Raw genomic sequence first — 144,179 nt, 5'->3', positions numbered from 1 at the left:
AAATCTATGGATAATAATTTACATAATTTTGTAAAATATATAAATGAATAATTTAATTTAATAAAATAAATAAAATATCCAAGCTACGTAGAACAAACCCCACCCATTGACATCCTTTAAATGTTAGAAGTTAACAACAAATATGGAAGAGAAATTTCTAGGAAATGAGAGAAACAAAGAATAAAACTTTCTTTATCACAATGCGGGATTTATATGATCAGGCACGCTCTAAATCTCAGCTTGATGATTCGCCTAAGTTTAGACTTGGGCTTTAATAAGTTATGTTGATATAAAGGTAGAGGCCAAACTAAACGTGGCCCGAGCAACCAATCTTATCCTATTGATAACCCTAAATATTGGGCTCAGGTTGGGTGGGGGGGGGGGGAAGAGAGAGAGAAAGAGAGAAATAACTTATTAGTTAAGCAAATTATTAATTATTTGAATAGTTTAATAAATTAAATAAATAGGAATCTATGGATAACAATTTACTTAATTTTGTACAAAAATTAATGATTAATTTGTTTTACTAAAATAAATTAATAAAATTTCATTTATTAATGGGACAGGACAGGTACAACCTATCACACACCTGACCAAACATATTGATTGCCCTAAAAATAGGCTCCAGGATGAGAGAAAAATAATTTGTTAGGAAAATAATTCATTGATTTAGAATTTAGTAAATTAAGTAAATAGAAATCTATGGATAATAATTTACTTAATTTTGTAAAATAGATAAATCAATTAGCAACAAATAAATAAATATTCACTTGTGATTGGTTCAAGACTGATCCAAACTCTCGAAATCCAAACCCACACCATTGACAACCATAAATATTGGTCACGGATTGAATTAAATAAAAAAATTATGGAGAATAATCTTTTTAATCTATTAAAACAAAAAATGAATAAATTAATTTAGTAAAAAAAATTAAAAAATTTTCAGTTATTATTGGGACAAGACATGTATAGCATATCCGACACAAGAACTAATCCGTTGATAGTCTTAAAAAGGGAGAGAGAAAGAGAAATACTTTGTTCATAAATTAAATCACTAATTAGTTTAATTATTTATTTAATTAAATAAATAAAATCTATGGATAATGATTTACTAACTTTTGGTAAAATAAATAAATAGCCAAACTAACTAGATCTAAACCCAATCCATTGACAACCCTAAATATGTAACTCGCAAAGAGGGAGAGATGGAGAGAGAGAGAGAGAGAAAATTTGTTTATGAAGTAAATAATTTAGAAAAATCAATAAATATTTTTTTTTAAATTAATAGAATAACAATATAAATAATTAGGTGACAAAATGAGAGAGAAACAAATAATTTCCTCACCGTTCTTTGGTCTCTATATGAACGTCAGGCTCCTGCTCATAATCTAGGCCCATAGTTCGATCTAGACTCAGACTTGGGCATAAATATGTTATATTGATATAAACGAAATCCCAATCCAACCCAGCCCGAATAGTTAATAATTTTAATAGCAAATGAAACCAAACCTTTTGATAGCCCTAAATATTTGGCTCAGGGAGAGAGATTGAAATAATTTAATAGTTAAATAAATTATTAATCACATGAATAATTTGGTAAATTCAATAAATATAAATATATGGACAATACCTTACTTAATTTTGTAAAATAAACAAATCAATAATTGAATTTAATAAAATAACTAAATATTCATTTATTATTGTGGTTGGGATAAATCGAATAAATAAAAGTTTATACATAATAATGTATCTAATGTATTGGTTTAATAAAATAAGTAAATAAATAAAATTTAAATAATTATTGGGACGTGATAAATACATGCTACACCACACTAGACCTAACTCCTTGATAACCAAAAAATAACAATCAAGAGAGAGAAAAATAAATTATTAATTAATTAATTAAACTAAATAATATTATATATATATATATATAATGACTCAATACACTTAGTAAAATAATAAATAAACATCCAATTGATCTAAATGTAAATTTAATAAATAAAAATCGATGGATAATAACTTACATAATTTTGTAAAATATATAAATGAATAATTTAATTTACTAAAATAAATAAAATATCCAAGCTACGTAGAACAAACCCCACCCATTGACAACCTTTAAATGTTGGACACAGAATAGTAATGAAGAGAGTTAGGCAAAAAAATAAGATAAATAGTTAGCTTTTCATTAATGGCATCATTGTAAATAGTTACAAGTTAGCAACAAATAAGGAAGAGATATTTCTAGGAAATGAGAGAAACAAAGAATAAAATTTCCTTGCCACAATCCGTTGATAGTTTTAAAAAGGGAGAGAGAATTCATTTATTATTGTTGTCGGGTTGAATCGAATAAAGAAAAGTTTATACATAATAGTGTATCTAACGTATTTGTTTAATAAATAAAATAAATAAATAAAATTTAAATAATTATTGGGACGGGATAGATACATGCTACACCACACTAGACCTAACTCCTTGATAACCAAAAAATAACAATCAAGAGAGAGAAAAAAAAATATTAATTAATTAATTAAACTAAATAATAAAATATATATATATATATATAATGACTCAATTCACTTAGTAAAATAATAAATAAACATCCAATCGATCTAAATGCAAATTAAATAAATAAAAATCTATGGATAATAATTTACATAATTTTGTAAAATATATAAATGAATAATTTAATTTAATAAAATAAATAAAATATCCAAGCTACGTAGAACAAACCCCACCCATTGACATCCTTTAAATGTTAGAAGTTAACAACAAATATGGAAGAGAAATTTCTAGGAAATGAGAGAAACAAAGAATAAAACTTTCTTTATCACAATGCGGGATTTATATGATCAGGCACGCTCTAAATCTCAGCTTGATGATTCGCCTAAGTTTAGACTTGGGCTTTAATAAGTTATGTTGATATAAAGGTAGAGGCCAAACTAAACGTGGCCCGAGCAACCAATCTTATCCTATTGATAACCCTAAATATTGGGCTCAGGTTGGGTGGGGGGGGGGGGAAGAGAGAGAGAAAGAGAGAAATAACTTATTAGTTAAGCAAATTATTAATTATTTGAATAGTTTAATAAATTAAATAAATAGGAATCTATGGATAACAATTTACTTAATTTTGTACAAAAATTAATGATTAATTTGTTTTACTAAAATAAATTAATAAAATTTCATTTATTAATGGGACAGGACAGGTACAACCTATCACACACCTGACCAAACATATTGATTGCCCTAAAAATAGGCTCCAGGATGAGAGAAAAATAATTTGTTAGGAAAATAATTCATTGATTTAGAATTTAGTAAATTAAGTAAATAGAAATCTATGGATAATAATTTACTTAATTTTGTAAAATAGATAAATCAATTAGCAACAAATAAATAAATATTCACTTGTGATTGGTTCAAGACTGATCCAAACTCTCGAAATCCAAACCCACACCATTGACAACCATAAATATTGGTCACGGATTGAATTAAATAAAAAAATTATGGAGAATAATCTTTTTAATCTATTAAAACAAAAAATGAATAAATTAATTTAGTAAAAAAAATTAAAAAATTTTCAGTTATTATTGGGACAAGACATGTATAGCATATCCGACACAAGAACTAATCCGTTGATAGTCTTAAAAAGGGAGAGAGAAAGAGAAATACTTTGTTCATAAATTAAATCACTAATTAGTTTAATTATTTATTTAATTAAATAAATAAAATCTATGGATAATGATTTACTAACTTTTGGTAAAATAAATAAATAGCCAAACTAACTAGATCTAAACCCAATCCATTGACAACCCTAAATATGTAACTCGCAAAGAGGGAGAGATGGAGAGAGAGAGAGAGAGAAAATTTGTTTATGAAGTAAATAATTTAGAAAAATCAATAAATATTTTTTTTTAAATTAATAGAATAACAATATAAATAATTAGGTGACAAAATGAGAGAGAAACAAATAATTTCCTCACCGTTCTTTGGTCTCTATATGAACGTCAGGCTCCTGCTCATAATCTAGGCCCATAGTTCGATCTAGACTCAGACTTGGGCATAAATATGTTATATTGATATAAACGAAATCCCAATCCAACCCAGCCCGAATAGTTAATAATTTTAATAGCAAATGAAACCAAACCTTTTGATAGCCCTAAATATTTGGCTCAGGGAGAGAGATTGAAATAATTTAATAGTTAAATAAATTATTAATCACATGAATAATTTGGTAAATTCAATAAATATAAATATATGGACAATACCTTACTTAATTTTGTAAAATAAACAAATCAATAATTGAATTTAATAAAATAACTAAATATTCATTTATTATTGTGGTTGGGATAAATCGAATAAATAAAAGTTTATACATAATAATGTATCTAATGTATTGGTTTAATAAAATAAGTAAATAAATAAAATTTAAATAATTATTGGGACGTGATAAATACATGCTACACCACACTAGACCTAACTCCTTGATAACCAAAAAATAACAATCAAGAGAGAGAAAAATAAATTATTAATTAATTAATTAAACTAAATAATATTATATATATATATATATAATGACTCAATACACTTAGTAAAATAATAAATAAACATCCAATTGATCTAAATGTAAATTTAATAAATAAAAATCGATGGATAATAACTTACATAATTTTGTAAAATATATAAATGAATAATTTAATTTACTAAAATAAATAAAATATCCAAGCTACGTAGAACAAACCCCACCCATTGACAACCTTTAAATGTTGGACACAGAATAGTAATGAAGAGAGTTAGGCAAAAAAATAAGATAAATAGTTAGCTTTTCATTAATGGCATCATTGTAAATAGTTACAAGTTAGCAACAAATAAGGAAGAGATATTTCTAGGAAATGAGAGAAACAAAGAATAAAATTTCCTTGCCACAATCCGTTGATAGTTTTAAAAAGGGAGAGAGAATTCATTTATTATTGTTGTCGGGTTGAATCGAATAAAGAAAAGTTTATACATAATAGTGTATCTAACGTATTTGTTTAATAAATAAAATAAATAAATAAAATTTAAATAATTATTGGGACGGGATAGATACATGCTACACCACACTAGACCTAACTCCTTGATAACCAAAAAATAACAATCAAGAGAGAGAAAAAAAAATATTAATTAATTAATTAAACTAAATAATAAAATATATATATATATATATAATGACTCAATTCACTTAGTAAAATAATAAATAAACATCCAATCGATCTAAATGCAAATTAAATAAATAAAAATCTATGGATAATAATTTACATAATTTTGTAAAATATATAAATGAATAATTTAATTTAATAAAATAAATAAAATATCCAAGCTACGTAGAACAAACCCCACCCATTGACATCCTTTAAATGTTAGAAGTTAACAACAAATATGGAAGAGAAATTTCTAGGAAATGAGAGAAACAAAGAATAAAACTTTCTTTATCACAATGCGGGATTTATATGATCAGGCACGCTCTAAATCTCAGCTTGATGATTCGCCTAAGTTTAGACTTGGGCTTTAATAAGTTATGTTGATATAAAGGTAGAGGCCAAACTAAACGTGGCCCGAGCAACCAATCTTATCCTATTGATAACCCTAAATATTGGGCTCAGGTTGGGTGGGGGGGGGGGGAAGAGAGAGAGAAAGAGAGAAATAACTTATTAGTTAAGCAAATTATTAATTATTTGAATAGTTTAATAAATTAAATAAATAGGAATCTATGGATAACAATTTACTTAATTTTGTACAAAAATTAATGATTAATTTGTTTTACTAAAATAAATTAATAAAATTTCATTTATTAATGGGACAGGACAGGTACAACCTATCACACACCTGACCAAACATATTGATTGCCCTAAAAATAGGCTCCAGGATGAGAGAAAAATAATTTGTTAGGAAAATAATTCATTGATTTAGAATTTAGTAAATTAAGTAAATAGAAATCTATGGATAATAATTTACTTAATTTTGTAAAATAGATAAATCAATTAGCAACAAATAAATAAATATTCACTTGTGATTGGTTCAAGACTGATCCAAACTCTCGAAATCCAAACCCACACCATTGACAACCATAAATATTGGTCACGGATTGAATTAAATAAAAAAATTATGGAGAATAATCTTTTTAATCTATTAAAACAAAAAATGAATAAATTAATTTAGTAAAAAAAATTAAAAAATTTTCAGTTATTATTGGGACAAGACATGTATAGCATATCCGACACAAGAACTAATCCGTTGATAGTCTTAAAAAGGGAGAGAGAAAGAGAAATACTTTGTTCATAAATTAAATCACTAATTAGTTTAATTATTTATTTAATTAAATAAATAAAATCTATGGATAATGATTTACTAACTTTTGGTAAAATAAATAAATAGCCAAACTAACTAGATCTAAACCCAATCCATTGACAACCCTAAATATGTAACTCGCAAAGAGGGAGAGATGGAGAGAGAGAGAGAGAGAAAATTTGTTTATGAAGTAAATAATTTAGAAAAATCAATAAATATTTTTTTTTAAATTAATAGAATAACAATATAAATAATTAGGTGACAAAATGAGAGAGAAACAAATAATTTCCTCACCGTTCTTTGGTCTCTATATGAACGTCAGGCTCCTGCTCATAATCTAGGCCCATAGTTCGATCTAGACTCAGACTTGGGCATAAATATGTTATATTGATATAAACGAAATCCCAATCCAACCCAGCCCGAATAGTTAATAATTTTAATAGCAAATGAAACCAAACCTTTTGATAGCCCTAAATATTTGGCTCAGGGAGAGAGATTGAAATAATTTAATAGTTAAATAAATTATTAATCACATGAATAATTTGGTAAATTCAATAAATATAAATATATGGACAATACCTTACTTAATTTTGTAAAATAAACAAATCAATAATTGAATTTAATAAAATAACTAAATATTCATTTATTATTGTGGTTGGGATAAATCGAATAAATAAAAGTTTATACATAATAATGTATCTAATGTATTGGTTTAATAAAATAAGTAAATAAATAAAATTTAAATAATTATTGGGACGTGATAAATACATGCTACACCACACTAGACCTAACTCCTTGATAACCAAAAAATAACAATCAAGAGAGAGAAAAATAAATTATTAATTAATTAATTAAACTAAATAATATTATATATATATATATATAATGACTCAATACACTTAGTAAAATAATAAATAAACATCCAATTGATCTAAATGTAAATTTAATAAATAAAAATCGATGGATAATAACTTACATAATTTTGTAAAATATATAAATGAATAATTTAATTTACTAAAATAAATAAAATATCCAAGCTACGTAGAACAAACCCCACCCATTGACAACCTTTAAATGTTGGACACAGAATAGTAATGAAGAGAGTTAGGCAAAAAAATAAGATAAATAGTTAGCTTTTCATTAATGGCATCATTGTAAATAGTTACAAGTTAGCAACAAATAAGGAAGAGATATTTCTAGGAAATGAGAGAAACAAAGAATAAAATTTCCTTGCCACAATCCGTTGATAGTTTTAAAAAGGGAGAGAGAATTCATTTATTATTGTTGTCGGGTTGAATCGAATAAAGAAAAGTTTATACATAATAGTGTATCTAACGTATTTGTTTAATAAATAAAATAAATAAATAAAATTTAAATAATTATTGGGACGGGATAGATACATGCTACACCACACTAGACCTAACTCCTTGATAACCAAAAAATAACAATCAAGAGAGAGAAAAAAAAATATTAATTAATTAATTAAACTAAATAATAAAATATATATATATATATATAATGACTCAATTCACTTAGTAAAATAATAAATAAACATCCAATCGATCTAAATGCAAATTAAATAAATAAAAATCTATGGATAATAATTTACATAATTTTGTAAAATATATAAATGAATAATTTAATTTAATAAAATAAATAAAATATCCAAGCTACGTAGAACAAACCCCACCCATTGACATCCTTTAAATGTTAGAAGTTAACAACAAATATGGAAGAGAAATTTCTAGGAAATGAGAGAAACAAAGAATAAAACTTTCTTTATCACAATGCGGGATTTATATGATCAGGCACGCTCTAAATCTCAGCTTGATGATTCGCCTAAGTTTAGACTTGGGCTTTAATAAGTTATGTTGATATAAAGGTAGAGGCCAAACTAAACGTGGCCCGAGCAACCAATCTTATCCTATTGATAACCCTAAATATTGGGCTCAGGTTGGGTGGGGGGGGGGGGGAAGAGAGAGAGAAAGAGAGAAATAACTTATTAGTTAAGCAAATTATTAATTATTTGAATAGTTTAATAAATTAAATAAATAGGAATCTATGGATAACAATTTACTTAATTTTGTACAAAAATTAATGATTAATTTGTTTTACTAAAATAAATTAATAAAATTTCATTTATTAATGGGACAGGACAGGTACAACCTATCACACACCTGACCAAACATATTGATTGCCCTAAAAATAGGCTCCAGGATGAGAGAAAAATAATTTGTTAGGAAAATAATTCATTGATTTAGAATTTAGTAAATTAAGTAAATAGAAATCTATGGATAATAATTTACTTAATTTTGTAAAATAGATAAATCAATTAGCAATAAATAAATAAATATTCACTTGTGATTGGTTCAAGACTGATCCAAACTCTCGAAATCCAAACCCACACCATTGACAACCATAAATATTGGTCACGGATTGAATTAAATAAAAAAATTATGGAGAATAATCTTTTTAATCTATTAAAACAAAAAATGAATAAATTAATTTAGTAAAAAAAATTAAAAAATTTTCAGTTATTATTGGGACAAGACATGTATAGCATATCCGACACAAGAACTAATCCGTTGATAATCTTAAAAAGGGAGAGAGAAAGAGAAATACTTTGTTCATAAATTAAATCACTAATTAGTTTAATTATTTATTTAATTAAATAAATAAAATCTATGGATAATGATTTACTAACTTTTGGTAAAATAAATAAATATCCAAACTATCTAGATCTAAACCCAATCCATTGACAACCCTAAATATGTAACTCGCAAAGAGGGAGAGATGGAGAGAGAGAGAGAGAGAGAAAATTTGTTTATGAAGTAAATAATTTAGAAAAATCAATAAATATTTTTTTTTAAATTAATAGAATAACAATATAAATAATTAGGTGACAAAATGAGAGAGAAACAAATAATTTCCTCACCGTTCTTTGGTCTCTATATGAACGTCAGGCTCCTGCTCATAATCTAGGCCCATAGTTCGATCTAGACTCAGACTTGGGCATAAATATGTTATATTGATATAAACGAAATCCCAATCCAACCCAGCCCGAATAGTTAATAATTTTAATAGCAAATGAAACCACACCTTTTGATAGCCCTAAATATTTGGCTCAGGGAGAGAGATTGAAATAATTTAATAGTTAAATAAATTATTAATCACATGAATAATTTGGTAAATTCAATAAATATAAATATATGGACAATACCTTACTTAATTTTGTAAAATAAACAAATCAATAATTGAATTTAATAAAATAACTAAATATTCATTTATTATTGTTGTCGGGATAAATCGAATAAATAAAAGTTTATACATAATAATGTATCTAATGTATTGGTTTAATAAAATAAGTAAATAAATAAAATTTAAATAATTATTGGGACGTGATAAATACATGCTACACCTCACTAGACCTAACTCCTTGATAACCAAAAAATAACAATCAAGAGAGAGAAAAATAAATTATTAATTAATTAATTAAACTAAATAATATTATATATATATAATGACTCAATACACTTAGTAAAATAATAAATAAACATCCAATGGATCTAAATGTAAATTTAATAAATAAAAATCGATGGATAATAACTTACATAATTTTGTAAAATATATAAATGAATAATTTAATTTACTAAAATAAATAAAATATCCAAGCTACGTAGAACAAACCCCACCCATTGACAACCTTTAAATGTTGGACACAGAATAGTAATGAAGAGAGTTAGGCAAAAAAATAAGATAAATAGTAAGCTTTTCATTAATGGCATCATTGTAAATAGTTACAAGTTAGCAACAAATAAGGAAGAGATATTTCTAGGAAATGAGAGAAACAAAGAATAAAATTTCCTTACCACAATCCGGGATTTATATGATCAGGCACACTCTAAATCTCAGCTTGATGATTGGCCTAAGCTTAGACTTGGGCTTTAATAAGTTATTTTGATATAAAGGTAGAGGCCAAACTAAACGTGGCCTGAGCAACCAATCCTATCCTATTGATAACCCTAAATATTGGGCTCAGTTTGGGTGGGGGGGGGGGAACAGAGAGAGAAAGAGAGAAATAACTTATTAGTTAAATAAATTATTAATTATTTGAAATGTTTAATAAATTAAATAAATAGGAATCTATGGATAACAATTTATTTAATTTTGTACAAAAATTAATGATTAATTTGTTTTAGTAAAATAAATTAATAAAATCTCATTTATTATTGGGACAAGGCAGGTACACCTATCGCACACCTGACCAAACATATTGATTGCCCTAAAAATAGGCTCCGGGATGAGAGAAAACTAATTTGTTAGAAAAATAATTCATTGATTAAGAATTTAGTAAATTAAGTAAATAGAAATCTATGGATAATAATTTACTTAATTTTGTAAAATAGATAAATCAATTAGCAATAAATAAATAAATATTCACTTGTGATTGGTGCAAGACTGATCCAAACTCTCGAAATCCAAACCCACACCATTGACAACCATAAATATTGGTCACGGATTGAATTAAATAAAAAAATTATGGAGAATAATCTTTTTAATCTATTAAAACAAAAAATGAATAAATTAATTTAGTAAAAAAAATTAAAAAATTTTCAGTTATTATTGGGACAAGACATGTATAGCATATCCGACACAAGAACTAATCCGTTGATAGTCTTAAAAAGGGAGAGAGAAAGAGAAATACTTTGTTCATAAATTAAATCACTAATTAGTTTAATTATTTATTTAATTAAATAAATAAAATCTATGGATAATGATTTACTAACTTTTGGTAAAATAAATAAATATCCAAACTATCTAGATCTAAACCCAATCCATTGACAACCCTAAATATGTAACTCGCAAAGAGGGAGAGATGGAGAGAGAGAGAGAGAGAAAATTTGTTTATGAAGTAAATAATTTAGAAAAATCAATAAATATTTTTTTTAACTTAATAGAATAACAATATAAATAATTAGGTGACAAAATGAGAGAGAAACTAATAATTTCCTCACCGTTCTTTGGTCTCTATATGAACGTCAGGCTCCTGCTCATAATCTAGGCCCATAGTTCGATCTAGACTCAGACTTGGGCATAAATATGTTATATTGATATAAACGAAATCCCAATCCAACCCAGCCCGAATAGTTAATAATTTTAATAGCAAATGAAACTAAACCTATTGATAGCCCTAAATATTTGGCTCAGGGAGAGAGATTGAAATAATTTAATAGTTAAATAAATTATTAATCACATGAATAATTTGGTAAATTCAATAAATATAAATATATGGACAATACCTTACTTAATTTTGTAAAATAAACAAATCAATAATTGAATTTAATAAAATAACTAAATATTCATTTATTATTGTTGTCGGGATAAATCGAATAAATAAAAGTTTATACATAATAATGTATCTAATGTATTGGTTTAATAAAATAAGTAAATAAATAAAATTTAAATAATTATTGGGACGTGATAAATACATGCTACACCACACTAGACCTAACTCCTTGATAACCAAAAAATAACAATCAAGAGAGAGAAAAATAAATTATTAATTAATTAATTAAAATAAATAATATTATATATATATATAATGACTCAATACACTTAGTAAAATAATAAATAAACATCCAATGGATCTAAATGTAAATTTAATAAATAAAAATCGATGGATAATAACTTACATAATTTTGTAAAATATATAAATGAATAATTTAATTTACTAAAATAAATAAAATATCCAAGCTACGTAGAACAAACCCCACCCATTGACAACCTTTAAATGTTGGACACAGAATAGTAATGAAGAGAGTTAGGCAAAAAAATAAGATAAATAGTTAGCATTTCATTAATGGCATCATTGTAAATAGTTACAAGTTAGCAACAAATAAGGAAGAGATATTTCTAGGAAATGAGAGAAACAAAGAATAAAATTTCCTTACCACAATCCGGGATTTATATGATCAGGCACACTCTAAATCTCAGCTTGATGATTGGCCTAAGCTTAGACTTGGGCTTTAATAAGTTATGTTGATATAAAGGTAGAGGCCAAACTAAACGTGGCCCGAGCAACCAATCCTATCCTATTGATAACCCTAAATATTGGGCTCAGTTTGGGTGGGGGGGTGGGGAACAGAGAGAGAAAGAGAGAAATAACTTATTAGTTAAATAAATTATTAATTACTTGAAATGTTTAATAAATTAAATAAATAGGAATCTATGGATAACAATTTATTTAATTTTGTACAAAAATTAATGATTAATTTGTTTTAGTAAAATAAATTAATAAAATCTCATTTATTATTGGGACAAGGCAGGTACACCTATCGCACACCTGACCAAACATATTGATTGCCCTAAAAATAGGCTCCGGGATGAGAGAAAACTAATTTGATAGAAAAATAATTCATTGATTAAGAATTTAGTAAATTAAGTAAATAGAAATCTATGGATAATAATTTACTTAATTTTGTAAAATAGATAAATCAATTAGCAATAAATAAATAAATATTCACTTGTGATTGGTGCAAGACTGATCCAAACTCTCGAAATCCAAACCCACACCATTGACAACCATAAATATTGGTCACGGATTGAATTAAATAAAAAAATTATGGAGAATAATCTTTTTAATCTATTAAAACAAAAAATGAATAAATTAATTGAGTAAAAAAAATTAAAAAATTTTCAGTTATTATTGGGACAAGACATGTATAGCATATCCGACACAAGAACTAATCCGTTGATAGTCTTAAAAAGGGAGAGAGAAAGAGAAATACTTTGTTAATAAATTAAATCACTAATTAGTTTAATTATTTATTTCATTAAATAAATAAAATCTATGGATAATGATTTACTAACTTTTGGTAAAATAAATAAATATCCAAACTATCTAGATCTAAACCCAATCCATTGACAACCCTAAATATGTAACTCGCAAAGAGGGAGAGATGGAGAGAGAGAGAGAGAGAGAAAATTTGTTTATGAAGTAAATAATTTAGAAAAATCAATAAATATTTTTTTTAACTTAATAGAATAACAATATAAATAATTAGGTGACAAAATGAGAGAGAAACAAATAATTTCCTCACCGTTCTTTGGTCTCTATATGAACGTCAGGCTCCTGCTCATAATCTAGGCCCATAGTTCGATCTAGACTCAGACTTGGGCATAAATATGTTATATTGATATAAACGAAATCCCAATCCAACCCAGCCCGAATAGTTAATAAATTTAATAGCAAATGAAACCAAACATATTGATAGCCCTAAATATTTGGCTCAGGGAGAGAGATTGAAATAATTTAATAGTTAAATAAATTATTAATCACATGAATAATTTGGTAAATTCAATAAATATAAATATATGGACAATACCTTACTTAATTTTGTAAAATAAAAAAATCAATAATTGAATTTATTAAAATAACTAAATATTCATTTATTATTGTTGTCGGGATAAATCGAATAAATAAAAGTTTATACATAATAATGTATCTAATGTATTGGTTTAATAAAATAAGTAAATAAATAAAATTTAAATAATTATTGGGACGTGATAAATACATGCTACACCTCACTAGACCTAACTCCTTGATAACCAAAAAATAACAATCAAGAGAGAGAAAAATAAATTATTAATTAATTAATTAAACTAAATAATATTATATATATATAATGACTCAATACACTTAGTAAAATAATAAATAAACATCCAATGGATCTAAATGTAAATTTAATAAATAAAAATCGATGGATAATAACTTACATAATTTTGTAAAATATATAAATGAATAATTTAATTTACTAAAATAAATAAAATATCCAAGCTACGTAGAACAAACCCCACCCATTGACAACCTTTAAATGTTGGACACAGAATAGTAATGAAGAGAGTTAGGCAAAAAAATAAGATAAATAGTTAGCTTTTCATTAATGGCATCATTGTAAATAGTTACAAGTTAGCAACAAATAAGGAAGAGATATTTCTAGGAAATGAGAGAAACAAAGAATAAAATTTCCTTACCACAATCCGGGATTTATATGATCAGGCACACTCTAAATCTCAGCTTGATGATTGGCCTAAGCTTAGACTTGGGCTTTAATAAGTTATTTTGATATAAAGGTAGAGGCCAAACTAAACGTGGCCTGAGCAACCAATCCTATCCTATTGATAACCCTAAATATTGGGCTCAGTTTGGGTGGGGGGGGGGAACAGAGAGAGAAAGAGAGAAATAACTTATTAGTTAAATAAATTATTAATTATTTGAAATGTTTAATAAATTAAATAAATAGGAATCTATGGATAACAATTTATTTAATTTTGTACAAAAATTAATGATTAATTTGTTTTAGTAAAATAAATTAATAAAATCTCATTTATTATTGGGACAAGGCAGGTACACCTATCGCACACCTGACCAAACATATTGATTGCCCTAAAAATAGGCTCCGGGATGAGAGAAAACTAATTTGTTAGAAAAATAATTCATTGATTAAGAATTTAGTAAATTAAGTAAATAGAAATCTATGGATAATAATTTACTTAATTTTGTAAAATAGATAAATCAATTAGCAATAAATAAATAAATATTCACTTGTGATTGGTGCAAGACTGATCCAAACTCTCGAAATCCAAACCCACACCATTGACAACCATAAATATTGGTCACGGATTGAATTAAATAAAAAAATTATGGAGAATAATCTTTTTAATCTATTAAAACAAAAAATGAATAAATTAATTTAGTAAAAAAAATTAAAAAATTTTCAGTTATTATTGGGACAAGACATGTATAGCATATCCGACACAAGAACTAATCCGTTGATAGTCTTAAAAAGGGAGAGAGAAAGAGAAATACTTTGTTCATAAATTAAATCACTAATTAGTTTAATTATTTATTTAATTAAATAAATAAAATCTATGGATAATGATTTACTAACTTTTGGTAAAATAAATAAATATCCAAACTATCTAGATCTAAACCCAATCCATTGACAACCCTAAATATGTAACTCGCAAAGAGGGAGAGATGGAGAGAGAGAGAGAGAGAAAATTTGTTTATGAAGTAAATAATTTAGAAAAATCAATAAATATTTTTTTTAACTTAATAGAATAACAATATAAATAATTAGGTGACAAAATGAGAGAGAAACTAATAATTTCCTCACCGTTCTTTGGTCTCTATATGAACGTCAGGCTCCTGCTCATAATCTAGGCCCATAGTTCGATCTAGACTCAGACTTGGGCATAAATATGTTATATTGATATAAACGAAATCCCAATCCAACCCAGCCCGAATAGTTAATAATTTTAATAGCAAATGAAACTAAACCTATTGATAGCCCTAAATATTTGGCTCAGGGAGAGAGATTGAAATAATTTAATAGTTAAATAAATTATTAATCACATGAATAATTTGGTAAATTCAATAAATATAAATATATGGACAATACCTTACTTAATTTTGTAAAATAAACAAATCAATAATTGAATTTAATAAAATAACTAAATATTCATTTATTATTGTTGTCGGGATAAATCGAATAAATAAAAGTTTATACATAATAATGTATCTAATGTATTGGTTTAATAAAATAAGTAAATAAATAAAATTTAAATAATTATTGGGACGTGATAAATACATGCTACACCACACTAGACCTAACTCCTTGATAACCAAAAAATAACAATCAAGAGAGAGAAAAATAAATTATTAATTAATTAATTAAAATAAATAATATTATATATATATATAATGACTCAATACACTTAGTAAAATAATAAATAAACATCCAATGGATCTAAATGTAAATTTAATAAATAAAAATCGATGGATAATAACTTACATAATTTTGTAAAATATATAAATGAATAATTTAATTTACTAAAATAAATAAAATATCCAAGCTACGTAGAACAAACCCCACCCATTGACAACCTTTAAATGTTGGACACAGAATAGTAATGAAGAGAGTTAGGCAAAAAAATAAGATAAATAGTTAGCATTTCATTAATGGCATCATTGTAAATAGTTACAAGTTAGCAACAAATAAGGAAGAGATATTTCTAGGAAATGAGAGAAACAAAGAATAAAATTTCCTTACCACAATCCGGGATTTATATGATCAGGCACACTCTAAATCTCAGCTTGATGATTGGCCTAAGCTTAGACTTGGGCTTTAATAAGTTATGTTGATATAAAGGTAGAGGCCAAACTAAACGTGGCCCGAGCAACCAATCCTATCCTATTGATAACCCTAAATATTGGGCTCAGTTTGGGTGGGGGGGTGGGGAACAGAGAGAGAAAGAGAGAAATAACTTATTAGTTAAATAAATTATTAATTACTTGAAATGTTTAATAAATTAAATAAATAGGAATCTATGGATAACAATTTATTTAATTTTGTACAAAAATTAATGATTAATTTGTTTTAGTAAAATAAATTAATAAAATCTCATTTATTATTGGGACAAGGCAGGTACACCTATCGCACACCTGACCAAACATATTGATTGCCCTAAAAATAGGCTCCGGGATGAGAGAAAACTAATTTGTTAGAAAAATAATTCATTGATTAAGAATTTAGTAAATTAAGTAAATAGAAATCTATGGATAATAATTTACTTAATTTTGTAAAATAGATAAATCAATTAGCAATAAATAAATAAATATTCACTTGTGATTGGTGCAAGACTGATCCAAACTCTCGAAATCCAAACCCACACCATTGACAACCATAAATATTGGTCACGGATTGAATTAAATAAAAAAATTATGGAGAATAATCTTTTTAATCTATTAAAACAAAAAATGAATAAATTAATTTAGTAAAAAAAATTAAAAAATTTTCAGTTATTATTGGGACAAGACATGTATAGCATATCCGACACAAGAACTAATCCGTTGATAGTCTTAAAAAGGGAGATAGAAAGAGAAATACTTTGTTAATAAATTAAATCACTAATTAGTTTAATTATTTATTTCATTAAATAAATAAAATCTATGGATAATGATTTACTAACTTTTGGTAAAATAAATAAATATCCAAACTATCTAGATCTAAACCCAATCCATTGACAACCCTAAATATGTAACTCGCAAAGAGGGAGAGATGGAGAGAGAGAGAGAGAGAGAAAATTTGTTTATGAAGTAAATAATTTAGAAAAATCAATAAATATTTTTTTTAACTTAATAGAATAACAATATAAATAATTAGGTGACAAAATGAGAGAGAAACAAATAATTTCCTCACCGTTCTTTGGTCTCTATATGAACGTCAGGCTCCTGCTCATAATCTAGGCCCATAGTTCGATCTAGACTCAGACTTGGGCATAAATATGTTATATTGATATAAACGAAATCCCAATCCAACCCAGCCCGAATAGTTAATAAATTTAATAGCAAATGAAACCAAACATATTGATAGCCCTAAATATTTGGCTCAGGGAGAGAGATTGAAATAATTTAATAGTTAAATAAATTATTAATCACATGAATAATTTGGTAAATTCAATAAATATAAATATATGGACAATACCTTACTTAATTTTGTAAAATAAAAAAATCAATAATTGAATTTATTAAAATAACTAAATATTCATTTATTATTGTTGTCGGGATAAATCGAATAAATAAAAGTTTATACATAATAATGTATCTAATGTATTGGTTTAATAAAATAAGTAAATAAATAAAATTTAAATAATTATTGGGACGTGATAAATACATGCTACACCTCACTAGACCTAACTCCTTGATAACCAAAAAATAACAATCAAGAGAGAGAAAAATAAATTATTAATTAATTAATTAAACTAAATAATATTATATATATATAATGACTCAATACACTTAGTAAAATAATAAATAAACATCCAATGGATCTAAATGTAAATTTAATAAATAAAAATCGATGGATAATAACTTACATAATTTTGTAAAATATATAAATGAATAATTTAATTTACTAAAATAAATAAAATATCCAAGCTACGTAGAACAAACCCCACCCATTGACAACCTTTAAATGTTGGACACAGAATAGTAATGAAGAGAGTTAGGCAAAAAAATAAGATAAATAGTTAGCTTTTCATTAATGGCATCATTGTAAATAGTTACAAGTTAGCAACAAATAAGGAAGAGATATTTCTAGGAAATGAGAGAAACAAAGAATAAAATTTCCTTACCACAATCCGGGATTTATATGATCAGGCACACTCTAAATCTCAGCTTGATGATTGGCCTAAGCTTAGACTTGGGCTTTAATAAGTTATTTTGATATAAAGGTAGAGGCCAAACTAAACGTGGCCTGAGCAACCAATCCTATCCTATTGATAACCCTAAATATTGGGCTCAGTTTGGGTGGGGGGGGGGGAACAGAGAGAGAAAGAGAGAAATAACTTATTAGTTAAATAAATTATTAATTATTTGAAATGTTTAATAAATTAAATAAATAGGAATCTATGGATAACAATTTATTTAATTTTGTACAAAAATTAATGATTAATTTGTTTTAGTAAAATAAATTAATAAAATCTCATTTATTATTGGGACAAGGCAGGTACACCTATCGCACACCTGACCAAACATATTGATTGCCCTAAAAATAGGCTCCGGGATGAGAGAAAACTAATTTGTTAGAAAAATAATTCATTGATTAAGAATTTAGTAAATTAAGTAAATAGAAATCTATGGATAATAATTTACTTAATTTTGTAAAATAGATAAATCAATTAGCAATAAATAAATAAATATTCACTTGTGATTGGTGCAAGACTGATCCAAACTCTCGAAATCCAAACCCACACCATTGACAACCATAAATATTGGTCACGGATTGAATTAAATAAAAAAATTATGGAGAATAATCTTTTTAATCTATTAAAACAAAAAATGAATAAATTAATTTAGTAAAAAAAATTAAAAAATTTTCAGTTATTATTGGGACAAGACATGTATAGCATATCCGACACAAGAACTAATCCGTTGATAGTCTTAAAAAGGGAGAGAGAAAGAGAAATACTTTGTTCATAAATTAAATCACTAATTAGTTTAATTATTTATTTAATTAAATAAATAAAATCTATGGATAATGATTTACTAACTTTTGGTAAAATAAATAAATATCCAAACTATCTAGATCTAAACCCAATCCATTGACAACCCTAAATATGTAACTCGCAAAGAGGGAGAGATGGAGAGAGAGAGAGAGAGAAAATTTGTTTATGAAGTAAATAATTTAGAAAAATCAATAAATATTTTTTTTAACTTAATAGAATAACAATATAAATAATTAGGTGACAAAATGAGAGAGAAACTAATAATTTCCTCACCGTTCTTTGGTCTCTATATGAACGTCAGGCTCCTGCTCATAATCTAGGCCCATAGTTCGATCTAGACTCAGACTTGGGCATAAATATGTTATATTGATATAAACGAAATCCCAATCCAACCCAGCCCGAATAGTTAATAATTTTAATAGCAAATGAAACTAAACCTATTGATAGCCCTAAATATTTGGCTCAGGGAGAGAGATTGAAATAATTTAATAGTTAAATAAATTATTAATCACATGAATAATTTGGTAAATTCAATAAATATAAATATATGGACAATACCTTACTTAATTTTGTAAAATAAACAAATCAATAATTGAATTTAATAAAATAACTAAATATTCATTTATTATTGTTGTCGGGATAAATCGAATAAATAAAAGTTTATACATAATAATGTATCTAATGTATTGGTTTAATAAAATAAGTAAATAAATAAAATTTAAATAATTATTGGGACGTGATAAATACATGCTACACCACACTAGACCTAACTCCTTGATAACCAAAAAATAACAATCAAGAGAGAGAAAAATAAATTATTAATTAATTAATTAAAATAAATAATATTATATATATATATAATGACTCAATACACTTAGTAAAATAATAAATAAACATCCAATTGATCTAAATGTAAATTTAATAAATAAAAATCGATGGATAATAACTTACATAATTTTGTAAAATATATAAATGAATAATTTAATTTACTAAAATAAATAAAATATCCAAGCTACGTAGAACAAACCCCACCCATTGACAACCTTTAAATGTTGGACACAGAATAGTAATGAAGAGAGTTAGGCAAAAAAATAAGATAAATAGTTAGCATTTCATTAATGGCATCATTGTAAATAGTTACAAGTTAGCAACAAATAAGGAAGAGATATTTCTAGGAAATGAGAGAAACAAAGAATAAAATTTCCTTACCACAATCCGGGATTTATATGATCAGGCACACTCTAAATCTCAGCTTGATGATTGGCCTAAGCTTAGACTTGGGCTTTAATAAGTTATGTTGATATAAAGGTAGAGGCCAAACTAAACGTGGCCCGAGCAACCAATCCTATCCTATTGATAACCCTAAATATTGGGCTCAGTTTGGGTGGGGGGGTGGGGAACAGAGAGAGAAAGAGAGAAATAACTTATTAGTTAAATAAATTATTAATTACTTGAAATGTTTAATAAATTAAATAAATTGGAATCTATGGATAACAATTTATTTAATTTTGTACAAAAATTAATGATTAATTTGTTTTAGAAAAATAAATTAATAAAATCTCATTTATTATTGGGACAAGGCAGGTACACCTATCGCACACCTGACCAAACATATTGATTGCCCTAAAAATAGGCTCCGGGATGAGAGAAAACTAATTTATTAGAAAAATAATTCATTGATTAAGAATTTAGTAAATTAAGTAAATAGAAATCTATGGATAATAATTTACTTAATTTTGTAAAATAGATAAATCAATTAGCAATAAATAAATAAATATTCACTTGTGATTGGTGCAAGACTGATCCAAACTCTCGAAATCCAAACCCACACCATTGACAACCATAAATATTGGTCACGGATTGAATTAAATAAAAAAATTATGGAGAATAATCTTTTTAATCTATTAAAACAAAAAATGAATAAATTAATTTAGTAAAAAAAATTAAAAAATTTTCAGTTATTATTGGGACAAGACATGTATAGCATATCCGACACAAGAACTAATCCGTTGATAGTCTTAAAAAGGGAGAGAGAAAGAGAAATACTTTGTTAATAAATTAAATCACTAATTAGTTTAATTATTTATTTCATTAAATAAATAAAATCTATGGATAATGATTTACTAACTTTTGGTAAAATAAATAAATATCCAAACTATCTAGATCTAAACCCAATCCATTGACAACCCTAAATATGTAACTCGCAAAGAGGGAGAGATGGAGAGAGAGAGAGAGAGAGAAAATTTTTTTATGAAGTAAATAATTTAGAAAAATCAATAAATATTTTTTTTTAACTTAATAGAATAACAATATAAATAATTAGGTGACAAAATGAGAGAGAAACAAATAATTTCCTCACCGTTCTTTGGTCTCTATATGAACGTCAGGCTCCTGCTCATAATCTAGGCCCATAGTTCGATCTAGACTCAGACTTGGGCATAAATATGTTATATTGATATAAACGAAATCCCAATCCAACCCAGCCCGAATAGTTAATAAATTTAATAGCAAATGAAACCAAACATATTGATAGCCCTAAATATTTGGCTCAGGGAGAGAGATTGAAATAATTTAATAGTTAAATAAATTATTAATCACATGAATAATTTGGTAAATTCAATAAATATCAATATATGGACAATACCTTACTTAATTTTGTAAAATAAAAAAATCAATAATTGAATGTATTAAAATAACTAAATATTCATTTATTATTGTTGTCGGGATAAATCGAATAAATAAAAGTTTATACATAATAATGTATCTAATGTATTGGTTTAATAAAATAAGTAAATAAATAAAATTTAAATAATTATTGGGACGTGATAAATACATGCTACACCTCACTAGACCTAACTCCTTGATAACCAAAAAATAACAATCAAGAGAGAGAAAAATAAATTATTAATTAATTAATTAAACTAAATAATATTATATATATATAATGACTCAATACACTTAGTAAAATAATAAATAAACATCCAATGGATCTAAATGTAAATTTAATAAATAAAAATCGATGGATAATAACTTACATAATTTTGTAAAATATATAAATGAATAATTTAATTTACTAAAATAAATAAAATATCCAAGCTACGTAGAACAAACCCCACCCATTGACAACCTTTAAATGTTGGACACAGAATAGTAATGAAGAGAGTTAGGCAAAAAAATAAGATAAATAGTTAGCTTTTCATTAATGGCATCATTGTAAATAGTTACAAGTTAGCAACAAATAAGGAAGAGATATTTCTAGGAAATGAGAGAAACAAAGAATAAAATTTCCTTACCACAATCCGGGATTTATATGATCAGGCACACTCTAAATCTCAGCTTGATGATTGGCCTAAGCTTAGACTTGGGCTTTAATAAGTTATTTTGATATAAAGGTAGAGGCCAAACTAAACGTGGCCTGAGCAACCAATCCTATCCTATTGATAACCCTAAATATTGGGCTCAGTTTGGGTGGGGGGGGGGGGAACAGAGAGAGAAAGAGAGAAATAACTTATTAGTTAAATAAATTATTAATTATTTGAAATGTTTAATAAATTAAATAAATAGGAATCTATGGATAACAATTTATTTAATTTTGTACAAAAATTAATGATTAATTTGTTTTAGTAAAATAAATTAATAAAATCTCATTTATTATTGGGACAAGGCAGGTACACCTATCGCACACCTGACCAAACATATTGATTGCCCTAAAAATAGGCTCCGGGATGAGAGAAAACTAATTTGTTAGAAAAATAATTCATTGATTAAGAATTTAGTAAATTAAGTAAATAGAAATCTATGGATAATAATTTACTTAATTTTGTAAAATAGATAAATCAATTAGCAATAAATAAATAAATATTCACTTGTGATTGGTGCAAGACTGATCCAAACTCTCGAAATCCAAACCCACACCATTGACAACCATAAATATTGGTCACGGATTGAATTAAATAAAAAAATTATGGAGAATAATCTTTTTAATCTATTAAAACAAAAAATGAATAAATTAATTTAGTAAAAAAAATTAAAAAATTTTCAGTTATTATTGGGACAAGACATGTATAGCATATCCGACACAAGAACTAATCCGTTGATAGTCTTAAAAAGGGAGAGAGAAAGAGAAATACTTTGTTCATAAATTAAATCACTAATTAGTTTAATTATTTATTTAATTAAATAAATAAAATCTATGGATAATGATTTACTAACTTTTGGTAAAATAAATAAATATCCAAACTATCTAGATCTAAACCCAATCCATTGACAACCCTAAATATGTAACTCGCAAAGAGGGAGAGATGGAGAGAGAGAGAGAGAGAAAATTTGTTTATGAAGTAAATAATTTAGAAAAATCAATAAATATTTTTTTTAACTTAATAGAATAACAATATAAATAATTAGGTGACAAAATGAGAGAGAAACTAATAATTTCCTCACCGTTCTTTGGTCTCTATATGAACGTCAGGCTCCTGCTCATAATCTAGGCCCATAGTTCGATCTAGACTCAGACTTGGGCATAAATATGTTATATTGATATAAACGAAATCCCAATCCAACCCAGCCCGAATAGTTAATAATTTTAATAGCAAATGAAACTAAACCTATTGATAGCCCTAAATATTTGGCTCAGGGAGAGAGATTGAAATAATTTAATAGTTAAATAAATTATTAATCACATGAATAATTTGGTAAATTCAATAAATATAAATATATGGACAATACCTTACTTAATTTTGTAAAATAAACAAATCAATAATTGAATTTAATAAAATAACTAAATATTCATTTATTATTGTTGTCGGGATAAATCGAATAAATAAAAGTTTATACATAATAATGTATCTAATGTATTGGTTTAATAAAATAAGTAAATAAATAAAATTTAAATAATTATTGGGACGTGATAAATACATGCTACACCACACTAGACCTAACTCCTTGATAACCAAAAAATAACAATCAAGAGAGAGAAAAATAAATTATTAATTAATTAATTAAAATAAATAATATTATATATATATATAATGACTCAATACACTTAGTAAAATAATAAATAAACATCCAATTGATCTAAATGTAAATTTAATAAATAAAAATCGATGGATAATAACTTACATAATTTTGTAAAATATATAAATGAATAATTTAATTTACTAAAATAAATAAAATATCCAAGCTACGTAGAACAAACCCCACCCATTGACAACCTTTAAATGTTGGACACAGAATAGTAATGAAGAGAGTTAGGCAAAAAAATAAGATAAATAGTTAGCATTTCATTAATGGCATCATTGTAAATAGTTACAAGTTAGCAACAAATAAGGAAGAGATATTTCTAGGAAATGAGAGAAACAAAGAATAAAATTTCCTTACCACAATCCGGGATTTATATGATCAGGCACACTCTAAATCTCAGCTTGATGATTGGCCTAAGCTTAGACTTGGGCTTTAATAAGTTATGTTGATATAAAGGTAGAGGCCAAACTAAACGTGGCCCGAGCAACCAATCCTATCCTATTGATAACCCTAAATATTGGGCTCAGTTTGGGTGGGGGGGTGGGGAACAGAGAGAGAAAGAGAGAAATAACTTATTAGTTAAATAAATTATTAATTACTTGAAATGTTTAATAAATTAAATAAATTGGAATCTATGGATAACAATTTATTTAATTTTGTACAAAAATTAATGATTAATTTGTTTTAGAAAAATAAATTAATAAAATCTCATTTATTATTGGGACAAGGCAGGTACACCTATCGCACACCTGACCAAACATATTGATTGCCCTAAAAATAGGCTCCGGGATGAGAGAAAACTAATTTGTTAGAAAAATAATTCATTGATTAAGAATTTAGTAAATTAAGTAAATAGAAATCTATGGATAATAATTTACTTAATTTTGTAAAATAGATAAATCAATTAGCAATAAATAAATAAATATTCACTTGTGATTGGTGCAAGACTGATCCAAACTCTCGAAATCCAAACCCACACCATTGACAACCATAAATATTGGTCACGGATTGAATTAAATAAAAAAATTATGGAGAATAATCTTTTTAATCTATTAAAACAAAAAATGAATAAATTAATTTAGTAAAAAAAATTAAAAAATTTTCAGTTATTATTGGGACAAGACATGTATAGCATATCCGACACAAGAACTAATCCGTTGATAGTCTTAAAAAGGGAGAGAGAAAGAGAAATACTTTGTTAATAAATTAAATCACTAATTAGTTTAATTATTTATTTCATTAAATAAATAAAATCTATGGATAATGATTTACTAACTTTTGGTAAAATAAATAAATATCCAAACTATCTAGATCTAAACCCAATCCATTGACAACCCTAAATATGTAACTCGCAAAGAGGGAGAGATGGAGAGAGAGAGAGAGAGAAAATTTGTTTATGAAGTAAATAATTTAGAAAAATCAATAAATATTTTTTTTAACTTAATAGAATAACAATATAAATAATTAGGTGACAAAATGAGAGAGAAACTAATAATTTCCTCACCGTTCTTTGGTCTCTATATGAACGTCAGGCTCCTGCTCATAATCTAGGCCCATAGTTCGATCTAGACTCAGACTTGGGCATAAATATGTTATATTGATATAAACGAAATCCCAATCCAACCCAGCCCGAATAGTTAATAATTTTAATAGCAAATGAAACTAAACCTATTGATAGCCCTAAATATTTGGCTCAGGGAGAGAGATTGAAATAATTTAATAGTTAAATAAATTATTAATCACATGAATAATTTGGTAAATTCAATAAAGATAAATATATGGACAATACCTTACTTAATTTTGTAAAATAAACAAATCAATAATTGAATTTAATAAAATAACTAAATATTCATTTATTATTGTTGTCGGGATAAATCGAATAAATAAAAGTTTATACATAATAATGTATCTAATGTATTGGTTTAATAAAATAAGTAAATAAATAAAATTTAAATAATTATTGGGACGTGATAAATACATGCTACACCACACTAGACCTAACTCCTTGATAACCAAAAAATAACAATCAAGAGAGAGAAAAATAAATTATTAATTAATTAATTAAAATAAATAATATTATATATATATATAATGACTCAATACACTTAGTAAAATAATAAATAAACATCCAATTGATCTAAATGTAAATTTAATAAATAAAAATCGATGGATAATAACTTACATAATTTTGTAAAATATATAAATGAATAATTTAATTTACTAAAATAAATAAAATATCCAAGCTACGTAGAACAAACCCCACCCATTGACAACCTTTAAATGTTGGACACAGAATAGTAATGAAGAGAGTTAGGCAAAAAAATAAGATAAATAGTTAGCATTTCATTAATGGCATCATTGTAAATAGTTACAAGTTAGCAACAAATAAGGAAGAGATATTTCTAGGAAATGAGAGAAACAAAGAATAAAATTTCCTTACCACAATCCGGGATTTATATGATCAGGCACACTCTAAATCTCAGCTTGATGATTGCCCTAAGCTTAGACTTGGGCTTTAATAAGTTATGTTGATATAAAGGTAGAGGCCAAACTAAACGTGGCCCGAGCAACCAATCCTATCCTATTGATAACCCTAAATATTGGGCTCAGTTTGGGTGGGGGGGTGGGGAACAGAGAGAGAAAGAGAGAAATAACTTATTAGTTAAATAAATTATTAATTACTTGAAATGTTTAATAAATTAAATAAATTGGAATCTATGGATAACAATTTATTTAATTTTGTACAAAAATTAATGATTAATTTGTTTTAGAAAAATAAATTAATAAAATCTCATTTATTATTGGGACAAGGCAGGTACACCTATCGCACACCTGACCAAACATATTGATTGCCCTAAAAATAGGCTCCGGGATGAGAGAAAACTAATTTGTTAGAAAAATAATTCATTGATTAAGAATTTAGTAAATTAAGTAAATAGAAATCTATGGATAATAATTTACTTAATTTTGTAAAATAGATAAATCAATTAGCAATAAATAAATAAATATTCACTTGTGATTGGTGCAAGACTGATCCAAACTCTCGAAATCCAAACCCACACCATTGACAACCATAAATATTGGTCACGGATTGAATTAAATAAAAAAATTATGGAGAATAATCTTTTTAATCTATTAAAACAAAAAATGAATAAATTAATTTAGTAAAAAAATTAAAAAATTTTCAGTTATTATTGGGACAAGACATGTATAGCATATCCGACACAAGAACTAATCCGTTGATAGTCTTAAAAAGGGAGAGAGAAAGAGAAATACTTTGTTAATAAATTAAATCACTAATTAGTTTAATTATTTATTTCATTAAATAAATAAAATCTATGGATAATGATTTACTAACTTTTGGTAAAATAAATAAATATCCAAACTATCTAGATCTAAACCCAATCCATTGACAACCCTAAATATGTAACTCGCAAAGAGGGAGAGATGGAGAGAGAGAGAGAGAGAAAATTTGTTTATGAAGTAAATAATTTAGAAAAATCAATAAATATTTTTTTTAACTTAATAGAATAACAATATAAATAATTAGGTGACAAAATGAGAGAGAAACTAATAATTTCCTCACCGTTCTTTGGTCTCTATATGAACGTCAGGCTCCTGCTCATAATCTAGGCCCATAGTTCGATCTAGACTCAGACTTGGGCATAAATATGTTATATTGATATAAACGAAATCCCAATCCAACCCAGCCCGAATAGTTAATAATTTTAATAGCAAATGAAACTAAACCTATTGATAGCCCTAAATATTTGGCTCAGGGAGAGAGATTGAAATAATTTAATAGTTAAATAAATTATTAATCACATGAATAATTTGGTAAATTCAATAAAGATAAATATATGGACAATACCTTACTTAATTTTGTAAAATAAACAAATCAATAATTGAATTTAATAAAATAACTAAATATTCATTTATTATTGTTGTCGGGATAAATCGAATAAATAAAAGTTTATACATAATAATGTATCTAATGTATTGGTTTAATAAAATAAGTAAATAAATAAAATTTAAATAATTATTGGGACGTGATAAATACATGCTACACCACACTAGACCTAACTCCTTGATAACCAAAAAATAACAATCAAGAGAGAGAAAAATAAATTATTAATTAATTAATTAAAATAAATAATATTATATATATATATAATGACTCAATACACTTAGTAAAATAATAAATAAACATCCAATTGATCTAAATGTAAATTTAATAAATAAAAATCGATGGATAATAACTTACATAATTTTGTAAAATATATAAATGAATAATTTAATTTACTAAAATAAATAAAATATCCAAGCTACGTAGAACAAACCCCACCCATTGACAACCTTTAAATGTTGGACACAGAATAGTAATGAAGAGAGTTAGGCAAAAAAATAAGATAAATAGTTAGCATTTCATTAATGGCATCATTGTAAATAGTTACAAGTTAGCAACAAATAAGGAAGAAATATTTCTAGGAAATGAGAGAAACAAAGAATAAAATTTCCTTACCACAATCCGGGATTTATATGATCAGGCACACTCTAAATCTCAGCTTGATGATTGGCCTAAGCTTAGACTTGGGCTTTAATAAGTTATGTTGATATAAAGGTAGAGGCCAAACTAAACGTGGCCCGAGCAACCAATCCTATCCTATTGATAACCCTAAATATTGGGCTCAGTTTGGGTGGGGGGGTGGGGAACAGAGAGAGAAAGAGAGAAATAACTTATTAGTTAAATAAATTATTAATTACTTGAAATGTTTAATAAATTAAATAAATAGGAATCTATGGATAACAATTTATTTAATTTTGTACAAAAATTAATGATTAATTTGTTTTAGTAAAATAAATTAATAAAATCTCATTTATTATTGGGACAAGGCAGGTACACCTATCGCACACCTGACCAAACATATTGATTGCCCTAAAAATAGGCTCCGGGATGAGAGAAAACTAATTTGTTAGAAAAATAATTCATTGATTAAGAATTTAGTAAATTAAGTAAATAGAAATCTATGGATAATAATTTACTTAATTTTGTAAAATAGATAAATCAATTAGCAATAAATAAATAAATATTCACTTGTGATTGGTGCAAGACTGATCCAAACTCTCGAAATCCAAACCCACACCATTGACAACCATAAATATTGGTCACGGATTGAATTAAATAAAAAAATTATGGAGAATAATCTTTTTAATCTATTAAAACAAAAAATGAATAAATTAATTTAGTAAAAAAAATTAAAAAATTTTCAGTTATTATTGGGACAAGACATGTATAGCATATCCGACACAAGAACTAATCCGTTGATAGTCTTAAAAAGGGAGAGAGAAAGAGAAATACTTTGTTCATAAATTAAATCACTAATTAGATTAATTATTTATTTAATTAAATAAATAAAATCTATCGATAATGATTTACTAACTTTTGGTAAAATAAATAAATATCGAAACTATCCAGATCTAAACCCAATCCATTGACAACCCTAAATATGTAACTCGCAAAGAGGGAGAGATGGAGAGAGAGAGAGAGAGAGAAAATTTGTTTACGAAGTAAATAATTTAGAAAAATCAATAAATATTTTTTTTAACTTAATAGAATAACAATATAAATAATTAGGTGACAAAATGAGAGAGAAACAAATAATTTCCTCACCGTTCTTTGGTCTCTATATGAACGTCAGGCTCCTGCTCATAATCTAGGCCCATAGTTCGATCTAGACTCAGACTTGGGCATAAATATGTTATATTGATATAAACGAAATCCCAATCCAACGCAGCCCGAATAGTTAATAATTTTAATAGCAAATGAAACCAAACCTATTGATAGCCCTAAATATTTGGCTCAGGGAGAGAGATTGAAATAATTTAATAGTTAAATAAATTATTAATCACATGAATAATTTGGTAAATTCAATAAATATAAATATATGGACAATACCTTACTTAATTTTGTAAAATAAACAAATCAATAATTGAATTTAATAAAATAACTAAATATTCATTTATTATTGTTGTCGGGATAAATCGAATAAATAAAAGTTTATACATAATAATGTATCTAATGTATTGGTTTAATAAAATAAGTAAATAAATAAAATTTAAATAATTATTGGGACGTGATAAATACATGCTACACCACACTAGACCTAACTCCTTGATAACCAAAAAATAACAATCAAGAGAGAGAAAAATAAATTATTAATTAATTAATTAAACTAAATAATATTATATATATATATAATGACTCAATACACTTAGTAAAATAATAAATAAACATCCAATTGATCTAAATGTAAATTTAATAAATAAAAATCGATGGATAATAACTTACATAATTTTGTAAAATATATAAATGAATAATTTAATTTACTAAAATAAATAAAATATCCAAGCTACGTAGAACAAACCCCACCCATTGACAACCTTTAAATGTTGGACACAGAATAGTAATGAAGAGAGTTAGGCAAAAAAATAAGATAAATAGTTAGCATTTCATTAATGGCATCATTGTAAATAGTTACAAGTTAGCAACAAATAAGGAAGAAATATTTCTAGGAAATGAGAGAAACAAAGAATAAAATTTCCTTACCACAATCCGGGATTTATATGATCAGGCACACTCTAAATCTCAGCTTGATGATTGGCCTAAGCTTAGACTTGGGCTTTAATAAGTTATGTTGATATAAAGGTAGAGGCCAAACTAAACGTGGCCCGAGCAACCAATCCTATCCTATTGATAACCCTAAATATTGGGCTCAGTTTGGGTGGGGGGGTGGGGAACAGAGAGAGAAAGAGAGAAATAACTTATTAGTTAAATAAATTATTAATTACTTGAAATGTTTAATAAATTAAATAAATAGGAATCTATGGATAACAATTTATTTAATTTTGTACAAAAATTAATGATTAATTTGTTTTAGTAAAATAAATTAATAAAATCTCATTTATTATTGGGACAAGGCAGGTACACCTATCGCACACCTGACCAAACATATTGATTGCCCTAAAAATAGGCTCCGGGATGAGAGAAAACTAATTTGTTAGAAAAATAATTCATTGATTAAGAATTTAGTAAATTAAGTAAATAGAAATCTATGGATAATAATTTACTTAATTTTGTAAAATAGATAAATCAATTAGCAATAAATAAATAAATATTCACTTGTGATTGGTGCAAGACTGATCCAAACTCTCGAAATCCAAACCCACACCATTGACAACCATAAATATTGGTCACGGATTGAATTAAATAAAAAAATTATGGAGAATAATCTTTTTAATCTATTAAAACAAAAAATGAATAAATTAATTTAGTAAAAAAAATTAAAAAATTTTCAGTTATTATTGGGACAAGACATGTATAGCATATCCGACACAAGAACTAATCCGTTGATAGTCTTAAAAAGGGAGAGAGAAAGAGAAATACTTTGTTCATAAATTAAATCACTAATTAGATTAATTATTTATTTAATTAAATAAATAAAATCTATCGATAATGATTTACTAACTTTTGGTAAAATAAATAAATATCCAAACTATCCAGATCTAAACCCAATCCATTGACAACCCTAAATATGTAACTCGCAAAGAGGGAGAGATGGAGAGAGAGAGAGAGAGAGAAAATTTGTTTACGAAGTAAATAATTTAGAAAAATCAATAAATATTTTTTTTTAACTTAATAGAATAACAATATAAATAATTAGGTGACAAAATGAGAGAGAAACAAATAATTTCCTCACCGTTCTTTGGTCTCTATATGAACGTCAGGCTCCTGCTCATAATCTAGGCCCATAGTTCGATCTAGACTCAGACTTGGGCATAAATATGTTATATTGATATAAACGAAATCCCAATCCAACGCAGCCCGAATAGTTAATAATTTTAATAGCAAATGAAACCAAACCTATTGATAGCCCTAAATATTTGGCTCAGGGAGAGAGATTGAAATAATTTAATAGTTAAATAAATTATTAATCACATGAATAATTTGGTAAATTCAATAAATATAAATATATGGACAATACCTTACTTAATTTTGTAAAATAAACAAATCAATAATTGAATTTAATAAAATAACTAAATATTCATTTATTATTGTTGTCGGGATAAATCGAATAAATAAAAGTTTATACATAATAATGTATCTAATGCATTGGTTTAATAAAATAAGTAAATAAATAAAATTTAAATAATTATTGGGACGTGATAAATACATGCTACACCACACTAGACCTAACTCCTTGATAACCAAAAAATAACAATCAAGAGATAGAAAAATAAATTATTAATTAATTAATTAAACTAAATAATATTATTTATATATATAATGACTCAATACACTTAGTAAAATAATAAATAAACATCCAATTGATCTAAATGTAAATTTAATAAATAAAAATCGATGGATAATAACTTACATAATTTTGTAAAATATATAAATGAATAATTTAATTTACTAAAATAAATAAAATATCCAAGCTACGTAGAACAAACCCCACCCATTGACAACCTTTAAATGTTGGACACAGAATAGTAATGAAGAGAGTTAGGCAAAAAAATAAGATAAATAGTTAGCTTTTCATTAATGGCATCATTGTAAATAGTTACAAGTTAGCAACAAATAAGGAAGAGATATTTCTAGGAAATGAGAGAAACAAAGAATAAAATTTCCTTACCACAATCCGGGATTTATATGATCAGGCACACTCTAAATCTCAGCTTGATGATTGGCCTAAGCTTAGACTTGGGCTTTAATAAGTTATGTTGATATAAAGGTAGAGGCCAAACTAAACGTGGCCCGAGCAACCAATCCTATCCTATTGATAACCCTAAATATTGGGCTCAGTTTGGGTGGGGGGGTGGGGAACAGAGAGAGAAAGAGAGAAATAACTTATTAGTTAAATAAATTATTAATTACTTGAAATGTTTAATAAATTAAATAAATAGGAATCTATGGATAACAATTTATTTAATTTTGTACAAAAATTAATGATTAATTTGTTTTAGTAAAATAAATTAATAAAATCTCATTTATTATTGGGACAAGGCAGGTACACCTATCGCACACCTGACCAAACTTATTGATTGCCCTAAAAATAGGCTCCGGGATGAGAGAAAACTAATTTGTTAGAAAAATAATTCATTGATTAAGAATTTAGTAAATTAAGTAAATAGAAATCTATGGATAATAATTTACTTAATTTTGTAAAATAGATAAATCAATTAGCAATAAATAAATAAATATTCACTTGTGATTGGTGCAAGACTGATCCAAACTCTCGAAATCCAAACCCACACCATTGACAACCATAAATATTGGTCACGGATTGAATTAAATAAAAAAATTATGGAGAATAATCTTTTTAATCTATTAAAACAAAAAATGAATAAATTAATTTAGTAAAAAAAATTAAAAAATTTTCAGTTATTATTGGGACAAGACATGTATAGCATATCCGACACAAGAACTAATCCGTTGATAGTCTTAAAAAGGGAGAGAGAAAGAGAAATACTTTGTTCATAAATTAAATCACTAATTAGATTAATTATTTATGTAATTAAATAAATAAAATCTATCGATAATGATTTACTAACTTTTGGTAAAATAAATAAATATCGAAACTATCCAGATCTAAACCCAATCCATTGACAACCCTAAATATGTAACTCGCAAAGAGGGAGAGATGGAGAGAGAGAGAGAGAGAGAAAATTTGTTTACGAAGTAAATAATTTAGAAAAATCAATAAATATTTTTTTTTAACTTAATAGAATAACAATATAAATAATTAGGTGACAAAATGAGAGAGAAACAAATAATTTCCTCACCGTTCTTTGGTCTCTATATGAACGTCAGGCTCCTGCTCATAATCTAGGCCCATAGTTCGATCTAGACTCAGACTTGGGCATAAATATGTTATATTGATATAAACGAAATCCCAATCCAACGCAGCCCGAATAGTTAATAATTTTAATAGCAAATGAAACCAAACCTATTGATAGCCCTAAATATTTGGCTCAGGGAGAGAGATTGAAATAATTTAATAGTTAAATAAATTATTAATCACATGAATAATTTGGTAAATTCAATAAATATAAATATATGGACAATACCTTACTTAATTTTGTAAAATAAACAAATCAATAATTGAATTTAATAAAATAACTAAATATTCATTTATTATTGTTGTCGGGATAAATCGAATAAATAAAAGTTTATACATAATAATGTATCTAATGCATTGGTTTAATAAAATAAGTAAATAAATAAAATTTAAATAATTATTGGGACGTGATAAATACATGCTACACCACACTAGACCTAACTCCTTGATAACCAAAAAATAACAATCAAGAGATAGAAAAATAAATTATTAATTAATTAATTAAACTAAATAATATTATTTATATATATAATGACTCAATACACTTAGTAAAATAATAAATAAACATCCAATTGATCTAAATGTAAATTTAATAAATAAAAATCGATGGATAATAACTTACATAATTTTGTAAAATATATAAATGAATAATTTAATTTACTAAAATAAATAAAATATCCAAGCTACGTAGAACAAACCCCACCCATTGACAACCGTTAAATGTTGGACACAGAATAGTAATGAAGAGAGTTAGGCAAAAAAATAAGATAAATAGTTAGCTTTTCATTAATGGCATCATTGTAAATAGTTACAAGTTAGCAACAAATAAGGAAGAGATATTTCTAGGAAATGAGAGAAACAAAGAATAAAATTTCCTTACCACAATCCGGGATTTATATGATCAGGCACACTCTAAATCTCAGCTTGATGATTGGCCTAAGCTTAGACTTGGGCTTTAATAAGTTATGTTGATATAAAGGTAGAGGCCAAACTAAACGTGGCCCGAGCAACCAATCCTATCCTATTGATAACCCTAAATATTGGGCTCAGTTTGGGTGGGGGGGGGGGGAACAGAGAGAGAAAGAGAGAAATAACTTATTAGTTAAATAAATTATTAATTACTTGAAATGTTTAATAAATTAAATAAATAGGAATCTATGGATAACAATTTATTTAATTTTGTACAAAAATTAATGATTAATTTGTTTTAGTAAAATAAATTAATAAAATCTCATTTATTATTGGGACAAGGCAGGTACACCTATCGCACACCTGACCAAACTTATTGATTGCCCTAAAAATAGGCTCCGGGATGAGTGAAAACTAATTTGTTAGAAAAATAATTCATTGATTAATAATTTAGTAAATTAAGTAAATAGAAATCTATGGATAATAATTTACTTAATTTTGTAAAATAGATAAATCAATTAGCAATAAATAAATAAATATTCACTTGTGATTGGTGCAAGACTGATCCAAACTCTCGAAATCCAAACCCACACCATTGACAACCATAAATATTGGTCACGGATTGAATTAAATAAAAAAATTATGGAGAATAATATTTTTAATCTATTAAAACAAAAAATGAATAAATTAATTTAGTAAAAAAAATTAAAAAATTTTCAGTTATTATTGGGACAAGACATGTATAGCATATCCGACACAAGAACTAATCCGTTGATAGTCTTAAAAAGGGAGAGAGAAAGAGAAATACTTTGTTCATAAATTAAATCACTAATTAGTTTAATTATTTATTTAATTAAATAAATAAAATCTATGGATAATGATTTACTAATTTTGGTAAAATAAATAAATATCCAAACTATCCAGATCTAAACCCAATCCATTGACAACCCTAAATATGTAACTCGCAAAGAGGGAGAGATGGAGAGAGAGAGAGAGAGAGAGAAAATTTGTTTACGAAGTAAATAATTTAGAAAAATCAATAAATATTTTTTTTTAACTTAATAGAATAACAATATAAATAATTAGGTGACAAAATGAGAGAGAAACAAATAATTTCCTCACCGTTCTTTGGTCTCTATATGAACGTCAGGCTCCTGCTCATAATCTAGGCCCATAGTTCGATCTAGACTCAGACTTGGGCATAAATATGTTATATTGATATAAACGAAATCCCAATCCAACGCAGCCCGAATAGTTAATAATTTTAATAGCAAATGAAACCAAACCTATTGATAGCCCTAAATATTTGGCTCAGGGAGAGAGATTGAAATAATTTAATAGTTAAATAAATTATTAATCACATGAATAATTTGGTAAATTCAATAAATATAAATATATGGACAATACCTTACTTAATTTTGTAAAATAAACAAATCAATAATTGAATTTAATAAAATAACTAAATATTCATTTATTATTGTTGTCGGGATAAATCGAATAAATAAAAGTTTATACATAATAATGTATCTAATGTATTGGTTTAATAAAATAAGTAAATAAATAAAATTTAAATAATTATTTGGACGTGATAAATACATGCTACACCACACTAGACCTAACTCCTTGATAACCAAAAAATAACAATCAAGAGAGAGAAAAATAAATTATTAATTAATTAATTAAACTAAATAATATTATATATATATATAATGACTCAATACACTTAGTAAAATAATAAATAAACATCCAATTGATCTAAATGTAAATTTAATAAATAAAAATCGATGGATAATAACTTACATAATTTTGTAAAATATATAAATGAATAATTTAATTTACTAAAATAAATAAAATATCCAAGCTACGTAGAACAAACCCCACCCATTGACAACCTTTAAATGTTGGACACAGAATAGTAATGAAGAGAGTTAGGCAAAAAAATAAGATAAATAGTTAGCTTTTCATTAATGGCATCATTGTAAATAGTTACAAGTTAGCAACAAATAAGGAAGAGATATTTCTAGGAAATGAGAGAAACAAAGAATAAAATTTCCTTACCACAATCCGGGATTTATATGATCAGGCACACTCTAAATCTCAGCTTGATGATTGGCCTAAGCTTAGACTTGGGCTTTAATAAGTTATGTTGATATAAAGGTAGAGGCCAAACTAAACGTGGCCTGAGCAACCAATCCTATCCTATTGATAACCCTAAATATTGGGCTCAGTTTGGGTGGGGGGGGGGGGAACAGAGAGAGAAAGAGAGAAATAACTTATTAGTTAAATAAATTATTAATTACTTGAAATGTTTAATAAATTAAATAAATAGGAATCTATGGATAACAATTTATTTAATTTTGTACAAAAATTAATGATTAATTTGTTTTAGTAAAATAAATTAATAAAATCTCATTTATTATTGGGACAAGGCAGGTACACCTATCGCACACCTGACCAAACATATTGATTGCCCTAAAAATAGGCTCCGGGATGAGAGAAAACTAATTTGTTAGAAAAATAATTCATTGATTAAGAATTTAGTAAATTAAGTAAATAGAAATCTATGGATAATAATTTACTTAATTTTGTAAAATAGATAAATCAATTAGCAATAAATAAATAAATATTCACTTGTGATTGGTGCAAGACTGATCCAAACTCTCGAAATCCAAACCCACACCATTGACAACCATAAATATTGGTCACGGATTGAATTAAATAAAAAAATTATGGAGAATAATCTTTTTAATCTATTAAAACAAAAAATGAATAAATTAATTTAGTAAAAAAAATTAAAAAATTTTCAGTTATTATTGGGACAAGACATGTATAGCATATCCGACACAAGAACTAATCCGTTGATAGTCTTAAAAAGGGAGAGAGAAAGAGAAATACTTTGTTAATAAATTAAATCACTAATTAGTTTAATTATTTATTTCATTAAATTAATAAAATCTATGGATAATGATTTACTAACTTTTGGTAAAATAAATAAATATCCAAACTATCTAGATCTAAACCCAATCCATTGACAACCCTAAATATGTAACTCGCAAAGAGGGAGAGATGGAGAGAGAGAGAGAGAGAGAAAATTTGTTTATGAAGTAAATAATTTAGAAAAATCAATAAATATTTTTTTTAACTTAATAGAATAACAATATAAATAATTAGGTGACAAAATGAGAGAGAAACAAATAATTTCCTCACCGTTCTTTGGTCTCTATATGAACGTCAGGCTCCTGCTCATAATCTAGGCCCATAGTTCGATCCAGACTCAGACTTGGGCATAAATATGTTATATTGATATAAACGAAATCCCAATCCAACCCAGCCCGAATAGTTAATAATTTTAATAGCAAATGAAACTAAACCTATTGATAGCCCTAAATATTTGGCTCAGGGAGAGAGATTGAAATAATTTAATAGTTAAATAAATTATTAATCACATGAATAATTTGGTAAATTCAATAAATATAAATATATGGACAATACCTTACTTAATTTTGTAAAATAAACAAATCAATAATTGAATTTAATAAAATAACTAAATATTCATTTATTATTGTTGTCGGGATAAATCGAATAAATAAAAGTTTATACATAATAATGTATCTAATGTATTGGTTTAATAAAATAAGTAAATAAATAAAATTTAAATAATTATTGGGACGTGATAAATACATGCTACACCACACTAGACCTAACTCCTTGATAACCAAAAAATAACAATCAAGAGAGAGAAAAATAAATTATTAATTAATTAATTAAACTAAATAATATTATATATATATATAATGACTCAATACACTTTGTAAAATAATAAATAAACATCCAATTGATCTAAATTTATATTTAATAAATAAAAATCGATGGATAATAGCATACATAATTTTGTAAAATATATAAATGAATACTTTAATTTACTAAAATAAATAAAATATCCGAGCTACGTAGAACAAACCCCACCCATTGACAACCTTTAAATGTTGGACACAGAATAATAATGAAGAGAGTTAGGCAAAAAAATAAGATAAATAGTTAGCTTTTCATTAATGGCATCATTGTAAATAGTTACAAGTTAGCAACAAGTAAGGAAGAGATATTTCTAGGAAATGAGAGAAACAAAGAATAAAATTTCCTTACCACAATTCGGGATTTATATGATCAGGCACACTCTAAATCTTAGCTTGATGATTGGCCTAAGCTTAGACTTGGGCTTTAATAAGTTATGTTGATATAAAGGTAGAGGCCAAACTAAACGTGGCCCGAGCAACCAATCCTATCCTATTGATAACCCTAAATATTGGGCTCAGTTTGGGTGGGGGGGGGGGAACAGAGAGAGAAAGAGAGAAATAACTTATTAGTTAAATAAATTATTAATTACTTGAAATGTTTAATAAATTAAATAAATTGGAATCTATGGATAACAATTTATTTAATTTTGTACAAAAATTAATGATTAATTTGTTTTAGAAAAATAAATTAATAAAATCTCATTTATTATTGGGACAAGGCAGGTACACCTATCACACACCTGACCAAACATATTGATTGCCCTAAAAATAGGCTCCGGGATGAGAGAAAACTAATTTGTTAGAAAAATAATTCATTGATTAAGAATTTAGTAAATTAAGTAAATAGAAATCTATGGATAATAATTTACTTAATTTTGTAAAATAGATAAATCAATTAGCAATAAATAAATAAATATTCACTTGTGATTGGTGCAAGAATGATCCAAACTCTCGAAATCCAAACCCACACCATTGACAACCATAAATATTGGTCACGGATTGAATTAAATAAAAAAATTATGGAGAATAATCTTTTTAATCTATTAAAACAAAAAATGAATAAATTAATTTAGTAAAAAAAATTAAAAAATTTTCAGTTATTATTGGGACAAGACATGTATAGCATATCCGACACAAGAACTAATCCGTTGATAGTCTTAAAAAGGGAGAGAGAAAGAGAAATACTTTGTTAATAAATTAAATCACTAATTAGTTTAATTATTTATTTCATTAAATAAATAAAATCTATAGATAATGATTTACTAACTTTTGGTAAAATAAATAAATATCCAAACTATCTAGATCTAAACCCAATCCATTGACAACCCTAAATATGTAACTCGCAAAGAGGGAGAGATGGAGAGAGAGATAGAGAGAGAAAATTTGTTTATGAAGTAAATAATTTAGAAAAATCAATAAATATTTTTTTTAACTTAATAGAATAACAATATAAATAATTAGGTGACAAAATGAGAGAGAAACAAATAATTTCCTCACCGTTCTTTGGTCTCTATATGAACGTCAGGCTCCTGCTCATAATCTAGGCCCATAGTTCGATCTAGACTCAGACTTGGGCATAAATATGTTATATTGATATAAACGAAATCCCAATCCAACCCAGCCCGAATAGTTAATAATTTTAATAGCAAATGAAACCAAACCTATTGATAGCCCTAAATATTTGGCTCAGGGAGAGAGATTGAAATAATTTAATAGTTAAATAAATTATTAATCACATGAATAATTTGGTAAATTCAATAAATATAAATATATGGACAATACCTTACTTAATTTTGTAAAATAAACAAATCAATAATTGAATTTAATAAAATAACTAAATATTCATTTATTATTGTTGTCGGGATAAATCGAATAAATAAAAGTTTATACATAATAATGTATCTAATGTATTGGTTTAATAAAATAAGTAAATAAATAAAATATAAATAATTATTGGGACGTGATAAATACATGCTACACCACACTAGACCTAACTCCTTGATAACCAAAAAATAACAATCAAGAGAGAGAAAAATAAATTATTAATTAATTAATTAAACTAAATAATATTATATATATATATAATGACTCAATACACTTAGTAAAATAATAAATAAGCATCCAATTGATCTAAATGTAAATTTAATAAATAAAAATCGATGGATAATAACTTACATAATTTTGTAAAATATATAAATGAATAATTTAATTTACTAAAATAAATAAAATATCCAAGCTACGTAGAACAAACCCCACCCATTGACAACCTTTAAATGTTGGACGCAGAATAGTAATGAAGAGAGTTAGGCAAAAAAATAAGATAAATAGTTAGCTTTTCATTAATGGCATCATTGTAAATAGTTACAAGTTAGCAACAAATAAGGAAGAGATATTTCTAGGAAATGAGAGAAACAAAGAATAAAATTTCCTTACCACAATCCGGGATTTATATGATCAGGCACACTCTAAATATCAGCTTGATGATTGGCCTAAGCTTAGACTTGGGCTTTAATAAGTTATGTTGATATAAAGGTAGAGGCCAAACTAAACGTGGCCCGAGCAACCAATCCTATCCTATTGATAACCCTAAATATTGGGCTCAGTTTGGGTGGGGGGGGGGGAACAGAGAGAGAAAGAGAGAAATAACTTATTAGTTAAATAAATTATTAATTACTTGAAATGTTTAATAAATTAAATAAATAGGAATCTATGGATAACAATTTATTTAATTTTGTACAAAAATAATTGATTAATTTGTTTTAGTAAAATAAATTAATAAAATCTCATTTATTATTGGGACAAGGCAGGTACACCTATCGCACACCTGACCAAACTTATTGATTGCCCTAAAAATAGGCTCCGGGATGAGAGAAAACTAATTTGTTAGAAAAATATTTCATTGATTAATAATTTAGTAAATTAAGTAAATAGAAATCTATGGATAATAATTTACTTAATTTTGTAAAATAGATAAATCAATTAGCAATAAATAAATAAATATTCACTTGTGATTGGTGCAAGACTGATCCAAACTCTCGAAATCCAAACCCACACCATTGACAACCATAAATATTGGTCACGGATTGAATTAAATAAAAAAATTATGGAGAATAATCTTTTTAATCTATTAACACAAAAAATGAATAAATTAATTTAGTAAAAAAAATTAAAAAATTTTCAGTTATTATTGGGACAAGACATGTATAGCATATCCGACACAAGAACTAATCCGTTGATAGTCTTAAAAAGGGAGAGAGAAAGAGAAATACTTTGTTCATAAATTAAATCACTAATTAGATTAATTATTTATTTAATTAAATAAATAAAATCTATGGATAATGATTTACTAACTTTTGGTAAAATAAATAAATATCCAAACTATCCAGATCTAAACCCAATCCATTGACAACCCTAAATATGTAACTCACAAAGAGGGAGAGATGGAGAGAGAGAGAGAGAGAGAAAATTTGTTTACGAAGTAAATAATTTAGAAAAATCAATAAATATTTTTTTTTAACTTAATAGAATAACAATATAAATAATTAGGTGACAAAATGAGAGAGAAACAAATAATTTCCTCACCGTTCTTTGGTCTCTATATGAACGTCAGGCTCCTGCTCATAATCTAGGCCCATAGTTCGATCTAGACTCAGACTTGGGCATAAATATGTTATATTGATATAAACGAAATCCCAATCCAACGCAGCCCGAATAGTTAATAATTTTAATAGCAAATGAAACCAAACCTATTGATAGCCCTAAATATTTGGCTCAGGGAGAGAGATTGAAATAATTTAATAGTTAAATAAATTATTAATCACATGAATAATTTGGTAAATTCAATAAATATAAATATATGGACAATACCTTACTTAATTTTGTAAAATAAACAAATCAATAATTGAATTTAATAAAATAACTAAATATTCATTTATTATTGTTGTCGGGATAAATCGAATAAATAAAAGTTTATACATAATAATGTATCTAATGTATTGGTTTAATAAAATAAGTAAATAAATAAAATTTAAATAATTATTGGGACGTGATAAATACATGCTACACCACACTAGACCTAACTCCTTGATAACCAAAAAATAACAATCAAGAGAGAGAAAAATAAATTATTAATTAATTAATTAAACTAAATAATATTATATATATATATATAATGACTCAATACACTTAGTAAAATAATAAATAAACATCCAATTGATCTAAATGTAAATTTAATAAATAAAAATCGATGGATAATAACTTACATAATTTTGTAAAATATATAAATGAATAATTTAATTTACTAAAATAAATAAAATATCCAAGCTACGTAGAACAAACCCCACCCATTGACAACCTTTAAATGTTGGACACAGAATAGTAATGAAGAGAGTTAGGCAAAAAAATAAGATAAATAGTTAGCTTTTCATTAATGGCATCATTGTAAATAGTTACAAGTTAGCAACAAATAAGGAAGAGATATTTCTAGGAAATGAGAGAAACAAAGAATAAAATTTCCTTACCACAATCCGGGATTTATATGATCAGGCACACTCTAAATCTCAGCTTGATGATTGGCCTAAGCTTAGACTTGGGCTTTAATAAGTTATGTTGATATAAAGGTAGAGGCCAAACTAAACGTGGCCCGAGCAACCAATCCTATCCTATTGATAACCCTAAATATTGGGCTCAGTTTGGGTGGGGGGGGGGGAACAGAGAGAGAAAGAGAGAAATAACTTATTAGTTAAATAAATTATTAATTACTTGAAATGTTTAATAAATTAAATAAATAGGAATCTATGGATAACAATTTATTTAATTTTGTACAAAAATTAATGATTAATTTGTTTTAGTAAAATAAATTAATAAAATCTCATTTATTATTGGGACAAGGCAGGTACACCTATCGCACACTTGACCAAACATATTGATTGCCCTAAAAATAGGCTCCGGGATGAGAGAAAACTAATTTGTTAGAAAAATAATTCATTGATTAAGAATTTAGTAAATTAAGTAAATAGAAATCTATGGATAATAATTTACTTAATTTTGTAAAATAGATAAATCAATTAGCAATAAATAAATAAATATTCACTTGTGATTGGTGCAAGACTGATCCAAACTCTCGAAATCCAAACCCACACCATTGACAACCATAAATATTGGTCACGGATTGAATTAAATAAAAAAATTATGGAGAATAATCTTTTTAATCTATTAAAACAAAAAATGAGAAAATTAATTTAGTAAAAAAATTAAAAAATTTTCAGTTATTATTGGGACAAGACATTTATAGCATATCCGACAGAAGAACTAATCCGTTGATAGTCTTAAAAAGGGAGAGAGAAAGTGAAATACTTTGTTAATAAATTAAATCACTAATTAGTTTAATTATTTATTTCATTAAATAAATAAAATCTATGGATAATGATTTACTAACTTTTGGTAAAATAAATAAATATCCAAACTATCTAGATCTAAACCCAATCCATTGACAACCCTAAATATGTAACTCGCAAAGAGGGAGAGATGGAGAGAGAGAGAGAGAGAGAAAATTTGTTTATGAAGTAAATAATTTAGAAAAATCAATAAATATTTTTTTTAACTTAATAGAATAACAATATAAATAATTAGGTGACAAAATGAGAGAGAAACTAATAATTTCCTCACCGTTCTTTGGTCTCTATATGAACGTCAGGCTCCTGCTCATAATCTAGGCCCATAGTTCGATCTAGACTCAGACTTGGGCATATATATGTTATATTGATATAAACGAAATCCCAATCCAACCCAGCCCGAATAGTTAATAATTTTAATAGCAAATGAAACCAAACCTATTGGTAGCCCTAAATATTTGGCTCAGGGAGAGAGATTGAAATAATTTAATAGTTAAATAAATTATTAATCACATGAATAATTTGGTAAATTCAATAAATATAAATATATGGACAATACCTTACTTAATTTTGTAAAATAAACAAATCAATAATTGAATTTAATAAAATAACTAAATATTCATTTATTATTGTTGTCGGGATAAATCGAATAAATAAAAGTTTATACATAATAATGTATCTAATGTATTGGTTTAATAAAATAAGTAAATAAATAAAATTTAAATAATTATTGGGACGTGATAAATACATGCTACACCACACTAGACCTAACTCCTTGATAACCAAAAAATAACAATCAAGAGAGAGAAAATTAAATTATTAATTAATTAATTAAACTAAATAATATTATATATATATATAATGACTCAATACACTTAGTAAAATAATAAATAAACATCCAATTGATCTAAATGTAAATTTAATAAATAAAAATCGATGGATAATAACTTACATAATTTTGTAAAATATATAAATGAATAATTTAATTTACTAAAATAAATAAAATATCCAAGCTACGTAGAACAAACCCCACCCATTGACAACCTTTAAATGTTGGACACAGAATAGTAATGAAGAGAGTTAGGCAAAAAAATAAGATAAATAGTTAGCTTTTCATTAATGGCATCATTGTAAATAGTTACAAGTTAGCAACAAATAAGGAAGAGATATTTCTAGGAAATGAGAGAAACAAAGAATAAAATTTCCTTACCACAATCCGGGATTTATATGATCAGGCACACTCTAAATCTCAGCTTGATGATTGGCCTAAGCTTAGACTTGGGCTTTAATAAGTTATGTTGATATAAAGGTAGAGGCCAAACTAAACGTGGCCCGAGCAACCAATCCTATCCTATTGATAACCCTAAATATTGGGCTCAGTTTGGGTGGGGGGGGGGGAACAGAGAGAGAAAGAGAGAAATAACTTATTAGTTAAATAAATTATTAATTACTTGAAATGTTTAATAAATTAAATAAATAGGAATCTATGGATAACAATTTATTTAATTTTGTACAAAAATTAATGATTAATTTGTTTTAGTAAAATAAATTAATAAAATCTCATTTATTATTGGGACAAGGCAGGTACACCTATCGCACACCTGACCAAACTTATTGATTGCCCTAAAAATAGGCTCCGGGATGAGAGAAAACTAATTTGTTAGAAAAATAATTCATTGATTAATAATTTAGTAAATTAAGTAAATAGAAATCTATGGATAATAATTTACTTAATTTTGTAAAATAGATAAATCAATTAGCAATAAATAAATAAATATTCACTTGTGATTGGTGCAAGACTGATCCAAACTCTCGAAATCCAAACCCACACCATTGACAACCATAAATATTGGTCACGGATTGAATTAAATAAAAAAATTATGGAGAATAATCTTTTTAATCTATTAACACAAAAAATGAATAAATTAATTTAGTTTAAAAAATTAAAAAATTTTAAGTTATTATTGGGACAAGACATGTATAGCATATCCGACACAAGAACTAATCCGTTGATAGTCTTAAAAAGGGAGAGAGAAAGAGAAATACTTTGTTCATAAATTAAATCACTAATTAGATTAATTATTTATTTAATTAAATAAATAAAATCTATCGATAATGATTTACTAACTTTTGGTAAAATAAATAAATATCCAAACTATCCAGATCTAAACCCAATCCATTGACAACCCTAAATATGTAACTCGCAAAGAGGGAGAGATGGAGAGAGAGAGAGAGAGAGAAAATTTGTTTACGAAGTAAATAATTTAGAAAAATCAATAAATATTTTTTTTTAACTTAATAGAATAACAATATAAATAATTAGGTGACAAAATGAGAGAGAAACAAATAATTTCCACACCGTTCTTTGGTCTCTATATGAACGTCAGGCTCCTGCTCATAATCTAGGCCCATAGTTCGATCTAGACTCAGACTTGGGCATAAATATGTTATATTGATATAAACGAAATCCCAATCCAACGCAGCCCGAATAGTTAATAATTTTAATAGCAAATGAAACCAAACCTATTGATAGCCCTAAATATTTGGCTCAGGGAGAGAGATTGAAATAATTTAATAGTTAAATAAATTATTAATCACATGAATAATTTGGTAAATTCAATAAATATAAATATATGGACAATACCTTACTTAATTTTGTAAAATAAACAAATCAATAATTGAATTTAATAAAATAACTAAATATTCATTTATTATTGTTGTCGGGATAAATCGAATAAAGAAAAGTTTATAAATAATAATGTATCTAATGTATTGGTTTAATAAAATAAGTAAATAAATAAAATTTAAATAATTATTGGGACGTGATAAATACATGCTACACCACACTAGACCTAACTCCTTGATAACCAAAAAATAACAATCAAGAGAGAGAAAAATAAATTATTAATTAATTAATTAAACTAAATAATATTATATATATATATATAATGACTCAATACACTTAGTAAAATAATAAATAAACATCCAATTGATCTAAATGTAAATTTAATAAATAAAAATCGATGGATAATAACTTACATAATTTTGTAAAATATATAAATGAATAATTTAATTTACTAAAATAAATAAAATATCCAAGCTACGTAGAACAAACCCCACCCATTGACAACCTTTAAATGTTGGACACAGAATAGTAATGAAGAGAGTTAGGCAAAAAAATAAGATAAATAGTTAGCTTTTCATTAATGGCATCATTGTAAATAGTTACAAGTTAGCAACAAATAAGGAAGAGATATTTCTAAGAAATGAGAGAAACAAAGAATAAAATTTCCTTACCACAATCCGGGATTTATATGATTAGGCACACTCTAAATCTCAGCTTGATGATTGGCCTAAGCTTAGACTTGGGCTTTAATAAGTTATGTTGATATAAAGGTAGAGGCCAAACTAAACGTGGCCCGAGCAACCAATCCTATCCTATTGATAACCCTAAATATTGGGCTCAGTTTGGGTGGGGGGGGGGGGAACAGAGAGAGAAAGAGAGAAATAACTTATTAGTTAAATAAATTATTAATTACTTGAAATGTTTAATAAATTAAATAAATAGGAATCTATGTATAACAATTTATTTAATTTTGTACAAAAATTAATGATTAATTTGTTTTAGTAAAATAAATTAATAAAATCTCATTTATTATTGGGACAAGGCAGGTACACCTATCGCACACTTGACCAAACATATTGATTGCCCTAAAAATAGGCTCCGGGATGAGAGAAAACTAATTTGTTAAAAAAATAATTCATTGATTAAGAATTTAGTAAATTAAGTAAATAGAAATCTATGGATAATAATTTACTTAATTTTGTAAAATAGATAAATCAATTAGCAATAAATAAATAAATATTCACTTGTGATTGGTGCAAGACTGATCCAAACTCTCGAAATCCAAACCCACACCATTGACAACCATAAATATTGGTCACGGATTGAATTAAATAAAAAAATTATGGAGAATAATCTTTTTAATCTATTAAAACAAAAAATGAGAAAATTAATTTAGTAAAAAAATTAAAAAATTTTCAGTTATTATTGGGACAAGACATTTATAGCATATCCGACAGAAGAACTAATCCGTTGATAGTCTTAAAAAGGGAGAGAGAAAGTGAAATACTTTGTTAATAAATTAAATCACTAATTAGTTTAATTATTTATTTCATTAAATAAATAAAATCTATGGATAATGATTTACTAACTTTTGGTAAAATAAATAAATATCCAAACTATCTAGATCTAAACCCAATCCATTGACAACCCTAAATATGTAACTCGCAAAGAGGGAGAGATGGAGAGAGAGAGAGAGAGAGAAAATTTGTTTATGAAGTAAATAATTTAGAAAAATCAATAAATATTTTTTTTAACTTAATAGAATAACAATATAAATAATTAGGTGACAAAATGAGAGAGAAACTAATAATTTCCTCACCGTTCTTTGGTCTCTATATGAACGTCAGGCTCCTGCTCATAATCTAGGCCCATAGTTCGATCTAGACTCAGACTTGGGCATAAATATGTTATATTGATATAAACGAAATCCCAATCCAACCCAGCCCGAATAGTTAATAATTTTAATAGCAAATGAAACCAAACCTATTGGTAGCCCTAAATATTTGGCTCAGGGAGAGAGATTGAAATAATTTAATAGTTAAATAAATTATTAATCACATGAATAATTTGGTAAATTCAATAAATATAAATATATGGACAATACCTTACTTAATTTTGTAAAATAAACAAATCAATAATTGAATTTAATAAAATAACTAAATATTCATTTATTATTGTTGTCGGGATAAATCGAATAAATAAAAGTTTATACATAATAATGTATCTAATGTATTGGTTTAATAAAATAAGTAAATAAATAAAATTTAAATAATTATTGGGACGTGATAAATACATGCTACACCACACTAGACCTAACTCCTTGATAACCAAAAAATAACAATCAAGAGAGAGAAAAATAAATTATTAATTAATTAATTAAACTAAATAATATTATATATATATATAATGACTCAATACACTTAGTAAAATAATAAATAAACATCCAATTGATCTAAATGTAAATTTAATAAATAAAAATCGATGGATAATAACTTACATAATTTTGTAAAATATATAAATGAATAATTTAATTTACTAAAATAAATAAAATATCCAAGCTACGTAGAACAAACCCCACCCATTGACAACCTTTAAATGTTGGACACAGAATAGTAATGAAGAGAGTTAGGCAAAAAAATAAGATAAATAGTTAGCTTTTCATTAATGGCATCATTGTAAATAGTTACAAGTTAGCAACAAATAAGGAAGAGATATTTCTAGGAAATGAGAGAAACAAAGAATAAAATTTCCTTACCACAATCCGGGATTTATATGATCAGGCACACTCTAAATCTCAGCTTGATGATTGGCCTAAGCTTAGACTTGGGCTTTAATAAGTTATGTTGATATAAAGGTAGAGGCCAAACTAAACGTGGCCCGAGCAACCAATCCTATCCTATTGATAACCCTAAATATTGGGCTCAGTTTGGGTGGGGGGGGGGAACAGAGAGAGAAAGAGAGAAATAACTTATTAGTTAAATAAATTATTAATTACTTGAAATGTTTAATAAATTAAATAAATAGGAATCTATGGATAACAATTTATTTAATTTTGTACAAAAATTAATGATTAATTTGTTTTAGTAAAATAAATTAATAAAATCTCATTTATTATTGGGACAAGGCAGGTACACCTATCGCACACCTGACCAAACTTATTGATTGCCCTAAAAATAGGCTCCGGGATGAGAGAAAACTAATTTGTTAGAAAAATAATTCATTGATTAATAATTTAGTAAATTAAGTAAATAGAAATCTATGGATAATAATTTACTTAATTTTGTAAAATAGATAAATCAATTAGCAATAAATAAATAAATATTCACTTGTGATTGGTGCAAGACTGATCCAAACTCTCGAAATCCAAACCCACACCATTGACAACCATAAATATTGGTCATGGATTGAATTAAATAAAAAAATTATGGAGAATAATCTTTTTAATCTATTAACACAAAAAATGAATAAATTAATTTAGTAAAAAAAATTAAAAAATTTTCAGTTATTATTGGGACAAGACATGTATAGCATATCCGACACAAGAACTAATCCGTTGATAGTCTTAAAAAGGGAGAGAGAAAGAGAAATACTTTGTTCATAAATTAAATCACTAATTAGATTAATTATTTATTTAATTAAATAAATAAAATCTATCGATAATGATTTACTAACTTTTGGTAAAATAAATAAATATCCAAACTATCCAGATCTAAACCCAATCCATTGACAACCCTAAATATGTAACTCGCAAAGAGGGAGAGATGGAGAGAGAGAGAGAGAGAGAAAATTTGTTTACGAAGTAAATAATTTAGAAAAATCAATAAATATTTTTTTTAACTTAATAGAATAACAATATAAATAATTAGGTGACAAAATGAGAGAGAAACAAATAATTTCCACACCGTTCTTTGGTCTCTATATGAACGTCAGGCTCCTGCTCATAATCTAGGCCCATAGTTCGATCTAGACTCAGACTTGGGCATAAATATGTTATATTGATATAAACGAAATCCCAATCCAACGCAGCCCGAATAGTTAATAATTTTAATAGCAAATGAAACCAAACCTATTGATAGCCCTAAATATTTGGCTCAGGGAGAGAGATTGAAATAATTTAATAGTTAAATAAATTATTAATCACATGAATAATTTGGTAAATTCAATAAATATAAATATATGGACAATACCTTACTTAATTTTGTAAAATAAACAAATCAATAATTGAATTTAATAAAATAACTAAATATTCATTTATTATTGTTGTCGGGATAAATCGAATAAATAAAAGTTTATACATAATAATGTATCTAATGTATTGGTTTAATAAAATAAGTAAATAAATAAAATTTAAATAATTATTGGGTCGTGATAAATACATGCTACACCACACTAGACCTAACTCCTTGATAACCAAAAAATAACAATCAAGAGAGAGAAAAATAAATTATTAATTAATTAATTAAACTAAATAATATTATATATATATATATAATGACTCAATACACTTAGTAAAATAATAAATAAACATCCAATTGATCTAAATGTAAATTTAATAAATAAAAATCGATGGATAATAACTTACATAATTTTGTAAAATATATAAATGAATAATTTAATTTACTAAAATAAATAAAATATCCAAGCTACGTAGAACAAACCCCACCCATTGACAACCTTTAAATGTTGGACACAGAATAGTAATGAAGAGAGTTAGGCAAAAAAATAAGATAAATAGTTAGCTTTTCATTAATGGCATCATTGTAAATAGTTACAAGTTAGCAACAAATAAGGAAGAGATATTTCTAAGAAATGAGAGAAACAAAGAATAAAATTTCCTTACCACAATCCGGGATTTATATGATCAGGCACACTCTAAATCTCAGCTTGATGATTGGCCTAAGCTTAGACTTGGGCTTTAATAAGTTATGTTGATATAAAGGTAGAGGCCAAACTAAACGTGGCCCGAGCAACCAATCCTATCCTATTGATAACCCTAAATATTGGGCTCAGTTTGCGTGGGGGGGGGGAACAGAGAGAGAAAGAGAGAAATAACTTATTAGTTAAATAAATTATTAATTACTTGAAATGTTTAATAAATTAAATAAATAGGAATCTATGGATAACAATTTATTTAATTTTGTACAAAAATTAATGATTAATTTGTTTTAGTAAAATAAATTAATAAAATCTCATTTATTATTGGGACAAGGCAGGTACACCTATCGCACACCTGACCAAACTTATTGATTGCCCTAAAAATAGGCTCCGGGATGAGAGAAAACTAATTTGTTAGAAAAATAATTCATTGATTAATAATTTAGTAAATTAAGTAAATAGAAATCTATGGATAATAATTTACTTAATTTTGTAAAATAGATAAATCAATTAGCAATAAATAAATAAATATTCACTTGTGATTGGTGCAAGACTGATCCAAACTCTCGAAATCCAAACCCACACCATTGACAACCATAAATATTGGTCACGGATTGAATTAAATAAAAAAATTATGGAGAATAATCTTTTTAATCTATTAAAACAAAAAATGAATAAAATAATTTAGTAAAAAAAATTAAAAAAATTTCAGTTATTATTGGGACAAGACATGTATAGCATATCCGACAGAAGAACTAATCCGTTGATAGTCTTAAAAAGGGAGAGAGAAAGAGAAATACTTTGTTCATAAATTAAATCACTAAATAGTTTAATTATTTATTTAATTAAATAAAAAAAATCTATGGATAATGATTTACTAACTTTTGGTAAAATAAATAAATATCCAAACTATCCAGATCTAAACCCAATCCATTGACAACCCTAAATATGTAACTCGCAAAGAGGGAAGGATGGAGAGAGAGAGAGAGAGAGAAAATTTGTTTACGAAGTAAATAATTTAGAAAAATCAATAAATATTGTTTTTTAACTTAATAGAATAACAATATAAATAATTAGGTGACAAAATGAGAGAGAAACAAATAATTTCCTCACCGTTCTTTGGTCTCTATATGAACATCAGGCTCCTGCTCATAATCTAGGCCCATAGTTCGATCTAAACTCAGACTTGGCCATAAATATGTTATATTGATATAAACGAAATCCCAATCCAACCCAGCCCGAATAGTTAATAATTTTAATAGCAAATGAAACCAAACCTATTGATAGCCCTAAATATTTGGCTCAGGGAGAGAGATTGAAATAATTTAATAGTTAAATAAATTATTAATCACATGAATAATTTGGGAAATTCAATAAATACAAATATATGGACAATACCTTACTTAATTTTGTAAAATAAACAAATCAATAATTGAATTAAATAAAATAACTAAATATTCATTTATTATTGTTGTCGGGATAAATCGAATAAATAAAAGTTTATACATAATAATGTATCTAATGTATTGGTTTAACAAAATAAGTAAATAAATAAAATTTAAATAATTATTGGGACGTGATAAATACATGCTACACCACACTAGACCTAACTCCTTGATAACCAAAAAATAACAATCAAGAGAGAGAAAAATAAATTATTAATTAATTAATTAAACTAAATAATATTATATATATATATAATGACTCAATACACTTAGTAAAATAATAAATAAACATCCAATTGATCTAAATGTAAATTTAATAAATAAAAATCGATGGATAATAACTTACATAATTTTGTAAAATATATAAATGAATAATTTAATTTACTAAAATAAATAAAATATCCAAGCTACGTAGAACAAACCCCACCCATTGACAACCTTTAAATGTTGGACACAGAATAGTAATGAAGAGAGTTAGGCAAAAAAATAAGATAAATAGTTAGCTTTTCATTAATGGCATCATTGTAAATAGTTACAAGTTAGCAACAAATAAGGAAGAGATATTTCTAGGAAATGAGAGAAACAAAGAATAAAATTTCCTTACCACAATCCGGGATTTATATGATCAGGCACACTCTAAATCTCAGCTTGATGATTGGCCTAAGCTTAGACTTGGGCTTTAATAAGTTATGTTGATATAAAGGTAGAGGCCAAACTAAACGTGGCCCGAGCAACCAATCCTATCCTATTGATAACCCTAAATATTGGGCTCAGTTTGGGTGGGGGGGGGGGAACAGAGAGAGAAAGAGAGAAATAACTTATTAGTTAAATAAATTATTAATTAATTGAAATGTTTAATAAATTAAATAAATAGGAATCTATGGATAACAATTTATTTAATTTTGTACAAAAATTAATGATTAATTTGTTTTAGTAAAATAAATTAATAAAATCTCATTTATTATTGGGACAAGGCAGGTACACCTATCGCACACCTGACCAAACATATTGATTGCCCTAAAAATAGGCTCCGGGATGAGAGAAAACTAATTTGTTAGAAAAATAATTCATTGATTAAGAATTTAGTAAATTAAGTAAATAGAAATCTATGGATAATAATTTACTTAATTTTGTAAAATAGATAAATCAATTAGCAATAAATAAATAAATATTCACTTGTGATTGGTGCAAGACTGATCCAAACTCTCGAAATCCAAACCCACACCATTGACAACCATAAATATTGGTCACGGATTGAATTAAATAAAAAAATTATGGAGAATAATCTTTTTAATCTATTAAAACAAAAAATGAGAAAATTAATTTAGTAAAAAAAATTAAAAAATTTTCAGTTATTATTGGGACAAGACATTTATAGCATATCCGACAGAAGAACTAATCCGTTGATAGTCTTAAAAAGGGAGAGAGAAAGTGAAATACTTTGTTAATAAATTAAATCACTAATTAGTTTAATTATTTATTTCATTAAATAAATAAAATCTATGGATAATGATTTACTAACTTTTGGTAAAATAAATAAATATCCAAACTATCTAGATCTAAACCCAATCCATTGACAACCCTAAATATGTAACTCGCAAAGAGGGAGAGATGGAGAGAGAGAGAGAGAGAGAAAATTTGTTTATGAAGTAAATAATTTAGAAAAATCAATAAATATTTTTTTTAACTTAATAGAATAACAATATAAATAATTAGGTGACAAAATGAGAGAGAAACTAATAATTTCCTCACCGTTCTTTGGTCTCTATATGAACGTCAGGCTCCTGCTCATAATCTAGGCCCATAGTTCGATCTAGACTCAGACTTGGGCATAAATATGTTATATTGATATAAACGAAATCCCAATCCAACCCAGCCCGAATAGTTAATAATTTTAATAGCAAATGAAACCAAACCTATTGATAGCCCTAAATATTTGGCTCAGGGAGAGAGATTGAAATAATTTAATAGTTAAATAAATTATTAATCACATGAATAATTTGGTAAATTCAATAAATATAAATATATGGACAATACCTTACTTAATTTTGTAAAATAAACAAATCAATAATTGAATTTAAAAAAAAAACTAAATATTCATTTATTATTGTTGTCGGGATAAATCGAATAAATAAAAGTTTATACATAATAATGTATCTAATGTATTGGTTTAATAAAATAAGTAAATAAATAAAATTTAAATAATTATTGGGACGTGATAAATACATGCTACACCACACTAGACCTAACTCCTTGATAACCAAAAAATAACAATCAAGAGAGAGAAAAATAAATTATTAATTAATTAATTAAACTAAATAATATTATATATATATATAATGACTCAATACACTTAGTAAAATAATAAATAAACATCCAATTGATCTAAATGTAAATTTAATAAATAAAAATTGATGGATAATAACTTACATAATTTTGTAAAATATATAAATGAATAATTTAATTTACTAAAATAAATAAAATATCCAAGCTACGTAGAACAAACCCCACCCATTGACAACCTTTAAATGTTGGACACAGAATAGTAATGAAGAGAGTTAGGCAAAAAAATAAGATAAATAGTTAGCTTTTCATTAATGGCATCACTGTAAATAGTTACAAGTTAGCAACAAATAAGGAAGAGATATTTCTAGGAAATGAGAGAAACAAAGAATAAAATTTCCTTACCACAATCCGGGATTTATATGATCAGGCACACTCTAAATCTCAGCTTGATGATTGGCCTAAGCTTAGACTTGGGCTTTAATAAGTTATGTTGATATAAAGGTAGAGGCCAAACTAAACGTGGCCCGAGCAACCAATCCTATCCTATTGATAACCATAAATATTGGGCTCAGTTTGGGTGGGGGGGGGGGGAACAGAGAGAGAAAGAGAGAAATAACTTATTAGTTAAATAAATTATTAATTACTTGAAATGTTTAATAAATTAAATAAATAGGAATCTATGGATAACAATTTATTTAATTTTGTACAAAAATTAATGATTAATTTGTTTTAGTAAAATAAATTAATAAAATCTCATTTATTATTGGGACAAGGCAGGTACACCTATCGCACACCTGACCAAACTTATTGATTGCCCTAAAAATAGGCTCCGGGATGAGAGAAAACTAATTTGTTAGAAAAATAATTCATTGATTAATAATTTAGTAAATTAAGTAAATAGAAATCTATGGATAATAATTTACTTAATTTTGTAAAATAGATAAATCAATTAGCAATAAATAAATAAATATTCACTTGTGATTGGTGCAAGACTGATCCAAACTCTCGAAATCCAAACCCACACCATTGACAACCATAAATATTGGTCACGGATTGAATTAAATAAAAAAATTATGGAGAATAATCTTTTTAATCTATTAAAACAAAAAATGAATAAATTAATTTAGTAAAAAAAATTAAAAAATTTTCAGTTATTATTGGGACAAGACATGTATAGCATATCCGACACAAGAACTAATCCGTTGATAGTCTTAAAAAGGGAGAGAGAAAGAGAAATACTTTGTTCATAAATTAAATCACTAATTAGTTTAATTATTTATTTAATTAAATAAATAAAATCTATGGATAATGATTTACTAACTTTTGGTAAAATAAATAAATATCCAAACTATCCATATCTAAACCCAATCCATTGACAACCCTAAATATGTAACTCGCAAAGAGGGAGAGATGGAGAGAGAGAGAGAGAGAGAAAATTTGTTTACGAAGTAAATAATTTAGAAAAATCAATAAATATTGTTTTTTAACTTAATAGAATAACAATATAAATAATTAGGTGACAAAATGAGAGAGAAACAAATAATTTCCTCACCGTTCTTTGGTCTCTATATGAACATCAGGCTCCTGCTCATAATCTAGGCCCATAGTTCGATCTAAACTCAGACTTGGCCATAAATATGTTATATTGATATAAACGAAATCCCAATCCAACCCAGCCCGAATAGTTAATAATTTTAATAGCAAATGAAACCAAACCTATTGATAGCCCTAAATATTTGGCTCAGGGAGAGAGATTGAAATAATTTAATAGTTAAATAAATTATTAATCACATGAATAATTTGGGAAATTCAATAAATACAAATATATGGACAATACCTTACTTAATTTTGTAAAATAAACAAATCAATAATTGAATTAAATAAAATAACTAAATATTCATTTATTATTGTTGTCGGGATAAATCGAATAAATAAAAGTTTATACATAATAATGTATCTAATGTATTGGTTTAATAAAATAAGTAAATAAATAAAATTTAAATAATTATTGGGACGTGATAAATACATGCTACACCACACTAGACCTAACTCCTTGATAACCAAAAAATAACAATCAAGAGAGAGAAAAATAAATTATTAATTAATTAATTAAACTAAATAATATTATATATATATATAATGACTCAATACACTTAGTAAAATAATAAATAAACATCCAATTGATCTAAATGTAAATTTAATAAATAAAAATCGATGGATAATAACTTACATAATTTTGTAAAATATATAAATGAATAATTTAATTTACTAAAATAAATAAAATATCCAAGCTATGTAGAACAAACCCCACCCATTGACAACCTTTAAATGTTGGACACAGAATAGTAATGAAGAGAGTTAGGCAAAAAAATAAGATAAATAGTTAGCTTTTCATTAATGGCATCATTGTAAATAGTTACAAGTTAGCAACAAATAAGGAAGAGATATTTCTAGGAAATGAGAGAAACAAAGAATAAAATTTCCTTACCACAATCCGGGATTTATATGATCAGGCACACTCTAAATCTCAGCTTGATGATTGGCCTAAGCTTAGACTTGGGCTTTAATAAGTTATGTTGATATAAAGGTAGAGGCCAAACTAAACGTGGCCCGAGCAACCAATCCTATCCTATTGATAACCCTAAATATTGGGCTCAGTTTGGGTGGGGGGGGGGGGAACAGAGAGAGAAAGAGAGAAATAACTTATTAGTTAAATAAATTATTAATTACTTGAAATGTTTAATAAATTAAATAAATAGGAATCTATGGATAACAATTTATTTAATTTTGTACAAAAATTAATGATTAATTTGTTTTAGTAAAATAAATTAATAAAATCTCATTTATTATTGGGACAAGGCAGGTACACCTATCGCACACCTGACCAAACTTATTGATTGCCCTAAAAATAGGCTCCGGGATGAGAGAAAACTAATTTGTTAGAAAAATAATTCATTGATTAAGAATTTAGTAAATTAAGTAAATAGAAATCTATGGATAATAATTTACTTAATTTTGTAAAATAGATAAATCAATTAGCAATAAATAAATAAATATTCACTTGTGATTGGTGCAAGACTGATCCAAACTCTCGAAATCCAAACCCACACCATTGACAACCATAAATATTGGTCACGGATTGAATTAAATAAAAAAATTATGGAGAATAATCTTTTTAATCTATTAAAACAAAAAATGAGAAAATTAATTTAGTAAAAAAAATTAAAAAATTTTCAGTTATTATTGGGACAAGACATTTATAGCATATCCGACAGAAGAACTAATCCGTTGATAGTCTTAAAAAGGGAGAGAGAAAGTGAAATACTTTGTTTATAAATTAAATCACTAATTAGTTTAATTATTTATTTCATTAAATAAATAAAATCTATGGATAATGATTTACTAACTTTTGGTAAAATAAATAAATATCCAAACTATCTAGATCTAAACCCAATCCATTGACAACCCTAAATATGTAACTCGCAAAGAGGGAGAGATGGAGAGAGAGAGAGAGAGAGAAAATTTGTTTATGAAGTAAATAATTTAGAAAAATCAATAAATATTTTTTTTAACTTAATAGAATAACAATATAAATAATTAGGTGACAAAATGAGAGAGAAACTAATAATTTCCTCACCGTTCTTTGGTCTCTATATGAACGTCAGGCTCCTGCTCATAATCTAGGCCCATAATTCGATCTAGACTCAGACTTGGGCATAAATATGTTATATTGATATAAACGAAATCCCAATCCAACCCAGCCCGAATAGTTAATAATTTTAATAGCAAATGAAACCAAACCTATTGATAGCCCTAAATATTTGGCTCAGGGAGAGAGATTGAAATAATTTAATAGTTAAATAAATTATTAATCACATGAATAATTTGGTAAATTCAATAAATATAAATATATGGACAATACCTTACTTAATTTTGTAAAATAAACAAATCAATAATTGAATTTAATAAAATAACTAAATATTCATTTATTATTGTTGTCGGGATAAATCGAATAAATAATAGTTTATACATAATAATGTATCTAATGTATTGGTTTAATAAAATAAGTAAATAAATAAAATATAAATAATTATTGGGACGTGATAAATACATGCTACACCACACTAGACCTAACTCCTTGATAACCAAAAAATAACAATCAAGAGAGAGAAAAATAAATTATTAATTAATTAATTAAACTAAATAATATTATATATATATATATAATGACTCAATACACTTAGTAAAATAATAAATAAACATCCAATTGATCTAAATGTAAATTTAATAAATAAAAATCGATGGATAGTAACTTACATAATTTTGTAAAATATATAAATGAATAATTTAATTTACTAAAATAAATAAAATATCCAAGCTACGTAGAACAAACCCCACCCATTGACAACCTTTAAATGTTGGACACAGAATAGTAATGAAGAGAGTTAGGCAAAAAAATAAGATAAATAGTTAGCTTTTCATTAATGGCATCATTGTAAATAGTTACAAGTTAGCAACAAATAAGGAAGAGATATTTCTAGGAAATGAGAGAAACAAAGAATAAAATTTCCTTACCACAATCCGGGATTTATATGATCAGGCACACTCTAAATCTCAGCTTGATGATTGGCCTAAGCTTAGACTTGGGCTTTAATAAGTTATGTTGATATAAAGGTAGAGGCCAAACTAAACGTGGCCCGAGCAACCAATCCTATCCTATTGATAACCCTAAATATTGGGCTCAGTTTGGGTGGGGGGGGGGAACAGAGAGAGAAAGAGAGAAATAACTTATTAGTTAAATAAATTATTAATTACTTGAAATGTTTAATAAATTAAATAAATAGGAATCTATGGATAACAATTTATTTAATTTTGTACAAAAATTAATGATTAATTTGTTTTAGTAAAATAAATTAATAAAATCTCATTTATTATTGGGACAAGGCAGGTACACCTATCGCACACCTGACCAAACATATTGATTGCCCTAAAAATAGGCTCCGGGATGAGAGAAAACTAATTTGTTAGAAAAATAATTCATTGATTAATAATTTAGTAAATTAAGTAAATAGAAATCTATGGATAATAATTTACTTAATTTTGTAAAATAGATAAATCAATTAGCAATAAATAAATAAATATTCACTTGTGATTGGTGCAAGACTGATCCAAACTCTCGAAATCCAAACCCACACCATTGACAACCATAAATATTGGTCACGGATTGAATTAAATAAAAAAATTATGGAGAATAATCTTTTTAATCTATTAAAACAAAAAATGAGAAAATTAATTTAGTAAAAAAAATTAAAAAATTTTCAGTTATTATTGGGACAAGACATTTATAGCATATCCGACAGAAGAACTAATCCGTTGATAGTCTTAAAAAGGGAGAGAGAAAGTGAAATACTTTGTTAATAAATTAAATCACTAATTAGTTTAATTATTTATTTCATTAAATAAATAAAATCTATGGATAATGATTTACTAACTTTTGGTAAAATAAATAAATATCCAAACTATCTAGATCTAAACCCAATCCATTGACAACCCTAAATATGTAACTCGCAAAGAGGGAGAGATGGAGAGAGAGAGAGAGAGAGAAAATTTGTTTATGAAGTAAATAATTTAGAAAAATCAATAAATATTTTTTTTAACTTAATAGAATAACAATATAAATAATTAGGTGACAAAATGAGAGAGAAACTAATAATTTCCTCACCGTTCTTTGGTCTCTATATGAACGTCAGGCTCCTGCTCATAATCTAGGCCCATAGTTCGATCTAGACTCAGACTTGGGCATAAATATGTTATATTGATATAAACGAAATCCCAATCCAACCCAGCCCGAATAGTTAATAATTTTAATAGCAAATGAAACCAAACCTATTGATAGCCCTAAATATTTGGCTCAGGGAGAGAGATTGAAATAATTTAATAGTTAAATAAATTATTAATCACATGAATAATTTGGTAAATTCAATAAATATAAATATATGGACAATACCTTACTTAATTTTGTAAAATAAACAAATCAATAATTGAATTTAATAAAATAACTAAATATTCATTTATTATTATTGTCGGGATAAATCGAATAAATAAAAGTTTATACATAATAATGTATCTAATGTATTGGTTTAATAAAATAAGTAAATAAATAAAATTTAAATAATTATTGGGACGTGATAAATACATGCTACACCACACTAGACCTAACTCCTTGATAACCAAAAAATAACAATCAAGAGAGAGAAAAATAAATTATTAATTAATTAATTAAACTAAATAATATTATATATATATATAATGACTCAATACACTTAGTAAAATAATAAATAAACATCCAATTGATCTAAATGTAAATTTAATAAATAAAAATTGATGGATAATAACTTACATAATTTTGTAAAATATATAAATGAATAATTTAATTTACTAAAATAAATAAAATATCCAAGCTACGTAGAACAAACCCCACCCATTGACAACCTTTAAATGTTGGACACAGAATAGTAATGAAGAGAGTTAGGCAAAAAAATAAGATAAATAGTTAGCTTTTCATTAATGGCATCACTGTAAATAGTTACAAGTTAGCAACAAATAAGGAAGAGATATTTCTAGGAAATGAGAGAAACAAAGAATAAAATTTCCTTACCACAATCCGGGATTTATATGATCAGGCACACTCTAAATCTCAGCTTGATGATTGGCCTAAGCTTAGACTTGGGCTTTAATAAGTTATGTTGATATAAAGGTAGAGGCCAAACTAAACGTGGCCCGAGCAACCAATCCTATCCTATTGATAACCATAAATATTGGGCTCAGTTTGGGTGGGGGGGGGGAACAGAGAGAGAAAGAGAGAAATAACTTATTAGTTAAATAAATTATTAATTACTTGAAATGTTTAATAAATTAAATAAATAGGAATCTATGGATAACAATTTATTTAATTTTGTACAAAAATTAATGATTAATTTGTTTTAGTAAAATAAATTAATAAAATCTCATTTATTATTGGGACAAGGCAGGTACACCTATCGCACACCTGACCAAACTTATTGATTGCCCTAAAAATAGGCTCCGGGATGAGAGAAAACTAATTTGTTAGAAAAATAATTCATTGATTAATAATTTAGTAAATTAAGTAAATAGAAATCTATGGATAATAATTTACTTAATTTTGTAAAATAGATAAATCAATTAGCAATAAATAAATAAATATTCACTTGTGATTGGTGCAAGACTGATCCAAACTCTCGAAATCCAAACCCACACCATTGACAACCATAAATATTGGTCACGGATTGAATTAAATAAAAAAATTATGGAGAATAATCTTTTTAATCTATTAAAACAAAAAATGAATAAATTAATTTAGTAAAAAAAATTAAAAAATTTTCAGTTATTATTGGGACAAGACATGTATAGCATATCCGACACAAGAACTAATCCGTTGATAGTCTTAAAAAGGGAGAGAGAAAGAGAAATACTTTGTTCATAAATTAAATCACTAATTAGTTTAATTATTTATTTAATTAAATAAATAAAATCTATGGATAATGATTTACTAACTTTTGGTAAAATAAATAAATATCCAAACTATCCAGATCTAAGCCCAATCCATTGACAACCCTAAATATGTAACTCGCAAAGAGGGAGAGATGGAGAGAGAGAGAGAGAGAGAAAATTTGTTTACGAAGTAAATAATTTAGAAAAATCAATAAATATTGTTTTTTAACTTAATAGAATAACAATATAAATAATTAGGTGACAAAATGAGAGAGAAACAAATAATTTCCTCACCGTTCTTTGGTCTCTATATGAACATCAGGCTCCTGCTCATAATCTAGGCCCATAGTTCGATCTAAACTCAGACTTGGCCATAAATATGTTATATTGATATAAACGAAATCCCAATCCAACCCAGCCCGAATAGTTAATAATTTTAATAGCAAATGAAACCAAACCTATTGATAGCCCTAAATATTTGGCTCAGGGAGAGAGATTGAAATAATTTAATAGTTAAATAAATTATTAATCACATGAATAATTTGGGAAATTCAATAAATACAAATATATGGACAATACCTTACTTAATTTTGTAAAATAAACAAATCAATAATTGAATTAAATAAAATAACTAAATATTCATTTATTATTGTTGTCGGGATAAATCGAATAAATAAAAGTTTATACATAATAATGTATCTAATGTATTGGTTTAATAAAATAAGTAAATAAATAAAATTTAAATAATTATTGGGACGTGATAAATACATGCTACACCACACTAGACCTAACTCCTTGATAACCAAAAAATAACAATCAAGAGAGAGAAAAATAAATTATTAATTAATTAATTAAACTAAATAATATTATATATATATATATATAATGACTCAATACACTTAGTAAAATAATAAATAAACATCCAATTGATCTAAATGTAAATTTAATAAATAAAAATCGATGGATAATAACTTACATAATTTTGTAAAATATATAAATGAATAATTTAATTTACTAAAATAAATAAAATATCCAAGCTACGTAGAACCTACCCCACCCATTGACAACCTTTAAATGTTGGACACAGAATAGTAATGAAGAGAGTTAGGCAAAAAAATAAGATAAATAGTTAGCTTTTCATTAATGGCATCATTGTAAATAGTTACAAGTTAGCAACAAATAAGGAAGAGATATTTCTAGGAAATGAGAGAAACAAAGAATAAAATTTCCTTACCACAATCCGGGATTTATATGATCAGGCACACTCTAAATCTCAGCTTGATGATTGGCCTAAGCTTAGACTTGGGCTTTAATAAGTTATGTTGATATAAAGGTAGAGGCCAAACTAAACGTGGCCCGAGCAACCAATCCTATCCTATTGATAACCCTAAATATTGGGCTCAGTTTGGGTGGGGGGGGGGGAACAGAGAGAGAAAGAGAGAAATAACTTATTAGTTAAATAAATTATTAATTACTTGAAATGTTTAATAAATTAAATAAATAGGAATCTATGGATAACAATTTATTTAATTTTGTACAAAAATTAATGATTAATTTGTTTTAGTAAAATAAATTAATAAAATCTCATTTATTATTGGGACAAGGCAGGTACACCTATCGCACACCTGACCAAACATATTGATTGCCCTAAAAATAGGCTCCGGGATGAGAGAAAACTAATTTGTTAGAAAAATAATTCATTGATTAAGAATTTAGTAAATTAAGTAAATAGAAATCTATGGATAATAATTTACTTAATTTTGTAAAATAGATAAATCAATTAGCAATAAATAAATAAATATTCACTTGTGATTGGTGCAAGACTGATCCAAACTCTCGAAATCCAAACCCACACCATTGACAACCATAAATATTGGTCACGGATTGAATTAAATAAAAAAATTATGGAGAATAATCTTTTTAATCTATTAAAACAAAAAATGAGAAAATTAATTTAGTAAAAAAAATTAAAAAATTTTCAGTTATTATTGGGACAAGACATTTATAGCATATCCGACAGAAGAACTAATCCGTTGATAGTCTTAAAAAGGGAGAGAGAAAGTGAAATACTTTGTTAATAAATTAAATCACTAATTAGTTTAATTATTTATTTCATTAAATAAATAAAATCTATGGATAATGATTTACTAACTTTTGGTAAAATAAATAAATATCCAAACTATCTAGATCTAAACCCAATCCATTGACAACCCTAAATATGTAACTCGCAAAGAGGGAGAGATGGAGAGAGAGAGAGAGAGAGAAAATTTGTTTATGAAGTAAATAATTTAGAAAAATCAATAAATATTTTTTTTAACTTAATAGAATAACAATATAAATAATTAGGTGACAAAATGAGAGAGAAACTAATAATTTCCTCACCGTTCTTTGGTCTCTATATGAACGTCAGGCTCCTGCTCATAATCTAGGCCCATAGTTCGATCTAGACTCAGACTTGGGCATAAATATGTTATATTGATATAAACGAAATCCCAATCCAACCCAGCCCGAATAGTTAATAATTTTAATAGCAAATGAAACCAAACCTATTGATAGCCCTAAATATTTGGCTCAGGGAGAGAGATTGAAATAATTTAATAGTTAAATAAATTATTAATCACATGAATAATTTGGTAAATTCAATAAATATAAATATATGGACAATACCTTACTTAATTTTGTAAAATAAACAAATCAATAATTGAATTTAATAAAATAACTAAATATTCATTTATTATTGTTGTCGGGATAAATCGAATAAATAATAGTTTATACATAATAATGTATCTAATGTATTGGTTTAATAAAATAAGTAAATAAATAAAATTTAAATAATTATTGGGACGTGATAAATACATGCTACACCACACTAGACCTAACTCCTTGATAACCAAAAAATAACAATCAAGAGAGAGAAAAATAAATTATTAATTAATTAATTAAACTAAATAATATTATATATATATATAATGACTCAATACACTTAGTAAAATAATAAATAAACATCCAATTGATCTAAATGTAAATTTAATAAATAAAAATTGATGGATAATAACTTACATAATTTTGTAAAATATATAAATGAATAATTTAATTTACTAAAATAAATAAAATATCCAAGCTACGTAGAACAAACCCCACCCATTGACAACCTTTAAATGTTGGACACAGAATAGTAATGAAGAGAGTTAGGCAAAAAAATAAGATAAATAGTTAGCTTTTCATTAATGGCATCACTGTAAATAGTTACAAGTTAGCAACAAATAAGGAAGAGATATTTCTAGGAAATGAGAGAAACAAAGAATAAAATTTCCTTACCACAATCCGGGATTTATATGATCAGGCACACTCTAAATCTCAGCTTGATGATTGGCCTAAGCTTAGACTTGGGCTTTAATAAGTTATGTTGATATAAAGGTAGAGGCCAAACTAAACGTGGCCCGAGCAACCAATCCTATCCTATTGATAACCATAAATATTGGGCTCAGTTTGGGTGGGGGGGGGGAACAGAGAGAGAAAGAGAGAAATAACTTATTAGTTAAATAAATTATTAATTACTTGAAATGTTTAATAAATTAAATAAATAGGAATCTATGGATAACAATTTATTTAATTTTGTACAAAAATTAATGATTAATTTGTTTTAGTAAAATAAATTAATAAAATCTCATTTATTATTGGGACAAGGCAGGTACACCTATCGCACACCTGACCAAACTTATTGATTGCCCTAAAAATAGGCTCCGGGATGAGAGAAAACTAATTTGTTAGAAAAATAATTCATTGATTAATAATTTAGTAAATTAAGTAAATAGAAATCTATGGATAATAATTTACTTAATTTTGTAAAATAGATAAATCAATTAGCAATAAATAAATAAATATTCACTTGTGATTGGTGCAAGACTGATCCAAACTCTCGAAATCCAAACCCACACCATTGACAACCATAAATATTGGTCACGGATTGAATTAAATAAAAAAATTATGGAGAATAATCTTTTTAATCTATTAAAACAAAAAATGAATAAATTAATTTAGTAAAAAAAATTAAAAAATTTTCAGTTATTATTGGGACAAGACATGTATAGCATATCCGACACAAGAACTAATCCGTTGATAGTCTTAAAAAGGGAGAGAGAAAGAGAAATACTTTGTTCATAAATTAAATCACTAATTAGTTTAATTATTTATTTAATTAAATAAATAAAATCTATGGATAATGATTTACTAACTTTTGGTAAAATAAATAAATATCCAAACTATCCAGATCTAAGCCCAATCCATTGACAACCCTAAATATGTAACTCGCAAAGAGGGAGAGATGGAGAGAGAGAGAGAGAGAGAAAATTTGTTTACGAAGTAAATAATTTAGAAAAATCAATAAATATTGTTTTTTAACTTAATAGAATAACAATATAAATAATTAGGTGACAAAATGAGAGAGAAACAAATAATTTCCTCACCGTTCTTTGGTCTCTATATGAACATCAGGCTCCTGCTCATAATCTAGGCCCATAGTTCGATCTAAACTCAGACTTGGCCATAAATATGTTATATTGATATAAACGAAATCCCAATCCAACCCAGCCCGAATAGTTAATAATTTTAATAGCAAATGAAACCAAACCTATTGATAGCCCTAAATATTTGGCTCAGGGAGAGAGATTGAAATAATTTAATAGTTAAATAAATTATTAATCACATGAATAATTTGGGAAATTCAATAAATACAAATATATGGACAATACCTTACTTAATTTTGTAAAATAAACAAATCAATAATTGAATTAAATAAAATAACTAAATATTCATTTATTATTGTTGTCGGGATAAATCGAATAAATAAAAGTTTATACATAATAATGTATCTAATGTATTGGTTTAATAAAATAAGTAAATAAATAAAATTTAAATAATTATTGGGACGTGATAAATACATGCTACACCACACTAGACCTAACTCCTTGATAACCAAAAAATAACAATCAAGAGAGAGAAAAATAAATTATTAATTAATTAATTAAACTAAATAATATTATATATATATATATATAATGACTCAATACACTTAGTAAAATAATAAATAAACATCCAATTGATCTAAATGTAAATTTAATAAATAAAAATCGATGGATAATAACTTACATAATTTTGTAAAATATATAAATGAATAATTTAATTTACTAAAATAAATAAAATATCCAAGCTACGTAGAACCTACCCCACCCATTGACAACCTTTAAATGTTGGACACAGAATAGTAATGAAGAGAGTTAGGCAAAAAAATAAGATAAATAGTTAGCTTTTCATTAATGGCATCATTGTAAATAGTTACAAGTTAGCAACAAATAAGGAAGAGATATTTCTAGGAAATGAGAGAAACAAAGAATAAAATTTCCTTACCACAATCCGGGATTTATATGATCAGGCACACTCTAAATCTCAGCTTGATGATTGGCCTAAGCTTAGACTTGGGCTTTAATAAGTTATGTTGATATAAAGGTAGAGGCCAAACTAAACGTGGCCCGAGCAACCAATCCTATCCTATTGATAACCCTAAATATTGGGCTCAGTTTGGGTGGGGGGGGGGAACAGAGAGAGAAAGAGAGAAATAACTTATTAGTTAAATAAATTATTAATTACTTGAAATGTTTAATAAATTAAATAAATAGGAATCTATGGATAACAATTTATTTAATTTTGTACAAAAATTAATGATTAATTTGTTTTAGTAAAATAAATTAATAAAATCTCATTTATTATTGGGACAAGGCAGGTACACCTATCGCACACCTGACCAAACATATTGATTGCCCTAAAAATAGGCTCCGGGATGAGAGAAAACTAATTTGTTAGAAAAATAATTCATTGATTAAGAATTTAGTAAATTAAGTAAATAGAAATCTATGGATAATAATTTACTTAATTTTGTAAAATAGATAAATCAATTAGCAATAAATAAATAAATATTCACTTGTGATTGGTGCAAGACTGATCCAAACTCTCGAAATCCAAACCCACACCATTGACAACCATAAATATTGGTCACGGATTGAATTAAATAAAAAAATTATGGAGAATAATCTTTTTAATCTATTAAAACAAAAAATGAGAAAATTAATTTAGTAAAAAAAATTAAAAAATTTTCAGTTATTATTGGGACAAGACATTTATAGCATATCCGACAGAAGAACTAATCCGTTGATAGTCTTAAAAAGGGAGAGAGAAAGTGAAATACTTTGTTAATAAATTAAATCACTAATTAGTTTAATTATTTATTTCATTAAATAAATAAAATCTATGGATAATGATTTACTAACTTTTGGTAAAATAAATAAATATCCAAACTATCTAGATCTAAACCCAATCCATTGACAACCCTAAATATGTAACTCGCAAAGAGGGAGAGATGGAGAGAGAGAGAGAGAGAGAAAATTTGTTTATGAAGTAAATAATTTAGAAAAATCAATAAATATTTTTTTTAACTTAATAGAATAACAATATAAATAATTAGGTGACAAAATGAGAGAGAAACTAATAATTTCCTCACCGTTCTTTGGTCTCTATATGAACGTCAGGCTCCTGCTCATAATCTAGGCCCATAGTTCGATCTAGACTCAGACTTGGGCATAAATATGTTATATTGATATAAACGAAATCCCAATCCAACCCAGCCCGAATAGTTAATAATTTTAATAGCAAATGAAACCAAACCTATTGATAGCCCTAAATATTTGGCTCAGGGAGAGAGATTGAAATAATTTAATAGTTAAATAAATTATTAATCACATGAATAATTTGGTAAATTCAATAAATATAAATATATGGACAATACCTTACTTAATTTTGTAAAATAAACAAATCAATAATTGAATTTAATAAAATAACTAAATATTCATTTATTATTGTTGTCGGGATAAATCGAATAAATAAAAGTTTATACATAATAATGTATCTAATGTATTGGTTTAATAAAATAAGTAAATAAATAAAATTTAAATAATTATTGGGACGTGATAAATACATGCTACACCACACTAGACCTAACTCCTTGATAACCAAAAAATAACAATCAAGAGAGAGAAAAATAAATTATTAATTAATTAATTAAACTAAATAATATTATATATATATATAATGACTCAATACACTTAGTAAAATAATAAATAAACATCCAATTGATCTAAATGTAAATTTAATAAATAAAAATTGATGGATAATAACTTACATAATTTTGTAAAATATATAAATGAATAATTTAATTTACTAAAATAAATAAAATATCCAAGCTACGTAGAACAAACCCCACCCATTGACAACCTTTAAATGTTGGACACAGAATAGTAATGAAGAGAGTTAGGCAAAAAAATAAGATAAATAGTTAGCTTTTCATTAATGGCATCACTGTAAATAGTTACAAGTTAGCAACAAATAAGGAAGAGATATTTCTAGGAAATGAGAGAAACAAAGAATAAAATTTCCTTACCACAATCCGGGATTTATATGATCAGGCACACTCTAAATCTCAGCTTGATGATTGGCCTAAGCTTAGACTTGGGCTTTAATAAGTTATGTTGATATAAAGGTAGAGGCCAAACTAAACGTGGCCCGAGCAACCAATCCTATCCTATTGATAACCATAAATATTGGGCTCAGTTTGGGTGGGGGGGGGGAACAGAGAGAGAAAGAGAGAAATAACTTATTAGTTAAATAAATTATTAATTACTTGAAATGTTTAATAAATTAAATAAATAGGAATCTATGGATAACAATTTATTTAATTTTGTACAAAAATTAATGATTAATTTGTTTTAGTAAAATAAATTAATAAAATCTCATTTATTATTGGGACAAGGCAGGTACACCTATCGCACACCTGACCAAACTTATTGATTGCCCTAAAAATAGGCTCCGGGATGAGAGAAAACTAATTTGTTAGAAAAATAATTCATTGATTAATAATTTAGTAAATTAAGTAAATAGAAATCTATGGATAATAATTTACTTAATTTTGTAAAATAGATAAATCAATTAGCAATAAATAAATAAATATTCACTTGTGATTGGTGCAAGACTGATCCAAACTTTCGAAATCCAAACCCACACCATTGACAACCATAAATATTGGTCACGGATTGAATTAAATAAAAAAATTATGGAGAATAATCTTTTTAATCTATTAAAACAAAAAATGAATAAATTAATTTAGTAAAAAAAATTAAAAAATTTTCAGTTATTATTGGGACAAGACATGTATAGCATATCCGACACAAGAACTAATCCGTTGATAGTCTTAAAAAGGGAGAGAGAAAGAGAAATACTTTGTTCATAAATTAAATCACTAATTAGTTTAATTATTTATTTAATTAAATAAATAAAATCTATGGATAATGATTTACTAACTTTTGGTAAAATAAATAAATATCCAAACTATCCAGATCTAAACCCAATCCATTGACAACCCTAAATATGTAACTCGCAAAGAGGGAGAGATGGAGAGAGAGAGAGAGAGAGAAAATTTGTTTACGAAGTAAATAATTTAGAAAAATCAATAAATATTGTTTTTTAACTTAATAGAATAACAATATAAATAATTAGGTGACAAAATGAGAGAGAAACAAATAATTTCCACACCGTTCTTTGGTCTCTATATGAACATCAGGCTCCTGCTCATAATCTAGGCCCATAGTTCGATCTAAACTCAGACTTGGGCATAAATATGTTATATTGATATAAACGAAATCCCAATCCAACCCAGCCCGAATAGTTAATAATTTTAATAGCAAATGAAACCAAACCTATTGATAGCCCTAAATATTTGGCTCAGGGAGAGAGATTGAAATAATTTAATAGTTAAATAAATTATTAATCACATGAATAATTTGGGAAATTCAATAAATACAAATATATGGACAATACCTTACTTAATTTTGTAAAATAAACAAATCAATAATTGAATTAAATAAAATAACTAAATATTCATTTATTATTGTTGTCGGGATAAATCGAATAAATAAAAGTTTATACATAATAATGTATCTAATGTATTGGTTTAATAAAATAAGTAAATAAATAAAATTTAAATAATTATTGGGACGTGATAAATACATGCTACACCACACTAGACCTAACTCCTTGATAACCAAAAAATAACAATCCAGAGAGAGAAAAATAAATTATTAATTAATTAATTAAACTAAATAATATTATATATATATAATGACTCAATACACTTAGTAAAATAATAAATAAACATCCAATTGATCTAAATGTAAATTTAATAAATAAAAATCGATGGATAATAACTTACATAATTTTGTAAAAAATATAAATGAATAATTTAATTTACTAAAATAAATAAAATATCCAAGCTACGTAGAACAAACCCCACCCATTGACAACCTTTAAATGTTGGACACAGAATAGTAATGAAGAGAGTTAGGCAAAAAAATAAGATAAATAGTTAGCTTTTCATTAATGGCATCATTGTAAATAGTTACAAGTTAGCAACAAATAAGGAAGAGATATTTCTAGGAAATGAGAGAAACAAAGAATAAAATTTCCTTACCACAATCCGGGATTTATATGATCAGGCACACTCTAAATCTTAGCTTGATGATTGGCCTAAGCTCAGACTTGGGCTTTAATAAGTTATGTTGATATAAAGGTAGAGGCCAAACTAAACGTGGCCCGAGCAACCAATCCTATCCTATTGATAACCCTAAATATTGGGCTCAGTTTGGGTGGGGGGGGGGGGGAACAGAGAGAGAAAGAGAGAAATAACTTATTAGTTAAATAAATTATTAATTACTTGAAATGTTTAATAAATTAAATAAATAGGAATCTATGGATAACAATTTATTTAATTTTGTACAAAAATTAATGATTAATTTGTTTTAGTAAAATAAATTAATAAAATCTCATTTATTATTGGGACAAGGCAGGTACACCTATCGCACACCTGACCAAACATATTGATTGCCCTAAAAATAGGCTCCGGGATAAGAGAAAACTAATTTGTTAGAAAAATAATTCATTGATTAAGAATTTAGTAAATTAAGTAAATAGAAATCTATGGATAATAATTTACTTAATTTTGTAAAATAGATAAATCAATTAGCAATAAATAAATAAATATTCACTTGTGATTGGTGCAAGACTGATCCAAACTCTCGAAATCCAAACCCACACCATTGACAACCATAAATATTGGTCACGGATTGAATTAAATAAAAAAATTATGGAGAATAATCTTTTTAATCTATTAAAACAAAAAATGAGAAAATTAATTTAGTAAAAAAAATTAAAAAATTTTCAGTTATTATTGGGACAAGACATTTATAGCATATCCGACAGAAGAACTAATCCGTTGATAGTCTTAAAAAGGGAGAGAGAAAGTGAAATACTTTGTTAATAAATTAAATCACTAATTAGTTTAATTATTTATTTCATTAAATAAATAAAATCTATGGATAATGATTTACTAACTTTTGGTAAAATAAATAAATATCCAAACTATCTAGATCTAAACCCAATCCATTGACAACCCTAAATATGTAACTCGCAAAGAGGGAGAGATGGAGAGAGAGAGAGAGAGAGAAAATTTGTTTATGAAGTAAATAATTTAGAAAAATCAATAAATATTTTTTTTAACTTAATAGAATAACAATATAAATAATTAGGTGACAAAATGAGAGAGAAACTAATAATTTCCTCACCGTTCTTTGGTCTCTATATGAACGTCAGGCTCCTGCTCATAATCTAGGCCCATAGTTCGATCTAGACTCAGACTTCGGCATAAATATGTTATATTGATATAAACGAAATCCCAATCCAACCCAGCCCGAATAGTTAATAATTTTAATAGCAAATGAAACCAAACCTATTGATAGCCCTAAATATTTGGCTCAGGGAGAGAGATTGAAATAATTTAATAGTTAAATAAATTATTAATCACATGAATAATTTGGTAAATTCAATAAATATAAATATATGGACAATACCTTACTTAATTTTGTAAAATAAACAAATCAATAATTGAATTTAATAAAATAACTAAATATTCATTTATTATTGTTGTCGGGATAAATCGAATAAATAATAGTTTATACATAATAATGTATCTAATGTATTGGTTTAATAAAATAAGTAAATAAATAAAATTTAAATAATTATTGGGACGTGATAAATACATGCTACACCACACTAGACCTAACTCCTTGATAACCAAAAAATAACAATCAAGAGAGAGAAAAATAAATTATTAATTAATTAATTAAACTAAATAATATTATATATATATATAATGACTCAATACACTTAGTAAAATAATAAATAAACATCCAATTGATCTAAATGTAAATTTAATAAATAAAAATTGATGGATAATAACTTACATAATTTTGTAAAATATATAAATGAATAATTTAATTTACTAAAATAAATAAAATATCCAAGCTACGTAGAACAAACCCCACCCATTGACAACCTTTAAATGTTGGACACAGAATAGTAATGAAGAGAGTTAGGCAAAAAAATAAGATAAATAGTTAGCTTTTCATTAATGGCATCACTGTAAATAGTTACAAGTTAGCAACAAATAAGGAAGAGATATTTCTAGGAAATGAGAGAAACAAAGAATAAAATTTCCTTACCACAATCCGGGATTTATATGATCAGGCACACTCTAAATCTCAGCTTGATGATTGGCCTAAGCTTAGACTTGGGCTTTAATAAGTTATGTTGATATAAAGGTAGAGGCCAAACTAAACGTGGCCCGAGCAACCAATCCTATCCTATTGATAACCATAAATATTGGGCTCAGTTTGGGTGGGGGGGGGGAACAGAGAGAGAAAGAGAGAAATAACTTATTAGTTAAATAAATTATTAATTACTTGAAATGTTTAATAAATTAAATAAATAGGAATCTATGGATAACAATTTATTTAATTTTGTACAAAAATTAATGATTAATTTGTTTTAGTAAAATAAATTAATAAAATCTCATTTATTATTGGGACAAGGCAGGTACACCTATCGCACACCTGACCAAACTTATTGATTGCCCTAAAAATAGGCTCCGGGATGAGAGAAAACTAATTTGTTAGAAAAATAATTCATTGATTAATAATTTAGTAAATTAAGTAAATAGAAATCTATGGATAATAATTTACTTAATTTTGTAAAATAGATAAATCAATTAGCAATAAATAAATAAATATTCACTTGTGATTGGTGCAAGACTGATCCAAACTCTCGAAATCCAAACCCACACCATTGACAACCATAAATATTGGTCACGGATTGAATTAAATAAAAAAATTATGGAGAATAATCTTTTTAATCTATTAAAACAAAAAATGAATAAATTAATTTAGTAAAAAAAATTAAAAAATTTTCAGTTATTATTGGGACAAGACATGTATAGCATATCCGACACAAGAACTAATCCGTTGATAGTCTTAAAAAGGGAGAGAGAAAGAGAAATACTTTGTTCATAAATTAAATCACTAATTAGTTTAATTATTTATTTAATTAAATAAATAAAATCTATGGATAATGATTTACTAACTTTTGGTAAAATAAATAAATATCCAAACTATCCAGATCTAAGCCCAATCCATTGACAACCCTAAATATGTAACTCGCAAAGAGGGAGAGATGGAGAGAGAGAGAGAGAGAGAAAATTTGTTTACGAAGTAAATAATTTAGAAAAATCAATAAATATTGTTTTTTAACTTAATAGAATAACAATATAAATAATTAGGTGACAAAATGAGAGAGAAACAAATAATTTCCTCACCGTTCTTTGGTCTCTATATGAACATCAGGCTCCTGCTCATAATCTAGGCCCATAGTTCGATCTAAACTCAGACTTGGCCATAAATATGTTATATTGATATAAACGAAATCCCAATCCAACCCAGCCCGAATAGTTAATAATTTTAATAGCAAATGAAACCAAACCTATTGATAGCCCTAAATATTTGGCTCAGGGAGAGAGATTGAAATAATTTAATAGTTAAATAAATTATTAATCACATGAATAATTTGGGAAATTCAATAAATACAAATATATGGACAATACCTTACTTAATTTTGTAAAATAAACAAATCAATAATTGAATTAAATAAAATAACTAAATATTCATTTATTATTGTTGTCGGGATAAATCGAATAAATAAAAGTTTATACATAATAATGTATCTAATGTATTGGTTTAATAAAATAAGTAAATAAATAAAATTTAAATAATTATTGGGACGTGATAAATACATGCTACACCACACTAGACCTAACTCCTTGATAACCAAAAAATAACAATCAAGAGAGAGAAAAATAAATTATTAATTAATTAATTAAACTAAATAATATTATATATATATATATATAATGACTCAATACACTTAGTAAAATAATAAATAAACATCCAATTGATCTAAATGTAAATTTAATAAATAAAAATCGATGGATAATAACTTACATAATTTTGTAAAATATATAAATGAATAATTTAATTTACTAAAATAAATAAAATATCCAAGCTACGTAGAACAAACCCCACCCATTGACAACCTTTAAATGTTGGACACAGAATAGTAATGAAGAGAGTTAGGCAAAAAAATAAGATAAATAGTTAGCTTTTCATTAATGGCATCATTGTAAATAGCTACAAGTTAGCAACAAATAAGGAAGAGATATTTCTAGGAAATGAGAGAAACAAAGAATAAAATTTCCTTACCACAATCCGGGATTTATATGATCAGGCACACTCTAAATCTCAGCTTGATGATTGGCCTAAGCTTAGACTTGGGCTTTAATAAGTTATGTTGATATAAAGGTAGAGGCCAAACTAAACGTGGCCCGAGCAACCAATCCTATCCTATTGATAACCCTAAATATTGGGCTCAGTTTGGGTGGGGGGGGGGGGAACAGAGAGAGAAAGAGAGAAATAACTTATTAATTAAATAAATTATTAATTACTTGAAATGTTTAATAAATTAAATAAATAGGAATCTATGGATAACAATTTATTTAATTTTGTACAAAAATTAATGATTAATTTGTTTTAGTAAAATAAATTAATAAAATCTCATTTATTATTGGGACAAGGCAGGTACACCTATCGCACATCTGACCAAACATATTGATTGCCCTAAAAATAGGCTCCGGGATGAGAGAAAACTAATTTGTTAGAAAAATAATTCATTGATTAAGAATTTAGTAAATTAAGTAAATAGAAATCTATGGATAATAATTTACTTAATTTTGTAAAATAGATAAATCAATTAGCAATAAATAAATAAATATTCACTTGTGATTGGTGCAAGACTGATCCAAACTCTCGAAATCCAAACCCACACCATTGACAACCATAAATATTGGTCACGGATTGAATTAAATAAAAAAATTATGGAGAATAATCTTTTTAATCTATTAAAACAAAAAATGAGAAAATTAATTTAGTAAAAAAAATTAAAAAATTTTCAGTTATTATTGGGACAAGACATTTATAGCATATCCGACAGAAGAACTAATCCGTTGATAGTCTTAAAAAGGGAGAGAGAAAGTGAAATACTTTGTTAATAAATTAAATCACTAATTAGTTTAATTATTTATTTCATTAAATAAATAAAATCTATGGATAATGATTTACTAACTTTTGGTAAAATAAATAAATATCCAAACTATCTAGATCTAAACCCAATCCATTGACAACCCTAAATATGTAACTCGCAAAGAGGGAGAGATGGAGAGAGAGAGAGAGAGAGAAAATTTGTTTATGAAGTAAATAATTTAGAAAAATCAATAAATATTTTTTTTAACTTAATAGAATAACAATATAAATAATTAGGTGACAAAATGAGAGAGAAACTAATAATTTCCTCACCGTTCTTTGGTCTCTATATGAACGTCAGGCTCCTGCTCATAATCTAGGCCCATAGTTCGATCTAGACTCAGACTTGGGCATAAATATGTTATATTGATATAAACGAAATCCCAATCCAACCCAGCCCGAATAGTTAATAATTTTAATAGCAAATGAAACCAAACCTATTGATAGCCCTAAATATTTGGCTCAGGGAGAGAGATTGAAATAATTTAATAGTTAAATAAATTATTAATCACATGAATAATTTGGTAAATTCAATAAATATAAATATATGGACAATACCTTACTTAATTTTGTAAAATAAACAAATCAATAATTGAATTTAATAAAATAACTAAATATTCATTTATTATTGTTGTCGGGATAAATCGAATAAATAAAAGTTTATACATAATAATGTATCTAATGTATTGGTTTAATAAAATAAGTAAATAAATAAAATTTAAATAATTATTGGGACGTGATAAATACATGCTACACCACACTAGACCTAACTCCTTGATAACCAAAAAATAACAATCAAGAGAGAGAAAAATAAATTATTAATTAATTAATTAAACTAAATAATATTATATATATATATAATGACTCAATACACTTAGTAAAATAATAAATAAACATCCAATTGATCTAAATGTAAATTTAATAAATAAAAATTGATGGATAATAACTTACATAATTTTGTAAAATATATAAATGAATAATTTAATTTACTAAAATAAATAAAATATCCAAGCTACGTAGAACAAACCCCACCCATTGACAACCTTTAAATGTTGGACACAGAATAGTAATGAAGAGAGTTAGGCAAAAAAATAAGATAAATAGTTAGCTTTTCATTAATGGCATCACTGTAAATAGTTACAAGTTAGCAACAAATAAGGAAGAGATATTTCTAGGAAATGAGAGAAACAAAGAATAAAATTTCCTTACCACAATCCGGGATTTATATGATCAGGCACACTCTAAATCTCAGCTTGATGATTGGCCTAAGCTTAGACTTGGGCTTTAATAAGTTATGTTGATATAAAGGTAGAGGCCAAACTAAACGTGGCCCGAGCAACCAATCCTATCCTATTGATAACCATAAATATTGGGCTCAGTTTGGGTGGGGGGGGGGAACAGAGAGAGAAAGAGAGAAATAACTTATTAGTTAAATAAATTATTAATTACTTGAAATGTTTAATAAATTAAATAAATAGGAATCTATGGATAACAATTTATTTAATTTTGTACAAAAATTAATGATTAATTTGTTTTAGTAAAATAAATTAATAAAATCTCATTTATTATTGGGACAAGGCAGGTACACCTATCGCACACCTGACCAAACTTATTGATTGCCCTAAAAATAGGCTCCGGGATGAGAGAAAACTAATTTGTTAGAAAAATAATTCATTGATTAATAATTTAGTAAATTAAGTAAATAGAAATCTATGGATAATAATTTACTTAATTTTGTAAAATAGATAAATCAATTAGCAATAAATAAATAAATATTCACTTGTGATTGGTGCAAGACTGATCCAAACTCTCGAAATCCAAACCCACACCATTGACAACCATAAATATTGGTCACAGATTGAATTAAATAAAAAAATTATGGAGAATAATCTTTTTAATCTATTAAAACAAAAAATGAATAAATTAATTTAGTAAAAAAAATTAAAAAATTTTCAGTTATTATTGGGACAAGACATGTATAGCATATCCGACACAAGAACTAATCCGTTGATAGTCTTAAAAAGGGAGAGAGAAAGAGAAATACTTTGTTCATAAATTAAATCACTAATTAGTTTAATTATTTATTTAATTAAATAAATAAAATCTATGGATAATGATTTACTAACTTTTGGTAAAATAAATAAATATCCAAACTATCCAGATCTAAACCCAATCCATTGACAACCCTAAATATGTAACTCGCAAAGAGGGAGAGATGGAGAGAGAGAGAGAGAGAGAAAATTTGTTTACGAAGTAAATAATTTAGAAAAATCAATAAATATTGTTTTTTAACTTAATAGAATAACAATATAAATAATTAGGTGACAAAATGAGAGAGAAACAAATAATTTCCACACCGTTCTTTGGTCTCTATATGAACATCAGGCTCCTGCTCATAATCTAGGCCCATAGTTCGATCTAAACTCAGACTTGGGCATAAATATGTTATATTGATATAAACGAAATCCCAATCCAACCCAGCCCGAATAGTTAATAATTTTAATAGCAAATGAAACCAAACCTATTGATAGCCCTAAATATTTGGCTCAGGGAGAGAGATTGAAATAATTTAATAGTTAAATAAATTATTAATCACATGAATAATTTGGGAAATTCAATAAATACAAATATATGGACAATACCTTACTTAATTTTGTAAAATAAACAAATCAATAATTGAATTAAATAAAATAACTAAATATTCATTTATTATTGTTGTCGGGATAAATCGAATAAATAAAAGTTTATACATAATAATGTATCTAATGTATTGGTTTAACAAAATAAGTAAATAAATAAAATTTAAATAATTATTGGGACGTGATAAATACATGCTACACCACACTAGACCTAACTCCTTGATAACCAAAAAATAACAATCAAGAGAGAGAAAAATAAATTATTAATTAATTAATTAAACTAAATAATATTATATATATATATATAATGACTCAATACACTTAGTAAAATAATAAATAAACATCCAATTGATCTAAATGTAAATTTAATAAATAAAAATCGATGGATAATAACTTACAAAATTTTGTAAAATATATAAATGAATAATTTAATTTACTAAAATAAATAAAATATCCAAGCTACGTAGAACAAACCCCACCCATTGACAACCTTTAAATGTTGGACACAGAATAGTAATGAAGAGAGTTAGGCAAAAAAATAAGATAAATAGTTAGCTTTTCATTAATGGCATCATTGTAAATAGCTACAAGTTAGCAACAAATAAGGAAGAGATATTTCTAGGAAATGAGAGAAACAAAGAATAAAATTTCCTTACCACAATCCGGGATTTATATGATCAGGCACACTCTAAATCTCAGCTTGATGATTGGCCTAAGCTTAGACTTGGGCTTTAATAAGTTATGTTGATATAAAGGTAGAGGCCAAACTAAACGTGGCCCGAGCAACCAATCCTATCCTATTGATAACCCTAAATATTGGGCTCAGTTTGGGTGGTGGGGGGGAACAGAGAGAGAAAGAGAGAAATAACTTATTAGTTAAATAAATTATTAATTACTTGAAATGTTTAATAAATTAAATAAATAGGAATCTATGGATAACAATTTATTTAATTTTGTACAAAAATTAATGATTAATTTGTTTTAGTAAAATAAATTAATAAAATCTCATTTATTATTGGGACAAGGCAGGTACACCTATCGCACACCTGACCAAACATATTGATTGCCCTAAAAATAGGCTCCGGGATGAGAGAAAACTAATTTGTTAGAAAAATAATTCATTGATTAAGAATTTAGTAAATTAAGTAAATAGAAATCTATGGATAATAATTTACTTAATTTTGTAAAATAGATAAATCAATTAGCAATAAATAAATAAATATTCACTTGTGATTGGTGCAAGACTGATCCAAACTCTCGAAATCCAAACCCACACCATTGACAACCATAAATATTGGTCACGGATTGAATTAAATAAAAAAATTATGGAGAATAATCTTTTTAATCTATTAAAACAAAAAATGAGAAAATTAATTTAGTAAAAAAAATTAAAAAATTTTCAGTTATTATTGGGACAAGACATTTATAGCATATCCGACAGAAGAACTAATCCGTTGATAGTCTTAAAAAGGGAGAGAGAAAGTGAAATACTTTGTTAATAAATTAAATCACTAATTAGTTTAATTATTTATTTCATTAAATAAATAAAATCTATGGATAATGATTTACTAACTTTTGGTAAAATAAATAAATATCCAAACTATCTAGATCTAAACCCAATCCATTGACAACCCTAAATATGTAACTCGCAAAGAGGGAGAGATGGAGAGAGAGAGAGAGAGAGAAAATTTGTTTATGAAGTAAATAATTTAGAAAAATCAATAAATATTTTTTTTAACTTAATAGAATAACAATATAAATAATTAGGTGACAAAATGAGAGAGAAACTAATAATTTCCTCACCGTTCTTTGGTCTCTATATGAACATCAGGCTCCTGCTCATAATCTAGGCCCATAGTTCGATCTAAACTCAGACTTGGCCATAAATATGTTATATTGATATAAACGAAATCCCAATCCAACCCAGCCCGAATAGTTAATAATTTTAATAGCAAATGAAACCAAACCTATTGATAGCCCTAAATATTTGGCTCAGGGAGAGAGATTGAAATAATTTAATAGTTAAATAAATTATTAATCACATGAATAATTTGGGAAATTCAATAAATACAAATATATGGACAATACCTTACTTAATTTTGTAAAATAAACAAATCAATAATTGAATTAAATAAAATAACTAAATATTCATTTATTATTGTTGTCGGGATAAATCGAATAAATAAAAGTTTATACATAATAATGTATCTAATGTATTGGTTTAACAAAATAAGTAAATAAATAAAATTTAAATAATTATTGGGACGTGATAAATACATGCTACACCACACTAGACCTAACTCCTTGATAACCAAAAAATAACAATCAAGAGAGAGAAAAATAAATTATTAATTAATTAATTAAACTAAATAATATTATATATATATATATAATGACTCAATACACTTAGTAAAATAATAAATAAACATCCAATTGATCTAAATGTAAATTTAATAAATAAAAATCGATGGATAATAACTTACAAAATTTTGTAAAATATATAAATGAATAATTTAATTTACTAAAATAAATAAAATATCCAAGCTACGTAGAACAAACCCCACCCATTGACAACCTTTAAATGTTGGACACAGAATAGTAATGAAGAGAGTTAGGCAAAAAAATAAGATAAATAGTTAGCTTTTCATTAATGGCATCATTGTAAATAGCTACAAGTTAGCAACAAATAAGGAAGAGATATTTCTAGGAAATGAGAGAAACAAAGAATAAAATTTCCTTACCACAATCCGGGATTTATATGATCAGGCACACTCTAAATCTCAGCTTGATGATTGGCCTAAGCTTAGACTTGGGCTTTAATAAGTTATGTTGATATAAAGGTAGAGGCCAAACTAAACGTGGCCCGAGCAACCAATCCTATCCTATTGATAACCATAAATATTGGGCTCAGTTTGGGTGGGGGGGGGGGGAACAGAGAGAGAAAGAGAGAAATAACTTATTAGTTAAATAAATTATTAATTACTTGAAATGTTTAATAAATTAAATAAATTGGAATCTATGGATAACAATTTATTTAATTTTGTACAAAAATTAATGATTAATTTGTTTTAGTAAAATAAATTAATAAAATCTCATTTATTATTGGGACAAGGCAGGTACACCTATCGCACACCTGACCAAACATATTGATTGCCCTAAAAATAGGCTCCGGGATGAGAGAAAACTAATTTGTTAGAAAAATAATTCATTGATTAAGAATTTAGTAAATTAAGTAAATAGAAATCTATGGATAATAATTTACTTAATTTTGTAAAATAGATAAATCAATTAGCAATAAATAAATAAATATTCACTTGTGATTGGTGCAAGACTGATCCAAACTCTCGAAATCCAAACCCACACCATTGACAACCATAAATATTGGTCACGGATTGAATTAAATAAAAAAATTATGGAGAATAATCTTTTTAATCTATTAAAACAAAAAATGAGAAAATTAATTTAGTAAAAAAAATTAAAAAATTTTCAGTTATTATTGGGACAAGACATTTATAGCATATCCGACAGAAGAACTAATCCGTTGATAGTCTTAAAAAGGGAGAGAGAAAGTGAAATACTTTGTTAATAAATTAAATCACTAATTAGTTTAATTATTTATTTCATTAAATAAATAAAATCTATGGATAATGATTTACTAACTTTTGGTAAAATAAATAAATATCCAAACTATCTAGATCTAAACCCAATCCATTGACAACCCTAAATATGTAACTCGCAAAGAGGGAGAGATGGAGAGAGAGAGAGAGAGAGAAAATTTGTTTATGAAGTAAATAATTTAGAAAAATCAATAAATATTTTTTTTAACTTAATAGAATAACAATATAAATAATTAGGTGACAAAATGAGAGAGAAACTAATAATTTCCTCACCGTTCTTTGGTCTCTATATGAACGTCAGGCTCCTGCTCATAATCTAGGCCCATAGTTCGATCTAGACTCAGATTTGGGCATAAATATGTTATATTGATATAAACGAAATCCCAATCCAACCCAGCCCGAATAGTTAATAATTTTAATAGCAAATGAAACCAAACCTATTGATAGCCCTAAATATTTGGCTCAGGGAGAGAGATTGAAATAATTTAATAGTTAAATAAATTATTAATCACATGAATAATTTGGTAAATTCAATAAATATAAATATATGGACAATACCTTACTTAATTTTGTAAAATAAACAAATCAATAATTGAATTTAATAAAATAACTAAATATTCATTTATTATTGTTGTCGGGATAAATCGAATAAATAAAAGTTTATACATAATAATGTATCTAATGTATTGGTTTAATAAAATAAGTAAATAAATAAAATTTAAATAATTATTGGGACGTGATAAATACATGCTACACCACACTAGACCTAACTCCTTGATAACCAAAAAATAACAATCAAGAGAGAGAAAAATAAATTATTAATTAATTAATTAAACTAAATAATATTATATATATATATAATGACTCAATACACTTAGTAAAATAATAAATAAACATCCAATTGATCTAAATGTAAATTTAATAAATAAAAATTGATGGATAATAACTTACATAATTTTGTAAAATATATAAATGAATAATTTAATTTACTAAAATAAATAAAATATCCAAGCTACGTAGAACAAACCCCACCCATTGACAACCTTTAAATGTTGGACACAGAATAGTAATGAAGAGAGTTAGGCAAAAAAATAAGATAAATAGTTAGCTTTTCATTAATGGCATCACTGTAAATAGTTACAAGTTAGCAACAAATAAGGAAGAGATATTTCTAGGAAATGAGAGAAACAAAGAATAAAATTTCCTTACCACAATCCGGGATTTATATGATCAGGCACACTCTAAATCTCAGCTTGATGATTGGCCTAAGCTTAGACTTGGGCTTTAATAAGTTATGTTGATATAAAGGTAGAGGCCAAACTAAACGTGGCCCGAGCAACCAATCCTATCCTATTGATAACCATAAATATTGGGCTCAGTTTGGGTGGGGGGGGGGGGAACAGAGAGAGAAAGAGAGAAATAACTTATTAGTTAAATAAATTATTAATTACTTGAAATGTTTAATAAATTAAATAAATAGGAATCTATGGATAACAATTTATTTAATTTTGTACAAAAATTAATGATTAATTTGTTTTAGTAAAATAAATTAATAAAATCTCATTTATTATTGGGACAAGGCAGGTACACCTATCGCACACCTGACCAAACTTATTGATTGCCCTAAAAATAGGCTCCGGGATGAGAGAAAACTAATTTGTTAGAAAAATAATTCATTGATTAATAATTTAGTAAATTAAGTAAATAGAAATCTATGGATAATAATTTACTTAATTTTGTAAAATAGATAAATCAATTAGCAATAAATAAATAAATATTCACTTGTGATTGGTGCAAGACTGATCCAAACTCTCGAAATCCAAACCCACACCATTGACAACCATAAATATTGGTCACGGATTGAATTAAATAAAAAAATTATGGAGAATAATCTTTTTAATCTATTAAAACAAAAAATGAATAAATTAATTTAGTAAAAAAAATTAAAAAATTTTCAGTTATTATTGGGACAAGACATGTATAGCATATCCGACACAAGAACTAATCCGTTGATAGTCTTAAAAAGGGAGAGAGAAAGAGAAATACTTTGTTCATAAATTAAATCACTAATTAGTTTAATTATTTATTTAATTAAATAAATAAAATCTATGGATAATGATTTACTAACTTTTGGTAAAATAAATAAATATCCAAACTATCCAGATCTAAACCCAATCCATTGACAACCCTAAATATGTAACTCGCAAAGAGGGAGAGATGGAGAGAGAGAGAGAGAGAGAAAATTTGTTTACGAAGTAAATAATTTAGAAAAATCAATAAATATTGTTTTTTAACTTAATAGAATAACAATATAAATAATTAGGTGACAAAATGAGAGAGAAACAAATAATTTCCTCACCGTTCTTTGGTCTCTATATGAACATCAGGCTCCTGCTCATAATCTAGGCCCATAGTTCGATCTAAACTCAGACTTGGCCATAAATATGTTATATTGATATAAACGAAATCCCAATCCAACCCAGCCCGAATAGTTAATAATTTTAATAGCAAATGAAACCAAACCTATTGATAGCCCTAAATATTTGGCTCAGGGAGAGAGATTGAAATAATTTAATAGTTAAATAAATTATTAATCACATGAATAATTTGGGAAATTCAATAAATACAAATATATGGACAATACCTTACTTAATTTTGTAAAATAAACAAATCAATAATTGAATTAAATAAAATAACTAAATATTCATTTATTATTGTTGTCGGGATAAATCGAATAAATAAAAGTTTATACATAATAATGTATCTAATGTATTGGTTTAATAAAATAAGTAAATAAATAAAATTTAAATAATTATTGGGACGTGATAAATACATGCTACACCACACTAGACCTAACTCCTTGATAACCAAAAAATAACAATCAAGAGAGAGAAAAATAAATTATTAATTAATTAATTAAACTAAATAATATTATATATATATATAATGACTCAATACACTTAGTAAAATAATAAATAAACATCCAATTGATCTAAATGTAAATTTAATAAATAAAAATCGATGGATAATAACTTACATAATTTTGTAAAATATATAAATGAATAATTTAATTTACTAAAATAAATAAAATATCCAAGCTACGTAGAACAAACCCCACCCATTGACAACCTTTAAATGTTGGACACAGAATAGTAATGAAGAGAGTTAGGCAAAAAAATAAGATAAATAGTTAGCTTTTCATTAATGGCATCATTGTAAATAGTTACAAGTTAGCAACAAATAAGGAAGAGATATTTCTAGGAAATGAGAGAAACAAAGAATAAAATTTCCTTACCACAATCCGGGATTTATATGATCAGGCACACTCTAAATCTCAGCTTGATGATTGGCCTAAGCTTAGACTTGGGCTTTAATAAGTTATGTTGATATAAAGGTAGAGGCCAAACTAAACGTGGCCCGAGCAACCAATCCTATCCTATTGATAACCCTAAATATTGGGCTCAGTTTGGGTGGGGGGGGGGGAACAGAGAGAGAAAGAGAGAAATAACTTATTAGTTAAATAAATTATTAATTACTTGAAATGTTTAATAAATTAAATAAATAGGAATCTATGGATAACAATTTATTTAATTTTGTACAAAAATTAATGATTAATTTGTTTTAGTAAAATAAATTAATAAAATCTCATTTATTATTGGGACAAGGCAGGTACACCTATCGCACACCTGACCAAACTTATTGATTGCCCTAAAAATAGGCTCCGGGATGAGAGAAAACTAATTTGTTAGAAAAATAATTCATTGATTAATAATTTAGTAAATTAAGTAAATAGAAATCTATGGATAATAATTTACTTAATTTTGTAAAATAGATAAATCAATTAGCAATAAATAAATAAATATTCACTTGTGATTGGTGCAAGACTGATCCAAACTCTCGAAATCCAAACCCACACCATTGACAACCATAAATATTGGTCACGGATTGAATTAAATAAAAAAATTATGGAGAATAATCTTTTTAATCTATTAAAACAAAAAATGAGAAAATTAATTTAGTAAAAAAAATTAAAAAATTTTCAGTTATTATTGGGACAAGACATTTATAGCATATCCGACAGAAGAACTAATCCGTTGATAGTCTTAAAAAGGGAGAGAGAAAGTGAAATACTTTGTTAATAAATTAAATCACTAATTAGTTTAATTATTTATTTCATTAAATAAATAAAATCTATGGATAATGATTTACTAACTTTTGGTAAAATAAATAAATATCCAAACTATCTAGATCTAAACCCAATCCATTGACAACCCTAAATATGTAACTCGCAAAGAGGGAGAGATGGAGAGAGAGAGAGAGAGAGAAAATTTGTTTATGAAGTAAATAATTTAGAAAAATCAATAAATATTTTTTTTAACTTAATAGAATAACAATATAAATAATTAGGTGACAAAATGAGAGAGAAACTAATAATTTCCTCACCGTTCTTTGGTCTCTATATGAACGTCAGGCTCCTGCTCATAATCTAGGCCCATAGTTCGATCTAGACTCAGACTTGGGCATAAATATGTTATATTGATATAAACGAAATCCCAATCCAACCCAGCCCGAATAGTTAATAATTTTAATAGCAAATGAAACCAAACCTATTGATAGCCCTAAATATTTGGCTCAGGGAGAGAGATTGAAATAATTTAATAGTTAAATAAATTATTAATCACATGAATAATTTGGTAAATTCAATAAATATAAATATATGGACAATACCTTACTTAATTTTGTAAAATAAACAAATCAATAATTGAATTTAATAAAATAACTAAATATTCATTTATTATTGTTGTCGGGATAAATCGAATAAATAATAGTTTATACATAATAATGTATCTAATGTATTGGTTTAATAAAATAAGTAAATAAATAAAATATAAATAATTATTGGGACGTGATAAATACATGCTACACCACACTAGACCTAACTCCTTGATAACCAAAAAATAACAATCAAGAGAGAGAAAAATAAATTATTAATTAATTAATTAAACTAAATAATATTATATATATATATAATGACTCAATACACTTAGTAAAATAATAAATAAACATCCAATTGATCTAAATGTAAATTTAATAAATAAAAATCGATGGATAATAACTTACATAATTTTGTAAAATATATAAATGAATAATTTAATTTACTAAAATAAATAAAATATCCAAGCTACGTAGAACAAACCCCACCCATTGACAACCTTTAAATGTTGGACACAGAATAGTAATGAAGAGAGTTAGGCAAAAAAATAAGATAAATAGTTAGCTTTTCATTAATGGCATCATTGTAAATAGTTACAAGTTAGCAACAAATAAGGAAGAGATATTTCAAGGAAATGAGAGAAACAAAGAATAAAATTTCCTTACCACAATCCGGGATTTATATGATCAGGCACACTCTAAATCTCAGCTTGATGATTGGCCTAAGCTTAGACTTGGGCTTTAATAAGTTATGTTGATATAAAGGTAGAGGCCAAACTAAACGTGGCCCGAGCAACCAATCCTATCCTATTGATAACCCTAAATATTGGGCTCAGTTTGGGTGGGGGGGGGGAACAGAGAGAGAAAGAGAGAAATAACTTATTAGTTAAATAAATTATTAATTACTTGAAATGTTTAATAAATTAAATAAATAGGAATCTATGGATAACAATTTATTTAATTTTGTACAAAAATTAATGATTAATTTGTTTTAGTAAAATAAATTAATAAAATCTCATTTATTATTGGGACAAGGCAGGTACACCTATCGCACACCTGACCAAACATATTGATTGCCCTAAAAATAGGCTCCGGGATGAGAGAAAACTAATTTGTTAGAAAAATAATTCATTGATTAATAATTTAGTAAATTAAGTAAATAGAAATCTATGGATAATAATTTACTTAATTTTGTAAAATAGATAAATCAATTAGCAATAAATAAATAAATATTCACTTGTGATTGGTGCAAGACTGATCCAAACTCTCGAAATCCAAACCCACACCATTGACAACCATAAATATTGGTCACGGATTGAATTAAATAAAAAAATTATGGAGAATAATCTTTTTAATCTATTAAAACAAAAAATGAGAAAATTAATTTAGTAAAAAAAATTAAAAAATTTTCAGTTATTATTGGGACAAGACATTTATAGCATATCCGACAGAAGAACTAATCCGTTGATAGTCTTAAAAAGGGAGAGAGAAAGTGAAATACTTTGTTAATAAATTAAATCACTAATTAGTTTAATTATTTATTTCATTAAATAAATAAAATCTATGGATAATGATTTACTAACTTTTGGTAAAATAAATAAATATCCAAACTATCTAGATCTAAACCCAATCCATTGACAACCCTAAATATGTAACTCGCAAAGAGGGAGAGATGGAGAGAGAGAGAGAGAGAGAAAATTTGTTTATGAAGTAAATAATTTAGAAAAATCAATAAATATTTTTTTTAACTTAATAGAATAACAATATAAATAATTAGGTGACAAAATGAGAGAGAAACTAATAATTTCCTCACCGTTCTTTGGTCTCTATATGAACGTCAGGCTCCTGCTCATAATCTAGGCCCATAGTTCGATCTAGACTCAGACTTGGGCATAAATATGTTATATTGATATAAACGAAATCCCAATCCAACCCAGCCCGAATAGTTAATAATTTTAATAGCAAATGAAACCAAACCTATTGATAGCCCTAAATATTTGGCTCAGGGAGAGAGATTGAAATAATTTAATAGTTAAATAAATTATTAATCACATGAATAATTTGGTAAATTCAATAAATATAAATATATGGACAATACCTTACTTAATTTTGTAAAATAAACAAATCAATAATTGAATTTAATAAAATAACTAAATATTCATTTATTATTGTTGTCGGGATAAATCGAATAAATAATAGTTTATACATAATAATGTATCTAATGTATTGGTTTAATAAAATAAGTAAATAAATAAAATTTAAATAATTATTGGGACGTGATAAATACATGCTACACCACACTAGACCTAACTCCTTGATAACCAAAAAATAACAATCAAGAGAGAGAAAAATAAATTATTAATTAATTAATTAAACTAAATAATATTATATATATATATAATGACTCAATACACTTAGTAAAATAATAAATAAACATCCAATTGATCTAAATGTAAATTTAATAAATAAAAATCGATGGATAATAACTTACATAATTTTGTAAAATATATAAATGAATAATTTAATTTACTAAAATAAATAAAATATCCAAGCTACGTAGAACAAACCCCACCCATTGACAACCTTTAAATGTTGGACACAGAATAGTAATGAAGAGAGTTAGGCAAAAAAATAAGATAAATAGTTAGCTTTTCATTAATGGCATCATTGTAAATAGTTACAAGTTAGCAACAAATAAGGAAGAGATATTTCTAGGAAATGAGAGAAACAAAGAATAAAATTTCCTTACCACAATCCGGGATTTATATGATCAGGCACACTCTAAATCTCAGCTTGATGATTGGCCTAAGCTTAGACTTGGGCTTTAATAAGTTATGTTGATATAAAGGTAGAGGCCAAACTAAACGTGGCCCGAGCAACCAATCCTATCCTATTGATAACCCTAAATATTGGGCTCAGTTTGGGTGGGGGGGGGGGAACAGAGAGAGAAAGAGAGAAATAACTTATTAGTTAAATAAATTATTAATTACTTGAAATGTTTAATAAATTAAATAAATAGGAATCTATGGATAACAATTTATTTAATTTTGTACAAAAATTAATGATTAATTTGTTTTAGTAAAATAAATTAATAAAATCTCATTTATTATTGGGACAAGGCAGGTACACCTATCGCACACCTGACCAAACATATTGATTGCCCTAAAAATAGGCTCCGGGATGAGAGAAAACTAATTTGTTAGAAAAATAATTCATTGATTAAGAATTTAGTAAATTAAGTAAATAGAAATCTATGGATAATAATTTACTTAATTTTGTAAAATAGATAAATCAATTAGCAATAAATAAATAAATATTCACTTGTGATTGGTGCAAGACTGATCCAAACTCTCGAAATCCAAACCCACACCATTGACAACCATAAATATTGGTCACGGATTGAATTAAATAAAAAAATTATGGAGAATAATCTTTTTAATCTATTAAAACAAAAAATGAGAAAATTAATTTAGTAAAAAAAATTAAAAAAATTTCAGTTATTATTGGGACAAGACATTTATAGCATATCCGACAGAAGAACTAATCCGTTGATAGTCTTAAAAAGGGAGAGAGAAAGTGAAATACTTTGTTAATAAATTAAATCACTAATTAGTTTAATTATTTATTTCATTAAATAAATAAAATCTATGGATAATGATTTACTAACTTTTGGTAAAATAAATAAATATCCAAACTATCTAGATCTAAACCCAATCCATTGACAACCCTAAATATGTAACTCGCAAAGAGGGAGAGATGGAGAGAGAGAGAGAGAGAGAAAATTTGTTTATGAAGTAAATAATTTAGAAAAATCAATAAATATTTTTTTAACTTAATAGAATAACAATATAAATAATTAGGTGACAAAATGAGAGAGAAACTAATAATTTCCTCACCGTTCTTTGGTCTCTATATGAACGTCAGGCTCCTGCTCATAATCTAGGCCCATAGTTCGATCTAGACTCAGACTTGGGCATAAATATGTTATATTGATATAAACGAAATCCCAATCCAACCCAGCCCGAATAGTTAATAATTTTAATAGCAAATGAAACCAAACCTATTGATAGCCCTAAATATTTGGCTCAGGGAGAGAGATTGAAATAATTTAATAGTTAAATAAATTATTAATAACATGAATAATTTGGTAAATTCAATAAATATAAATATATGGACAATACCTTACTTAATTTTGTAAAATAAACAAATCAATAATTGAATTTAATAAAATAACTAAATATTCATTTATTATTGTTGTCGGGATAAATCGAATAAATAAAAGTTTATACATAATAATGTATCCAATGTATTGGTTTAATAAAATAAGTAAATAAATAAAATTTAAATAATTATTGGGACGTGATAAATACATGCTACACCACACTAGACCTAACTCCTTGATAACCAAAAAATAACAATCCAGAGAGAGAAAAATAAATTATTAATTAATTAATTAAACTAAATAATATTATATATATATATAATGACTCAATACACTTAGTAAAATAATAAATAAACATCCAATTGATCTAAATGTAAATTTAATAAATAAAAATTGATGGATAATAACTTACATAATTTTGTAAAATATATAAATGAATAATTTAATTTACTAAAATAAATAAAATATCCAAGCTACGTAGAACAAACCCCACCCATTGACAACCTTTAAATGTTGGACACAGAATAGTAATGAAGAGAGTTAGGCAAAAAAATAAGATAAATAGTTAGCTTTTCATTAATGGCATCACTGTAAATAGTTACAAGTTAGCAACAAATAAGGAAGAGATATTTCTAGGAAATGAGAGAAACAAAGAATAAAATTTCCTTACCACAATCCGGGATTTATATGATCAGGCACACTCTAAATCTCAGCTTGATGATTGGCCTAAGCTTAGACTTGGGCTTTAATAAGTTATGTTGATATAAAGGTAGAGCCCAAACTAAACGTGGCCCGAGCAACCAATCCTATCCTATTGATAACCATAAATATTGGGCTCAGTTTGGGTGGGGGGGGGGGGAACAGAGAGAGAAAGAGAGAAATAACTTATTAGTTAAATAAATTATTAATTACTTGAAATGTTTAATAAATTAAATAAATAGGAATCTATGGATAACAATTTATTTAATTTTGTACAAAAATTAATGATTAATTTGTTTTAGTAAAATAAATTAATAAAATCTCATTTATTATTGGGACAAGGCAGGTACACCTATCGCACACCTGACCAAACTTATTGATTGCCCTAAAAATAGGCTCCGGGATGAGAGAAAACTAATTTGTTAGAAAAATAATTCATTGATTAAGAATTTAGTAAATTAAGTAAATAGAAATCTATGGATAATAATTTACTTAATTTTGTAAAATAGATAAATCAATTAGCAATAAATAAATAAATATTCACTTGTGATTGGTGCAAGACTGATCCAAACTCTCGAAATCCAAACCCACACCATTGACAACCATAAATATTGGTCACGGATTGAATTAAATAAAAAAATTATGGAGAATAATCTTTTTAATCTATTAAAACAAAAAATGAATAAACTAATTTAGTAAAAAAAATTAAAAAATTTTCAGTTATTATTGGGACAAGACATGTATAGCATATCCGACACAAGAACTAATCCGTTGATAGTCTTAAAAAGGGAGAGAGAAAGAGAAATATTTTGTTCATAAATTAAATCACTAATTAGTTTAATTATTTATTTAATTAAATAAATAAAATCTATGGATAATGATTTACTAACTTTTGGTAAAATAAATAAATATCCAAACTATCCAGATCTAAACCCAATCCATTGACAACCCTAAATATGTAACTCGCAAAGAGGGAGAGATGGAGAGAGAGAGAGAGAGAGAAAATTTGTTTATGAAGTAAATAATTTAGAAAAATCAATAAATATTTTTTTTAACTTAATAGAATAACAATATAAATAATTAGGTGACAAAATGAGAGAGAAACTAATAATTTCCTCACCGTTCTTTGGTCTCTATATGAACGTCAGGCTCCTGCTCATAATCTAGGCCCATAGTTCGATCTAGACTCAGACTTGGGCATAAATATGTTATATTGATATAAACGAAATCCCAATCCAACCCAGCCCGAATAGTTAATAATTTTAATAGCAAATGAAACCAAACCTATTGATAGCCCTAAATATTTGGCTCAGGGAGAGAGATTGAAATAATTTAATAGTTAAATAAATTATTAATCACATGAATAATTTGGTAAATTCAATAAATATAAATATATGGACAATACCTTACTTAATTTTGTAAAATAAACAAATCAATAATTGAATTTAATAAAATAACTAAATATTCATTTATTATTGTTGTCGGGATAAATCGAATAAATAATAGTTTATACATAATAATGTATCTAATGTATTGGTTTAATAAAATAAGTAAATAAATAAAATTTAAATAATTATTGGGACGTGATAAATACATGCTACACCACACTAGACCTAACTCCTTGATAACCAAAAAATAACAATCAAGAGAGAGAAAAATAAATTATTAATTAATTAATTAAACTAAATAATATTATATATATATATAATGACTCAATACACTTAGTAAAATAATAAATAAACATCCAATTGATCTAAATGTAAATTTAATAAATAAAAATCGATGGATAATAACTTACATAATTTTGTAAAATATATAAATGAATAATTTAATTTACTAAAATAAATAAAATATCCAAGCTACGTAGAACAAACCCCACCCATTGACAACCTTTAAATGTTGGACACAGAATAGTAATGAAGAGAGTTAGGCAAAAAAATAAGATAAATAGTTAGCTTTTCATTAATGGCATCATTGTAAATAGTTACAAGTTAGCAACAAATAAGGAAGAGATATTTCTAGGAAATGAGAGAAACAAAGAATAAAATTTCCTTACCACAATCCGGGATTTATATGATCAGGCACACTCTAAATCTCAGCTTGATGATTGGCCTAAGCTTAGACTTGGGCTTTAATAAGTTATGTTGATATAAAGGTAGAGGCCAAACTAAACGTGGCCCGAGCAACCAATCCTATCCTATTGATAACCCTAAATATTGGGCTCAGTTTGGGTGGGGGGGGGGGGAACAGAGAGAGAAAGAGAGAAATAACTTATTAGTTAAATAAATTATTAATTACTTGAAATGTTTAATAAATTAAATAAATAGGAATCTATGGATAACAATTTATTTAATTTTGTACAAAAATTAATGATTAATTTGTATTAGTAAAATAAATTAATAAAATCTCATTTATTATTGGGACAAGGCAGGTACACCTATCGCACACCTGACCAAACTTATTGATTGCCCTAAAAATAGGCTCCGGGATGAGAGAAAACTAATTTGTTAGAAAAATAATTCATTGATTAAGAATTTAGTAAATTAAGTAAATAGAAATCTATGGATAATAATTTACTTAATTTTGTAAAATAGATAAATCAATTAGCAATAAATAAATAAATATTCACTTGTGATTGGTGCAAGACTGATCCAAACTCTCGAAATCCAAACCCACACCATTGACAACCATAAATATTGGTCACGGATTGAATTAAATAAAAAAATTATGGAGAATAATCTTTTTAATCTATTAAAACAAAAAATGAGAAAATTAATTTAGTAAAAAAAATTAAAAAATTTTCAGTTATTATTGGGACAAGACATTTATAGCATATCCGACAGAAGAACTAATCCGTTGATAGTCTTAAAAAGGGAGAGAGAAAGTGAAATACTTTGTTAATAAATTAAATCACTAATTAGTTTAATTATTTATTTCATTAAATAAATAAAATCTATGGATAATGATTTACTAACTTTTGGTAAAATAAATAAATATCCAAACTATCTAGATCTAAACCCAATCCATTGACAACCCTAAATATGTAACTCGCAAAGAGGGAGAGATGGAGAGAGAGAGAGAGAGAGAAAATTTGTTTATGAAGTAAATAATTTAGAAAAATCAATAAATATTTTTTTTAACTTAATAGAATAACAATATAAATAATTAGGTGACAAAATGAGAGAGAAACTAATAATTTCCTCACCGTTCTTTGGTCTCTATATGAACGTCAGGCTCCTGCTCATAATCTAGGCCCATAGTTCGATCTAGACTCAGACTTGGGCATAAATATGTTATATTGATATAAACGAAATCCCAATCCAACCCAGCCCGAATAGTTAATAATTTTAATAGCAAATGAAACCAAACCTATTGATAGCCCTAAATATTTGGCTCAGGGAGAGAGATTGAAATAATTTAATAGTTAAATAAATTATTAATCACATGAATAATTTGGTAAATTCAATAAATATAAATATATGGACAATACCTTACTTAATTTTGTAAAATAAACAAATCAATAATTGAATTTAATAAAATAACTAAATATTCATTTATTATTGTTGTCGGGATAAATCGAATAAATAAAAGTTTATACATAATAATGTATCTAATGTATTGGTTTAATAAAATAAGTAAATAAATAAAATTTAAATAATTATTGGGACGTGATAAATACATGCTACACCACACTAGACCTAACTCCTTGATAACCAAAAAATAACAATCAAGAGAGAGAAAAATAAATTATTAATTAATTAATTAAACTAAATAATATTATATATATATATAATGACTCAATACACTTAGTAAAATAATAAATAAACATCCAATTGATCTAAATGTAAATTTAATAAATAAAAATTGATGGATAATAACTTACATAATTTTGTAAAATCTATAAATGAATAATTTAATTTACTAAAATAAATAAAATATCCAAGCTACGTAGAACAAACCCCACCCATTGACAACCTTTAAATGTTGGACACAGAATAGTAATGAAGAGAGTTAGGCAAAAAAATAAGATAAATAGTTAGCTTTTCATTAATGGCATCACTGTAAATAGTTACAAGTTAGCAACAAATAAGGAAGAGATATTTCTAGGAAATGAGAGAAACAAAGAATAAAATTTCCTTACCACAATCCGGGATTTATATGATCAGGCACACTCTAAATCTCAGCTTGATGATTGGCCTAAGCTTAGACTTGGGCTTTAATAAGTTATGTTGATATAAAGGTAGAGGCCAAACTAAACGTGGCCCGAGCAACCAATCCTATCCTATTGATAACCCTAAATATTGGGCTCAGTTTGGGTGGGGGGGGGGGGGAACAGAGAGAGAAAGAGAGAAATAACTTATTAGTTAAATAAATTATTAATTACTTGAAATGTTTAATAAATTAAATAAATAGGAATCTATGGATAACAATTTATTTAATTTTGTACAAAAATTAATGATTAATTTGTTTTAGTAAAATAAATTAATAAAATCTCATTTATTATTGGGACAAGGCAGGTACACCTATCGCACACCTGACCAAACTTATTGATTGCCCTAAAAATAGGCTCCGGGATGAGAGAAAACTAATTTGTTAGAAAAATAATTCATTGATTAATAATTTAGTAAATTAAGTAAATAGAAATCTATGGATAATAATTTACTTAATTTTGTAAAATAGATAAATCAATTAGCAATAAATAAATAAATATTCACTTGTGATTGGTGCAAGACTGATCCAAACTCTCGAAATCCAAACCCACACCATTGACAACCATAAATATTGGTCACGGATTGAATTAAATAAAAAAATTATGGAGAATAATCTTTTTAATCTATTAAAACAAAAAATGAATAAATTAATTTAGTAAAAAAAATTAAAAAATTTTCAGTTATTATTGGGACAAGACATGTATAGCATATCCGACACAAGAACTAATCCGTTGATAGTCTTAAAAAGGGAGAGAGAAAGAGAAATACTTTGTTCATAAATTAAATCACTAATTAGTTTAATTATTTATTTAATTAAATAAATAAAATCTATGGATAATGATTTACTAACTTTTGGTAAAATAAATAAATATCCAAACTATCCAGATCTAAACCCAATCCATTGACAACCCTAAATATGTAACTCGCAAAGAGGGAGAGATGGAGAGAGAGAGAGAGAGAGAAAATTTGTTTACGAAGTAAATAATTTAGAAAAATCAATAAATATTGTTTTTTAACTTAATAGAATAACAATATAAATAATTAGGTGACAAAATGAGAGAGAAACAAATAATTTCCTCACCGTTCTTTGGTCTCTATATGAACATCAGGCTCTTGCTCATAATCTAGGCCCATAGTTCGATCTAAACTCAGACTTGGCCATAAATATGTTATATTGATATAAACGAAATCCCAATCCAACCCAGCCCGAATAGTTAATAATTTTAATAGCAAATGAAACCAAACCTATTGATAGCCCTAAATATTTGGCTCAGGGAGAGAGATTGAAATAATTTAATAGTTAAATAAATTATTAATCACATGAATAATTTGGTAAACTCAATAAATACAAATATATGGACAATACCTTACTTAATTTTGTAAAATAAACAAATCAATAATTGAATTAAATAAAATAACTAAATATTCATTTATTATTGTTGTCGGGATAAATCGAATAAATAAAAGTTTATACATAATAATGTATCTAATGTATTGGTTTAATAAAATAAGTAAATAAATAAAATTTAAATAATTATTGGGACGTGATAAATACATGCTACACCACACTAGACCTAACTCCTTGATAACCAAAAAATAACAATCAAGAGAGAGAAAAATAAATTATTAATTAATTAATTAAACTAAATAATATTATATATATATATAATGACTCAATACACTTTGTAAAATAATAAATAAACATCCAATTGATCTAAATGTAAGCTTAATAAATAAAAATCGATGGATAATAACTTACATAATTTTGTAAAAAATATAAATGAATAATTTAATTTACTAAAATAAATAAAATATCCAAGCTACGTAGAACAAACCCCACCCATTGACAACCTTTAAATGTTGGACACAGAATAGTAATGAAGAGAGTTAGGCAAAAAAATAAGATAAATAGTTAGCTTTTCATTAATGGCATCATTGTAAATAGTTACAAGTTAGCAACAAATAAGGAAGAGATATTTCTAGGAAATGAGAGAAACAAAGAATAAAATTTCCTTACCACAATCCGGGATTTATATGATCAGGCACACTCTAAATCTCAGCTTGATGATTGGCCTAAGCTCAGACTTGGGCTTTAATAAGTTATGTTGATATAAAGGTAGAGGCCAAACTAAACGTGGCCCGAGCAACCAATCCTATCCTATTGATAACCCTAAATATTGGGCTCAGTTTGGGTGGGGGGGGGGGAACAGAGAGAGAAAGAGAGAAATAACTTATTAGTTAAATAAATTATTAATTACTTGAAATGTTTAATAAATTAAATAAATAGGAATCTATGGATAACAATTTATTTAATTTTGTACAAAAATTAATGATTAATTTGTTTTAGTAAAATAAATTAATAAAATCTCATTTATTATTGGGACAAGGTAGGTACACCTATCCCACACCTGACCAAACATATTGATTGCCCTAAAAATAGGCTCCGGGATGAGAGAAAACTAATTTGTTAGAAAAATAATTCATTGATTAATAATTTAGTAAATTAAGAAAATAGAAATCTATGGATAATAATTTACTTAATTTTGTAAAATAGATAAATCAATTAGCAATAAATAAATAAATATTCATTTGTGATTGGTGCAAGACTGATCCAAACTTTCGAAATCCAAACCCACACCATTGACAACCATAAATATTGGTCACGGATTGAATTAAATAAAAAAATTATGGAGAATAATCTTTTTAATCTATTAAAACAAAAAATGAGAAAATTAATTTAGTAAAAAAAATTAAAAAATTTTCAGTTATTATTGGGACAAGACATTTATAGCATATCCGACAGAAGAACTAATCCGTTGATAGTCTTAAAAGGGGAGAGAGAAAGAGAAATACTTTGTTCATAAATTAAATCACTAATTAGTTTAATTATTTATTTAATTAAATAAATAAAATCTATGGATAATGATTTACTAACTTTTGGTAAAATAAATAAATATCCAAACTATCCAGATCTAAACCCAATCCATTGACAACCCTAAATATGTAACTCGCAAAGAGGGAGAGATGGAGAGAGAGAGAGAGAGAGAAAATTTGTTTACGAAGTAAATAATTTAGAAAAATCAATAAATATTGTTTTTTAACTTAATAGAATAACAATATAAATAATTAGGTGACAAAATGAGAGAGAAACAAATAATTTCCTCACCGTTCTTTGGTCTCTATATGAACATCAGGCTCTTGCTCATAATCTAGGCCCAGAGTTCGATCTAAACTCAGACTTGGCCATAAATATGTTATATTGATATAAACGAAATCCCAATCCAACCCAGCCCGAATAGTTAATAATTTTAATAGCAAATGAAACCAAACCTATTGATAGCCCTAAATATTTGGCTCAGGGAGAGAGATTGAAATAATTTAATAGTTAAATAAATTATTAATCACATGAATAATTTGGGAAATTCAATAAATACAAATATATGGACAATACCTTACTTAATTTTGTAAAATAAACAAATCAATAATTGAATTAAATAAAATAACTAAATATTCATTTATTATTGTTGTCGGGATAAATCGAATAAATAAAAGTTTATACATAATAATGTATCTAATGTATTGGTTTAATAAAATAAGTAAATAAATAAAATTTAAATAATTATTGGGACGTGATAAATACATGCTACACCACACTACACCTAACTCCTTGATAACCAAAAAATAACAATCAAGAGAGAGAAAAATAAATTATTAATTAATTAATTAAACTAAATAATATTATATATATATATATAATGACTCAATACACTTTGTAAAATAATAAATAAACATCCAATTGATCTAAATGTAAGCTTAATAAATAAAAATCGATGGATAATAACTTACATAATTTTGTAAAAAATATAAATGAATAATTTAATTTACTAAAATAAATAAAATATCCAAGCTACGTAGAACAAACCCCACCCATTGACAACCTTTAAATGTTGGACACAGAATAGTAATGAAGAGAGTTAGGCAAAAAAATAAGATAAATAGTTAGCTTTTCATTAATGGCATCATTGTAAATAGTTACAAGTTAGCAACAAATAAGGAAGAGATATTTCTAGGAAATGAGAGAAACAAAGAATAAAATTTCCTTACCACAATCCGGGATTTATATGATCAGGCACACTCTAAATCTCAGCTTGATGATTGGCCTAAGCTCAGACTTGGGCTTTAATAAGTTATGTTGATATAAAGGTAGAGGCCAAACTAAACGTGGCCCGAGCAACCAATCCTATCCTATTGATAACCATAAATATTGGGCTCAGTTTGGGTGGGGGGGGGGGAACAGAGAGAGAAAGAGAGAAATAACTTATTAGTTAAATAAATTATTAATTACTTGAAATGTTTAATAAATTAAATAAATAGGAATCTATGGATAACAATTTATTTAATTTTGTACAAAAATTAATGATTAATTTGTTTTAGTAAAATAAATTAATAAAATCTCATTTATTATTGGGACAAGGCAGGTACACCTATCGCACACCTGACCAAACTTATTGATTGCCCTAAAAATAGGCTCCGGGATGAGAGAAAACTAATTTGTTAGAAAAATAATTCATTGATTAATAATTTAGTAAATTAAGTAAATAGAAATCTATGGATAATAATTTACTTAATTTTGTAAAATAGATAAATCAATTAGCAATAAATAAATAAATATTCATTTGTGATTGGTGCAAGACTGATCCAAACTTTCGAAATCCAAACCCACACCATTGACAACCATAAATATTGGTCACGGATTGAATTAAATAAAAAAATTATGGAGAATAATCTTTTTAATCTATTAAAACAAAAAATGAGAAAATTAATTTAGTAAAAAAAATTAAAAAATTTTCAGTTATTATTGGGACAAGACATTTATAGCATATCCGACAGAAGAACTAATCCGTTGATAGTCTTAAAAAGGGAGAGAGAAAGAGAAATACTTTGTTAATAAATTAAATCACTAATTAGTTTAATTATTTATTTCATTAAATAAATAAAATCTATGGATAATGATTTACTAACTTTTGGTAAAATAAATAAATATCCAAACTATCTAGATCTAAACCCAATCCATTGACAACCCTAAATATGTAACTCGCAAAGAGGGAGAGATGGAGAGAGAGAGAGAGAGAGAAAATTTGTTTATGAAGTAAATAATTTAGAAAAATCAATAAATATTTTTTTTAACTTAATAGAATAACAATATAAATAATTAGGTGACAAAATGAGAGAGAAACAAATAATTTCCTCACCGTTCTTTGGTCTCTATATGAACGTCAGGCTCCTGCTCATAATCTAGGCCCATAGTTCGATCTAGACTCAGACTTGGGCATAAATATGTTATATTGATATAAACGAAATCCCAATCCAACCCAGCCCGAATAGTTAATAATTTTAATAGCAAATGAAACCAAACCTATTGATAGCCCTAAATATTTGGCTCAGGGAGAGAGATTGAAATAATTTAATAGTTAAATAAATTATTAATCACATGAATAATTTGGTAAATTCAATAAATATAAATATATGGACAATACCTTACTTAATTTTGTAAAATAAACAAATCAATAATTGAATTTAATAAAATAACTAAATATTCATTTATTATTGTTGTCGGGATAAATCGAATAAATAAAAGTTTATACATAATAATGTATCTAATGTATTGGTTTAATAAAATAAGTAAATAAATAAAATTTAAATAATTATTGGGACGTGATAAATACATGCTACACCACACTAGACCTAACTCCTTGATAACCAAAAAATAACAATCAAGAGAGAGAAAAATAAATTATTAATTAATTAATTAAACTAAATAATATTATATATATATATAATGACTCAAAACACTTTGTAAAATAATAAATAAACATCCAATTGATCTAAATTTAAATTTAATAAATAAAAATCGATGGATAATAACATACATAATTTTGTAAAATATATAAATGAATACTTTAATTTACTAAAATAAATAAAATATCCAAACTACGTAGAACAAACCCCACCCATTGACAACCTTTAAATGTTGGACACAGAATAGTAATGAAGAGAGTTAGGCAAAAAAATAAGATAAATAGTTAGCTTTTCATTAATGGCATCATTGTAAATAGTTACAAGTTAGCAACAAATAAGGAAGAGATATTTCTAGGAAATGAGAGAAACAAAGAATAAAATTTCCTTACCACACTGCGGGATTTATATGATCAGGCACACTCTAAATCTCAGCTTGATGATTGGCCTAAGCTTAGACTTGGGCTTTAACAAGTTATGTTGATATAAAGGTAGAGGCCAAATTAAACGTGGCCCGAGCAACCAATCCTATCCTATTGATAACCATAAATATTGGGCTCAGTTTGGGTGGGGGGGGGGGAACAGAGAGAGAAAGAGAGAAATAACTTATTAGTTAAATAAATTATTAATTACTTGAAATGTTTAATAAATTAAATAAATTGGAATCTATGGATAACAATTTATTTAATTTTGTACAAAAATTAATGATTAATTTGTTTTAGAAAAATAAATTAATAAAATCTCATTTATTATTGGGACAAGGCAGGTACACCTATCGCACACCTGACCAAACTTATTGATTGCCCTAAAAATAGGCTCCGGGATGAGAGAAAACTAATTTGTTAGAAAAATAATTCATTGATTAATAATTTAGTAAATTAAGTAAATAGAAATCTATGGATAATAATTTACTTAATTTTGTAAAATAGATAAATCAATTAGCAATAAATAAATAAATATTCATTTGTGATTGGTGCAAGACTGATCCAAACTTTCGAAATCCAAACCCACACCATTGACAACCATAAATATTGGTCACGGATTGAATTAAATAAAAAAATTATGGAGAATAATCTTTTTAATCTATTAAAACAAAAAATGAGAAAATTAATTTAGTAAAAAAAATTAAAAAATTTTCAGTTATTATTGGGACAAGACATTTATAGCATATCCGACAGAAGAACTAATCCGTTGATAGTCTTAAAAAGGGAGAGAGAAAGAGAAATACTTTGTTAATAAATTAAATCACTAATTAGTTTAATTATTTATTTCATTAAATAAATAAAATCTATGGATAATGATTTACTAACTTTTGGTAAAATAAATAAATATCCAAACTATCTAGATCTAAACCCAATCCATTGACAACCCTAAATATGTAACTCGCAAAGAGGGAGAGATGGAGAGAGAGAGAGAGAGAGAAAATTTGTTTATGAAGTAAATAATTTAGAAAAATCAATAAATATTTTTTTTAACTTAATAGAATAACAATATAAATAATTAGGTGACAAAATGAGAGAGAAACAAATAATTTCCTCACCGTTCTTTGCTCTCTATATGAACGTCAGGCTCCTGCTCATAATCTAGGCCCATAGTTCGATCTAGACTCAGACTTGGGCATAAATATGTTATATTGATATAAACGAAATCCCAATCCAACCCAGCCCGAATAGTTAATAATTTTAATAGCAAATGAAACCAAACCTATTGATAGCCCTAAATATTTGGCTCAGGGAGAGAGATTGAAATAATTTAATAGTTAAATAAATTATTAATCACATGAATAATTTGGTAAATTCAATAAATATAAATATATGGACAATACCTTACTTAATTTTGTAAAATAAACAAATCAATAATTGAATTTAATAAAATAACTAAATATTCATTTATTATTGTTGTTGGGATAAATCGAATAAATAAAAGTTTATACATAATAATGTATCTAATGTATTGGTTTAATAAAATAAGTAAATAAATAAAATTTAAATAATTATTGGGACGTGATAAATACATGCTACACCACACTAGACCTAACTCCTTGATAACCAAAAAATAACAATCAAGAGAGAGAAAAATAAATTATTAATTAATTAATTAAACTAAATAATATTATATATATATATAATGACTCAAAACACTTTGTAAAATAATAAATAAACATCCAATTGATCTAAATTTAAATTTAATAAATAAAAATCGATGGATAATAACATACATAATTTTGTAAAATATATAAATGAATACTTTAATTTACTAAAATAAATAAAATATCCAAACTACGTAGAACAAACCCCACCCATTGACAACCTTTAAATGTTGGACACAGAATAGTAATGAAGAGAGTTAGGCAAAAAAATAAGATAAATAGTTAGCTTTTCATTAATGGCATCATTGTAAATAGTTACAAGTTAGCAACAAATAAGGAAGAGATATTTCTAGGAAATGAGAGAAACAAAGAATAAAATTTCCTTACCACACTGCGGGATTTATATGATCAGGCACACTCTAAATCTCAGCTTGATGATTGGCCTAAGCTTAGACTTGGGCTTTAATAAGTTATGTTGATATAAAGGTAGAGGCCAAACTAAACGTGGCCCGAGCAACCAATCCTATCCTATTGATAACCATAAATATTGGGCTCAGTTTGGGTGGGGGGGGGGGGAACAGAGAGAGAAAGAGAGAAATAACTTATTAGTTAAATAAATTATTAATTACTTGAAATGTTTAATAAATTAAATAAATTGGAATCTATGGATAACAATTTATTTAATTTTGTACAAAAATTAATGATTAATTTGTTTTAGAAAAATAAATTAATAAAATCTCATTTATTATTGGGACAAGGCAGGTACACCTATCGCACACCTGACCAAACTTATTGATTGCCCTAAAAATAGGCTCCGGGATGAGAGAAAACTAATTTGTTAGAAAAATAATTCATTGATTAAGAATTTAGTAAATTAAGTAAATAGAAATCTATGGATAATAATTTACTTAATTTTGTAAAATAGATAAATCAATTAGCAATAAATAAACAAATATTCACTTGTGATTGGTGCAAGACTGATCCAAACTCTCGAAATCCAAACCCACACCATTGACAACCATAAATATTGGTCACGGATTGAATTAAATAAAAAAATTATGGAGAATAATCTTTTTAATCTATTAAAACAAAAAATGAATAAATTAATTTAGTAAAAAAAATTAAAAAATTTTCAGTTATTATTGGGACAAGACATGTATAGCATATCCGACACAAGAACTAATCCGTTGATAGTCTTAAAAAGGGAGAGAGAAAGAGAAATACTTTGTTCATAAATTAAATCACTAATTAGTTTAATTATTTATTTAATTAAATAAATAAAATCTATGGATAATGATTTACTAACTTTTGGTAAAATAAATAAATATCCAAACTATCCAGATCTAAACCCAATCCATTGACAACCCTAAATATGTAACTCGCAAAGAGGGAGAGATGGAGAGAGAGAGGGAGAGAGAAAATTTGTTTACGAAGTAAATAATTTAGAAAAATCAATAAATATTGTTTTTTAACTTAATAGAATAACAATATAAATAATTAGGTGACAAAATAAGAGAGAAACAAATAATTTCCTCACCGTTCTTTGGTCTCTATATGAACATCAGGCTCCTGCTCATAATCTAGGCCCATAGTTCGATCTAAACTCAGACTTGGCCATAAATATGTTATATTGATATAAACGAAATCCCAATCCAACCCAGCCCGAATAGTTAATAATTTTAATAGCAAATGAAACCAAACCTATTGATTGCCCTAAATATTTGGCTCAGGGAGAGAGATTGAAATAATTTAATAGTTAAATAAATTATTAATCACATGAATAATTTGGGAAATTCAATAAATATAAATATATGGACAATACCTTAGTTAATTTTGTAAAATAAACAAATCAATAATTGAATTAAATAAAATAACTAAATATTCATTTATTATTGTTGTCGGGATAAATCGAATAAATAAAAGTTTATACATAATAATGTATCTAATGTATTGGTTTAATAAAATAAGTAAATAAATAAAATTTAAATAATTATTGGGACGTGATAAATACATGCTACACCACACTAGACCTAACTCCTTGATAACGAAAAAATAACAATCAAGAGAGAGAAAAATAAATTATTAATTAATTAATTAAACTAAATAATATTATATATATATAATGACTCAATACACTTAGTAAAATAATAAATAAACATCCAATTGATCTAAATGTAAATTTAATAAATAAAAATCGATGGATAATAACTTACATAATTTTGTAAAAAATATAAATGAATAATTTAATTTACTAAAATAAATAAAATATCCAAGCTACGTAGAACAAACCCCACCCATTGACAACCTTTAAATGTTGGACACAGAATAGTAATGAAGAGAGTTAGGCAAAAAAATAAGATAAATAGTTAGCTTTTCATTAATGGAATCATTGTAAATAGTTACAAGTTAGCAACAAATAAGGAAGAGATATTTCTAGGAAATGAGAGAAACAAAGAATAAAATTTCCTTACCACAATCCGGGATTTATATGATCAGGCACACTCTAAATCTCAGCTTGATGATTGGCCTAAGCTCAGACTTGGGCTTTAATAAGTTATGTTGATATAAAGGTAGAGGCCAAACTAAACGTGGCCCGAGCAACCAATCCTATCCTATTGATAACCCTAAATATTGGGCTCAGTTTGGGTGGGGAGGGGGGAACAGAGAGAGAAAGAGAGAAATAACTTATTAGTTAAATAAATTATTAATTACTTGAAATGTTTAATAAATTAAATAAATAGGAATCTATGGATAACAATTTATTTAATTTTGTACAAAAATTAATGATTAATTTGTTTTAGTAAAATAAATTAATAAAATCTCATTTATTATTGGGACAAGGCAGGTACACCTATCGCACACCTGACCAAACTTATTGATTGCCCTAAAAATAGGCTCCGGGATGAGAGAAAACTAATTTGTTAGAAAAATAATTCATTGATTAATAATTTAGTAAATTAAGTAAATAGAAATCTATGGATAATAATTTACTTAATTTTGTAAAATAGATAAATCAATTAGCAATAAATAAATAAATATTCACTTGTGATTGGTGCAAGACTGATCCAAACTCTCGAAATCCAAACCCACACCATTGACAACCATAAATATTGGTCACGGATTGAATTAAATAAAAAAATTAGGGAGAATAATCTTTTTAATCTATTAAAACAAAAAATGAATAAATTAATTTAGTAAAAAAAATTAAAAAATTTTCAGTTATTATTGGGACAAGACATGTATAGCATATCCGACACAAGAACTAATCCGTTGATAGTCTTAAAAAGGGAGAGAGAAAGAGAAATACTTTGTTCATAAATTAAATCACTAATTAGTTTAATTATTTATTTAATTAAATAAATAAAATCTATGGATAATGATTTACTAACTTTTGGTAAAATAAATAAATATCCAAACTATCCAGATCTAAACCCAATCCATTGACAACCCTAAATATGTAACTCGCAAAGAGGGAGAGATGGAGAGAGAGAGAGAGAGAGAAAATTTGTTTACGAAGTAAATAATTTAGAAAAATCAATAAATATTGTTTTTTAACTTAATAGAATAACAATATAAATAATTAGGTGACAAAATAAGAGAGAAACAAATAATTTCCTCACCGTTCTTTGGTCTCTATATGAACATCAGGCTCCTGCTCATAATCTAGGCCCATAGTTCGATCTAAACTCAGACTTGGCCATAAATATGTTATATTGATATAAACGAAATCCCAATCCAACCCAGCCCGAATAGTTAATAATTTTAATAGCAAATGAAACCAAACCTATTGATTGCCCTAAATATTTGGCCCAGGGAGAGAGATTGAAATAATTTAATAGTTAAATAAATTATTAATCACATGAATAATTTGGGAAATTCAATAAATATAAATATATGGACAATACCTTACTTAATTTTGTAAAATAAACAAATCAATAATTGAATTAAATAAAATAACTAAATATTCATTTATTATTGTTGTCGGGATAAATCGAATAAATAAAAGTTTATACATAATAATGTATCTAATGTATTGGTTTAATAAAATAAGTAAATAAATAAAATTTAAATAATTATTGGGACGTGATAAATACATGCTACACCACACTAGACCTAACTCCTTGATAACCAAAAAATAACAATCAAGAGAGAGAAAAATAAATTATTAATTAATTAATTAAACTAAATAATATTATATATATATAATGACTCAATACACTTAGTAAAATAATAAATAAACATCCAATTGATCTAAATGTAAATTTAATAAATAAAAATTGATGGATAATAACTTACATAATTTTGTAAAAAATATAAATGAATAATTTAATTTACTAAAATAAATAAAATATCCAAGCTACGTAGAACAAACCCCACCCATTGACAACCTTTAAATGTTGGACACAGAATAGTAATGAAGAGAGTTAGGCAAAAAAATAAGATAAATAGTTAGCTTTTCATTAATGGCATCACTGTAAATAGTTACAAGTTAGCAACAAATAAGGAAGAGATATTTCTAGGAAATGAGAGAAACAAAGAATAAAATTTCCTTACCACAATCTGGGATTTATATGATCAGGCACACTCTAAATCTCAGCTTGATGATTGGCCTAAGCTCAGACTTGGGCTTTAATAAGTTATGTTGAAATAAAGGTAGAGGCCAAACTAAACGTGGCCCGAGCAACCAATCCTATCCTATTGATAACCCTAAATATTGGGCTCAGTTTGGGTGGGGGGGGGGGGGAACAGAGAGAGAAAGAGAGAAATAACTTATTAGTTAAATAAATTATTAATTACTTGAAATGTTTAATAAATTAAATAAATAGGAATCTATGGATAACAATTTATTTAATTTTGTACAAAAATTAATGATTAATTTGTTTTAGTAAAATAAATTAATAAAATCTCATTTATTATTGGGACAAGGCAGGTACACCTATCCCACACCTGACCAAACATATTGATTGCCCTAAAAATAGGCTCCGGGATGAGAGAAAACTAATTTGTTAGAAAAATAATTCATTGATTAAGAATTTAGTAAATTAAGAAAATAGAAATCTATGGATAATAATTTACTTAATTTTGTAAAATAGATAAATCAATTAGCAATAAATAAATAAATATTCACTTGTGATTGGTGCAAGACTGATCCAAACTCTCGAAATCCAAACCCACACCATTGACAACCATAAATATTGGTCACGGATTGAATTAAATAAAAAAATTAGGGAGAATAATCTTTTTAATCTATTAAAACAAAAAATGAATAAATTAATTTAGTAAAAAAAATTAAAAAATTTTCAGTTATTATTGGGACAAGACATGTATAGCATATCCGACACAAGAACTAATCCGTTGATAGTCTTAAAAAGGGAGAGAGAAAGAGAAATACATTGTTCATAAATTAAATCACTAATTAGTTTAATTATTTATTTCATTAAATAAATAAAATCTATAGATAATGATTTACTAACTTTTGGTAAAATAAATAAATATCCAAACTATCTAGATCTAAACCCAATCCATTGACAACCCTAAATATGTAACTCGCAAAGAGGGAGAGATGGAGAGAGAGAGAGAGAGAGAAAATTTGTTTATGAAGTAAATAATTTAGAAAAATCAATAAATATTTTTTTTAACTTAATAGAATAACAATATAAATAATTAGGTGACAAAATGAGAGAGAAACAAATAATTTCCTCACCGTTTTTTGCTCTCTATATGAACGTCAGGCTCCTGCTCATAATCTAGGCCCATAGTTCGATCTAGACTCAGACTTGGGCATAAATATCTTATATTGATATAAACGAAATCCCAATCCAACCTAGCCCGAATAGTTAATAAATTTAATAGCAAATGAAACCAAACCTATTGATAGCCCTAAATATTTGGCTCAGGGAGAGAGATTGAAATAATTTAATAGTTAAATAAATTATTAATCACATGAATAATTTGGTAAATTCAATAAATATAAATATATGGACAATACCTTACTTAATTTTGTAAAATAAACAAATCAATAATTGAATTTAATAAAATAACTAAATATTCATTTATTATTGTTGTCGGGATAAATCGAATAAATAAAAGTTTATACATAATAATGTATCTAATGTATTGGTTTAATAAAATAAGTAAATAAATAAAATTTAAATAATTATTGGGACGTGATAAATACATGCTACACCACACTAGACCTAACTCCTTGATAACCAAAAAATAACAATCAAGAGAGAGAAAAATAAATTATTAATTAATTAATTAAAGTAAATAATATTATATATACATAATGACTCAATACACTTAGTAAAATAATAAATAAACATCCAATTGATCTAAATGTAAATTTAATAAATAAAAATCGATGGATAATAACTTACATAATTTTGTAAAATATATAAATGAATAATTTAATTTACTAAAATAAATAAAATATCCAAGCTACGTAGAACAAAACCCACCCATTGACAACCTTTAAATGTTGGACACAGTATAGTAATGAAGAGAGTTAGGCAAAAAAATAAGATAAATAGTTAGCTTTTCATTAATGGCATCATTGTAAATAGTTACAAGTTAGCAACAAATAAGGAAGAGATATTTCTAGGAAATGAGAGAAACAAAGAATAAAATTTCCTTACCACAATCCGGGATTTATATGATCAGGCACACTCTAAATCTCAGCTTGATGATTGGCCTAAGCTCAGACTTGGGCTTTAATAAGTTATGTTGATATAAAGGTAGAGGCCAAACTAAACGTGGCCCGAGCAACCAATCCTATCCTATTGATAACCCTAAATATTGGGCTCTGTTTGGGTGGGGGGGGGGAACAGAGAGAGAAAGAGAGAAATAACTTATTAGTTAAATAAATTATTAATTACTTGAAATGTTTAATAAATTAAATAAATAGGAATCTATGGATAACAATTTATTTAATTTTGTACAAAAATTAATGATTAATTTGTTTTAGTAAAATAAATTAATAAAATCTCATTTATTATTGGGACAAGGCAGGTACACCTATCCCACACCTGACCAAACATATTGATTGCCCTAAAAATAGGCTCCGGGATGAGAGAAAACTAATTTGTTAGAAAAATAATTCATTGATTAAGAATTTAGTAAATTAAGTAAATAGAAATCTATGGATAATAATTTACTTATTTTTGTAAAATAGATAAATCAATTAGCAATAAATAAATAAATATTCACTTGTGATTGGTGCAAGACTGATCCAAACTCTCGAAATCCAAACCCACGCCATTGACAACCATAAATATTGGTCACGGATTGAATTAAATAAAAAAATTATGGATAATAATCTTTTTAATCTATTAAAACAAAAAATGAATAAATTAATTTAGTAAAAAAAATTAAAAAATTTTCAGTTATTGTTGGGAGAAGACATGTATAGCGTATCCGACACAAGAACTAATCCGTTGATAGTCTTAAAAAGGGAGAGAGAAAGAGAAATACTTTGTTCATAAATTAAATCACTAATTAGTTTAATTATTTATTTCATTAAATAAATAAAATCTATAGATAATGATTTACTAACTTTTGGTAAAATAAATAAATATCCAAACTATCTAGATCTAAACCCAATCCATTGACAACCCTAAATATGTAACTCGCAAAGAGGGAGAGATGGAGAGAGAGAGAGAGAGAGAGAAAATTTGTTTATGAAGTAAATAATTTAGAAAAATCAATAAATATTTTTTTAACTTAATAGAATAACAATATAAATAATTAGGTGACAAAATGAGAGAGAAACAAATAATTTCCTCACCGTTCTTTGCTCTCTATATGAACGTCAGGCTCCTGCTCATAATCTAGGCCCATAGTTCGATCTAGACTCAGACTTGGGCATAAATATGTTATATTGATATAAACGAAATCCCAATCCAACCCAGCCCGAATAGTTAATAAATTTAATAGCAAATGAAACCAAACCTATTGATAGCCCTAAATATTTGGCTCAGGGAGAGAGATTGAAATAATTTAATAGTTAAATAAATTATTAATCACATGAATAATTTGGTAAATTCAATAAATATAAATATATGGACAATACCTTACTTAATTTTGTAAAATAAACAAATCAATAATTGAATTTAATAAAATAACTAAATATTCATTTATTATTGTTGTCGGGATAAATCGAATAAATAAAAGTTTATACATAATAATGTATCTAATGTATTGGTTTAATAAAATAAGTAAATAAATAAAATTTAAATAATTATTGGGACGTGATAAATACATGCTACACCACACTAGACCTAACTCCTTGATAACCAAAAAATAACAATCAAGAGAGAGAAAAACAAATTATTAATTAATTAATTAAAGTAAATAATATTATATATATATAATGACTCAATACACTTAGTAAAATAATAAATAAACATCCAATTGATCTAAATGTAAATTTAATAAATAAAAATCGATGGATAATAACTTACATAATTTTGTAAAATATATAAATGAATAATTTAATTTACTAAAATAAATAAAATATCCAAGCTACGTAGAACAAACCCCACCCATTGACAACCTTTAAATGTTGGACACAGAATAGTAATGAAGAGAGTTAGGCAAAAAAATAAGATAAATAGTTAGCTTTTCATTAATGGCATCATTGTAAATAGTTACAAGTTAGCAACAAATAAGGAAGAGATATTTCTAGGAAATGAGAGAAACAAAGAATAAAATTTCCTTACCACAATCCGGGATTTATATGATCAGGCACACTCTAAATCTCAGCTTGATGATTGGCCTAAGCTTAGACTTGGGCTTTAATAAGTTATGTTGATATAAAGGTAGATGCCAAACTAAACGTGGCCCGAGCAACCAATCCTATCCTATTGATAACCCTAAATATTGGGCTCAGTTTGGGTGGGGGGGGGGGAACAGAGAGAGAAAGAGAGAAATAACTTATTAGTTAAATAAATTATTAATTACTTGAAATGTTTAATAAATTAAATAAATAGGAATCTATGGATAACAATTTATTTAATTTTGTACAAAAATTAATGATTAATTTGTTTTAGTAAAATAAATTAATAAAATCTCATTTATTATTGGGACAAGGCAGGTACACCTATCGCACACCTGACCAAACATATTGATTGCCCTAAAAATAGGCTCCGGGATGAGAGAAAACTAATTTGTTAGAAAAATAATTCATTGATTAATAATTTAGTAAATTAAGTAAATAGAAATCTATGGATAATAATTTACTTAATTTTGTAAAATAGATAAATCAATTAGCAATAAATAAATAAATATTCACTTGTGATTGGTGCAAGACTGATCAAAACTCTCGAAATCCAAACCCACACCATTGACAACCATAAATATTGGTCACGGATTGAATTAAATAAACAAATTATGGAGAATAATCTTTTTAATCTATTAAAACAAAAAATGAATAAATTAATTTAGTAAAAAAAATTAAAAAATTTTCAGTTATTATTGGGACAAGACATGTATAGCATATCCGACACAAGAACTAATCCGTTGATAGTCTTAAAAAGGGAGAGAGAAAGAGAAATACTTTGTTCATAAATTAAATCACTAATTAGTTTAATTATTTATTTCATTAAATAAATAAAATCTATAGATAATGATTTACTAACTTTTGGTAAAATAAATAAATATCCAAACTATCTAGATCTAAACCCAATCCATTGACAACCCTAAATATGTAACTCGCAAAGAGGGAGAGATGGAGAGAGAGAGAGAGAGAGAAAATTTGTTTATGAAGTAAATAATTTAGAAAAATCAATAAATATTTTTTTTAACGTAATAGAATAACAATATAAATAATTAGGTGACAAAATGAGAGAGAAACAAATAATTTCCTCACCGTTCTTTGCTCTCTATATGAACGTCAGGCTCCTGCTCATAATCTAGGCCCATAGTTCGATCTAGACTCAGACTTGGGCATAAATATGTTATATTGATATAAACGAAATCCCAATCCAACCCAGCCCGAATAGTTAATAAATTTAATAGCAAATGAAACCAAACCTATTGATAGCCCTAAATATTTGGCTCAGGGAGAGAGATTGAAATAATTTAATAGTTAAATAAATTATTAATCACATGAATAATTTGGTAAATTCAATAAATATAAATATATGGACAATACCTTACTTAATTTTGTAAAATAAACAAATCAATAATTGAATTTAATAAAATAACTAAATATTCATTTATTATTGTTGTCGGGATAAATCGAATAAATAAAAGTTTATACATAATAATGTATCTAATGTATTGGTTTAATAAAATAAGTAAATAAATAAAATTTAAATAATTATTGGGACGTGATAAATACATGCTACACCACACTAGACCTAACTCCTTGATAACCAAAAAATAACAATCAAGAGAGAGAAAAACAAATTATTAATTAATTAATTAAAGTAAATAATATTATATATATATAATGACTCAATACACTTAGTAAAATAATAAATAAACATCCAATTGATCTAAATGTAAATTTAATAAATAAAAATCGATGGATAATAACTTACATAATTTTGTAAAATATATAAATGAATAATTTAATTTACTAAAATAAATAAAATATCCAAGCTACGTAGAACAAACCCCACCCATTGACAACCTTTAAATGTTGGACACAGAATAGTAATGAAGAGAGTTAGGCAAAAAAATAAGATAAATAGTTAGCTTTTCATTAATGGCATCATTGTAAATAGTTACAAGTTAGCAACAAATAAGGAAGAGATATTTCTAGGAAATGAGAGAAACAAAGAATAAAATTTCCTTACCACAATCCGGGATTTATATGATCAGGCACACTCTAAATCTCAGCTTGATGATTGGCCTAAGCTTAGACTTGGGCTTTAATAAGTTATGTTGATATAAAGGTAGATGCCAAACTAAACGTGGCCCGAGCAACCAATCCTATCCTATTGATAACCCTAAATATTGGGCTCAGTTTGGGTGGGGGGGGGGGGAACAGAGAGAGAAAGAGAGAAATAACTTATTAGTTAAATAAATTATTAATTACTTGAAATGTTTAATAAATTAAATAAATAGGAATCTATGGATAACAATTTATTTAATTTTGTACAAAAATTAATGATTAATTTGTTTTAGTAAAATAAATTAATAAAATCTCATTTATTATTGGGACAAGGCAGGTACACCTATCGCACACCTGACCAAACTTATTGATTGCCCTAAAAATAGGCTCCGGGATGAGAGAAAACTAATTTGTTAGAAAAATAATTCATTGATTAATAATTTAGTAAATTAAGTAAATAGAAATCTATGGATAATAATTTACTTAATTTTGTAAAATAGATAAATCAATTAGCAATAAATAAATAAATATTCACTTGTGATTGGTGCAAGACTGATCAAAACTCTCGAAATCCAAACCCACACCATTGACAACCATAAATATTGGTCACGGATTGAATTAAATAAACAAATTATGGAGAATAATCTTTTTAATCTATTAAAACAAAAAATGAATAAATTAATTTAGTAAAAAAAATTAAAAAATTTTCAGTTATTATTGGGACAAGACATGTATAGCATATCCGACACAAGAACTAATCCGTTGATAGTCTTAAAAAGGGAGAGAGAAAGAGAAATACTTTGTTCATAAATTAAATCACTAATTAGTTTAATTATTTATTTCATTAAATAAATAAAATCTATAGATAATGATTTACTAACTTTTGGTAAAATAAATAAATATCCAAACTATCTAGATCTAAACCCAATCCATTGACAACCCTAAATATGTAACTCGCAAAGAGGGAGAGATGGAGAGAGAGAGAGAGAGAGAAAATTTGTTTATGAAGTAAATAATTTAGAAAAATCAATAAATATTTTTTTTAACGTAATAGAATAACAATATAAATAATTAGGTGACAAAATGAGAGAGAAACAAATAATTTCCTCACCGTTCTTTGGTCTCTATATGAACGTCCGGCTCCTGCTCATAATCTAGGCCCATAGTTCGATCTAGACTCAGACTTGGGCATAAATATGTTATATTGATATAAACGAAATCCCAATCCAACCCAGCCCGAATAGTTAATAAATTTAATAGCAAATGAAACCAAACCTATTGATAGCCCTAAATATTTGGCTCAGGGAGAGAGATTGAAATAATTTAATAGTTAAATAAATTATTAATCACATGAATAATTTGGTAAATTCAATAAATATAAATATATGGACAATACCTTACTTAATTTTGTAAAATAAACAAATCAATAATTGAATTTAATAAAATAACTAAATATTCATTTATTATTGTTGTCGGGATAAATCGAATAAATAAAAGTTTATACATAATAATGTATCTAATGTATTGGTTTAATAAAATAAGTAAATAAATAAAATTTAAATAATTATTGGGACGTGATAAATACATGCTACACCACACTAGACCTAACTCCTTGATAACCAAAAAATAACAATCAAGAGAGAGAAAAATAAATTATTAATTAATTAATTAAACTAAATAATATTATATATATATATATATAATGACTCAATACACTTAGTAAAATAATAAATAAACATCCAATTGATCTAAATGTAAATTTAATAAATAAAAATCGATGGATAATAACTTACATAATTTTGTAAAATATATAAATGAATAATTTAATTTACTAAAATAAATAAAATATCCAAGCTACGTAGAACAAACCCCACCCATTGACAACCTTTAAATGTTGGACACAGAATAGTAATGAAGAGAGTTAGGCAAAAAAATAAGATAAATAGTTAGCTTTTCATTAATGGCATCACTGTAAATAGTTACAAGTTAGCAACAAATAAGGAAGAGATATTTCTAGGAAATGAGAGAAACAAAGAATAAAATTTCCTTACCACAATCCGGGATTTATATGATCAGGCACACTCTAAATCTCAGCTTGATGATTGGCCTAAGCTTAGACTTGGGCTTTAATAAGTTATGTTGATATAAAGGTAGAGGCCAAACTAAACGTGGCCCGAGCAACCAATCCTATCCTATTGATAACCCTAAATATTGGGCTCAGTTTGGTTGGGGGGGGGGGAACAGAGAGAGAAAGACAGAAATAACTTATTAGTTAAATAAATTATTAATTACTTGAAATGTTTAATAAATTAAATAAATAGGAATCTATGGATAACAATTTATTTAATTTTGTACAAAAATTAATGTTTAATTTGTTTTAGTAAAATAAATTAATAAAATCTCATTTATTATTGGGACAAGGCAGGTACACCTATCACACACCTGACCAAACATATTGATTGCCCTAAAAATAGCCTCCGGGATGAGAGAAAACTAATTTGTTAGAAAAATAATTCATTGATTAAGAATTTAGTAAATTAAGTAAATAGGAATCTATGGATAATAATTTACTTATTTTTGTAAAATAGATAAATCAATTAGCAATAAATAAATAAATATTCACTTGTGATTGGTGCAAGACTGATCCAAACTCTCGAAATCCAAACCCACACCATTGACAACCATAAATATTGGTCACGGATTGAATTAAATAAAAAAATTATGGATAATAATCTTTTTAATCTATTAAAACAAAAAATGAATAAATTAATTTAGTAAAAAAAATTAAAAAATTTTCAGTTATTGTTGGGAGAAGACATGTATAGCGTATCCGACACAAGAACTAATCCGTTGATAGTCTTAAAAAGGGAGAGAGAAAGAGAAATACTTTGTTCATAAATTAAATCACTAATTAGTTTATTTATTTATTTAATTAAATAAATAAAATCTATGGATAATGATTTACTAACTTTTGGTAAAATAAATAAATATCCAAACTATCCAGATCTAAACCCAATCCATTGACAACCCTAAATATGTAACTCGCAAAGAGGGAGAGATGGAGAGAGAGAGAGAGAGAGAAAATTTGTTTACGAAGTAAATAATTTAGAAAAATCAATAAATATTGTTTTTTAACTTAATAGAATAACAATATAAATAATTAGGTGACAAAATAAGAGAGAAACAAATAATTTCCTCACCGTTCTTTGGTCTCTATATGAACATCAGGCTCCTGCTCATAATCTAGGCCCATAGTTCGATCTAGACTCAGACTTGGCCATAAATATGTTATATTGATATAAACGAAATCCCAATCCAACCCAGCCCGAATAGTTAATAATTTTAATAGCAAATGAAACCAAACCTATTGATTGCCCTAAATATTTGGCTCAGGGAGAGAGATTGAAATAATTTAATAGTTAAATAAATTATTAATCACATGAATAATTTGGGAAATTCAATAAATATAAATATATGGACAATACCTTAGTTAATTTTGTAAAATAAACAAATCAATAATTGAATTAAATAAAATAACTAAATATTCATTTATTATTGTTGTCGGGATAAATCGAATAAATAAAAGTTTATACATAATAATGTATCTAATGTATTGGATTAATAAAATAAGTAAATAAATAAAATTTAAATAATTATTGGGACGTGATAAATACATGCTACACCACACTAGACCTAACTCCTTGATAACCAAAAAATAACAATCAAGAGAGAGAAAAATAAATTATTAATTAATTAATTAAACTAAATAATATTATATATATATATAATGACTCAATACACTTAGTAAAATAATAAATAAACATCCAATTGATCTAAATGTAAATTTAATAAATAAAAATCGAAGGATAATAACTTACATAATTTTGTAAAAAATATAAATGAATAATTTAATTTACTAAAATAAATAAAATATCCAAGCTACGTAGAACAAACCCCACCCATTGACAACCTTTAAATGTTGGACACAGAATAGTAATGAAGAGAGTTAGGCAAAAAAATAAGATAAATAGTTAGCTTTTCATTAATGGCATCATTGTAAATAGTTACAAGTTAGCAACAAATAAGGAAGAGATATTTCTAGGAAATGAGAGAAACAAAGAATAAAATTTCCTTACCACAATCCGGGATTTATATGATCAGGCACACTCTAAATCTCAGCTTGATGATTGGCCTATGCTCAGACTTGGGCTTTAATAAGTTATGTTGATATAAAGGTAGAGGCCAAACTAAACGTGGCCCGAGCAACCAATCCTATCCTATTGATAACCCTAAATATTGGGCTCAGTTTGGGTGGGGAGGGGGGAACAGAGAGAGAATGAGAGAAATAACTTATTAGTTAAATAAATTATTAATTACTTGAAATGTTTAATAAATTAAATAAATAGGAATCTATGGATAACAATTTATTTAATTTTGTACAAAAATTAATGATTAATTTGTTTTAGTAAAATAAATTAATAAAATCTCATTTATTATTGGGACAAGGCAGGTACACCTATCGCACACCTGACCAAACTTATTGATTGCCCTAAAAATAGGCTCCGGGATGAGAGAAAACTAATTTGTTAGAAAAATAATTCATTGATTAATAATTTAGTAAATTAAGTAAATAGAAATCTATGGATAATAATTTACTTAATTTTGTAAAATAGATAAATCAATTAGCAATAAATAAATAAATATTCACTTGTGATTGGTGCAAGACTGATCCAAACTCTCGAAATCCAAACCCACACCATTGACAACCATAAATATTGGTCACGGATTGAATTAAATAAAAAAATTAGGGAGAATAATCTTTTTAATCTATTAAAACAAAAAATGAATAAATTAATTTAGTAAAAAAAATTAAAAAATTTTCAGTTATTATTGGGACAAGACATGTATAGCATATCCGACACAAGAACTAATCCGTTGATAGTCTTAAAAAGGGAGAGAGAAAGAGAAATACTTTGTTCATAAATTAAATCACTAATTAGTTTAATTATTTATTTCATTAAATAAATAAAATCTATGGATAATGATTTACTAACTTTTGGTAAAATAAATAAATATCCAAACTATCTAGATCTAAACCCAATCCATTGACAACCCTAAATATGTAACTCGCAAAGAGGGAGAGATGGAGAGAGAGAGAGAGAGAAAATTTGTTTATGAAGTAAATAATTTAGAAAAATCAATAAATATTTTTTGTAACTTAATAGAATAACAATATAAATAATTAGGTGACAAAATGAGAGAGAAACAAATAATTTCCTCACCGTTCTTTGCTCTCTATATGAACGTCAGGCTCCTGCTCATAATCTAGGCCCATAGTTCGATCTAGACTCAGACTTGGGCATAAATTTGTTATATTGATATAAACGAAATCCCAATCCAACCCAGCCCGAATAGTTAATAAATTTAATAGCAAATGAAACCAAACCTATTGATAGCCCTAAATATTTGGCTCAGGGAGAGAGATTGAAATAATTTAATAGTTAAATAAATTATTAATCACATGAATAATTTGGTAAATTCAATAAATATAAATATATGGACAATACCTTACTTAATTTTGTAAAATAAACAAATCAATAATTGAATTTAATAAAATAACTAAATATTCATTTATTATTGTTGTCGGGATAAATCGAATAAATAAAAGTTTATACATAATAATGTATCTAATGTATTGGTTTAATAAAATAAGTAAATAAATAAAATTTAAATAATTATTGGGACGTGATAAATACATGCTACACCACACTAGACCTAACTCCTTGATAACCAAAAAATAACAATCAAGAGAGAGAAAAATAAATTATTAATTAATTAATTAAACTAAATAATCTTATATATATATAATGACTCAATACACTTAGTAAAATAATAAATAAACATCCAATTGATCTAAATGTAAATTTAATAAATAAAAATCGATGGATAATAACTTACATAATTTTGTAAAATATATAAATGAATAATTTAATTTACTAAAATAAATAAAATATCCAAGCTACGTAGAACAAACCCCACCCATTGACAACCTTTAAATGTTGGACACAGAATAGTAATGAAGAGAGTTAGGCAAAAAAATAAGATAAATAGTTAGCTTTTCATTAATGGCATCATTGTAAATAGTTACAAGTTAGCAACAAATAAGGAAGAGATATTTCTAGGAAAGAGAAACAAAGAATAAAATTTCCTTACCACAATCCGGGATTTATATGATCAGGCACACTCTAAATCTCAGCTTGATGATTGGCCTAAGCTTAGGCTTGGGCTTTAATAAGTTATGTTGATATAAAGGTAGAGGCCAAACTAAACGTGGCCCGAGCAACCAATCCTATCCTATTGATAACCATAAATATTGGGCTCAGTTTGGGTGGGGGGGGGGAACAGAGAGAGAAAGAGAGAAATAACTTATTAGTTAAATAAATTATTAATTACTTGAAATGTTTAATAAATTAAATAAATTGGAATCTATGGCTAACAATTTATTTAATTTTGTACAAAAATTAATGATTAATTTGTTTTAGAAAAATAAATTAATAAAATCTCATTTATTATTGGGACAAGGCAGGTACACCTATCGCACACCTGACCAAACATATTGATTGCCCTAAAAATAGGCTCCGGGATGAGAGAAAACTAATTTGTTAGAAAAATAATTCATTGATTAAGAATTTAGTAAATTAAGTAAATAGAAATCTATGGATAATAATTTACTTAATTTTGTAAAATAGATAAATCAATTAGCAATAAATAAATAAATATTCACTTGTGATTGGTGCAAGACTGATCCAAACTCTCGAAATCCAAACCCACACCATTGACAACCATAAATATTGGTCACGGATTGAATTAAATAAAAAAATTATGGAGAATAATCTTTTTAATCTATTAAAACAAAAAATGAATAAATTAATTTAGTAAAAAAAATTAAAAAATTTTCAGTTATTATTGGGACAAGACATGTATAGCATATCCGACACAAGAACTAATCCGTTGATAGTCTTAAAAAGAGAGAGAGAAAGAGAAATACTTTGTTCATAAATTAAATCACTAATTAGTTTAATTATTTATTTCATTAAATAAATAAAATCTATGGATAATGATTTACTAACTTTTGGTAAAATAAATAAATATCCAAACTATCTAGATCTAAACCCAATCCATTGACAACCCTAAATATGTAACTCGCAAAGAGGGAGAGATGGAGAGAGAGAGAGAGAGAGAAAATTTGTTTATGAAGTAAATAATTTAGAAAAATCAATAAATATTTTTTTTAACTTAATAGAATAACAATATAAATAATTAGGTGACAAAATGAGAGAGAAACAAATAATTTCCTCACCGTTCTTTGGTCTCTATATGAACGTCAGGCTCCTGCTCATAATCTAGGCCCATAGTTCGATCTAGACTCAGACTTGGGCATAAATATGTTATATTGATATAAACGAAATACCAATCCAACCCAGCCCGAATAGTTAATAATTTTAATAGCAAATGAAACCAAACCTATTGATAGCCCTAAATATTTGGCTCAGGGAGAGAGATTGAAATAATTTAATAGTTAAATAAATTATTAATCACATGAATAATTTGGTAAATTCAATAAATATAAATATATGGACAATACCTTACTTAATTTTGTAAAATAAACAAATCAATAATTGAATTTAATAAAATAACTAAATATTCATTTATTATTGTTGTCGGGATAAATCGAATAAATAAAAGTTTATACATAATAATGTATCTAATGTATTGGTTTAATAAAATAAGTAAATAAATAAAATTTAAATAATTATTGGGACGTGATAAATACATGCTACACCACACTAGACCTAACTCCTTGATAACCAAAAAATAACAATCAAGAGAGAGAAAAATAAATTATTAATTAATTAATTAAACTAAATAATATTATATATATATATAATGACTCAATACACTTAGTAAAATAATAAATAAACATCCAATTGATCTAAATGTAAATTTAATAAATAAAAATCGATGGATAATAACTTACATAATTTTGTAAAATATATAAATGAATAATTTAATTTACTAAAATAAATAAAATATCCAAGCTACGTAGAACAAACCCCACCCATTGACAACCTTTAAATGTTGGACACAGAATAGTAATGAAGAGAGTTAGGCAAAAAAATAAGATAAATAGTTAGCTTTTCATTAATGGCATCATTGTAAATAGTTACAAGTTAGCAACAAATAAGGAAGAGATATTTCTAGGAAATGAGAGAAACAAAGAATAAAATTTCCTTACCACAATCCGGGATTTATATGATCAGGCACACTCTAAATCTCAGCTTGATGATTGGCCTAAGCTTAGACTTGGGCTTTAATAAGTTATGTTGATATAAAGGTAGAGGCCAAACTAAACGTGGCCCGAGCAACCAATCCTATCCTATTGATAACCCTAAATATTGGGCTCAGTTTGGGTGGGGGGGGGGGGAACAGAGAGAGAAAGAGAGAAATAACTTATTAGTTAAATAAATTATTAATTACTTGAAATGTTTAATAAATTAAATAAATAGGAATCTATGGATAACAATTTATTTAATTTTGTACAAAAATTAATGATTAATTTGTTTTAGTAAAATAAATTAATAAAATCTCATTTATTATTGGGACAAGGCAGGTACACCTATCGCACACCTGACCAAACATATTGATTGCCCTAAAAATAGGCTCCGGGATGAGAGAAAACTAATTTGTTAGAAAAATAATTCATTGATTAATAATTTAGTAAATTAAGTAAATAGAAATCTATGGATAATAATTTACTTAATTTTGTAAAATAGATAAATCAATTAGCAATAAATAAATAAATATTCACTTGTGATTGGTGCAAGACTGATCAAAACTCTCGAAATCCAAACCCACACCATTGACAACCATAAATATTGGTCACGGATTGAATTAAATAAAAAAATTATGGAGAATAATCTTTTTAATCTATTAAAACAAAAAATGAATAAATTAATTTAGTAAAAAAAATTAAAAAATTTTCAGTTATTATTGGGACAAGACATGTATAGCATATCCGACACAAGAACTAATCCGTTGATAGTCTTAAAAAGGGAGAGAGAAAGAGAAATACTTTGTTCATAAATTAAATCACTAATTAGTTTAATTATTTATTTCATTAAATAAATAAAATCTATAGATAATGATTTACTAACTTTTGGTAAAATAAATAAATATCCAAACTATCTAGATCTAAACCCAATCCATTGACAACCCTAAATATGTAACTCGCAAAGAGGGAGAGATGGAGAGAGAGAGAGAGAGAGAAAATTTGTTTATGAAGTAAATAATTTAGAAAAATCAATAAATATTTTTTTGAACGTAATAGAATAACAATATAAATAATTAGGTGACAAAATGAGAGAGAAACAAATAATTTCCTCACCGTTCTTTGGTCTCTATATGAACGTCCGGCTCCTGCTCATAATCTAGGCCCATAGTTCGATCTAGACTCAGACTTGGGCATAAATATGTTATATTGATATAAACGAAATCCCAATCCAACCCAGCCCGAATAGTTAATAAATTTAATAGCAAATGAAACCAAACCTATTGATAGCCCTAAATATTTGGCTCAGGGAGAGAGATTGAAATAATTTAATAGTTAAATAAATTATTAATCACATGAATAATTTGGTAAATTCAATAAATATAAATATATGGACAATACCTTACTTAATTTTGTAAAATAAACAAATCAATAATTGAATTTAATAAAATAACTAAATATTCATTTATTATTGTTGTCGGGATAAATCGAATAAATAAAAGTTTATACATAATAATGTATCTAATGTATTGGTTTAATAAAATAAGTAAATAAATAAAATTTAAATAATTATTGGGACGTGATAAATACATGCTACACCACACTAGACCTAACTCCTTGATAACCAAAAAATAACAATCAAGAGAGAGAAAAATAAATTATTAATTAATTAATTAAACTAAATAATATTATATATATATATATATATAATGACTCAATACACTTAGTAAAATAATAAATAAACATCCAATTGATCTAAATGTAAATTTAATAAATAAAAATCGATGGATAATAACTTACATAATTTTGTAAAATATATAAATGAATAATTTAATTTACTAAAATAAATAAAATATCCAAGCTACGTAGAACAAACCCCACCCATTGACAACCTTTAAATGTTGGACACAGAATAGTAATGAAGAGAGTTAGGCAAAAAAATAAGATAAATAGTTAGCTTTTCATTAATGGCATCACTGTAAATAGTTACAAGTTAGCAACAAATAAGGAAGAGATATTTCTAGGAAATGAGAGAAACAAAGAATAAAATTTCCTTACCACAATCCGGGATTTATATGATCAGGCACACTCTAAATCTCAGCTTGATGATTGGCCTAAGCTTAGACTTGGGCTTTAATAAGTTATGTTGATATAAAGGTAGAGGCCAAACTAAACGTGGCCCGAGCAACCAATCCTATCCTATTGATAACCCTAAATATTGGGCTCAGTTTGGTTGGGGGGGGGGGAACAGAGAGAGAAAAACAGAAATAACTTATTAGTTAAATAAATTATTAATTACTTGAAATGTTTAATAAATTAAATAAATAGGAATCTATGGATAACAATTTATTTAATTTTGTACAAAAATTAATGTTTAATTTGTTTTAGTAAAATAAATTAATAAAATCTCATTTATTATTGGGACAAGGCAGGTACACCTATCACACACCTGACCAAACATATTGATTGCCCTAAAAATAGCCTCCGGGATGAGAGAAAACTAATTTGTTAGAAAAATAATTCATTGATTAAGAATTTAGTAAATTAAGTAAATAGAAATCTATGGATAATAATTTACTTATTTTTGTAAAATAGATAAATCAATTAGCAATAAATAAATAAATATTCACTTGTGATTGGTGCAAGACTGATCCAAACTCTCGAAATCCAAACCCACACCATTGACAACCATAAATATTGGTCACGGATTGAATTAAATAAAAAAATTATGGAGAATAATCTTTTTAATCTATTAAAACAAAAAATGAATAAATTAATTTAGTAAAAAAAATTAAAAAATTTTCAGTTATTGTTGGGAGAAGACATGTATAGCGTATCCGACACAAGAACTAATCCGTTGATAGTCTTAAAAAGGGAGAGAGAAAGAGAAATACTTTGTTCATAAATTAAATCACTAATTAGTTTAATTATTTATTTCATTAAATAAATAAAATCTATGGATAATGATTTACTAACTTTTGGTAAAATAAATAAATATCCAAACTATCTAGATCTAAACCCAATCCATTGACAACCCTAAATATGTAACTCGCAAAGAGGGAGAGATGGAGAGAGAGAGAGAGAGAGAGAAAATTTGTTTATGAAGTAAATAATTTAGAAAAATCAATAAATATTTTTTTTAACTTAATAGAATAACAATATAAATAATTAGGTGACAAAATGAGAGAGAAACAAATAATTTCCTCACCGTTCTTTGCTCTCTATATGAACGTCAGGCTCCTGCTCATAATCTAGGCCCATAGTTCGATCTAGACTCAGACTTGGGCATAAATATGTTATATTGATATAAACGAAATCCCAATCCAACCCAGCCCGAATAGTTAATAATTTTAATAGCAAATGAAACCAAACCTATTGATAGCCCTAAATATTTGGCTCAGGGAGAGAGATTGAAATAATTTAATAGTTAAATAAATTATTAATCACATGAATAATTTGGTAAATTCAATAAATATAAATATATGGACAATACCTTACTTAATTTTGTAAAATAAACAAATCAATAATTGAATTTAATAAAATAACTAAATATTCATTTATTATTGTTGTCGGGATAAATCGAATAAATAAAAGTTTATACATAATAATGTATCTAATGTATTGGTTTAATAAAATAAGTAAATAAATAAAATTTAAATAATTATTGGGACGTGATAAATACATGCTACACCACACTAGACCTAACTCCTTGATAACCAAAAAATAACAATCAAGAGAGAGAAAAACAAATTATTAATTAATTAATTAAAGTAAATAATATTATATATATATAATGACTCAATACACTTAGTAAAATAATAAATAAACATCCAATTGATCTAAATGTAAATTTAATAAATAAAAATCGATGGATAATAACTTACATAATTTTGTAAAATATATAAATGAATAATTTAATTTACTAAAATAAATAAAATATCCAAGCTACGTAGAACAAACCCCACCCATTGACAACCTTTAAATGTTGGACACAGAATAGTAATGAAGAGAGTTAGGCAAAAAAATAAGATAAATAGTTAGCTTTTCATTAATGGCATCATTGTAAATAGTTACAAGTTAGCAACAAATAAGGAAGAGATATTTCTAGGAAATGAGAGAAACAAAGAATAAAATTTCCTTACCACAATCCGGGATTTATATGATCAGGCACACTCTAAATCTCAGCTTGATGATTGGCCTAAGCTTAGACTTGGGCTTTAATAAGTTATGTTGATATAAAGGTAGAGGCCAAACTAAACGTGGCCCGAGCAACCAATCCTATCCTATTGATAACCCTAAATATTGGGCTCAGTTTGGGTGGGGGGGGGGGGGAACAGAGAGAGAAAGAGAGAAATAACTTATTAGTTAAATAAATTATTAATTACTTGAAATGTTTAATAAATTAAATAAATAGGAATCTATGGATAACAATTTATTTAATTTTGTACAAAAATTAATGATTAATTTGTTTTAGTAAAATAAATTAATAAAATCTCATTTATTATTGGGACAAGGCAGGTACACCTATCGCACACCTGACCAAACATATTGATTGCCCTAAAAATAGGCTCCGGGATGAGAGAAAACTAATTTGTTAGAAAAATAATTCATTGATTAAGAATTTAGTAAATTAAGTAAATAGAAATCTATGGATAATAATTTACTTAATTTTGTAAAATAGATAAATCAATTAGCAATAAATAAATAAATATTCACTTGTGATTGGTGCAAGACTGATCAAAACTCTCGAAATCCAAACCCACACCATTGACAACCATAAATATTGGTCACGGATTGAATTAAATAAAAAAATTATGGAGAATAATCTTTTTAATCTATTAAAACAAAAAATGAATAAATTAATTTAGTAAAAAAAATTAAAAAATTTTCAGTTATTATTGGGACAAGACATGTATAGCATATCCGACACAAGAACTAATCCGTTGATAGTCTTAAAAAGGGAGAGAGAAAGAGAAATACTTTGTTCATAAATTAAATCACTAATTAGTTTAATTATTTATTTCATTAAATAAATAAAATCTATGGATAATGATTTACTAACTTTTGGTAAAATAAATAAATATCCAAACTATCTAGATCTAAACCCAATCCATTGACAACCCTAAATATGTAACTCGCAAAGAGGGAGAGATGGAGAGAGAGAGAGAGAGAGAAAATTTGTTTATGAAGTAAATAATTTAGAAAAATCAATAAATATTTTTTTTAACGTAATAGAATAACAATATAAATAATTAGGTGACAAAATGAGAGAGAAACAAATAATTTCCTCACCGTTCTTTGGTCTCTATATGAACGTCCGGCTCCTGCTCATAATCTAGGCCCATAGTTCGATCTAGACTCAGACTTGGGCATAAATATGTTATATTGATATAAACGAAATCCCAATCCAACCCAGCCCGAATAGTTAATAAATTTAATAGCAAATGAAACCAAACCTATTGATAGCCCTAAATATTTGGCTCAGGGAGAGAGATTGAAATAATTTAATAGTTAAATAAATTATTAATCACATGAATAATTTGGTAAATTCAATAAATATAAATATATGGACAATACCTTACTTAATTTTGTAAAATAAACAAATCAATAATTGAATTTAATAAAATAACTAAATATTCATTTATTATTGTTGTCGGGATAAATCGAATAAATAAAAGTTTATACATAATAATGTATCTAATGTATTGGTTTAATAAAATAAGTAAATAAATAAAATTTAAATAATTATTGGGACGTGATAAATACATGCTACACCACACTAGACCTAACTCCTTGATAACCAAAAAATAACAATCAAGAGAGAGAAAAATAAATTATTAATTAATTAATTAAACTAAATAATATTATATATATATATATATATAATGACTCAATACACTTAGTAAAATAATAAATAAACATCCAATTGATCTAAATGTAAATTTAATAAATAAAAATCGATGGATAATAACTTACATAATTTTGTAAAATATATAAATGAATAATTTAATTTACTAAAATAAATAAAATATCCAAGCTACGTAGAACAAACCCCACCCATTGACAACCTTTAAATGTTGGACACAGAATAGTAATGAAGAGAGTTAGGCAAAAAAATAAGATAAATAGTTAGCTTTTCATTAATGGCATCACTGTAAATAGTTACAAGTTAGCAACAAATAAGGAAGAGATATTTCTAGGAAATGAGAGAAACAAAGAATAAAATTTCCTTACCACAATCCGGGATTTATATGATCAGGCACACTCTAAATCTCAGCTTGATGATTGGCCTAAGCTTAGACTTGGGCTTTAATAAGTTATGTTGATATAAAGGTAGAGGCCAAACTAAACGTGGCCCGAGCAACCAATCCTATCCTATTGATAACCCTAAATATTGGGCTCAGTTTGGTTGGGGGGGGGGGGAACAGAGAGAGAAAAACAGAAAAAACTTATTAGTTAAATAAATTATTAATTACTTGAAATGTTTAATAAATTAAATAAATAGGAATCTATGGATAACAATTTATTTAATTTTGTACAAAAATTAATGTTTAATTTGTTTTAGTAAAATAAATTAATAAAATCTCATTTATTATTGGGACAAGGCAGGTACACCTATCACACACCTGACCAAACATATTGATTGCCCTAAAAATAGCCTCCGGGATGAGAGAAAACTAATTTGTTAGAAAAATAATTCATTGATTAAGAATTTAGTAAATTAAGTAAATAGAAATCTATGGATAATAATTTACTTATTTTTGTAAAATAGATAAATCAATTAGCAATAAATAAATAAATATTCACTTGTGATTGGTGCAAGACTGATCCAAACTCTCGAAATCCAAACCCACACCATTGACAACCATAAATATTGGTCACGGATTGAATTAAATAAAAAAATTATGGAGAATAATCTTTTTAATCTATTAAAACAAAAAATGAATAAATTAATTTAGTAAAAAAAATTAAAAAATTTTCAGTTATTGTTGGGAGAAGACATGTATAGCGTATCCGACACAAGAACTAATCCGTTGATAGTCTTAAAAAGGGAGAGAGAAAGAGAAATACTTTGTTCATAAATTAAATCACTAATTAGTTTAATTATTTATTTCATTAAATAAATAAAATCTATGGATAATGATTTACTAACTTTTGGTAAAATAAATAAATATCCAAACTATCTAGATCTAAACCCAATCCATTGACAACCCTAAATATGTAACTCGCAAAGAGGGAGAGATGGAGAGAGAGAGAGAGAGAGAGAAAATTTGTTTATGAAGTAAATAATTTAGAAAAATCAATAAATATTTTTTTTAACTTAATAGAATAACAATATAAATAATTAGGTGACAAAATGAGAGAGAAACAAATAATTTCCTCACCGTTCTTTGCTCTCTATATGAACGTCAGGCTCCTGCTCATAATCTAGGCCCATAGTTCGATCTAGACTCAGACTTGGGCATAAATATGTTATATTGATAAAAACGAAATCCCAATCCAACCCAGCCCGAATAGTTAATAAATTTAATAGCAAATGAAACCAAACCTATTGATAGCCCTAAATATTTGGCTCAGGGAGAGAGATTGAAATAATTTAATAGTTAAATAAATTATTAATCACATGAATAATTTGGTAAATTCAATAAATATAAATATATGGACAATACCTTACTTAATTTTGTAAAATAAACAAATCAATAATTGAATTTAATAAAATAACTAAATATTCATTTATTATTGTTGTCGGGATAAATCGAATAAATAAAAGTTTATACATAATAATGTATCTAATGTATTGGTTTAATAAAATAAGTAAATAAATAAAATTTAAATAATTATTGGGACGTGATAAATACATGCTACACCACACTAGACCTAACTCCTTGATAACCAAAAAATAACAATCAAGAGAGAGAAAAACAAATTATTAATTAATTAATTAAAGTAAATAATATTATATATATATAATGACTCAATACACTTAGTAAAATAATAAATAAACATCCAATTGATCTAAATGTAAATTTAATAAATAAAAATCGATGGATAATAACTTACATAATTTTGTAAAATATATAAATGAATAATTTAATTTACTAAAATAAATAAAATATCCAAGCTACGTAGAACAAACCCCACCCATTGACAACCTTTAAATGTTGGACACAGAATAGTAATGAAGAGAGTTAGGCAAAAAAATAAGATAAATAGTTAGCTTTTCATTAATGGCATCATTGTAAATAGTTACAAGTTAGCAACAAATAAGGAAGAGATATTTCTAGGAAATGAGAGAAACAAAGAATAAAATTTCCTTACCACAATCCGGGATTTATATGATCAGGCACACTCTAAATCTCAGCTTGATGATTGGCCTAAGCTTAGACTTGGGCTTTAATAAGTTATGTTGATATAAAGGTAGAGGCCAAACTAAACGTGGCCCGAGCAACCAATCCTATCCTATTGATAACCCTAAATATTGGGCTCAGTTTGGGTGGGGGGGGGGGGAACAGAGAGAGAAAGAGAGAAATAACTTATTAGTTAAATAAATTATTAATTACTTGAAATGTTTAATAAATTAAATAAATAGGAATCTATGGATAACAATTTATTTAATTTTGTACAAAAATTAATGATTAATTTGTTTTAGTAAAATAAATTAATAAAATCTCATTTATTATTGGGACAAGGCAGGTACACCTATCGCACACCTGACCAAACATATTGATTGCCCTAAAAATAGGCTCCGGGATGAGAGAAAACTAATTTGTTAGAAAAATAATTCATTGATTAATAATTTAGTAAATTAAGTAAATAGAAATCTATGGATAATAATTTACTTAATTTTGTAAAATAGATAAATCAATTAGCAATAAATAAATAAATATTCACTTGTGATTGGTGCAAGACTGATCAAAACTCTCGAAATCCAAACCCACACCATTGACAACCATAAATATTGGTCACGGATTGAATTAAATAAAAAAATTATGGAGAATAATCTTTTTAATCTATTAAAACAAAAAATGAATAAATTAATTTAGTAAAAAAAATTAAAAAATTTTCAGTTATTATTGGGACAAGACATGTATAGCATATCCGACACAAGAACTAATCCGTTGATAGTCTTAAAAAGGGAGAGAGAAAGAGAAATACTTTGTTCATAAATTAAATCACTAATTAGTTTAATTATTTATTTCATTAAATAAATAAAATCTATAGATAATGATTTACTAACTTTTGGTAAAATAAATAAATATCCAAACTATCTAGATCTAAACCCAATCCATTGACAACCCTAAATATGTAACTCGCAAAGAGGGAGAGATGGAGAGAGAGAGAGAGAGAGAGAAAATTTGTTTATGAAGTAAATAATTTAGAAAAATCAATAAATATTTTTTTTAACGTAATAGAATAACAATATAAATAATTAGGTGACAAAATGAGAGAGAAACAAATAATTTCCTCACCGTTCTTTGGTCTCTATATGAACGTCCGGCTCCTGCTCATAATCTAGGCCCATAGTTCGATCTAGACTCAGACTTGGGCATAAATATGTTATATTGATATAAACGAAATCCCAATCCAACCCAGCCCGAATAGTTAATAAATTTAATAGCAAATGAAACCAAACCTATTGATAGCCCTAAATATTTGGCTCAGGGAGAGAGATTGAAATAATTTAATAGTTAAATAAATTATTAATCACATGATTAATTTGGTAAATTCAATAAATATAAATATATGGACAATACCTTACTTAATTTTGTAAAATAAACAAATCAATAATTGAATTTAATAAAATAACTAAATATTCATTTATTATTGTTGTCGGGATAAATCGAATAAATAAAAGTTTATACATAATAATGTATCTAATGTATTGGTTTAATAAAATAAGTAAATAAATAAAATTTAAATAATTATTGGGACGTGATAAATACATGCTACACCACACTAGACCTAACTCCTTGATAACCAAAAAATAACAATCAAGAGAGAGAAAAATAAATTATTAATTAATTAATTAAACTAAATAATATTATATATATATATATATATATAATGACTCAATACACTTAGTAAAATAATAAATAAACATCCAATTGATCTAAATGTAAATTTAATAAATAAAAATCGATGGATAATAACTTACATAATTTTGTAAAATATATAAATGAATAATTTAATTTACTAAAATAAATAAAATATCCAAGCTACGTAGAACAAACCCCACCCATTGACAACCTTTAAATGTTGGACACAGAATAGTAATGAAGAGAGTTAGGCAAAAAAATAAGATAAATAGTTAGCTTTTCATTAATGGCATCACTGTAAATAGTTTCAAGTTAGCAACAAATAAGGAAGAGATATTTCTAGGAAATGAGAGAAACAAAGAATAAAATTTCCTTACCACAATCCGGGATTTATATGATCAGGCACACTCTAAATCTCAGCTTGATGATTGGCCTAAGCTTAGACTTGGGCTTTAATAAGTTATGTTGATATAAAGGTAGAGGCCAAACTAAACGTGGCCCGAGCAACCAATCCTATCCTATTGATAACCCTAAATATTGGGCTCAGTTTGGTTGGGGGGGGGGGGAACAGAGAGAGAAAGACAGAAATAACTTATTAGTTAAATAAATTATTAATTACTTGAAATGTTTAATAAATTAAATAAATAGGAATCTATGGATAACAATTTATTTAATTTTGTACAAAAATTAATGTTTAATTTGTTTTAGTAAAATAAATTAATAAAATCTCATTTATTATTGGGACAAGGCAGGTACACCTATCACACACCTGACCAAACATATTGATTGCCCTAAAAATAGCCTCCGGGATGAGAGAAAACTAATTTGTTAGAAAAATAATTCATTGATTAAGAATTTAGTAAATTAAGTAAATAGAAATCTATGGATAATAATTTACTTATTTTTGTAAAATAGATAAATCAATTAGCAATAAATAAATAAATATTCACTTGTGATTGGTGCAAGACTGATCCAAACTCTCGAAATCCAAACCCACACCATTGACAACCATAAATATTAGTCACGGATTGAATTAAATAAAAAAATTATGGAGAATAATCTTTTTAATCTATTAAAACAAAAAATGAATAAATTAATTTAGTAAAAAAAATTAAAAAATTTTCAGTTATTGTTGGGAGAAGACATGTATAGCGTATCCGACACAAGAACTAATCCGTTGATAGTCTTAAAAAGGGAGAGAGAAAGAGAAATACTTTGTTCATAAATTAAATCACTAATTAGTTTATTTATTTATTTAATTAAATAAATAAAATCTATGGATAATGATTTACTAACTTTTGGTAAAATAAATAAATATCCAAACTATCCAGATCTAAACCCAATCCATTGACAACCCTAAATATGTAACTCGCAAAGAGGGAGAGATGGAGAGAGAGAGAGAGAGAGAAAATTTGTTTACGAAGTAAATAATTTAGAAAAATCAATAAATATTGTTTTTTAACTTAATAGAATAACAATATAAATAATTAGGTGACAAAATAAGAGAGAAACAAATAATTTCCTCACCGTTCTTTGGTCTCTATATGAACGTCAGGCTCCTGCTCATAATCTAGGCCCATAGTTCGATCTAGACTCAGACTTGGCCATAAATATGTTATATTGATATAAACGAAATCCCAATCCAACCCAGCCCGAATAGTTAATAATTTTAATAGCAAATGAAACCAAACCTATTGATTGCCCTAAATATTTGGCTCAGGGAGAGAGATTGAAATAATTTAATAGTTAAATAAATTATTAATCACATGAATAATTTGGGAAATTCAATAAATATAAATATATGGACAATACCTTAGTTAATTTTGTAAAATAAACAAATCAATAATTGAATTTAATAAAATAACTAAATATTCATTTATTATTGTTGTCGGGATAAATCGAATAAATAAAAGTTTATACATAATAATGTATCTAATGTATTGGTTTAATAAAATAAGTAAATAAATAAAATTTAAATAATTATTGGGACGTGATAAATACATGCTACACCACACTAGACCTAACTCCTTGATAACCAAAAAATAACAATCAAGAGAGAGAAAAATAAATTATTAATTAATTAATTAAACTAAATAATATTATATATATATATAATGACTCAATACACTTAGTAAAATAATAAATAAACATCCAATTGATCTAAATGTAAATTTAATAAATAAAAATCGATGGATAATAACTTACATAATTTTGTAAAAAATATAAATGAATAATTTAATTTACTAAAATAAATAAAATATCCAAGCTACGTAGAACAAACCCCACCCATTGACAACCTTTAAATGTTGGACACAGAATAGTAATGAAGAGAGTTAGGCAAAAAAATAAGATAAATAGTTAGCTTTTCATTAATGGCATCATTGTAAATAGTTACAAGTTAGCAACAAATAAGGAAGAGATATTTCTAGGAAATGAGAGAAACAAAGAATAAAATTTCCTTACCACAATCCGGGATTTATATGATCAGGCACACTCTAAATCTCAGCTTGATGATTGGCCTAAGCTCAGACTTGGGCTTTAATAAGTTATGTTGATATAAAGGTAGAGGCCAAACTAAACGTGGCCCGAGCAACCAATCCTATCCTATTGATAACCCTAAATATTGGGCTCAGTTTGGGTGGGGAGGGGGGAACAGAGAGAGAATGAGAGAAATAACTTATTAGTTAAATAAATTATTAATTACTTGAAATGTTTAATAAATTAAATAAATAGGAATCTATGGATAACAATTTATTTAATTTTGTACAAAAATTAATGATTAATTTGTTTTAGTAAAATAAATTAATAAAATCTCATTTATTATTGGGACAAGGCAGGTACACCTATCGCACACCTGACCAAACTTATTGATTGCCCTAAAAATAGGCTCCGGGATGAGAGAAAACTAATTTGTTAGAAAAATAATTCATTGATTAAGAATTTAGTAAATTAAGTAAATAGAAATCTATGGATAATAATTTACTTAATTTTGTAAAATAGATAAATCAATTAGCAATAAATAAATAAATATTCACTTGTGATTGGTGCAAGACTGATCCAAACTCTCGAAATCCAAACCCACACCATTGACAACCATAAATATTGGTCACGGATTGAATTAAATAAAAAAATTAGGGAGAATAATCTTTTTAATCTATTAAAACAAAAAATGAATAAATTAATTTAGTAAAAAAAATTAAAAAATTTTCAGTTATTATTGGGACAAGACATGTATAGCATATCCGACACAAGAACTAATCCGTTGATAGTCTTAAAAAGGGAGAGAGAAAGAGAAATACTTTGTTCATAAATTAAATCACTAATTAGTTTAATTATTTATTTCATTAAATAAATAAAATCTATAGATAATGATTTACTAACTTTTGGTAAAATAAATAAATATCCAAACTATCTAGATCTAAACCCAATCCATTGACAACCCTAAATATGTAACTCGCAAAGAGGGAGAGATGGAGAGAGAGAGAGAGAGAGAAAATTTGTTTATGAAGTAAATAATTTAGAAAAATCAATAAATATTTTTTTTAACTTAATAGAATAACAATATAAATAATTAGGTGACAAAATGAGAGAGAAACAAATAATTTCCTCACCGTTCTTTGCTCTCTATATGAACGTCAGGCTCCTGCTCATAATCTAGGCCCATAGTTCGATCTAGACTCAGACTTGGGCATAAATATGTTATATTGATATAAACGAAATCCCAATCCAACCCAGCCCGAATAGTTAATAATTTTAATAGCAAATGAAACCAAACCTATTGATAGCCCTAAATATTTGGCTCAGGGTGAGAGATTGAAATAATTTAATAGTTAAATAAATTATTAATCACATGAATAATTTGGTAAATTCAATAAATATAAATATATGGACAATACCTTACTTAATTTTGTAAAATAAACAAATCAATAATTGAATTTAATAAAATAACTAAATATTCATTTATTATTGTTGTCGGGATAAATCGAATAAATAAAAGTTTATACATAATAATGTATCTAATGTATTGGTTTAATAAAATAAGTAAATAAATAAAATTTAAATAATTATTGGGACGTGATAAATACATGCTACACCACACTAGACCTAACTCCTTGATAACCAAAAAATAACAATCAAGAGAGAGAAAAACAAATTATTAATTAATTAATTAAAGTAAATAATATTATATATATATAATGACTCAATACACTTAGTAAAATAATAAATAAACATCCAATTGATCTAAATGTAAATTTAATAAATAAAAATCGATGGATAATAACTTACATAATTTTGTAAAATATATAAATGAATAATTTAATTTACTAAAATAAATAAAATATCCAAGCTACGTAGAACAAACCCCACCCATTGACAACCTTTAAATGTTGGACACAGAATAGTAATGAAGAGAGTTAGGCAAAAAAATAAGATAAATAGTTAGCTTTTCATTAATGGCATCATTGTAAATAGTTACAAGTTAGCAACAAATAAGGAAGAGATATTTCTAGGAAATGAGAGAAACAAAGAATAAAATTTCCTTACCACAATCCGGGATTTATATGATCAGGCACACTCTAAATCTCAGCTTGATGATTGGCCTAAGCTTAGACTTGGGCTTTAATAAGTTATGTTGATATAAAGGTAGAGGCCAAACTAAACGTGGCCCGAGCAACCAATCCTATCCTATTGATAACCCTAAATATTGGGCTCAGTTTGGGTGGGGGGGGGGGAACAGAGAGAGAAAGAGAGAAATAACTTATTAGTTAAATAAATTATTAATTACTTGAAATGTTTAATAAATTAAATAAATAGGAATCTATGGATAACAATTTATTTAATTTTGTACAAAAATTAATGATTAATTTGTTTTAGTAAAATAAATTAATAAAATCTCATTTATTATTGGGACAAGGCAGGTACACCTATCGCACACCTGACCAAACATATTGATTGCCCTAAAAATAGGCTCCGGGATGAGAGAAAACTAATTTGTTAGAAAAATAATTCATTGATTAAGAATTTAGTAAATTAAGTAAATAGAAATCTATGGATAATAATTTACTTAATTTTGTAAAATAGATAAATCAATTAGCAATAAATAAATAAATATTCACTTGTGATTGGTGCAAGACTGATCAAAACTCTCGAAATCCAAACCCACACCATTGACAACCATAAATATTGGTCACGGATTGAATTAAATAAAAAAATTATGGAGAATAATCTTTTTAATCTATTAAAACAAAAAATGAATAAATTAATTTAGTAAAAAAAATTAAAAAATTTTCAGTTATTATTGGGACAAGACATGTATAGCATATCCGACACAAGAACTAATCCGTTGATAGTCTTAAAAAGGGAGAGAGAAAGAGAAATACTTTGTTCATAAATTAAATCACTAATTAGTTTAATTATTTATTTCATTAAATAAATAAAATCTATGGATAATGATTTACTAACTTTTGGTAAAATAAATAAATATCCAAACTATCTAGATCTAAACCCAATCCATTGACAACCCTAAATATGTAACTCGCAAAGAGGGAGAGATGGAGAGAGAGAGAGAGAGAGAAAATTTGTTTATGAAGTAAATAATTTAGAAAAATCAATAAATATTTTTTTTAACGTAATAGAATAACAATATAAATAATTAGGTGACAAAATGAGAGAGAAACAAATAATTTCCTCACCGTTCTTTGGTCTCTATATGAACGTCCGGCTCCTGCTCATAATCTAGGCCCATAGTTCGATCTAGACTCAGACTTGGGCATAAATATGTTATATTGATATAAACGAAATCCCAATCCAACCCAGCCCGAATAGTTAATAAATTTAATAGCAAATGAAACCAAACCTATTGATAGCCCTAAATATTTGGCTCAGGGAGAGAGATTGAAATAATTTAATAGTTAAATAAATTATTAATCACATGATTAATTTGGTAAATTCAATAAATATAAATATATGGACAATACCTTACTTAATTTTGTAAAATAAACAAATCAATAATTGAATTTAATAAAATAACTAAATATTCATTTATTATTGTTGTCGGGATAAATCGAATAAATAAAAGTTTATACATAATAATGTATCTAATGTATTGGTTTAATAAAATAAGTAAATAAATAAAATTTAAATAATTATTGGGACGTGATAAATACATGCTACACCACACTAGACCTAACTCCTTGATAACCAAAAAATAACAATCAAGAGAGAGAAAAATAAATTATTAATTAATTAATTAAACTAAATAATATTATATATATATATATATATAATGACTCAATACACTTAGTAAAATAATAAATAAACATCCAATTGATCTAAATGTAAATTTAATAAATAAAAATCGATGGATAATAACTTACATAATTTTGTAAAATATATAAATGAATAATTTAATTTACTAAAATAAATAAAATATCCAAGCTACGTAGAACAAACCCCACCCATTGACAACCTTTAAATGTTGGACACAGAATAGTAATGAAGAGAGTTAGGCAAAAAAATAAGATAAATAGTTAGCTTTTCATTAATGGCATCACTGTAAATAGTTTCAAGTTAGCAACAAATAAGGAAGAGATATTTCTAGGAAATGAGAGAAACAAAGAATAAAATTTCCTTACCACAATCCGGGATTTATATGATCAGGCACACTCTAAATCTCAGCTTGATGATTGGCCTAAGCTTAGACTTGGGCTTTAATAAGTTATGTTGATATAAAGGTAGAGGCCAAACTAAACGTGGCCCGAGCAACCAATCCTATCCTATTGATAACCCTAAATATTGGGCTCAGTTTGGTTGGGGGGGGGGGGGGGGAACAGAGAGAGAAAGACAGAAATAACTTATTAGTTAAATAAATTATTAATTACTTGAAATGTTTAATAAATTAAATAAATAGGAATCTATGGATAACAATTTATTTAATTTTGTACAAAAATTAATGTTTAATTTGTTTTAGTAAAATAAATTAATAAAATCTCATTTATTATTGGGACAAGGCAGGTACACCTATCACACACCTGACCAAACATATTGATTGCCCTAAAAATAGCCTCCGGGATGAGAGAAAACTAATTTGTTAGAAAAATAATTCATTGATTAAGAATTTAGTAAATTAAGTAAATAGAAATCTATGGATAATAATTTACTTATTTTTGTAAAATAGATAAATCAATTAGCAATAAATAAATAAATATTCACTTGTGATTGGTGCAAGACTGATCCAAACTCTCGAAATCCAAACCCACACCATTGACAACCATAAATATTAGTCACGGATTGAATTAAATAAAAAAATTATGGAGAATAATCTTTTTAATCTATTAAAACAAAAAATGAATAAATTAATTTAGTAAAAAAAATTAAAAAATTTTCAGTTATTGTTGGGAGAAGACATGTATAGCGTATCCGACACAAGAACTAATCCGTTGATAGTCTTAAAAAGGGAGAGAGAAAGAGAAATACTTTGTTCATAAATTAAATCACTAATTAGTTTATTTATTTATTTAATTAAATAAATAAAATCTATGGATAATGATTTACTAACTTTTGGTAAAATAAATAAATATCCAAACTATCCAGATCTAAACCCAATCCATTGACAACCCTAAATATGTAACTCGCAAAGAGGGAGAGATGGAGAGAGAGAGAGAGAGAGAAAATTTGTTTATGAAGTAAATAATTTAGAAAAATCAATAAATATTGTTTTTTAACTTAATAGAATAACAATATAAATAATTAGGTGACAAAATAAGAGAGAAACAAATAATTTCCTCACCGTTCTTTGGTCTCTATATGAACATCAGGCTCCTGCTCATAATCTAGGCCCATAGTTCGATCTAGACTCAGACTTGGCCATAAATATGTTATATTGATATAAACGAAATCCCAATCCAACCCAGCCCGAATAGTTAATAATTTTAATAGCAAATGAAACCAAACCTATTGATTGCCCTAAATATTTGGCTCAGGGAGAGAGATTGAAATAATTTAATAGTTAAATAAATTATAAATCACATGAATAATTTGGGAAATTCAATAAATATAAATATATGGACAATACCTTAGTTAATTTTGTAAAATAAACAAATCAATAATTGAATTTAATAAAATAACTAAATATTCATTTATTATTGTTGTCGGGATAAATCGAATAAATAAAAGTTTATACATAATAATGTATCTAATGTATTGGTTTAATAAAATAAGTAAATAAATAAAATTTAAATAATTATTGGGACGTGATAAATACATGCTACACCACACTAGACCTAACTCCTTGATAACCAAAAAATAACAATCAAGAGAGAGAAAAATAAATTATTAATTAATTAATTAAACTAAATAATATTATATATATATATAATGACTCAATACACTTAGTAAAATAATAAATAAACATCCAATTGATCTAAATGTAAATTTAATAAATAAAAATCGAAGGATAATAACTTACCTAATTTTGTAAAAAATATAAATGAATAATTTAATTTACTAAAATAAATAAAATATCCAAGCTACGTAGAACAAACCCCACCCATTGACAACCTTTAAATGTTGGACACAGAATAGTAATGAAGAGAGTTAGGCAAAAAAATAAGATAAATAGTTTGCTTTTCATTAATGGCATCATTGTAAATAGTTACAAGTTAGCAACAAATAAGGAAGAGATATTTCTAGGAAATGAGAGAAACAAAGAATAAAATTTCCTTACCACAATCCGGGATTTATATGATCAGGCACACTCTAAATCTCAGCTTGATGATTGGCCTAAGCTCAGACTTGGGCTTTAATAAGTTATGTTGATATAAAGGTAGAGGCCAAACTAAACGTGGCCCGAGCAACCAATCCTATCCTATTGATAACCCTAAATATTGGGCTCAGTTTGGGTGGGGAGGGGGGAACAGAGAGAGAATGAGAGAAATAACTTATTAGTTAAATAAATTATTAATTACTTGAAATGTTTAATAAATTAAATAAATAGGAATCTATGGATAACAATTTATTTAATTTTGTACAAAAATTAATGATTAATTTGTTTTAGAAAAATAAATTAATAAAATCTCATTTATTATTGGGACAAGGCAGGTACACCTATCGCACACCTGACCAAACATATTGATTGCCCTAAAAATAGGCTCCGGGATGAGAGAAAACTAATTTGTTAGAAAAATAATTCATTGATTAAGAATTTAGTAAATTAAGTAAATAGAAATCTATGGATAATAATTTACTTAATTTTGTAAAATAGATAAATCA

This window comes from Nelumbo lutea, chromosome 2, assembly GCF_056320005.1.
Source record: "Nelumbo lutea isolate HS-2025 chromosome 2, American lotus-T2T, whole genome shotgun sequence".
In the NCBI taxonomy this organism is placed as follows: Eukaryota; Viridiplantae; Streptophyta; class Magnoliopsida; order Proteales; family Nelumbonaceae; genus Nelumbo; species Nelumbo lutea.
The sequence above is the reverse complement of the archived record's forward strand: the minus strand, read 5'-3'. Positions refer to the sequence as shown.